The sequence below is a fragment of the Mauremys reevesii genome, linkage group 13, assembly GCF_016161935.1.
Source record: "Mauremys reevesii isolate NIE-2019 linkage group 13, ASM1616193v1, whole genome shotgun sequence".
In the NCBI taxonomy this organism is placed as follows: Eukaryota; Metazoa; Chordata; order Testudines; family Geoemydidae; genus Mauremys; species Mauremys reevesii.
The window spans coordinates 42,263,404-42,401,729 of record NC_052635.1 but is presented as its reverse complement, the minus strand read 5'-3'; the positions used below and the strand labels follow the sequence as shown (position 1 = coordinate 42,401,729).

The following is a 138,326-nucleotide window of genomic DNA, read 5'->3' as shown; positions in this document are numbered from 1 at the left end:
ACCCAGGGCTTGGGCCTAGAGCAAACTAGTGCGAGGCGGTGGGATACCCCACAGCTCCGCTGAGGGATGAGCCTCGGCCGAGTCCGTCTACAGTGGCCCAATGGGATCCCTGTATATATGTGCATCCAATGGAAAAAAATTGGGCAAAAGATTGGAATGATAATGAGGAATGGTTCACCCATAAGCCATTCTCTTTATAATCTCAGGATTGTCACTACGCAGTGATGGTTCACAGTTGTTTTCTCTGAAAGTATCTGGCCTAACTCTTTCTCACCTTTGCCAATATTTATTTTGGAGACTATCTCCTGTCTATCAGTGAGAGTCCCATGTCAGGCATAGCCAAGTTGAATGATTCAGCGTAACTTTTAGCCAACACCAGCAACAGCTGCTCTTTATAAAACGATTTAAAGGGTACACAGTTTCTGGTTGGCTGAGGCCTGACCTTCTACTTAGGGGTACAAATGTTGTGCCTGTAAAAAAACAGTAGTCCAATATGTGGACCCTCAAGCCTGAAAATCATTCACACCCCATTTTCCAAACCCCACTTCCTCCCCCAAAAAAGTGTAACGAATAGCTAGTAATGATCGGGTTTTGTAAAGCACTGTCTAGCATTGATGTAGGAGTGGGAGTTGTGTAGACAACTTCCATATGTGTTTTTTAAAACAAAACTCTAAGACTATGTCTATACTACAGCTTATGTTGGCAAACTTATGTCACTCAGGAGTGTGAATAGCCCCTCTGCCCCCGAGCGATGTAAGTTACACCAACATAAGGGATCGTGTGCACAATGCTATGTCGGCAGGAGATCTTCTACTGTTTGCAGAGGTGGTTTTATGATGCTGAGGGCAGAACTCCTTCCCATCAGCATAGAGCGTCTTCACCGGATGCACTGCAGCAGGGCAGCGGCATCGGTACAGCTGGGCCGCTGCAGTGCTGTACGTGTAGACACTCCCTAAATCTTCATCAGACCATATAGAACACTTCACATTGTGATAACTCAGTAAGACCACACTGGGTTTCAGAAATGCAACATTATAATATATTCTATTCAGAGTCTTGAACTGTGTCCATCACTATGGTATCTGAGGCTCAGATCACCTGAATACCTTTTAGGATCAGGGCCTCAGTCTCTTCCAGGTAGTGTGACCAGACAGCAAATGTGAAAAATCGGGACAGATGGTGGGAGGTAACAGGAGCCTATATAAGAAAAAGAGCCAAAAATCAGGATGTCCCAAGTAGGGTGACTTGATATCCCAATTTTATAGGGCCAGGGATGTCTCTATAAAATTGGGACATCTGGTCACCCTACTTCCAGGAAAGCATAAAGGCATGTGACTAGTAATTATCATCTGTATTCTTATGATTTATCACTAACGATTCTGACAAGGCTCAAGATTTTCTAAAGTCACTAATGATTCTGGGTGCCTCCATTGTAGGGTGCCCCACTCAAGACACTTGAATTGCAAATGCTTAGAACTTTCTGCAGTTTTTGGCCAAGACCTGTAGATGCAAAATAATGACACTGAATAGATTGGCACTCTTTTTGCATTACATTACACATTCTGTTCTCCTTTACGATAAGCTGTTGTACACATCCTTTTATCTTATTCTCTTTGATCAATAAGGTAACTAGTACAATCCAGCATGACTTTAGTTGTAAATACATAGGTTGTAGAATCTCCATCATTGGCGAGTTTTAAGAGCAGGTTAGACAAACACCTGTGTCAAGGATGTTCTAGATAATATTTAGTCCTGCCATGCATGCAGAGGACTGGCCTAGATGACCTCTCAAGGTCCCTTCCAGTCCTACGATTCTATGATTCTATATTGTTTGAAAAGGTAAAGAAGATGAGTTGGGATAAAGTTTTCTCTGAAAGACAGATCTTTCATGAGTAGCTGTTATGGAAATCCTCATTACCCTGACTCCATATATATAAACTATTGTACTGTTTGACATGTACAAATAATAACTACGACACGCCCTAACTTTAGTGAAAAGAGCACAATGAAGAAGTTTTATCTTTTCTTTTAGATATTTTTCTGAAAGATTCCTGAGGGGCTTGACTTCTTTTACACAAGCCTTCTATGAAAGGGTGCTTCAGGCACCCGCAGCCCAATAAAATAAGGAGAGATTTAGAATGTATCAAAGCAGCCCTTCAGTTGTGTTAAAGAGCATTATTGGAATGAAATGTGGCATAAAATTGAAAAATGCCACAGAAGAGTCAAAGGAATGCATCACACAAACAACCCAAAGACAAAGAGTTTAACTCCAGTGCTTCAACAATAGATCAAATCCTAAACTGTTTGATGAAGTGTATACAAGATACGGCAGTTTGGAGTGAATTTTAGGGGCATTTCGGGCTCTCCTCTGCTTCTCACTGCAGATCTGTGGTCTCTGTTTAAGTGCTTAGTTTTCCCTGGAGTGGTAGAAAACAAACTTAATAACTCTCGCTTTAGCCTGAAGGCAACCCGGAGTGCCAGAACAACATAGAAGGAATGTATCTTGCAGACACGAGAAAAGCAGGGTTTTAATAGAAAGGCACTGGTTTTCCTCATCTGAATGTTCTGGTGGCCAAGATTGTTCCTGTTTAGACAATTAAAACATTGGCATTAGGGACAAGCCACCTCTAAGAATCAGGTTCACAGCTTTATGCAACCTGTTCAGCCAATCGACTACAGGGTTCTTCCAGGCTACAAAACTTTAAGCTCTTTTATATCTCTCCTTGAAACCCACCTCTTCCACGAGGCCAGGAAAACACTGGCTCCTGGCACTGACAAGGAAATAACGAGCTGTGAGTTCTGTTTGTCTGCTGATCTTTCTTTATTTTGTTACACTATCCTCCCACCCTTCCCCACCCTATTGGTCTCGTCTATCCTCTGGTCAAGTCCTATCTGTCACATAGCCCATGAGCCCTTGGAGGCAAGGTCAGTCTTTTTGTTATATGTTGACATAGCACAGTCAGGCTGTGGGCCTTGATTTGGGTTTATAGGCAATACTCTCATGCAAACAGCAAATAATAACAATAATAATTAAAGACCTCAGCTGGACCCTGGCATGTGGTAAACCCTGCACAGCTCCAAAAACTGGGAACTGTTGGCACCAGGGGGCTACTACCCCTGAAATGGATCTTTAATGGCTCCCAGTGGAGCAGATTACTGTCATATCAGTGAAAAAGGTCCACAGCAATTCTCTTACATACACAGCAGTTTATATGAGAAGGAATTATACAAGCAGTAAAGGGTTACATTAAGCACATAACTCCTATGTTAGACATTTAAGAACTATACATTAAGAGCTATACATTCCTCTTAGCAAGCCTCTCTTTCACAAACATACACAAACAGGCCCCGCTTAGCAAAGAGAGGGTGGTTACCAATTCTATGGACGATTTCTTCTCTCCAGGTCTGGTCTCCTCAGCCCTCTGGTCTGTGTTGGATTCCCTAGAGGCAAGGCCTTGGCTGCCTGGAAACCCCTCTGGTCGCAGTCCTACTTGAGCCCACGGAGCAGAGTTTTGGCTACTCTGTCTAGTAGCATTGCTTCTTTAAGCATTAATTAAGGAATCCCCCAACAATAATTTAATTTGCTTGATTTTTATACTCTTTTTCCTCAAAGGAGTCACGTCTTAAAATCATGCCCAGCGGGCTTGTGGCTACTAATTTTTACCTAATTCATACTTTAGGAGGAGACTGCAGAGTGGTGCCAACTGAATATTACCCCACATTCACTCCCTTATCAGTCATCCACTTCAGCCCCCGTGTGATGTCCTTCAACAGGGTCGAGATGCCCCAGCCAGCCCATGCTCCACTCAGGATGTTCTACACATGTTGTTTGACTTCAAGTGGACATATTTGCTGACTCCAAAATCAGACTGATCATACACGCAGGGTGGAGCCAGTCAGTTTCACTTCTGGCTTAGCCTGATGCTAAGAGAAAGATTCTGCTCCCAGAATCCCCTTTGGCAGTTCAGTCATATCAAGCCATGTTCTCACCATTCATTCAGTATGGCCACACCAATTTGGCACCATCCCAACAGTCCTCCATTCGATATTCAATTTTACCAAAGATAATTGTAATATCACATCAATCATACCCACAATTTGTACACTAACTATTAGATCATGTCTCTCCTTTTCTGGTTTCTATAAACTTAAAGCATGATTTTTAGTAGTATAATCCAGCAACTTAATTTTATAAAGTTTTTGCAAAGCTTGGTTTTTTTTATATTGCTTACACGTTTGATATTCAAAACAGAAATATACAAGGAATAATGCTGCAGTTTCAGAAATTTAAAATAACATTGCCCATTTAATTTTATCATATGCTGTTACTTGACATACACCATTATACCAAGTACACATCCGAGATCATATTTTTTCTACAGCTTTTTAAACAATTTTATATTTTCGAGCAAGCATTCCTCTTACAGATATTATTAGTCTAGTTGACCATTCTATTTGGTCTAGTGTGCCTTGATTAGTTTGTATTTTCATATCCCAGTCTCTATTATTCCACTCTATTTTCCTTAAATTTGGCTATGTTAATGTAGGGTGAGTCACAAAGGTTTTAGTTATTTGAGAATGCGTTTGATATTGTTTGTATTGGAAATGAGTTACATCTTCACAAGTATGTCAAATAACCTGGCCTGTGGACCAAGGAATATATTACTACATTACCCTTTTCCATTTGATACCAACATATATCTTGGTTTATTTTATGTAATTCCCACCAACCCTTTTTTTATTGTAAATTCATGTTGCGTTTACCCCCTTTTTAATTCAAATTTCAATTTCCTCCTGTGATTAAGATGCCCTGTTTTTCCTCGGCTCCTATTATTTGTTTCCATTTCACTTTGGGTATTTACCATAGTCCATTTTCTTCTGGTACTATTCCGTAGTGCCCTGTTTTATTTTCCAGGTGCAGCCATATATTACCTGGTACACTTTTTGTTGTAAGTGAGTCTATGTGAGTTTTGACTGTTTTGCATAAATACTGTGTGTGGTGCCTTAGTTTTCCTGCCTGTTACACCCATGCTTAGGTGGTAAGAACAAGGCGTGTGACTTGCTAAGACCCCTGAAGGCAAGTAAAGCTGCTTCAGTTGCCTGTACGTAAGCTATAAAAGGTGCTCTTCATAACCTAGGAGGGGGGATGCGACCAGGTGCCACTTTGCCCGGGAAGTGAGACAAAGATCAGGAGGAGGGGCAATAGGCATGTTGGAGGTCGGGTCACTAGAAACTGGGCAGTCTGTGGTTGAGAGAGAGGCGGGGAGTCCAAGATGGACATGGCTAACAGTTACCAGCTCCCATGCCAACAAGTCTGTTCCACATTGTGTACCTGTTCATTAATAAACCCTCCATTTTACAATGTTGGCTGAGAGTTAAAGCTAACTGTGGAGTTGATGTGCAGGGCCCACGCCCAGGCGGACTCGCTGCGGGGATGCTAAATGCCCCGAAGTCAGACACAGGAAAACCAAGGCCACTAAGGCTTTTTTTGCCCCAGCAGCAGTGTGAGGGGAGGCATGCCTTGCCAGGGCTTTGACTGGCTTTTTAGAGAGCAGTTTTTGAGCATGAGCCTGGTGACTCTCTGACAGACTGTTGATTATCCACTCCTTGGGGACTAAGATTAAAGAAATCTTAAATTTAGATTTGTTGTGTATATATATACTATGATTACAATCTGGAATTAACCATTTTATACGTTTTGGAACCTTGTGACATTTTTGTGTTGATTTGGTTATATTAACCCATGTTTATCCTTCCGTATATTACACATTGTCCCCACATGAGGTATGTCATCTTAAAGCATATTTATGTTAGGGTACTTTTGTTTGGACACTTTAAATACAGATTTATTACCAGACCCCAGTAAACATGTTCTATGTGCACCAACTGCATTTTTATTGACACATTTTCATATTCTCGGTGATGTTATACAATTTTACAGTGGAGCCTATATTTATGACTGGAATTTTAGTTTCATTTTAAAACCAAGCCCCTTGAATTATATATTCTTGGGGTTCTTTTTCCTGATGATGTTGGTGTGTCTGAGGGGTTTCTTTATGTGGTGTACACAGGTCCCACAATTCCCCAGTTTTGATATTAATTGCTTGGGATAGGTTGTCCCCTAATGCATATGCACCATTTGTTACACTTGAGGTCCCTTTTGTTAGTTGGATTATATTCCCTCTTAACTACTAAAGCATGTTTTCCTGAAGCTTCTTGGCACCTTTTTGTTAATATCTTGGATGCTAATCCCTGTACCCACATAGAAATACATGCCTTATTTCAGTGTTTCTCAAACTGGGGTCACCGCTTGTGTAGGGAAAGCCCCTGGCAGGCCGGGTGGGTTTGTTTACCTGCCCCGTCTGCAGGTCCAGCCGATTGCGGCTCCCACTGGCCGCGGTTCGCTGATGCACGCCAATGGGAGCTGCTGGAAGCGACAGCCAGTATGTCTCTCGGCCTGCGCCGCTTCCAGCAGCCCCCATTGGCCCAGCGGCCCCAGATTGAAAAACACTGCCTTATTTGGTACATGAAATGTCCATATTCCCTGAGAGGTTTTTATGGCCTCAAAGGGAATGACAGATTATGTTACCATAAAGTGCCAGATTTCCCCATCTTCCACAGTCTTCATTCTCATCATCCCCTTTACCGGGTTTAGCAACTCGATATTCCTTTATTGAGTTGTGGAGAGGTTTATACTGGAAAATCAGTTACTTGGATAGAAATTTTTATTCCCTTTTACTTTGCTTTCTTTTAGCCTTTTTTCTCCCTTTTGTCCTAGTGAAATAAATGCTGCTAGAGTAAACATTATCAGAGAAACAACTCTAAAATGACTTCTGTACAAGACTTTTTTTTTTAAGAGGTTGGCTTCAAGTTGTTGCCCACAGTAAAGTTTACTCTGGCTAGGACTTTGATTAAATCTGCACCATTATCTACCCCAATACTGGAATTCAGACTTTCCAAAAGCTTTTTTTTTAACTTTCCCCTCCTCAGAGAAGTAAGCCTGGTAGTAGTAGTAGTGTAGTAGTAGTCTCTCCCCCTTTCCGTCAGCCTGCATTAGCACCGCACCCAGCCGTGTGTCTGAGGCATTGATGAACACCATAAAGGGCTTGTCAAAGTCTGGTTTTACCAGAACCAGGCCCTTGACCAGAGCCTCCTTCAAAGCACAGAGAGCCCTCTGGCACTGCTCTGTCCAGACCACCTTATCTGGCTTACCCTTCTTACATAGCTCAGTGATGGGGGCGGCTATGGAGCTCAAGTGGGGCACGGACCTCCAGTAGTAGCCCACCATCCCAATGAAAGCCTGTACCTGCTTCTTAGTCTGAGGAGCGGGCCAATCTCTGATCACCTCCACTTTGGCTGGCTCTAGCTTTAGGCAGCTGCTCCCCACTTTGTGGCCCAGATATGACACCTCTGACATCCCCACCTTGCACTTTCCAGCTTTTACAGTCAGACCTGCATCTTGGAGCCAGTCCAGCACTTGTTTAACCTGGGACACATGGTCCTCCCAGGTCTGGCTAAAAACACAGATATCATCAATATACGCCAGGGCAAAATTCTCCATTCCCTTAATTGGTCCACCAGGTGCTGGAAGGTGGCAGGTGCCCTTGTTAGGCCAAAAGGTAGGACCAGGAATTCGTATAACCCCAGAGGGATGATAAAAGCAGATTTCAGCCCGGCTTCCGGATCAAGAGGTACTTGCCCGTAGCCCTTGGTGAGATCCATAGTAGTGAGATAACAAGCCCTGCTAGCTTGTCTAGGAGCTTGTCAGGTCTAGGCATGGGGTAGGCATTGAACTTGGTGATGGCATTAAGCCTCCTGTAATCCACAAAAAAATGGATTGACCCGTCCTTCTTGGGGACCAACACCATGGGAGAGGCCCAAGGGCTGGAGGATGGCTGGATCACCCCTAAAGCCAGCATGCCCTTGACCTCTCTCTCCAAGTCCTGGACTATTTTCCCAGTGACCCGGAACGGGAGCATCTTACAGGAGGGTGGGCTCCTTTCTCCACCTGGTGGACAGCCAGGTTAGTGAGTCCAGACCGGTTGGAGAACAGGTGCTGGTAGGAACCCAGCACCCTTTGGATCTCTGCCTGCTGGGCAGGGGTTAGCTGGTCAGAGAGAGAAATTGATTCCAGCGACGGGTCGGCACCTGTCTCAGGGAATAGATCCACCAGGGGATCATATCCCTGCTCCTCCCACTGGCCACACACGGCCAGTACCAAATTCTCCCTGTCAAAGTACAGCCTCATCATGTTGACATGGTACACCCGGTGGCTGTGAGCCCGGTTAGACAGTTCAATTACATAATTCACCTCATTCAGCTGCTTGATGACCTTAAAAGGACCGGTCCCAGGCAGCGTGTAGTTTGTTCTTTCTCACAGGAATGAGAACCATCACTTGGTCCCCAGTGGCATAGGAGCAGGCATGCGCTGAGTGGTCATACCAGACCTTCTGCTTCTCTTGGGCCGTGGCTAGATTCAACCCAGCCAAGTCCATGAGCTCAGGGAGCTTTTCCGGGAAAGTTAGTACATACTCCACCACTGATTCTCCATCGGGGGAGGCCTTCCCCTCCCATTCATCCCTCATCAAGTCCAGGGGTCCCCTCACTCTCCTCCCATACAGCAACTTGAAAGGAGAGAACCCGGTTGATTCCTGGGGCACTTTCCGGTACGCAAACAGCAGCTAGGGTAAATGTTTGTCCCAGTCCTGCAGGTGCTGGTTTATAAAGGTTTTCAGCATCATCTTTAGGGTCCCATGGAATCTCTCCACCAGCCCATTGGACTGAGGGTGATATGTCAGACCCACACTTCTCCCACAAGCACTGGAGTAGAGTTGACCTGAAATTGGAGCCCTGGTCTGTAAGGACTTCCTTGGGGAACCCCACTCTGCTGAAAATGGTCAGCAGTGTATCTGCCACAGTGTCTGCCTTGATAGAGGACAAGGCCACTGCCTCAGGATAGCAAGTGGTGAAATCTACCACCACCAGAATGTATTTTTTCCCTGTCCGAGTTGTCTTGCTGAGGGGTCCCACTATGTCCACAGCCACCTTCTGGAAAGGCTCGGGCAGGGATTTAAAGGGCCCTGTGCTCCTACCACTGCGGGGAGTCCCAGGTCCTTTAAATTGCCACCAGAGCCCTGCCACCACTGGCCCTTTAAATCACCTCTGGAGCTCTGACAGCTGGGCTCCAGTAGCAATTTAAAGGTTCAGAGGCTCCGACCGCTGCGGGGAGCCCCGGGCCCTTTAAATCGCCACCAGAGCTCCAGCAGCCGGGCTCGGGCGGCACTTTAAAGGGCCCAGGGCTCCCTGCAGGGGCTGGAGCTCCGGGATCTTTAAATCCCCGCCTGAGCCTGGCTTACTTTCACCTCTGACCCCAGGCCAGTAAAAGTTACATAGCAGCGTCTGCCTGATGCGCTGGATTCCCTGGTGACCTGAGAGAGAGACATCGTGGACTAGGTACAGTAGCCTGTGGTGGTACTTCTGGGGGACCACTAGCTGTCTTCTGATCCCCCATGGTTCCACTTCCCCTTGGGCAGTCCATTCCCGGAACAGGAATCCCTTCTCCCACAGAAATCGTTCCCATCAGCCTTCCCCCAGGGGTTTTGCCATGCTGTGGCCAGCATGTTCCCTCAGCTTTTCTAAGGAGGGATCCTTCCGCAGCTCGGCCTGGAATTCAGTGGCTGGGGAAGGGGTAGGAACCTGCTCCCTCTCAGTGGCTGGGTCCGAGGCTGAAACCCCACCAAGACCTGTCCCTGGTGGCTCCTTTCCCACCAGGGTAGGGACCTGCACTCCTGGCAGGGCACTGCCCCCAGTGTCAGGGCAGAGTGCCCTTCATCACTGGCTCTGGCTACGGGTGGGTGATGACTAGGGCACTCTGGGGTCTGCCTGGTCAATCTGCCAGGTCACCCCCGATCAGCACCTCGGTTGGCAACTGATGGTGCATCCCCACATCTTTGGGCCCCTCCTTGGCCCCCCATTTCAGATGTACCCTTGCCACAGGTATCTTAAACGGGGACCTGCACATGCCCATCAGGGTCAGGTAGGTGTTGGGCACCACCCAGTCTGGGGCCACCACCTCGGGCCGGGTCAGCATCACCTCAGCGCCTATGTCCCAGTACCCTGTGACTTGCTTCCCATCCACCTCCAGGGGAATGAGGCACTTGCTCCTCAGGGACTGCCTCACACCCACTCTGTAAACTGAGAACTTTGAATCCAGAGCATCAAGCCGCCCTGAGGAGCTGGCCTGGGAGACTCCTCGCTCTTGGGCCATTGCTAAACTGCCAGCCCCTCCTGCCTGGGGAGCCAGCCCCTCCTCCAGTTGGGATCCCACCCAGTTTGCTCATCCTGTCCCTGAGCTTTTGGCACCGGGCCCACCTCAGGTCCCGTTGGTCCTCTGGGGCTGGTCGGATATTGGCTGTGCCTCTGGGGAGGGATTTATCTGTGACTCCCTTCAGGGAAGCCCCTGGATGACCCCCCCTTCTGCACTGATGTGGGCCTGTCTCCCTGGGATTCCATTCCATATCCCGAGCTGCTGTCTACAAACTCGTCAGCCAGCAGCCCCGTGCAGTGCAGGTCCTTCGGCCCCTTGTCCACCATGAGCCACATCCTCAGGTCAGGAGGACAGAGTTCATATAGTCATTCCATCCCCATCAGTTCAATCACATCCTTCTTGGTCTGGGCCCCGGCCCCATTCACTCACTTGCGGGTGTATCCCCCCATCAGAATGACCAGTTCCACATAGGTCATCCCCTGGGTCTTCTGCATACCCCGGAACCTTTTCCTGTACGTCTCGGGGGTCAGCTCAAACCTGCGCAGCAGGGCTTGTTTGAACAGTTCATAGTCCCCTGCTTCCTCCCCATCCATCTGGCTGAACATCTCTATGGCTTTGGGACCCAGTAAGGGGGTGAGATGCTGAAGCCTGTCTGCAGGGTCAACCTGGTGCACATTGCAGGCCTTCTCAAAGGCAGTGAGGAAGGCATCTATATCATCCCCTTCCTTAAACTGAGGCAGCACTTTTATATCAGAGTTCCCTGTGGGCTTAGCCACCCTGGGACCATCCCCACTCACCACGGTAGGGGTCTCTCTCCTTCTCAGCTCCGCCATTACCAGTTCATGCTGCCTCTGTCTCTCACCGTCCTCCCATTCCTTCTCACGGTCCTCTAGCTCTTTCAGTGTTAGTTCCATTTCCAACTCCAACCGTCTCAGCTCCACCAACGGGGAACTCGGCCGTGAAGATCCCCTGTTAGTTGGGTAGGTGAATCCTGGGGCTGCCTGGCTGCTTTCAGCCCCTCCCGCATCCCTGTCGAGTCAGTGGCTGGGGTGACCCCTGGGGATGCCTGGCTGCTCCCAGGCTGTCTTGCAGCCCCAGTTGGGACAGGATCATTCTTTTCCAACTGAGCAATCAGCTGTGTCTTGGTGAATCTTCCAATGCGCAGCCCTGTCTCTGCACAGCTCCACAATTTCCTTCTTAAGGAGACGGTTATAGGCCATCTCCATGCTGCTCCTATGGTCACGGACTCATAGGCCTGTGCTCTCTCAGCTCCCCACAGTCCCTGGGAGAAACCCCCTTCAGTGCGACAGCCCTTCTCAGGGGTCCACTCTCTCTCGGGGGCTCCTCTGCCTCCTGGAACCGCACCTGTCTGAGCCTTCAGCATGCCTGCTAATCCCCCTTCCTTCTACTGCTCCCCAGTCACTTACTGCAGGACGGTCTGTCCACGGGGTGCAGTTTATCCCACCTCTAACACCAGTTGTCACAGAGTCACCAGGTCAATGCTCTGGAACTACTCTGTATGAAGCCAGTCAGGACTCTGGGGGAGCATGTCTCCTCTCTCTGAGCATCCTGTCTCCAGGGCAAGAAGCTTACACAGCTTCGACCTTCCTGGGTCTGACCTCGGAGCATTCAGCATCCACTTCCACACCATGCACTTCCTGCAGTGAGTCCGCCCAGGCGGGGCTCCTGGGGAAGTCAGAGGGTGGTCCTGCATCCCAACTCCGCAATCAGACGTGACTCTCAGCCAGCTGGTAAAACAGAAGTTTTATTAGTCAACAGGAACACAGCGTAGGACAGAACTTGTTAGCACAGAAATCAGTGACTTTCAGCCAAGTCCATCTTGGGAGTCCTGGGCCAGGTGCCCTGGACTCCCCTTCTTCCAGTCCCCCCATGCAGACTGCCAGCTTCCAGCCACCCAACCTCCGACACCTCCCCTGTTGCTCCTCCATCTCTTTGTCTCACTTCCCCTGGCAAAAGGTGTCACCTGGTCACATCCTCCCTCCTGGGTCTCAGGTTACATAAGTGCAGACAGCTGGGCAGCCTCACCTGCCCCATGGCCTCAGCAAAAATCACACACCCAATTCCTACCACCGAAGTATTGGTGCGGTACACAGGGAAACGGGGGTACACACAGCACCAGTATAGGACAGTAAGACTTACATGCAACATAACAAGAGGAATAAATCCCCATTTTGTCACATCCAGATGATACAAAACTTTAAGATAGTCAAGTCCAAAACAGACTTTAAAGAGTTGCAAAGGGATCTTACAAAACTGGGTGACTAAGCATATGAAATTCAATGCTGACAAATGCAAAATAATGCACGTTGGAAAAACATAATTCCAACTACACATATAAAAGAATGAGGTCTAAATTAACTGCTACCCACCCAAAAGAAAAAAGGTTCTGTAATCATTGTGTATAGATCCCTAAAAACATTCACTTCATGTGCAACAGCCATATCTGAAAAAAAAAAGCACAGGGGAAAAAAGCAACAAATATAATCAGGGATCTGGAACAACTTTATGTAAGAAAAGATGAACAAAGACTGGGACTTTCCAACTTGGCAGAGATCACTAAATGGGGAATACAACGAGGTGTATGAAATCCTGACTGTTGTTGAGAAAGTAAATAAGAAAGTGTTATTTACTTCTCTCTTTTTTTATAACACAAGAACTAAGAGTTACCAATAAGATGGCTAAGCAGTAGGATTAAAATGAACAAAAGGAAATAAACACAGGAAAATTAGCCTGTGGAACTTCCTGTCAGAAAATGTTGTAAAGGCCTAGACTATAACAAGGTGGTATTGTTTTTAGTAAAAGAAAGAGAGAAGTTCATAGAAGGTATTAGCCAAGATGGGCAGGGACCATGCCCCTGGCCTCTGTTTGCCAGAAGCTCAGGATGGGCTGCATGATTACTTAGTCATTGCCTGTTCTTTTTATTTTCCTTGAAACACCTGGCATTGGTCACCGTTAAAAGACAGGACGCTGGGCAAGATGGACTTTTAGTTTGACCCAGCATGTTTTTATGCTTGTGCCCCTAAGAAGGGTGCTCATTGCATTGAAATTTGAGTGACAATCTTCTGGTTTATTCTTCAGATGGAATCCTGTGGCACGGACAGGTCTAGTAATCACAGCGCCAACAAGCCATAGCAAATTTCATAGCATACTTCTTGCTTCCATAAATTTCTAGATTAACCTGCAAAAACATAAACAAACAAAACAAAAACAAAACACACAAGGCCTCTGACCAGACCTTATTCCTTTTGCTCTTCCTTTTGTTTGTGTTGATTTCTCTGTCCAATGTTTGCATCAAGCTTGCTACCCAGATCTTCTTTTGTACCTGCTCAGGAATTTGTTTCTTTGGTATTAACAGGAACTCAGGAGTTCTTATAATTTAGCCTGTTATTAATTCAAAGAGGTTAGTAACATAACAAAGAAACAATTAACAAATAACAGATTCAGTACAGAGAACCATTTAGCCCTGGCCATTGCTCCGGCTATTATAGTTGGAAGGTTGGCGACGATTTACAATTATATTTTTATAATATAATCATGGGCTGTCATCTGCCATCTGGTTTCTGTACAAGCCAGATTGGGGAGCTGCAGGGGCTTTGACACTTTACTACTATCCCTTGTACTTTTAGATCCTGCAACAGGTTGTTTTTTAATGTGAGGAACAGCTTCTGCTGGATAGGAGTGCTGAGGAACCAGCTGTACACATTTCCCCCCCGCCCACACTATCTTTACCACTTTCTAGCCCAAACCATGAGAAATTCCCTTATCCACTTATTGTCTGGCAGGGCCACAGCTGCCATAGCTTCGCAGGCTCACTTTCTTAATTCTTCTGAAATAACCTGGTTATTTACAGTCTCTTTCTTCACACCCCCAGCCTTTCTGCCAGATTAATCATTCACTTTTCCTGCTGTACCCGATCTACTTTTCATACAGCTTTTCCAGTGATGCTGTTACAAACCACTGTATTTATTTGATCTACTACCCGCAGCAGGTGTTTTAATGCTTAAAGTTGCCTTTGCTCCTGTATTAATTAATGCCAGCAACCATTATATGTTTCCTTCTGTCCCCTCTTCCACGGAAGATTTACCAATTATGTGGGGCTGTAATTGGGCTACTAACATTACCTTTGGGGACAAGAGTTGCTAAGGGTGAGGCATTTTTACTGAAATGTGGAGCCACCCTGACAGGGAGCTGCCAATTTCATCTGAGCCAATTCCGGGGATAACAAGCCATAAGAACTCACTGGCAGATCTTCTGTTCCTGTTCCCATGGTCTCAACAGTCTTAACTCCTGGTTGCAATGTTGACTGTGATCTAGTCCTTGCCATCAAATCACTTACAGCAGCTAGCAAAGTCTCCAGAAGTTGCCCATCCGAATGGGCCATATCTGCCCCTTTCCTGAAGTTGAGCCCATCTACGCTCGCAATGATCCCCCACTAAACACTCCATGTCTCCTACCATATCATCCTCAGCCTGGTCCTATTTCACTGTAACTACCACGTCCCGTATCAGTGTGGTTGGAGCCATTTTAGCCTGCTTGATTGCTGTAGGAAGCCTCACTAATCACTTTCTGAGAAGAACTACCTGCTCTACTTACTATCCTTTCTGCCTCCCGAGCTGCTTTAATCAATTCAACCTGATCTAAATCCAGCCAGGATCCTATGAACACCTTAATAGGTTTCCTTAAACCATCACAGATCAAATCTGTCAGCTGTTTCTTCTCGATTTCAGCCAGGGAGCATACCAACAACAACCTAGTCCAATAAGCCATAACAGATTCTTTTTCCTTCTGATGTATTAACAAAGCCGTCTGTCTCAATTCAGAGGGGGTCAAAAAGTATCAGGCTACCTTCTGGATAACACCGTCTCTGTCACCTTTGTTTAACTCTGCCTCTATTTCTGCCAACAAAGCCGTTCCTTCCGCAGGGCCAGCACAAGTTATCATCAGTTCTCTTACATCTTCAGGAGCTAAATGTTTTCTAACCGTGTATTCCAACAGTCAAGACAAACACGTTCTCTTAGTGAAGAAGTCCATTTGTTTAGCCATTGCCTGTTTTTTTGTTTCGGTCAGGGGACGATTTACTTCCTCTTGTATTTGCCGTGAAGGCTGAAGCATTTTTGCTATCACTAGTGGCTGGGCTACCAGAGGCCCTGGAAGGTGCTCCTCTTCCACCTCTATATTTATTCTTTCCAGACATATATGGGTTAAAGCTGTTATTCGCTGAGCCTTGGTTACATTTTTGTGCTACAACAATTTCCAAGTCACATTTCAGGCTTTCATTCTGCAATTTTAGTTTTTCCAATTCCTGTTCCAAACTTTCTTGCACAACATCTCGCTGACATTCCAAAACATCTCGCTCCTTTACAAGCTCATCTACATCAATACATAGCACAGATGACATGTGCTGCAGTTTGGGCTTTCTCGGGAGTGTAACACTTTCGGTACCTCAACACTAAGTTGTCCAAAACGTTTTCATGCAGTGTGGGGACTGCATCAGCCAGACATGGATCAGACCCCTCACTTTTAAACACCTGTCTTAACAAACACTCATCAACCGCACCCGGAGGCTTTGCGGTGTCCCCCTCATCCTCCGGTTTGAAGACCCTTCCCTGTCTGTGTTTGCGAAACATCATCGATTCTAGGAACAAACAATACAACCCGCTCACCGGTATATTTCCCTCTCTGCATACTGTAACTAAATCTGGTACCCAAGCTAAAATTAATAGAAGTCACAACTGATTCAGAACAATATTTAAATTAGTTGGTTAACACCAGTGACTCAGGATACCAAGCTCTTCACAGGCAACCAATTCAGGAACAATTTGATTCAGTTTAAAACACCTGTTTTTTCTTGGACACAACAGTAACCATCCTCTGCTACCAAATGTTGGCACCTGGGGGCTACTACCCCTGAAGTGGATCTTTAATGGCTCCCAGTGGGGCAGATTACTGTCATACCAGTGGAAAAGCTCCACAGTAATCATCTTACATACACAGCAGTTTATTTGAAAAGGAATTTCACAGGCAGTAAAGGGTTACATCATGCACATAACTCCTATGTTAGACATTAAGAACTATACATTAAGAGCTTAGCGAGCCTCTCTTTCACAGACATACACAAACAGGCCCTGTGCTAGACTCACACAGTTCCTGCTTGGCAAATAGAGAAGGTGGTTACCAATTCTATGGACAATTTCTTCTCTCCAGGTCTGGTCTCCTCAGCCCTCTGGTCTGTCTCGGATTCGCTCGAGGCAAGACCTTGGCTGCCTGGAAACCCCTCTGGGCGCAATCCTACTCAAGCCCACGGAGCAGAGTTTTGGCTACTCTGTCTAGTAGCATTGCTTCTTTAAGCATTAATTAAGGAATTCCCCCAACCGTAGTTTAATTTGCTTGATTTTATATGCTTTTTCCTCAAAGGAATCACGTCTTAAAATCATGCCCAGTGGGCATGTGACTACTAATTTTTACCTAATTCATACTTTAGGAGAAGAATGCAGAGTGGTGCCAACTGAACATTACCCCACATTCACTCCCTTATCAATCATTCACTTCAGCCTCCTGTGTGATATCCTTCAACAGGGTTGAGATGCCCCAGTCAGCCCATGCTCCACTCAGGATGTTCTACACATGTTGTCTGACTTCAAGTGGACATATTTGCTGACTCCAAAATCAGTATTGATCATACACGCAGCATGGAGCCAGTCAGTTTCACCTCTGGCATCTGCCTGATGCTAAGAGAAGGATTCTTCTCCCAGAATCCTCTTGGGCAGTTCAGTCATGTCAAGCCATGTTCTCACCATTCATTCCGTACAGCCACACCGATTCGGCACTGTCCCAACAGGAACCACCTGTGTAGATTTAACCTGTAGGTTATTACTTAAAAGGGAGCACAAATCCCAGTTTATCTTTTCTTCTGAAGCTCAGCCAATGCCTAGACACACCTTTAACTTTATTGTTTGGAACTATTTCCTGAGCCCAAAGTCTCGCCCAAACGGACATGGATGCATTGAGAGCTGCTGTTGTGGCTGGCGCTGCAGCAATCCTTTAGCTCACAGTGTACTATTATTTAACCAGGAAGAGAGACGTAGTTCTCAAAGATGTCAAAAAAGCAAATAGAATGTTGGGAATCATTAAGAAATAAGACAAAAAATATATTGCCTCTATATAAACCCATGGTATGCCCACATCTTGAATACTGCATGCAGATGTGGTTGCCCCATCTCTAAAAAGATATACTGGAATTGGAAAAGGTTCAGAAAAGGGCAACAAGAATGATTAGGGGTATGGAACAACTTCCGTATGAGGAGAGATTAATAAGATTGGGACTTTTCAGCTTGGAAAAGAGACAAGTAAGGGGGGTTATGATTGGGGTCTAGAAAATCATGACTGGTGTGGAGAAAGTAAATAAGGAAGTGTTATTTCTCATAACACAAGAAGTAGGGGTCATGAAATAAAATTAATAGGCAGCAGGTTTAAAACAAACAAAAGGAAGTATTTCTTCACACAACGCACAGTCAACCTGTGGAACTATTTGCCAGAGTATGTTGTGAAGGCCAAGACTCTAAAAGGGTTTAAAAAAGAACTAGATAAGTTCATGGAGGATAGGTCCATCAGTGGCTATGAGCCAGGATGGGCAGGGATGGTGCCCCTAGCCTGTTTGCCAGAAGCTGGGAACAGGCAACAGGGGATGAATCACTTGAGGATTGCCTGTTCTGTTCATTCCCTCCGGGGCACCTGGCATTGGCCACTGTCAGGAGACGGGATACTGGGCTATATGGACCTTTGGTCTGACCCAGCATGGCTGTTCTTATGTTCTTATGTTCATCTGTTCTCTCTTGTCTGATTCTTAGGTTGTAAGCCCCTTGAGGCAGTGGCTGTCTTTTTGTTCTGAGTTTGTACAGCACCTAGCACAGTGGGGTCCTGGTCTGTAACTATGCCCCTATATGCTATGGTAAAATAAATAATAAATAATTTACCATATACTGTGTGAGCTTTGGCACGTTAATTGATCTCTCCGTGCCTCAGTGTACCCATCTCTTGGAAGGCTCTCTCATAGCCTCATATTCCAAATGCTATAAAAGGTGTGGTAATGGTGTAAGAAGGCCAAACTACTGTCATTATTATCGACGTGTAGGTGTTGGGAGTCAGGTGGCCTGTAAGCCCATTTCTGGCCCCTCAGCTTCAGGAAGGCTTGACTTCTCTCGCTTCTTTCCATTTAGGCTTGGTCAGACCCTCAATAGTCAATGAGGTCAATTGGCCCGGTTGTCTGCTTCCTTGCAATTTGTGCAGTCATTGATACCAGTGCAAAGCGGGTTACAATGCTACCATTCATAACCTTTCCTACTCAGCTTTGCCCTAGTGTAAATGACAAAGTGCAGGGAAACTGTCCATAGGGCCCACTGGGTTTTCAAAGGGAGCTGCGGGTGCTCAGCACCTTACAGGATCAAGCCCTTTCCAGTATCTCAGGCACATTTACAAAATAGCCATGTGATGCATCTGCTTCTGTAGCAACTATGTAATGAACACACAAAGGCTTTGTGTGTGTTCCTGCAGGGGTGGGGGAGGTTAAACTAGTTGCACAGTCAACATGGACTTGTTTGCATAGCAAGATGGAAGGCAGTAGGCAGCACAACACACCCTTCTTCTTTACCTTTGCTTTTGAAGAGACATGCTACGTGCCTTGAAATGGAACATGTCCCTTCGCTGTTTAACACTTCCCCTTCATTTTCAGATTGGACGTATAACTTCTTTGCTAGGGGATTAGAGGAGGAAGGCTAGAAAAAGGACTGTTATCCAGCCACCAAAAGTTTTGTGGGTTCTTTTTAATACAATCTGACAAAAATCCATTGTCAGTGATGCATGAACTTTAAATGACTTCGGCTCATATTCTTTTAAAAAAAAAAAAAGAATGTAATGTAATCCAAGCCTTAAATTCTTCCCATAGCCATCTTAAATGTCGGTATCTGAGTCTGTAGTTAATCTTGCTTGCTGTGTCGCTCATTATCCTAGGCCTGTCACAAGTGATTTTGATTAACTTTACCCTTGTAACGTAATGAAATAAACCACTCATCTATAACTAGGCTTGGCAGGATTCAATTTTTTAAAATAATTTTGACAAATAATATCAACATTCTCTTTAAGCCTTTTTCTCTATTTTATCCATTTAAACTTTCACAGTTGCACAAAATTATAAGTTTTAAGTATTTCCTCCCTGATTTTTATCTATTTAAATTTTCACAGTTTCAGGAAATTATAGGGGAGGGAAGTCAGATAACAGGGTGGGTCAGACAATAATTATTTCATGACAGTAGCCATCGATTTCAAAAAATTAAAAATTTATAACTATTAAAAAACAAATGATCAACATCACATGTCAAAATATACAAAGTAAATATCCTTAATCAAACTCTAATGAGTTCTCAAGCAGCAGTTTTCTTACTTTGCCTGTCTCTAAAGTTCGATTCTTATCAGTGGAAATATTTTTTCATCAGTTTGTGTGCAGTGAAAACTGATGTTTATAGACATTTATTGACATTACCATTAAAAATCGAATCCTTCCAAGCCTATCTATTGTCTTTAGTATGTGACGATCACGAGTTTCAAATGTACAATTGGAAATATTCCAGCATGGTATGCTGCAAATTTAGTCAACTGTATTGAAAAGAGCTGCAAATTGTTATTGATTTTCCAGTCCTTACAATTAGATGATAAGGACTGAAAATATCTCCCAGGAAATCATTTAAAAAACTGTTGTGTAAAAAAATTACAACATGTTTACCAAAGTTTTATAGCAAAAGGACTTTGACCATTTAGAAATAGTTGCCGGTGTAAATTCCAAAGGTGCAATCACATAGCTAATTATTGGACTATGCCAGCTAGGATCTTGATCTTACAACTGGTTTGATGCAAGTTCAGGGGTCCATCTTCATGGGTACCTTTGCAGGATCAGGGCCTAAATGAGTTCTTGCTTATTACAGATGCAATATTACTCTGCAATCAAAAGATGCCTGGGGTCAGGTGGTCCACTACATGAGAATTATCCATGTAGGGACCAAGAACTCTGCACGTTTCAATTCAGAGAGTTCCCTTTAGAGTTTAGATCATTTCCAGTACACCTGTACACCTCCCTGACTAGAGTCATGGTTACAAGGCTGTTTGCATATCTGTCCCCTTTCTGGTCACTCTGAGCGCACCCTGGCAGGGTTAGAATTCGTGACCTTTACCTGCCTGGGGGGAATTTTGCAATCCTTCCACTCATAGACCAGAATAGGATACAATACCCTGTCTATATATCTGCTTATAGCCAAGCAAGTCCGATTAGACATCTGAGACTAGTTGCTATCCAAATCACTTGATGTGAAGCTTCTTCCAGGAAGTGCATCTTGTAGTGTCCAGCTCATAATTTATTACAGTTAGTCTGAACTTAGTGCAGTCCTGGTGCAATGAATCATTTACTCTCTTGGGGCCAGTCAGTCTTTTGGGGAATGTTCCAAATCAACTAGAATCAACAGCAATCTTCCCATTGATTTCAGTGGGCTCTGACTGGGGTAGGAGGTTAACCCATGTGACTGTACCCCTGAATTGTGAGACTTTGCTGGCTTTGGATAACCAGCTGTGAGTGGGGTGCACAAGAGGGAAAGGCAAGTGGTATGTTAAAGGGGCATTTATCCAGAAGACTTTGACACCACAAGGTGGGAAGCTGAGACAAAGGACTACTGCCAAAGATACTGTGGGACAGGTGTTTACTTATGTTTGCATAAATTTGATTCTTTGTTAGGGTGTTTACCCAAATTAATGCTGAGTTCCCCTTCCCATTTAATAAGTTTTCTTTTGTTATACGGAGACTCAGTGTTTGCAAGTGGGGAAGTGTTGCCTCTTAGAGGAGCCCATGGACGATGTTTAGTTTTCCAAGATTTCTGGATGGGGATGTGATGCTGGCAAACCAGGGACCAGCTCATGCCAAGGCCCCTGGGCCTCACTGACAAATGCATATCTGGAAACCAGTCTGGCTCTCCTTTTCATCAGTATTATTAAGATAGCTATTAGAGTTATAAGAATGTGGTTAGTGGTTTTGGACTTTATGAAATGCTTGTAGGATGCTGCATGTATTAAACTTACTTATAATATTTGTATCTCATGTTAGGAGGCAATATTTAAGTGTTTGCTCTGTAACTATAAAAATGTTTGCTAATGGCATGTCTACAGTTACTGAGCTGCAGTGGTACATAAGAAAACCACCCCCGTGAGCAGCAGAAGCTATGTCCGTGGGAGAAGCTCTTCTGCTGACATAGTGCTGTGGACACTGGTGCTTATGCCAGAGTAATTTATGTCGCTCAGGGGTGGAATATTCACACCCCTGAATGACATAAATTTTGCTGATATAAGTTGTACTGTAGACACAGCCTAAGACTGTAAACCTGGACAGCCAGGAGAGAAGCATTTCTAAGTGAGACATCCTAGTTTACCACAAGAGGTGTCATCTCCTCCCCAAGAAAAGAAGGCCTATTGACACCAGACAAACCATTGTGGAACATCAGTGGCAAAAGACTTTGTTGACTGGATCCCCCACACTCATGAAGAGGGTATGTGCCCAAGCCCTTGTCCCACCACAGCTTGAACACCAAGGGAAGGGATTAAAAGAAATGATCATTGGTATGCTGCTTGGAGTTTGGAGATGGCAATATTTCTAAGCATAAGCAAGGGATCCCCAAGCTGCTTAGTTTGAGTTAGTCGTAAAGGACATATAGAACTTGTACATATAGCAGCTACTATCACCTTCTGGAACCTAAGACTGTAACTCGTTTGTGTGTGTATATTTACCTGCTTTAACCTGTAAATAAGTTTTATTTCTTTTTATGCTAGCTAGCACACTTACTCGCGCCGCTGCGCGCGCGCGAGCGCTAAGTGTAGTAGTCCAGCAAGCGCCAAAAAAAGCTCTCCCAGCTCCTGTCGCTCTCCACCCTCCTGTGGGGAGGAGGCGACAGCGCTGGGGCGGCTCCCAGCGCTGGGGCACTGGCGCCACTGCGCGCCGTAATTTGCCAGCAGCTGCGCAGAGGTGTGTTTCACACCCTGCTGCAGCGCTGCAAATTTGTAAGTGTAGCCAAGCCCTCAGTTAATCAATCTTTATTACAGGATTGACTACAAGTATTGTCTTTGGTGAGCGATCTGAGGTACAACAGACCTGAGGTAAGTGACAGGTCCTTTGGGATTGGGAGTCACCTGAACATTGTTGTGATTTTGGGTGTAAGGGACCATCTGTCACAAAGGCAGGCTTGCCTGGGTGGCAAGACAGCCCGGAGTGCCCAAGGGGACGGTCTGTGACTCCACGGGAAGGCTGATCTAGTGCTTGTGGAGTTCACACTTGTTACTGGGTTGGTGAAATCTAATTAGAGAACATATAGCCACTTTGGGGGTTGTGCCCTGCTTCTTGACAGTCTACCCTGAGGTTGGCACCTACATTCGTGATCCTCTCCAGATAGTTTGACAGGGGATCTAGCCAGTTCTTTGGTAATGGTAAGAGGAACCCCTAGATATTGAATCCGGCTGTTACTGCTGCCAATACCGCCTGGCAGAATGGTTCCATCTCCATGAGCAGAAACTCCGAAGAAATCATTGCTTGACTCAGCACAGCAGTGGGACACCCCTACCAGAGGGAGATGGGCTAGTGGGATAACAGGAAATGACTCAGGTAATATTCAGCTCTGTTCTGGATGCAAACCAGCAGTGATCTTAAGGGGAAGAAGCCTCTTTAAGTTCTGCTGCAGCTGAGCTGAAACCCCCAATCCAATGGAGTATATACCATACTCCTCGTATCTGTGCATGCACTGGGCTTCCCTGCCGTCACCCCCCTAAACCAGGTGATGGTGTCATGGATGCCACCCTCTGCCCCAGTGAGTCAGGGATGGGCTTTGGGAGTGGGAGCATCCCTCTGTCTCTTTTCAGAGCTCCATTTGCACTCTCTGACCCCAGAGCTCCAGCAGGCTCCCTGCTGCAGAGCCCACCTGAAAACCAGGCGAAGTTCGGGCTCATTCTGCTTTATATTTTAACAGCTACTGTTCTACAGTAGATTCCTGGAGGCATAACTCTCGGTTTGTACTTTTCAGAATAACTAACCTAACTGGCCCTTTGTAACATCAGAGTGATCCAACCAACCACATACTTGCCAAACCAGGTATCATGATATAGCCCTTTGGACTCAGAGAGCCAGATTCCAGCCCCTCCCCTGGTGCTGGCATAAACAGCAAGCTGGAATTCCCCTTGCATGGGGGAATCCCGGGGTGGAATAGAACAAGTGGCACCAGTTCCTGGGGAGGGGCATATTGGGAACATGGCCAGACTATTGCTGCAATCCTGGCTGTCCCAACAGCTCCTTAGTACTGTTACCAGGAGTCCCAAGTAAGAACAGCCTTGAAGCAGCTCTAACTTGTAGCAGGGGCTGAACTGGATGCCTACCTGGCCCCAAGAAAGGGGACAGGAGAGGGCCAAAAAAGTGCAGAGCCATCTTTGCCTCCCCACAGATGTTGCAGTGGGTGCAGCTCAGCTGGACCAGAGGCTTGAGCCCACAGCATGCAGCATACCACGCATGCCATGGCTAGCATTGGCAAGGCTCGCTCTGTGGTGGGCAGGCTGCCCTTATACAATTGAAAGCAAAGGAGAGAAAGCATCTTGCTGACAGGCTGTTCTCTTTCGACCTCTGCTCGACACTTTCCCGTAAGCACATTTGGAAATCTAAGGAGCCTGAACTTTAGACCATTTTTGGCTGAAGGCTGAGGAGTTGTTTGACATTGTAACAAGCACTGGATGGGTGTGGGTAGATATGATGCATTGGACTCTGGATTGTTTTGTCATTACAACTGGCTGAACTTTAAGATGTCCTGATTTCTAAGAATCTCAAGCAATAATAAACTTGTTGATCTCAGCACCACCTCCTAGCTTTGTCCCGGCTTTCTTGCTTACTTTCTCTCCCTTGATGAAACTGGCTATTTGTCTCTTAACTTTATTTTATTTTGTTCCACAAATACCAGTACATCTCCTCCCCCATTCCACTCTGTTCCCATGGCAGGAAAAATTCAAACATCATGCATATATCATATAAAGATCATGCATGGCCCAGAGAAAAGTATCCTGCACTTGGCATGATTCTTGCATGTTCTTTGCATTAAGTGATCCTTGCATGTCTTGCAGTTCCTGGTGGGGCTTTATATTTAAACAGGAACTCAACCACCCCTACAGCTTTTAATAAATTAAGTCTGAAATCATATTTCAAATACTGATAGCACTTAGATTCTCTAGCTCTACCCAAGGAGTGAAGTCATCTCCTATACATTTCGCAGAGGTTAGATGTCTTTGTCTCTGAAGTAACTTTTTTCTCAGTTCTCACTTCGTCTCATCTGTGTCTTTGCAGTTTCTCTTCCTTTTTTTAGTGCAAGGTTTTCCCCCCAAAGATGATGAGAGTATATATATATTAGGGGAAGGACAGGGTCTCGTGAATTATGTCAGAACTGAGTCATGGAGGGGTAGCGATGAATTTATTAGAAACGCAAAGGTGAATGGTGTGGATTGTCGTGGCTGGCGTGACACAGTGTCAGACATTACTTTGGTTAAGAAGTGTTGTGCCCGAGAGAAGGACAAACTGGCAGGCAAGAACATAACTAGTTAATTTTCTGTAATTGTTCCTTTAGCTAAGATCCACCTGGAGTGGGGGGGATTTTAGTGGTGAACTGACGGTCGGCATTCAAGATAAACTTCCAGCAGACGTTCTGATAGGGAATGATATTATGGCTAAGTTGAGTACGGCTAATGTCATAACAAGGTCTCAAGGGAAGGATGGTACTGATGCCTCCAGCTTGCCTGATGTCAGTGAAAGGAGCTGCAAAGGGGAGGAGATGGCCTCCAGCTGGCTCCCCACTACGACCCTGGTCACACCTACTAGACTCTTTTCTGTATGGCTTGATCATTTCCACTCATATCCAAATGGGATAGTCTTGTGAGCATCATGGTAACCATGTCAGCCTGTACGGACGCAGAGGCATCACCTCACAGTAACTGAAGGCAAAGAGAGTTTCAAGGCACCTTAGCACCTCTCCAAATCCTGGGAGTAGCTGGGCATGAACTGTCCCTGGTGCAATTTAGAGCATCCACAGGGCTATGCTAATGTACACTGGCTAAAATGTTAGACCCGCAATAGAGGTCTCCCTACTGGGTGGGAAGCAAGCAGATACCGGACACAATGTTGGTATACAATACTCTAAATGCTCTTTATTGTTTACAAAAAAACTTTACTCACTCCACATTCATACCCCAAACTATACCAAAGTCCAAAAGTCAGAATGGTCCCGATGGCCAGTTGAGTTTCCTTCCGTCAGGATAAGATCATAAGATGCTGGGAACTGGCAAAACCACATCTATATCCACACGGGACTCTGGATCAATAAACACCTCCGACTTGCAGAAATCATAGGCATCTATTTATAGTCCATTCCGTCACGTCATTGGTTCTTTGCCTGTGCTTACAAGGCCTTCTACCCACACAATTCCAAAGAGACAATCTTGGGCGGGCCGCCATGATCCAAGGCGTGCCATTTCCTCCAATTCTTATACAACTTTATATCAGCTCAGCTGGGGTTATTTCCTTTATTTTGATGATGATGATGATGATGATTTTTGGTATTTTTTTCAGAACATAAGATTGTTTTTGCACAAAAGAGTTCTAATAGTACTTGACCTTAAGTCCTTGTTTCAGTTGCGAACTTGCAACGCATACATTCGTTTTCAAGCACGCATCATTCATACCAGGCCTCAATGACCTGTAATGTATCACATGGATATATGAATCACAATGTGTATATATCCCAACAAAAACAGTCCTGTAGAGATCAGACCGCTGGTCAGGGATCAATGCATTGTGCCGTCCCCATGCCCCAGGCAGCCTCAACACGCCTCCTCATCCTTTCCACCACTCCAAGGTGCGGCTCTGCCAGCTCTGCACCTCCGGAACACTGCCTAGCTTCATGCCAAAAGCATGGGAAAATATGACCATGCAATATGGCACCAAAGTTTGCAGATAAGGCTTGCAAATGTTAGCAACCCTTTCGGTGATCTTGAGCTCCCAGTCTCGGGTTTGCAACAACACACAAAATCAGATGAGCATCACATGGCATTGGAATTTCATCATGATCACACGGGAGCGATGAAAGGTGTATTCTGGGTGTAGCACAAGGAACCAGATATAAGGATTTGGGCTGTTCAGCACGAGGCTAACCAAAGAGCTTATGTGCTCCTCAGCTAGTGACTCAGAACGTTACCTCGGGTGTGCATGTGTCTGCGTGGGAACTCCATTCACCAAAACGCTATGCATCAAAGTGGTTCCCTTATTCAGTGCAAAAAGACCACTGTGCTCTAAGCCGTTCTGAGAACGGCTCTGGCAGCCCTGTCCTTGAGACCAAGCGGTGAAAGCAGAGGCTGTTGATAAGAGGCACTAGAGAAGAAAGTATTATTAAGGCTCCTGGACTTTCTGATAAATAAGAGTTATTCATATATACATGAATAGGCAGGAGTGCACATTTCAAACATGAATTTCCCTGCTTGCCCACCCTCCACCCAAGGATATTCTTTAATTAGGGCTTCTGATTTTTGGTTTTATCCAATAAATACTGATAAAAATCCCCCCAATAAAAAAAAAACCCAAACCCAAAATCAGTGTTTATCCAATAAATGCCAGAAAAGTACTGGAAATGTTAACTTGTATCTAAGGGCTTGTCTACAGGGAATAATAATACAAACTATGGGGGTGTGATTTTTTATGTGCACTAATGTGTTGAATATTAATTGGTCTGTGTAGACCCCGCTGGTGCACACTAAAGCTACTACAATTGCTTTAAAGCATACAAGGGAACGTTATAAAGAGATCTCTCATTACAGTATATAATATACATTACTCATTGCCATATATACAAAGAGAAAACCCTTCATCATCCCAATTTTTTGTCTACATAAAACTCAAAAACAGCTAAAAAATAAACCCTGAAAAATGAAATTAACAAATCCTGAACAACAGAAGCCTTATTCATAATCACGTTTTCTGAGTGCAAATGAAACTTGCTTAAAATATCAGCTGGACGAATTTGTAGCAGCCCTAGGCAGCAATTTTTCTTTCATAATTATGCACTTCTGCAGATACACACTCCCTTTCCTAGGTCGGTGGCCAGCAAAACATGCTTAGCAGTAGGGCAGGAAATTCACAGAATAACTGGATAAGCAGCCTAGAGGGTGAGTGGAGCCCTATGCGCTTCTCTGACACCTGTGCAAATTACTGACGCATTCCAGCCAATAAGGCCCTTTTGGATACTTTTCTCAATGCTCATCTCAGCTAAGATTTTTAAAGAAAAAGAGGGAAAGAAGGAAACAGCAAGTCTCACTGCTCCACCTAGTGGAGGAGAAAGGGAAGTTGATTCATTCGAAAACAAACCTAGCTTTTGTGGTGTCTGGGAGCATCAATTTTGAACGCTCTTATTAACAATTATTAATTATTATTAGTAGTAATAGTAATAGTTCTGAAGGGCTAAACACTTTCCTGCTTCTGTAGGCTGAGTTCATTGTGCATCTCAGGGGCTCCTTGCATTCCTCTATTCTCCCACTCAAGCTCCTTGTGGGTCACCCTCTATCTCAGGGACTTCCTGAACCCTCCCCACCCCCACGATCCATCCCTTCCCCTCCCTCTTGCCAGGGGCTCTACCCCACCCCTCCCAACAATCGTTCCTTCCCTTGTGCCCAGGGTTGTTGTTAATTAGGATTATTATTATTGTTGAGCCTAGAGGCCTTAATCAAGACTGGGACCACGGTTATGCTAGGTGCTGTAAAGAAGGTGAAGAGCTTTCAAGAAGCAGTGGAAATGAGTTCTCTAACTCCTGAGAAAGGAGCTAAGTGTAAGGCTGACAAGGACCTGATCTCTTATGGCAAATTCCAGGCTCCAGACTTCTTAATGAGTTTCCTGTTTAGTTGTCTCATATATCTATTACCTCTCCACAAATGTATAGGCATCCCCTGTTCCAGCAGTGCTCTGTAAATGAGAGATGTCTGTAAATAGCTTATAGGTAGAGTGCCAGTAGATGGTGCTTAAGAATATGTGCGTGGTTTTTTGTAGGACTTATTGACATCTTGCATTCAGCTCTTTCCACCTGGGAACCAGCCTGGCTATTCAACAGTGCTCCATTATTTACCTTACAATAATACCCTCTACTCTTCTAGTTTGGATTATTTGGCAATCTGATGGTGCTTTGCAAGCATTTGTTGACTACTCCTCACTACACAGCAGCCTGCTTATTCAGACAGCTGCTTTCTGCACCAATTAGAAACCTCCATCATGTCATCCTCCAAGCTTAGCCCTAACCAGAGCGCAGTACAGTGGACTACCCTGGACTAGCTCAAGCAGATGTGAAGGGTACGATCCACTGTCAAGTTTCTCACCCACATGGCTGATCATGATCACTCAGGAAATCCCACCTTTTGAAATAGCACATCCTGAAATAGCTTCCTGTTGATTTACATAGAATGATTCAGAAGAAATGACTAGGGGACCACAGACATCTTACTCAGGAAATGAAAAGTCAAATGTAGAACGCTGACCTTCTCATGACGTGTCTATGTCAATTCCATTTAGTAATCAGCCATCCTGGACACACCCTCACACACACCCAGCTGGAACTTCAAACATCGCCGACCATGTACTCTTCTCTGTGAGTCATTTGATAAATTCAACCCTTCTAACGTTACCCAGTTACACTGAAAGAACATGAACGCAGTCCAGGCATTGACAGAACAATCCAGGCCAGTGAGGGAAGTATGCAGCCAGTTGCCTACACTTTGTAAGTCTACATTTGATTTTAATGCAGCCGGTGGAGCCCTTGAAACCGATTTATCATTTTCAGGTTACAACGTTTGCCGCAGCAGAGTGGTTAAGCCACAAAGGGAGCACACTGTTCTAAGCCACATCACAAAAGCCAGAGTGGCAGCCTCCTTCCTCTTTCCTGTTGTTAATCTTAAAAAAAATGTATGTAGCACTGTAAATCTGCAGAGTGCTTTACCAATAGTCAGTCACCTGACATGCCCTGGAAGAGTCTGCAAACTCTTGTCCACATGCCATTAATTTTTACTTGTCCAAGTACTAAAGAGAACAAAATCTGTGATGGTGGTGAGAACATTAGACATGGCTAAACCTGGTTAGCTAGAATGAGAATATGAACCAGAACAGACCAAAGAAGTTATTTTCAGCCAGGCTGCTTGAATTCCTAGTGACACTCAAAAGAAAATAGTAAAAATATATTGATGGACACGGGAAACTACAATCTTGATTCCAAACCTTTATTCAGCAGGATCCAGGGAACAGAGCACTGGGCTACGTGTCTGGAGGCCTAATCCTGGCTCAGCCACTGATTCAACACATGACATTTGGAAAGTCACCCTCTCTGGGCCTGAGTTTGCTCATCTATAAAATGGAGGGAATGATGCTTATGCAGCTTTTCAAAGTACTTTGAGCTTTACAGACAAGAAGTGCTAAATATCTTTATCACTATACTGTACTGTGTCCAGACCCTGCTCCATTACTTTTTTGCTTGTTTGTTTTGCAGATACAGATAAAAACCATTTGTATTACAATCGCTATATCCTGAGTTCTGTGTCAGGCCAATCTCACCAAAGACCCTTTTCCTTACACAAATAAAGATGTGTTTTGTATATAGGAATATACACAGGGCATTACACCCGCTCTGCTATTATGTTTCTACTTTCTGTTAACAGAACAAGCGGTCATTGGTAAAGGCAGGACCACCCATTAGTATTTCGTTACGATCCAAACCCTTCCAGCCACCGCCACTAATAATTTAGTGAGCCCTCTGCCTGCAGCTTAGCGTGTGAGCTTGACTTTCGTGGCAAGTTCTTATGGGCAGGGATCATCTTTTTGTTCGGGGTTTGTACAGCATGAAGCACAATGGGGTCTTGATTGATGGCTGGGGTCTGTCACAAGACAGCTGGCCTCCCTCTGAGGGGGTCAGGCATCCACTAGGGAGAATTGGCCAACCTGTGACAGGCTACACTAGGGAGAACGAGCCAACCCAGTTGGCTAGTTAATTGCCTGAGTGGCAATTAATTAGTTAAAGAACCCTGGGCCTAGTAAAGGATTCTGAGGCCTCAGTCAAGAGGAGAGGGACCCAGGCCAAGCAGCATGGGGATCACTTGCTTATGTTTAGGAATCTTTGCAGAAAGAGACCTCAATTTCTTCTGGTTAGAGATTTTGATTCCCCCTTTCCCCCCCACTCCACTCCACTCCCCCGTCCGCGCACACACACACACACACACACACACACACACACTCACTCTGTAGAGTCCAAGCTGATGGGACAAATGCTCCTGCAGGGAATCTCTTCATGGGTGGGACGCGGGGGCAACTGACAAAGTCTTTGTTTCCCAGTGGCCCATGATGAGCAGTAGATAACACCTCTTCTGGTGAAATAATATTTCACACTTGGAAATGCTTCTCCTGTGATGGTGGGGAATTTACAATGTTAACAAACATTTGTATAGTTACGGAGCAAACATTTCAACATTACCCAAGAACATGGGATAAGCAGGATTAATACATGTGGCATTCTACAAGCATTTCATAAAGTCTAAAAATTAAACACATTGTTATAACACTAATATCTATTTTGATAATGCCAACGCACAGGTAAGCCAGACTGGTTTCCAGCTATGCATTTGTAAGTGTTCAGTGAGGCCTTGGCATGAGCTGGCACCTTGTCTCCCAGCGTCAGATTCACCAGGAAAGGGAAGCTAGGAAGGATACTCCTAGAGGGCAGAGGTTCTGAAGGGGGAGAGCTTCAAGTGCCAAGCCCTACGGAGACCTGATCCCAGCAAAAGGTCCTTACCAGCTATCCAGATCGTAGAGGAACTATGCACTGCTCTGGAGAAGAGCTGCAGTGATTGGCCTGGGAGGGGGCTGAGCCCAGAAAGGGAACACATCCCAGGTGGTAGCAAGAGGCTTGACTCCAGAAGAGGGCCCAGATCAAGAGGGCTTTGCTGGTCACCCATATAGACATGGGCAGATACTGAAGCTAGCCCTGGGAAGGGTCAGGTTCAGAGGATAGGAGGATATGTCACTGGGTAGCTGGCCTTCTGAGGGGTCAGGCACCCAGCCTACCTGTGACAGGCTTTGTGAAGGGGAATGAGCCAACCCAGATCTGCCTGTGAGTAGCTAATTGCTGGGATGAAGACTTGTTTGTGTATCACGTTTTGGCCTTCAGTTAAGTAAATTAGACCCCTGAAGGGACACTGTTCACTACATTAAAACCTCATTGAAACCTACATTAAAACCTAGTAGGGGAAACTGAGACAGGGCCATTTTCATTACCACTACAAACAGTTCTTCTTCTCTCCTGCTGATAATAGCTCATCTTAACTGATCACTCTCCTTATAGTGTGTATGGTAACACCCATTGTTTCATGTTCTCTGTGTAGACATATATATCTTCCTACTGTATTTTACACTACATGCATCCAATGAAGTGGGCTGTAGCCCGTGAAAGCTTATGCTCAAATAAATGTGTTAGTCTCTAAGGTGCCACAGGTCCTCCTGTTCTTCTTGAGACAGGGATGAGTGGGCTGCCAAGGGGTACTCCAGGCATCGGTGTAGTGCCCCTAGGGGCTCATGCAGTACAAATAAATAAATAATAATAATAGTAATAATAATTAATAATGATAGCATTTGTTACCATTAATTCAGTAGTTTGGTGAACAGGCTCACCGTTAAGCTCTCCTACTGGATTAAAGATGCTTTAAATATTCCATGATGCCAGAAGAGGGCACCCTTGACTACAGATGGGCACATCCTTTACTAGAAAAAAGTGTTCTTCAAGGGCATCCCAAGGAAAGCCCTGCCTAAGAAGCACAAGAGGTGTTACCTGGTCCTGTAATAATAAAACCGTCACCACAGCTTTGAAGAACTTGCTGTAATATGTTTTCTCTCCATTTAAAAGACACCTATATGGAAACAGAGGCTCGGGCAGCAAAAGCACTGAAATAAGGCACCTCACTTTCAAAAAAGACCAAGTCCTTGACATGGATTAACTACGGTTTAACCCAGAGCCATGAGGAAGTTCGGTAGAAGGCTGTGATGTATTAGATTGTGTGGCAAAGATAAAAGACTACCTCTGGGATGTTTTTCAAAGCTCCAAATTGTGTAATTAAAAAGCAAGACTCTTCCAGCTGCGCTTAAGATATAGAGGAATTTCTCTCTCCATTTTCTCATGGATTTCTGTTAGCCGTTGTTTTAGGAGGTCATCGTAGTGTGATGACCCAAACCTTTTCCAAGCTCCTTGCATACAGGCTGCATCTCTCTCTTCTTTCCCTTTTTACTTGTCTCCTCTCTAATGCTCTAAACAGTCACACTCTCTTCTCAGAGAGACAACGTGGGTGAGGTAATATCCGTTACTGGACCAACTTCAGCAGAGTTGGTCGAATAAAAGGTATTACCTCACCGCCTTGTCTCTCTAATATCCTAGGAGCAGCACGACTTCACCTACACCGCACACAACAATCTCTTCTTGCATGGAAATCTCCCCACGCCTCTCATAATTTTGTCACCTCACCCTGCTCTTCCTGTTCTATCGTTTTTGAGACAGGGTGACCAGAATATATGTATTGTAATCTCTTATTTCTCCCATCATAGTGGGAGGACAAATAAGTGCCTGTATAGAAGAAAGCAGATGATCGCTGTAGACAGTGATGAGGACAATAGGCAGTCTGTTATTTGCTTTTCAAGACTTCATGTTCTCTTTCTCCCCTTCTGTTTCTAGCCCTTCTCTGAAGAAACTCACAGGACAAGACAATGTGTAGAACCTTTTAGTCAAACAGTACAGGCCTGGAGAAATCAAATTGCTTCTCCTGTCGTGTTCACCATCTGAACCAAGTGTTTGTAAGGTACATAGATATACAGCTGGACAGAAAACTGTTTTCCTGTCCTTTGAAAAAGGTTTAGGATTTCAATTTTTCCTAGTTTGCATTAGGATGAAACCAAGGCCTTTTGAAATTTTCCATGAAAAATGTGAGCCCCCTCTCTAACAATAGCCAAGTGGTTAGAGCACTCAGCTAGGATGTAGAAAGTCCAAGTACGAGGCCCTGCACTAGCCTGATTCATTACTTCTCTCTCTGTGGCCTCATAAATATTTAATTATTCATACAGAGTGGAACAGCTCCCGCAAAAGAGATGGATTCTATTGCCAGGTGATTAGGACATTGAATCAGGCAGAGCAGGGATATGAACCCCTAGGTCTCCCACTGGGACATTCTGGGGTGGGTTTCATTGGTTCTTTCTCTCCCTGGCTTTGAGCAGAAATTCCATCCTGGACCTGAGAAACCTTCCCAACAACATGTTTTTTCCTCAAAAAATTCCCAACTGGCTCTGCTCAGATGCCACAGAGACAGGCACTGTATACAGGGCCGGCTCCAGACCCCAGGGCGCCAAGCGCGCGCGTGGGGCGGCATTTTCCCGGTAGGGCGGCAGGCGGCTCCGGCGGACCTTCCGCAGTCATGCCTGCGGATGCTCCACCGGAGCCACGGGACCAGCGGACCCGCCACAGTCATGCCTGCGGGAGTCCGCTGGTCCCGCGGCTCTGGTGCACCTCCTGCAGGCATGACTGCTTGGGGCGGCCAAATTCCTAGAGCCGCCCCTGACTGTATACAACGCTACACAGACAAATATGCTGCTCCTAATAGGCTGCAAGTGATTGGAAGTGTATGTGAATTCTTATCAAACATTTCAATAGTAAAGAATAATAGTTTAGACTGAGCTTTTAAAAACTGGAATCCTTTTGTAATTGTGGGTGTGATCAGGCACGTAGACCTCCAAGCTGATCCGAAATTGTACCTACTTTGTACTTGTAGAAACAAAAAGTGGGGGCTAGTTAAGGCCGAGTTGAAAATTGCATTTACACAGGGCCTATCAATCTGAAGATCCCCTGAGTGTGTCATTCTCTGGCCCTGCATGTGAACGTCTTCCTCTAGTGTCCAGCCCAAACATCTACAACAGCCTGCTACAGACTTCCAGCTGATGTGGGTTGCTTTTTTTTAGCTGATACGTTAGAACAGGGGTCAGCAACCTATGGCACGAGTGTCAAAGGCAGCACGCGAGCCGATTTTTCCTGGCACGCTGCTGCCAGTCGGGGTCCCAGCTGCCGGCCCTGCTCAGCCCGCTGCTGTCCTGGGTGAATGGAACCCCGGCTGGCAGCGGGCTGAGCGGGGCCAGCGGCCAGGACCCTGGCTGGCAGGAACTGGCGGATGGAACCCCAGACCGGCGGCGGGCTGAGCCGCTCATCCTGCTGCCGGTCTGGGGTTCCTGATGCTGGCCCCTTGCCAGCTGGGGTCCAGCCATCGGCCCTGCTCAGCCTGCTGCAGCCTGGGATACCAGCCACTGGCCCCACTCACCATGCTGCTGGTCTGGGGTTCCAGCCGCCCGGCCCCCTGCACTTATGTGCTTGTGCTTAATTTGTGTTTTTGATGATTTACCTTCTAAAAAATCTCCCATGTCATGCACCCTCAGAAAGGGCATCTTATACCCCCAGGGGGTGTGTGCACCCCAGGTTAAGAACCACTGCACTAAATTGATAAGATTTACATTTTAATTTAATTTTAAATCATAGATTATTAGGGTTGAAAGGGACCTCAGGAGGTCTCATCTAGTCCAACCTGCTGCTCAAAGCAGGACCAATCTCCAACTTGCCCCCTCAAGGATTAAACTCACAAACCTGGGGTTAGCAGGCCAATGCTCAAACCACTGAGCTATCCCTCTCTCCCATTTTAAAAAACCTTCTTTTCTTTACATACAATGATAGTTTAGTTATATAATATAGACAAAGAGAGAGAGACCTTCTAAAAACGTTAAAATATATTACCGGCACGTGAAACCTTAAATTAGAGTGAATAAATGAAGACTCGGCACACCACGTCTGAAAGGTTACTGACCTCTGCATTAGAACTTTGTGATTTTGGTGTCATTCCCCATGGTGACAAATATCTGTCTTTCCAAAATGGCACCCCATATGGGACTTAAACTCCCATGGATCTCAGGTTCTTGGGACAAGCATTTCCTAAGAGAGGACGTATGTGATGAACTGGTTTAGTACTTACAATCATGTCTCTCTAGTTGGTGGATAAGACCATGCTTCTTAATAACATTTAATGGAGTTGTTCCTTTAATTCAAGTGGCAGGAGCTTGGGCTTTTAGTGCAAATGATCCTGGGTTCTGTGTCTGTGCACACAGCTGTAGCGTGTTATATACAACTGCACTGAAATGCAGCCACCTCTGGCAGGGAGCATGGCCACTAAGCACAACGCAGCATGTGAAAGGACATTTTGCCAGGGCAAATGGCTACTGATGAAAAGTTCCAGAAAATCTCCCATCTCGGTCTACACAGAGTAGACAGGTGTCTTTTGCAAGGTTCCCTGTGGACACCCCTGCCCCTGCCTGCCACTGCTGCTCCTGCCACCTTCTGCCAGTGATCTCAATGGTACATTCAGTTTCCCTGCCTCCAGGGCCCAGTGGGTCAGCCTTACTGGGATTCTAGTCTGGTTGGTTCCAGGGAGTGTAGGGAATTCCAGGCCTGGGCTATAATAAGCAAATGTTGTATCCACCACAGTCAGTGAGAATAGCCACCATTTTACCATTTCATGCTGTTTGGTATATGTGTCCCTTCTGTACCATTTACCTGGCCGGGGAGGAAGGGAATGAAGCCATGAGGGGTCTCTGGCCATTAACCTTCTGCCTTGGATTGACCACATTAGCTATTCCTCTAGGCCAAGTGAAATGGCATCTGAAACATCCTTCATCTCCATCGGTTTGAAGTTTTCAGGGACTAAATCTGAGATGTCCCCATTTCCACTCTGATGTCTGTCATTGGTGCCCATTGGGCAGGAGGGCAGAGCTAACACAGATTTGAAATGACGAGCACATAAGGGAAGCAGCAAACCCACTCTGAGCCCTACACTGGCTTAGGAGCTGGCAGGGTCCCGAGGTGTGGAACACTGCAGCCATGGTTTAATGGCCTGACTAGCATCATGGAAGGGGTAGAAATGCAGAGTCATAGTGAAGTCTGTGCTGCCAGAAAGGACTGGCAGCCTAGGCAACTGTGTCCAGGGACTGGAGCTCTACAGAACTGGTTGGGGTTCTGTAGGGCTTAGGGCCAGAATTTCCCAGAAATCCTGACCCCCTGCAGCTCCACTGCTGTCCTTCCTACCTCTCTGCAGGGAGGAGGCACAGATCAGAGCACCTTAAAGCCATTGGGAGCTTACAAAGTTGAGTTCTGAGACCTTCAATCCCCACCTGCCCTGCAGGGGAGTTCCACTGAAAAGCACTGAATTCCAGCAGAAAAGCTACACCCTCACCATAGGTTAGTGGGATTTTAAGACCCCTAGAATCAGATTAATCCACCACTGGTAGCTGTCATGGAGCAACTCATATCAGTGGGGCTGGAGAATACAACTTGAGCATCCCTCCTGCCGCTGCAAAAAAGGCAGGGATAGAGCATGGGAAGGAAGCCCTAGCCATCAGCCCTTCTCTTCTCTTTTTGTTTCAGAGACACAACACTCTCAGAGCCTGCTCTCCTCTGTCTTATGGAAGCTTGACATGTAACTGGTTCGCTATGGGCTAATCAGGGTTCATGCTGTTTTTCTGGGGCCATAACATGTTTTTCCTTCTCCATCACAGCTTTTCCACTGGCTTTCAAAGAACATACATGTGTAGTGACACCAAACTCAGACATGCTTGCGTTAGGTATACATATGGACGGTGGATCAGCTGGCATGACCCAGACGAGACGATTCTGGTTTTGGACCTTTGGCTGATGGAGCTATACAATCTGTTTGATTCAGCTAGCAGAACATCCATCCCATTTGCCAGGAAGGTGTGGACGTAGCAGTAACAAATGGGTTTCAAACTACATGCTGGCAATCAAGAATCACGAGTAAGGCTATAGCTGTGCTATGTTGTTTGGGTTGCAAAGAAAATATGTTTTGCTTGCCAATAAAGAAGACACCAATGAGAATTATCTTTTCCCTCTCCAACCAGCATCATATAATTTCTTTTTCAGGTTGCTGTTGACTTACTCCCAGTGTCCAGCTTTTTGGTGAGGATAATGTGATCACCTAGGAGCTGTGAGTTTCCTGGAGAGGAGCACCAAATCCACAGATCAGGATTAGCAATAAATGCATGGAAAAAAGGACTTTCCTGAAAAAAGCATGTGAATGCTCTTAATATGTGAATAGCTAATGAAGATCCTCTTAGCAGTCTCTGCACATTCTTCAGCTGCAGGGTATGTTCATTGATTCTGTGTCTCCAGCTACTTTAGTCTTCTTTGCTTATTGCATCCAGGTTAAATTAAACAGACAAAAGGCCACTGCTGAAATGCTAAGAACCAATGGGGATTGCATTAATGGTCACCAATTCCAACTGGAAAATTGGTGCTTAGATTTTTTATAGCCCACCGTGTGGAGCTATTTCATCCAGCAGCAATAGGTAGGTCACCTCTAATTACCAGGGGTGAAATCCAACTCAGTGTGCCTTGTTCTGTCTCATTAATAAGGAATGAATATGAAAATTCATGGCTGGGAGTTTTCTCTTGGGAAAACACCGAGGCACACATGTCTATGGTTTATTACAACTCCCTGCTAAATTTAAGACTTTGGAGTTATAAGCATGTTGATCCAAACTCTTCCCAGGTGAATCTGGTGCTGGAGTACCCCAGCAATGAGTTAGTAACTAGAGCGGGTGGAGAAAGGTCATTCTGGTTCATGGAGGATTTTCGATAGGTCAGAATCTGGTTTTGTTCAGACTTGGAATGCAAATCAACAGGTTTTAAATTATTGGTGAAAGGGAATGGAGCTTTGGCACCAGAGTCGTCCACCTGGAAGGCTGCCCCACAGCCGCGGACCCTTGAAGCTCTGGGCGTCTGAGCTCCTGAGGAGCCACAAGCCTGGGAGCTTGGGAGTCATGGCTTCCAGTCATGGCACACCAAGCAGGCTGCCAAGGAGCCAGGTGGCTGATCTAGCAAGAGGCCAGGCAAGTTTCATTAGCGGCCTGGTGGGCAGGGCTCCATCACATCTTCATTGAAATGGAACCATCTCCGTGGAACATTTTGATTACGACAAATCTGCAAATTCAGATGAAAAAAGGTTTCACTGGCATTTTTCCACCCAGCTCTAATTATTAGTATTTGTATTATAGGAGCACTTAGAGGCCTCAACCGATGGCCTCATTGTGTGTAGTGCTGTACATACACAGAACATGCTAAATAGGCAAAGGGTATAAGTGGGAAACAAAGAGGGGAAGTGACTTGCTTTAGGTTATACAGCAGATCAGTGGCAGAGCAGACATCTTCATTCCCACTCCAGTGCTCTGCCCACTAGGCCATGCTGCCTTTCCTGCGGAGTATGGTTCTCTTTATAACTGCCTACATGGATATATTAGATAGGTTAGCCAAAAACATTAGCTAGACAGATTAAATAGATAGGCCACTCTTCAGGGAAGAAACTGGCTCTTTGTATGTGTTTGCACAGCTCCTAGCACAATGGAGTCTCAATCCTAATTAAAGCTCTGAGTGCTAAAATAATATAAATATTAAATAATAAGACAGATCTTCTGGAATTACACTAGGGATGAATTTGGATCCTCCTGTGGTATATCGAGAGGCTCATCATCTCTGCTATGTAGGCTGAACGGCTGCTGATACAGGGCTCTTTGGCTGGTGCCATTCAGGTGTATGCGTGGCTATTCTTAGCTTCACTTAACTCAGTAATGGAGAGATGTGACTCATCTTTCAAACTGTGTTGTCCCTGGTCTATAATTCGTTCACCAATAAGTGTCATGTGCTCTATTACAATTAGATCATAAACTCTTCAGAGCAGGACTCATTTGGCACATTGGGCACTATACGGCTAATCATATTTGGACCCTTTTCTCTGAATCACAGTGATGGCATCTCATATTGAAGAAAACAAGGGTATGTCCACACTACCCGCTGGATCGGCGGGTAGTGATCGATCTATTGGGGATCGATTTATCCTGTCTTGTCGTGATGCGATAAATCGATCCCCGCCATGCTCCCTGTCAACTCCGGAACTCCACCAGGGTGAGAGGCGGAAGCAGAGTGAACGGGGGAGCTGCGGCCATCAATCCTGCACTGTGAGGATGGGAGGTAAGTCGAAATAAGATACGTTGACTTTAGCTACGCTATTCTCATAGCTGAAGTTGCGTATCTTACATTGGACCCCCCCATGTAGACCAGCCCCAAGAATCCAATGCACTTAAGGTGTCAGATGTTTCATTCTGAAGCAGTTATTCACTACCCATTAAGAACATGCGAGCACATCATGGAAGGCTGAGGGAGGCCAGGGCAGTCTAAGATGCCTGTGAATTCTCTGACTGGCACTGTTCTAAACAGAGCTTTCGGTGACGACAAACTACAAAAGTCCTCGGGCAAGTCACTTAACCACTCAGTACTCAGTTTCCATCTGTGTAAATGAGGCTGAATTAATCCATATTTATAAAGCACACTGAGTTTAGATGGAAGATCCTATATAACAGACACACAGGCAAAGATTATATATTAATGGTGCATTTACAGCTGTCACCAACAGTCCTTGGTACAATTATTCCTTCTACTGTATCTCGTTGCAGTCTCTCTAGTCCACTCTGCTTACGTTCTCTGATGCAGTTGAATGGTCCTTATTTGCTGTAGCTACTCATAACTCCTTTGCTATCCACTCTTCATTTATTCCTACCCCCCTCAGTAAACTGATTAGAGTTTAATCATTTGCTCACCCCTTTTAAATCACTAAGGAAAATGTTGTTATTACTCCACCTCTATTTTATGTTCTTTTAATTATTTCCACCTCTGTGATTACTCTAATTAGCTAACTGGTTTCTGATGGCTGTACTGTACCTGGGATTATATTTTCATTAATCACCATGTTAAACCCGTCTAGTTAGAGTCTGTGATTTTGTGCATTATGATTTGAAATAAGTCAATACCAAAGTAATCTGAAAAGGAAAAAAATCCATACAAATAGACATTATATTAGTCAGCAGGTTGGCTGAGAGAGACTAATATATTTAGAAATGTTATGATTTACAAGCGCAAACAAGCCATTTATTTAGCTCCTATAATAAAGATAAATCAGAAGTCTCCATTCATACCTATTTAAGGTGACTTCTTTGATCCACATCAGATGATTGACGTATCAAACTGGGATCAGAAATAAAGAAACTGACAATACATTTCCTTTATTCCCATAGAGGCAACAAAGAACTGTGCTTCATATACAGTTTCTCTTTGTCATATGAGGAACACAGAACAGTGCAGAAGTGAAAGTGTATTCTTCATCATCGGGAGACTATTTCTTCTCAGGCACTCCAAACTATGGAGTTTGTAAAACCAACATCCACAAAGTAAATTGATATTTCATGATAGTTCACAATAATCAAAACAAATCAAGGTTGCTTGGCCTTCATTGTTCAGCCATAAATATGAGGGAATATTCCTCTCAGTTGTGAAAAGCGACATAATGAGACTTAGTACATATACAGCTCTCAAAGTCCTGGACCAATGCTGGCTTGAAACACCCCTGTGAAGTAGGTAGATAATTATTATTAGCTGGAGAAATTGAGGCAGAGATAAGGTGAGTTGCCCACAAGATCACAGAGCAAGAAGAACTCACTCTTGTAGACCAAGCTGCTTCTCATAGTTTGTTAACATAGCACTGCACTGAGGCAAACACCACACATTTAATTTCACACTTATGTTCTACAGGTGGAAGCCTGGCTCCATTAAAGTCAACAGGAGTTTTGTCTTCAACAGGACCAGGATTTCTCCCAATATCTCTGCCACAGACTTGTTCTGTCACCTTGTGCAAGTCATTTAACTTCCCCATGTGTCAGGTCCCAGGCTCACCTCTACAATATCTTCAAAATCCTCAGATGAAAGGTGCTATGGAAGTGCAAAGCTTTGTTACAAAGTGCAAAACACTCTGAGCTCTTCATAAGGCAATGGAGACACAAAGGAGAAAAGAACTGTGGAATTTTTTAAATCAGAGCTATTTTAGTTTCCAAAGGCTGAAAATTGATTATGCTCTGAACTAGCAGGGAAACTACAGATCTGTTTAGACTTTAGATTCTCTCGCTTTCTTTTTTCTAGGCCAGTCCTGCATGTCATCAGTTTCACTGAAAAGCAATCTCCTTGCGTTTAGCATCATTGCAGGCTATTTGAGGAATGATACTCAATGTAGCGAGCGTCTGCCATTGCTGCTTGGCAGCAATAGGATTGGGCAGTGCAGTGGCTTGGCCTGAACACAAACATTTGGGCTGAGTCCAAGCCAGGCAAGTGAAATGGAAAGGGACCATATTCTACCTACTTTCTGCACTACCCAGAAGCATCCCCTGCAAAACAACCTACCCCTGTTTAAGTGTGGGGCATGGAGGGTAATGTGCTCCTGTCTCTTCTCCGCCACACAGCATCAGGACTTACTAGGAATGTCTGCCTCCAATGTCTCTGCCGAAGGCAAAGCTTCTTCTTTGTTGTTAGGGAAGGGCCAGAACCAAATCCCTGAATCCAAATCCCCCTGAACTTCAGGATAATGTGGCCCATGGATCCAAATATCTGCTTGGGATCCAGCACAACAGCTGTTTGCTGTTCTGCTCAGATCTTCAAAAGCTCTTCTTTAGAAATGGGTGCACTGGGCACGTCTGGGGAAACACAAACGGTAATTTGGGTATTTTCTCCAGTTGCAGGAAAGGCTGTAGAAAAATTATAGCAAATTAATACCGTTCAAAGTAGAAACCAGCACCACCACAAACTGTACAGATAGAGGGACGCTGCAGAGAGGAATACACACCAATTTTTTCTGAACCCCTTACAAATTCTGAGGCTGTGTAGCCATCGTAAACTGCATGGAGCTCAGGAAAGCTTGCTACCAATTTCCATATGTAGTGTCCTGAATTTTCCAACAATCAATGTCCATAGGTTTTTCTTATACCTTCGACAAGGGTTTCTAGCCACGACAGACAACTGGCTGGCATGATATGTATTCCCATACTCAGCCTGTTAGTGTAGTAAAAGATAGCTGAGCTTAGCTCAAAAGGGAGTATATTCCTCTCAGTGTGTCACTATATGAAATTTCTGGGAGCAGTTGTATTTCTTTGCGGCTCTTTTCAAGAATTGCATTGGTTCTTTTTCATGGTGGCACGGACAAAGAATTTAATGTATTTTGTAAAATGGGAATGCATATGAAAATCTTGACTGAGCTACTAACCTTATAGAAGTAATCCACACAAAATGGTGCTTCTCTTCATTTTACCAGCTTGTATTTCTCTGTGCCAACTCTTTCCTGAATTATAGTTCTGTTATCTGACTTTACAGTGATTGGTGTGTCCTCGAGGAAATATATCCTTCCAGTTAGTCTGCAGGTCAGGTGAAGACTTTGCAGTAGTAATAACAGATGCTACTGCAGTGTTTCTCAAACTGGGGCCGCCGCTTGTGTAGGGAAAGCCCCTGGCGGGCTGGGCCAGTTTGTTTACCTGCCCCATCCACAGGTCCGGCCAATCACAGCTCCCACTGGCTGCAGTTCACTGCTCCAGGCCAATGGAAGCTGCTGGAAGCAGCACAGGCGGAGGGATGTACTGGCCACCGCTTCCCACAGGTCCCATTGGCTTGCAGCAGTGAACCGCGGCCAGTGGGAGCCGCGATGGGCCGGAGCTGCGGACAGGGCAGGTAAACGCACCGGCCCGGCCCACCAGGGGCTTACCCTACACAAGCGGCGACCCCAGTTTGAGAAACACTGCGCTACTGTTTTTAAAAAGTGACTTTGTATAGAAGTTTAGATAAGATTCTCAGTTGTTATAAATCAGGGTAGCTCCACTGACTTCAGTTCAACAGAGCTTATAGGGATTTACAGCAGTTGAGACTCTTTCTTTTTATATTTAAGTCACTAGCCTAAAAAGAACATTTTCAAGATGCACAGGAGGAAAAAAAACATTATTAAATAATGTTAAAACCTGTTTTCCAGCCCCCGGCCCCAGTTGGAATAACTGAAAACAATCCAGTACAAATTAATCAAAGCCTGGAACACCAAGTACAGTAACTGTAAAAAGTTGTTGTCCATTTAAAGCTATCATAGGTGTTACAGATGTTATAGTTAGGGCAGGTCAAAATTTTTCCATCAAAACCGGGTGTCTGATTGAGGTTGTGCATGAAATGTCTGCTTTCTGCAGAAAGTTTTGACTTTTGTCAAAAAACCTGAACAACTGAAAACTGAAAACTTCCTGGTTTTTGTACAAAAACTGAAACATTTCAGCTGAAAACTAACTAATTTCCACTGAAAATTTCACTCTGTTGCCTCTTGGGAATTGGAGCTTGAGTGCCTCATGTCCCCATTCTACTCTATGAACCAGGCTACAGTCTACATCTTCCACAATGCACCACATCATCTCAGGTAGAAAGGATACCATGGGTTCATCACGGGAAATGTAGTCCAGCCAGGGAAATCTAGCTCATAGAGGAGAAAAAAATTCCAACCAACTCTAATCACAGTAAGCTAGAAGGCTAGTAGATAAGCTAGATCCTGATCCTCCAAAGATTGACATGAAGCTGGATTTTAAAAATTCTTCAGTGATCAAGAATGAACCCCCTACTATTTGCTGGGAAAGTTTGGATCTGGATGCACACCTGATGCGTTGACCAGTTCTAATATCCTCAATGAGGAGAAGCAGCAAAAACAATCAACCAAAGTGCCCTTGACTGAAGAGAGACCATCTGACTGGAACCCAAATGTTTTACATGTCAAGACAGCATAGCTTCTGACTCATTAGTCCTTTCATCAAATGGCTGTCCTTTTTCTGCTAACTACTCAGGATAGGCCGTTTATTAAAATGTGCATACAGAATCATGTGCAGACTGGAGAATGGACTACCATACCACTTTTTAAAATCATCTATAGACAACATAGGGGAATGCTTTCTAAAGCCAACAATATGGAGTTGTGAAACAATCTAGACATGTCTAGTTTAATAAATTGGCATGAGTTGTTTCCTGAATAATCTTGTCAGATTGTTTCAGGCTTCAGTGGTCTCCATTTGTCAATAGTTATGACCCTATTGTATCTGAAATATTTCAGTCTTTCTACTTACCTAGATGCCAGTACAGCAAAGCACTTAAGCACATGCTTAACTTTGACGTCAATGGGATATAAGCACATACTTCAGTGATTTGTTGAACCGGGTCTTAAACAATAATTGCAGTATCTCCACTACCATGGTGGGATAACTACTGGTAAATGTTGACTTTTTAATGGTGCCTCTGTATCTAGTCATCTCAGTATCCCTTAATCTCATAACACAGACTCAATCTACAGTATGGGCTGACAGTTGAAGAAGTGCATCTGAAGAAGTGTGTTATAAGGCAAAGTCTTGTTCTAGGTTTCTCAGAGTTTGGATAGAGTGAGAGGGACTTTGAAAGAAGCTACAGTAGAGTCACTACTTAAGGAATTAATTGATTTAAGGCAATATTTCTGTACAGTGTAACTTAATGAACCAAGTAAGTAATGCTCATAACTTTTCAGTGTAAGGGACAAAAACCAATGTTGCATTTAATTTTTGGTCTAGATGGGCTAAATCAGTTTCAAAACCAGCAAGTGTGGAAATGAAATTTATTCTGGTATCCAGGACCACTTTAATGTCACGGCTGGGTCAGCTTTGTCAAAGGGTTTAAAATAATGCTTTCAATTTGCCTTTGGAGCCTGTGATTTTTTGATCACCTTGTACTGCCTGTGTTCGGCTCCGGCAGAGATGGGAGAAATGGGCAGTTATTTCATGTGAGAGATTGAGAGGATGAGGGAACTGACATCACAAGTGCCCCTTCAAACAGAGACAACATTTGGAATGAAGTATTTCTTCAGGGAAACATCTCAGCTTGCTTTAGCCCCGGGTTCTGATATTGTACCCAAATTAAAAAGATTGTACAAAAAGGCATTTGCAATTGTGCAGTTGGATGATACACACATGCAACTAATTGCATTTTCAAGGGAGGAAATTAGAGGACATGCCTAAAAATATCTCCAAGTCGTTTGAAGGTACATTTTCTGGGGGAGAGAGGTTGAGCCTCCAAGAGGAGTGAGCTCCTTGGGCTAAATCTGTAACTCTTTTCAAGCATGCTTCCAAGTTTCATTCCCCTACTTTTGTGTCTGCACGATGGTCACCATCTTGGCCAACACACTGGGGACTGAATTGGGGAACCTCTAGATCTAAAAGCATGAGCAGCCTCAGCTTTAGCTCACACTGTGACAGAATTGTATCTTCTGCAAACTGGGCTTGCGGGGTGGAGGGAGACGTAGCTCATGCCAGTGGCTTACAAATACAGTGGATGGCATCTGCATGTGTGGGCAGTTTATTACCTATTTCCCTTGTTCAGACATGCGAATGCATGTATTCAGAGCCACATCTTGAGAGGTGTGACTAGGGTGACCAGATGTCCCAATTGTATAGGGACAGTCCCGATTTTGGGGTCTTTTTCTTATGTAAGCTCCTATTACCCCTCACCCCGTCCCAATTTTTCACACTTGCTGTCTGGTCACCCTAGGTGTGGCTTGCAGCTGTTCAGCATTTCTCAGGATAAGGCCCTTAAACCTGAATACAGCAAGGCACCTAAGCACATGCTTAAGTCAGTCCCAGTTCAGCTGAGCACTTAGTTCTGATTAAACGAGACCCTAAATGGGCGTGCAGTCACTTTTGCAGGCACCGTCCATTGTATGTGTACAAATGTAAAGGTAAACTGAAGGCCATTTCAAAGGATAGTCCTTAGAGTCTCTTTGCAGCTAGCTGCCCAGAAGGGAGAGGAAACCATTTAAAAAACAGGGTTGAATCTAAACCAGTCATCAACAATGACACCAAATAAATGTATGAAATAGCTCCATAGACAGTTGAGATATGGCGCTCTGAGAAAAAGAAGATCCACTTTACCATTATGACTCATTTCGCTCTGTCTGGCTGCTTTTTCTTCCATCTCTTCTATGACATAGTGTGTTTCTTGGCTTCATGCTGTAGCACCAGTGCTGATAAAACAATACTTAATCCTACACCCATTATTCATCTTCATCTCATTTTTGCAGGTGTTGAAATACAACTGTAATTAATTCAGGTGCAAGGCAGATTGAGCGACTCAGCTACCCCATGGAATTTTTGGTGCAGCTTCCAGGTCAGCACCAGCGTCGCTCTACTTTATATAACTTATTTTCTCCAGTGTTTCAATTAGGGCTATCAATTAATTGCAGTTAAATCAAGCGACTACGCAAAACAAATTAACTAGATTAAAAAATATAGTTGCCATTAATTGCCGTTTTAATTACCCTGTTAAACAATAATAGAACACCAATTTAAATTTATTATCAACATTTTGGATGTTTTCCTACATTTTAAAATATCTTGATTTCAAAGTGGACAATGCTTACTTTATATTATTTTTTTATTACAAATATTTGCACTGTAAAAAGAGAAACAAAAGAAATAGTATTTTTCAGTTTACCTCATACAAGTACCGTAGTGCAATCTCTTTATTGTGAAAGTGCAACTTACAAATGTAGAATTTTTTTTACATAACTGCACTCAAAAACAAAACAATGTACTACTTTAGATCCTACAAGTCCTCTCAGTCCTACTTCTTGTTCAGTCAATCACTAAGACAAACAACTTTGTTTACATTGACAGGAGATAATGCTGCCACCTTCTTATTTACAATGTCACTTGAAAGTGAGAACAGGTGTTCACATTGCACTGTTGTAGCTGGTGTTACAAGGTATTTACCTGCCAAATATGCTAAACGTTTGTATGCCCATTCATGCTTCGACATATAGATTGCATTATCCTTTTAAATTCTTTTTTACAGTGAAAATATTTGTAATATAAAATAATAAACTGAGCACTGTACACTTTGTATTCTGTGTTGTAATTGAAATCAATATATTTGAAAATGTAGAAAAACATCCTAAATATTGACAATACATTTAAATTGGTATTCTATTATTGTTTAACAGTGCGATTAAACCTGCGATTAACAATGATTATTTTTTTAATCTCGCAATCAACTGCATTTATTTTTATATTGTTTGTGAGCCCTAGTTTAATCAATGAGAACTCATCTACTTTGATACAACCACTTCTAAGAAACAGTCTCAGCTTAGTGATGCACAAAGAGCCTGAGTCTGATCCAGCTGACACCGGTGTAAATCAGGATTAACTTCAGTGACGTCACTTTTGCCCCAGTGTTGAGTATTAACATGCAACTCAGGTAACAAGATACACAGATATGGCTTAGCTGTGCAGATAATTACCTCTTTTGCACATGCAGTTATGGTAATTAAATAAGCTCAATTACATGTGCATTTGCACCTCTAGGTTTTTTTTTTTGTTTGTTAGTTGTAAATCTGGCTCTAAAAGCACTTAGAAATGTGATCATCTCTCCACTCAGCTTTTATATGGCTTTCACAGTGCTGCACTTGCGATATTACTTTCAGGAAACAACCTGCACTCCAATCCATTGCCCCACCCGCCCCCTTCTTGCCCCCCACCCCCTATAACACACACCGAGGAAAACCTACTTTGTCAGAAACGAAAGCATTTTGTGAGATTAAAATGTAAATGTTATACTCCACTTTTCAAAATATGTTTTATATTTTACTTTTGACTTCGTGAGGAAATAGAATTTTTATAACCCTGTGAAATGATTGCCACCCAGACACTTTGGCAAATAACTAAAAGCCTTAATAAATAAATCCTCTGTCAGCTAGGGCTGAAAACTAAGTTGCTCATGGTTTGCCGGAATATTGTGAATTTCAAAGCAGTCTCATACAATTGAACTAGTAATCACAGGAGCACGTATTGGGCTGACTTTGGTTTCCCTAGTTCGGAGAGGGACGGGTGAGTGTACAATGGCTCATTCAGCAGGACTAGAAATAATCAGTGTACGTTAATTTTTGGTACATTTGCTGATTGGAAAAAAAATCAGCAAAATTTAATTTACAGCAAATATTTCTAGTACCAGGCCAGTGGCAATGCTTGTCCACAGAAACTGGTGGGGAGCAGGAAAATAATTTAACCCTAATGTGTAGCTGGCACTAAAATAAATAGGTACTAATATAAACACGTTTGCAGTCTAGCTGCACCAGTATATTTGCAAAGGTAGATGGCTGATGCTGCAAAGTAAGTCCCTGGCAAGGTAATCGCTTTGACATGAAATTACTAGCCCTTCCTGTCACTGAAAATATCATGCAGTAGCAGGATAAATTAGGTAAGTACCTTGGTAAATGGACCATATGATTACAGGATAAATGTATATGAAAAAATACATTAGTCCACCACCATCTTCAAATAACTTCAGGTATTCTCAATTCCTTTCAAGATCTAGTTTGAAATGGCCCTCATGGTATCTATAGGGTTTCCATAGATTCCTTCCACCCCTGTCTTTCTCAGCTATCCTCTCCACTCCCTCTACTCATCTAATACCTACCTCCAAATCTGTCCCTTCTGATAATCTTCTCATTGCTGGTGCAAAAGCCTTCTCCTCTGCTGCTCCTACCATCTGCAGCTTCTGCCTCAATGAGTCTCAATCATTATTTGCTAGCTGGAGTGATGAATAGTTGCCATAACAGTTTGTAAAAAACATATATATATATATATATATGTGTGTGTGTGTCTTCATCCAAATGCCAGCAAATACTTATGAATGAAAGCATATGAATAAAGTCAGGACCAGTTTTCCAGGATCTTGCTATGCAAAAAGAGGGCTAAATTCATAGTCTAAAGCATTTAAAAAATTATCATGATTTTGGCTACCTACGTTTTTGGGTGCCCTTCGGCACACTTTTCAGAAGCCTAAAAATTAGGTTACTTGAAGCATGTCTGAAGCTGGGTACCCAAACTAACCGACACACCCCAACTCACTAGTGACTTTTGAAAATCTTGCTCATAATAAATATTCATAGATCTGCACAATGTTTAAGGCCAGAATGGACCATTAGATTATCTAGTCTGTCCTCCTGTATAACGTGGGCCATGGAATTAATATTAGGACTGAACAGTTTAACCAGCTGTGCTCACAACAGATTGCTCGTGCATGATGGGCAAATCAGGAATCATCTGGTGAACAATTTCAAATAACAAATACATACAACATAATAAACAGACAATTCACCAATGGACAATGAGGCTGACCTGCGAACTTAATTTTTGACTATGAAGTATTCACCCTGTTCTAGCCACTAAATAGGCTATGAATAGGGACATGTTTATAGTGGACTTCAACAACCACGGTGATGTATTTTATATCAACCAACTTGTCACCACTTGAGTGGAATCCTACAGGGCGTACAGTACCAAGACACTGCAGTGATAAAGACTGTGTGGCTAATAAGTCTTGGTGAGCTGTCAGCCAGCTGAAGATCTTGCAAATGAAAGAACGCCAGCTAAAATCTGGGCTTACCATCAACTTAGGATACTGCTTTATTGGCCTCAGTCCTAGCCCAAGGTCATTGACTGAGACCAGTCTGGGTTTTTCAACACTCCTTGGCATCTTTAAACATTCCCTCCTTTCACCAGCTTGGAACTTGGTCAGTTTCATTTTGATGCCATTTGCTACTTCTCTGCTTTTTTCTCCAGTGAGGTCTTTTTTGTTTGTTTGTTTTTATTTAATGGTGTAAATCTCATCAGCGTCTAGACCTTTTCGCTGGCCTGCTCTCCCAGCAGTGCTTCCTGCGGGATCACAAATGACATATTGCATCTGCATTAAAACAAAATGAGTTCATCCCCATTTTTAGATAAGGGTGTCATTTGTAAATGCTTTATTCATAATTAATGAAATTATTACTGGATTCAGCCACATTCCTCATCCGTGTATAATAAGATACTTTGTAAAGTGCATTAGTAAAAAGCTTACAGATGAGGCTATGCCAACCCTACTGTGAAACATATTCTATAGCGTACTGCAGCTTTTGTTAAAACAATCTATGTGCATGCTTGTGAATGATCAGTCTGGCCAGATGGTGATAGATTGTGCAAATGTTAATTAATAATAGGCTAATGTTGATAATTAATAGTAAATCATGATGATGGGATTTTGTTAGTCAGTGTTATGATAATATTCATTTCACAGAATCATAAAATCATAGAAGTTAGAGATGGAAAAGCACCATTCAGTCATCTCAGTCTGTCTTTCTGCCAGTGCAGTACCATTCCTTACAGAGCATTTACTGCTGGGTAAAAAGATTCATCCAACCAGGAAATATGGAGAGGCCTATTGATCTCAATAAAATTTTTATATAGTATTTATGAAAACACTGATGCATTGTTTGACTGTAGAACATGAAGATTGAGTCATACCTATCCTCTCACTAAGAGCTATCAAGAGGTTATAGTGATAAGAGACCTATAAATCCATGTAGCCTACGGTAAACATGTGAGGAAATAATAATGTAAAAGGTGTCTTCATACATATGATACATGGCTTCCTCCAGCAAGTTCGAGACGACATCCTACCTCTCACCTTTGGTATGGAAAAACTTCTTGTACTGCTGTAACAACCTGCAATACCAAATAACACAGAGAGAGACACTTTAGAAGATTGCATGTCCTTTAGAAACAACAGAACAGTATTTCCAAGTTTTTCAGCTGACACTACATTTTCCTGCCTTATCTATACAGGGCTGCATCACTCCCGGCATTACATCATGCTGCATGAAGGGAATGAACATTTGCCCTTCGGCATACGCTGCCCTGAGAAAAGAGGAAGTTCCACGTCACTGCTAATTATAAAATCTGATGGACAAGGAGAGCAGTATCATGCAATGACAACTGGAGATGGCCACTATCTTTCAATTCAAATACCCCCAAGGGAGTCCCATCCCATTGATATTGCTGCTAGCTGCTTGTGAGGCTATTCTTACAGCTGGCAGATTTCCTGGCTGATTGGGTGACTATCACACAATGGTATTTTGGTGTATGCAGGAACGTGTTGGAATTGCAAACTATCACTTTAAGAGTGTGGGAAGGTGGGGCTTCCTGGTCCTGCTTGCAGACTCAGGGGCTCTGTAGTGAAGTGTGCGATCAGAGTCAGTCTAGAAAGAACCAGATGGAGTGAGTTGTGCCTCTCTGCTTTAGAGAGAAGCCCGCTTTAACCATCTCTCGGCTTTTGGTTACTGGTTTTATTATTCCAGAATTTAAGAATAAAAGTAAAGTAGTGATACATTGTACCCTTCCAGTAACACTATATATATATATATATATTTAAGCTAACTTCTGTTTGTGTATGCCAGGAACATAACAGGTAAGTAGGAGCCTAAACATGATTGCGACTGACACGACCTGTTAAGACAGGGTGCAATGGAATTTTCAGGCTAAAGATAAAAATGGGGTGACTTGAAGCATTGCCGTTCTTTGGAGAAAACAGATCAGAACCCCAAGAGACTAAATTTTCTGCCAGCCTCAAGAAGGGCTGATTTCACATGCCCTGTTTTGCATGCGCAACTGCACCGTGCAAAATCCTCATTGGCCTTATCTGTCAGCAAAAGTGGCTGCTGGGTAAGCAAATACAGAGGTCCAGGGCTGAAAATTGAACCATGAGTGACATTAAAAATGAACAACAACAAAACACAGCAACTAGAAAAGGCCCCATTGTTCAAGTCATTTTGTTGTATCAACCAGGCAAGGTACTAACAAACTTCAACAGGACTTTATTTTTACAGTGGAAACCTCTTTACCAAGCTGCTGCTGCACCCTCTATAACTCTCACTCTGCCTCCTCAACTCCTCCCCGCTCCTTCCTGTTTCCTGTCCTTTCAGACTCCCAACAGCCAGTGTTCCCAGTTCTAATAATTACAAGCGACATCTGAACACCACACATTTATAAACAGATGGGATAACAAATATATTGCAGGGAACAATTCTGATTGGCCTATCAGGATGGGATATATTTTCTATGATAAGATGTAGGCTAGTTATTCACTAGTACCCAGATATTTCATAAGTAATCTCAACCAAAGGCATACAATTTACCTAGCTCACTACCATCTTCCTATCCGCAGGATCTCATGTGTTGAGAGGTACATTACATTTTGCCAATCTCTTTCTCACAGCTCCGTTACTTACCACCTTTATTAACGTCCTAAATCCTTAAACCATGTTAATACCTATATAGCTTTCCTGGCTCTCGCAATCCACGCATACAGCTTATTGACTAGAGCAAGAATAATGTTCACCAAAAGCTAAAAGAGGCAAGTGGTAATTTTGGAGTTCTCTTGATAAGGAAATTAATGTCAAGGCTTTTTTCGGACAGTAGAGTCCTTTGAACTGATACACAAATGACCTCTGACCCCCTAACCCTTTCTTAACTTTGCCTTTGGTTTTTAACATTTTCATTTCAGACCAACCTGAACCAGGATTCAGTCCATTTTGGCCTTGCAGACAGACCGTCTCTTAGCTCACTGACGTTAGTAGCAATTATTTACAGCAGAAATGGTTAAGCATGAAAGTGGGATTACAGACAATGTTGTACCTTTGCTACAGCAACGCGTATCTTGCATTGTTTTCAACTTCCTCAACCGGTGGGCTATTTGCCTTTCCCCATCCAGAGCCATTGTCCTGCACTTTGTTCCACCTTTCAGGCCTTCAAGGGAAGCGCTTTCATCAGGCACTCATGGCCCATGTTCTTTGCAGATGTTAAGAAGTAGGAGCAAGTTGAACACTACATAAGGCGAGGGTGTTCGGCAGTATTAACACTTGGTAACAACATAGCTATTGCAACAGCATTTAACACAGTGTTTTCTATTAAGGCTTCCTCCTTCCTTCCTTCTTCAGTTGAAAGTACTCTTGAAATTGTGGAACTTACACGTTACACTTACATTGGCATACGCCAGGCACAGATCAGGCAGGCACTATGCAAGTTTGCCACACGTGAAGCGCCCAGGATCAGGATCAGCTAGTCCCAGGATGGGATATAAAGGTGGCATATTCCCATCTTTGCCTACCCTGCTTGGATTTTCTGCTATAGCTTTGCAGAACCTCTGGATTGGGCCCTGTGAATCACTGTAATTCCAGCCCAGTGGCCCTGTCTATATTACAAAAACTCTATACACTATAAAGATGCTTGACAAAGCATGTCAAGCATCTTTGTTCACAGTAGCCTGGGCCTTGTCCTTAGACAGGAAACCTGTGTTTGCTTGTAATATTTGATAATCTCTCATATTACTGAGCACACAAGGGATTTTTAGATGAACAGTATTTAAACATGAATAATTAAAATCGGAGTTAAATGAAGATATTGTACAGCGCGGTGCAGTGTAAACACACTGACTCCCTGGGCTCCATTCAGATATATTCGTTACTATGCCGCTTTGGATCCAGAAAGGGAAAAGCTTTCACTGTCATTACTAACTACATCTGATTAAATGTGATTATGCTTTTGACAAATTTTCTTGTGTCAGGCACTAAATTAAGAGGGAGGTGGGGGAGAGAGATTTTTCCAGTTACGATCGATATTATTCTGATAAAGTCCTTCTCAATTCAGAAAAGTTGTTCTCTGCTTAGGTTAATCTGCTTAATAAATGGCATAGGGTGTTCTCAGCTCAGGAATTATAGCACAAAGCAGGTGGAGCAACCTTAGAATCTAAGCTGCAAAGATCTAGTCAAATATATTGCTTGATCCCAATGTGAGGTACAATTGATAGCCACAGGACAGAGACTAGCAGAAGTGGAGCAAGGCAGGGAGTCAGCCTTCTGGGTCGGTGTATGACAATTCAGTTCAGGAAGAAGGCTGATGGAATGCTTCTACTCTCAATGAATTTTTCTTAGCTTTAAGACCACAGTCCTAGATCCCCTGACTACAAAAGATCTGCCAAAAATCTATAAGTATCTGACAACTTGGTTTCTTCTGGCACTTCTGGTGAAAAAGTTGGGGGCGGGGTGGGGGTGAGAGAAAGAGAGAGAGGAAGAAGAAGAGAAAGATTGTTTTAATTTTGACCTCCTGCAAGTCACTTCATTAACCCTGATTCTGCTTGACCCTTTTACAGCCCAACTGTTTATTTTCTTCATGAAACTAAAACCAGATCGATCAACTCTTCCTCAAAGCCCTGGCTTCCAGTCACAGGCCTGCTGCTAACAACAGACCTGATGCAAATTGAATCTCTGGGAAACAGGTTTGTTCAGTGCAAACACCCATCAAACCTCCCCGTCCCTTTTTCTCCTCAAAGCCTCACAGGTCAGTCCACTGAAAAGTAAGAGAGAGAGAGAGAGAGAGAGAGTGAGTGAGTGTGTGTGTGTGTGTGTGTGTGTGTGTGTGTGTGTGTGTGTGTGTGTGTGTGTGTGTGTTTCAATAATCATTTCTTGCTGGGAATTTAAATATTAGTCTTCCAAAGCCAGGTCTGTAGCACCAGATTTATTTGTAAGAAAAAAACCTTCCCCTTCTTGCTTAAGGAAAGATATTAATTATAGATGCAAACCTATAAATCTTTGGGCTTTAGGTGAGGCATTTGCTGGATTACAAATATAAATTGGATATAAGGGTCCTGCTCGTCATATTATTACTATTATTACTTACTGTTTGGTTTTTTTTAATACGATCAGGATCTTCAGATGAGTCAAACATTTCTGGGGAATGGCGAGCAAAGCTTTCCAAGGGTGCATGTGCTGAATTCATTAAAAGATTTTCCTTTCCAACCTGGCTCTCCACTGTATTTCACAGTCCAGTAAGTCATTAAGCATCTTGTTCAGATTCCTCCCCCACCCGGTCCAGCTCCAGTACTTGATTTCATTACATTGCTTCTGCCAGATCATATCAAGCCTCCTAATGTTTATTAATAATGTCCGGTGTATCCTATTGACAATGTGCCATTGTTTCTCTAAAGTCCTGCTTCCAATACAAGCCTTTGAATGAGCTCAAAAGATCCGCAATATATTCCAGCTCTTTGTTGAATGTGACAATTTTCTTCTCCCTTGTTTATTAGAGTAGACCCATGGTGTCCAGCAATAAGCCAAAGGGCCTCATCCAGTAAGGTGCTGAGCATCCTCGACTCCCACGGAATGAGTTTGCTCCACAGCACTTGGCAGGATCATACCAAGTGCTTAGATGTGGCAAGTATCAATAACTGTGATGTGCATATATATGTAACCCTTCTGCCAGGGGAGTCAGCAGCAACAAGGGTGGGTTGAATATCTATGGGGGTTCCTCTTAACAAAACAAAACAGACCTGGTTCGAGTCCCCCGCCAGGAATCTGGGAAAACTAAACACCACCCTGAGGTGCCTCGAAGAGGCAATACTTCCCCTCTCACAAGCACTGAGTCTGTATAATAAAGGGAAAGAGAACTCAGCATTAAGTTGGAAAAGCACCACAACCACTTTCAAAAACATGTGACTATACACAAACACCCACCCCTCAGTACGTTGAGCAGTGTCTTGCAGTGTGAAAGTCTGAACAAATGTCCTTTTAACACCCCTCTTCCCCTTCCCTCCGCTGCACCCCACTCAAAATTGGTCCTCCTTGGACAGCGAAGACCCAGAGTTCAGAGGTGCATACACATGGGTCCACCTTCCACCCCTGAGCGGGGCCAGGAGGGGAGGATGTTGAGCAATACCTCCCACCTCTGCAACTGACTCACTGCCACTGTTATCTCTGCCACTGCTGGCCGCTCACTGCCAGGGCCAGCTCTGGGATTTTTGCCGCCCCAAGCAGCACAAAAAAAAAAAAAGCCGCGATCACGATCTGCGGGAGCTCTACCGCCGCCGCTTCAGTCTTCGGCAGCACTTCGGAGGCTGGTCCTTCGCTCCGAGAGGGAGTGAGGGACCCGCCGCCGAATTGCCGCCAAAGAGCCGGACGTGCAGTCCCTTCCCCGTGGCCGCCCCAAGCACCTGCTTGCTGGGCTGGTGCTGGGAGCTGGCCCTGCTCACTGCCACCTCTGCCGCTGTTATCTCTGCTGCTTGCGGCCACCTCGGGGAGGCCACATTCTGAGCTTCCCCACTTAGCCCAGTTCTTAGTAACCTCAGGAGGTAGCAGGGGGCCTCTGTGCCGTCTTTCACTGCAGCGCCGTCCCCATCCTAGGTCTAAGGCCCTTAGACCTGCTCATCAGTGACCTCAGCTCTAGTCATCACTGGGCAGAAACAAAGACTCTCAGTTGAGTCCAAACAGCTCTGTCTTTAAGCACTAGAGAAAGGAGGGTCCAAGGGCATCTGGGACTCTTTAGGCAGCAGCCATACCATCAAGTAGGAACCCCTGTCCTCACCCATCTCATCTTCAGTTGGATTTGGCATCCCTACCCTCTGCTTAGCTAGTGAGGTTCAGTTTAGGGTGACCATCTCAATCCAGGCATGCGAAGAACAGTTCTGCTGCCCTTCACTCCTACAGGAAGGATAACAACATTTCATTACCCCCACGTTCAATTCTAAAGTGAATCATAACCTCAACCCACCCAAAACTGATCACTTTGGCACTGCAAGTCTATCTGCTAACCACCTAGGTAGAGTAGGGGTGTGTGTGTGTATGTGTGTGTGTGTACGCGCACGCACAAATACAGTCTGCTCCTGATGTCTTTTCCCCCAGTGCATCGCTAGCGATCAGGGAGAATTCAGTCAGACTCTGCTTACAGCTGAGAGGGATCCGACAGGATGTACCACGTGCAAGGGGAGTTGAGAGTGCTCAGCACGCTCTCAAGAATAAGGCCCATTGATTCTAGCCATGTGCTGGAAGCTTATAAGAGCTCTTTTTAAATCAATCATTCAAAAATTCAGTTAGTTGCAATGAATCTTCCAGCCATTAGTGCACACAAACAGTCAGTATTTGTAAAACATCATTAGTGCTATAAGGGCTAAGTATCATTATTATTACATTGAGTCTAAACGTCTGGCTTCCAAGCTCACTGCATTTTTCACTGAACTCTGAATCTCTAGTAAACTCTGATGCTGCGGCTCAAATCAGTTTCTTTACGTCACATCTGGAATGACCAAGGTAGCAAAATCATGTCGGAGACAATGAGCCAGATGCTCACCTGGTGTAAATCATTGTAAGGCACAGAGCGATGCTGATTTACACCAGCTGTGGCTGTCCAGGTGACTGTTCACTGCAGCGACAGCCTGATGCAACAATGCAGAGAATTGTTAAACAAAATGAAAGCCTATAAAGAGCTTTAGAACTAAACGCATCTAATGCCTTACACTGATACTAACAGGACATTTTCCAGTGGCATTGTCAGCACAGCGCACTGTTCAAAGTCTGCTTTTTTGAATTAGACTCTCTTGCTTAAATAAATGGAGACTTCAGTATATTAAATGATTTAATGCAGTCTGAGCTTTTGCCAGGGATTTCTAATGAAAATGCCGTCCAATATAAAATGCTGGCTAAATTAAACTGTGAAGGGTTTTAATAAACAGCCTGTTGTTATGGTGAACTGTATTAAAGTAATATTTATCTTCATGGTAATGATGTTGCCCTGGATTTAAACATTTTTATTCGGTTTGAGTTTTCAGATAAAATATAAGTATTGCATTTAATTTGTCCAGATCTGCAGGGTATGTTCAACGATTGAGCCCAACCCTATTGCTGGGCAAGTCAATGGAAGCCTCGGCATTGATTTCGCTGAGAGCGGGATTAGCCGCGGTATTTGTTAAGCGTTGGCAATGAGTTCAGCACTGAACAGAACACGGAGGGAAATATAGTCCCAGCCTAAAGGGGTGTGCAGAATGAGCTCCCAGGCCTGCAACTGTGTCAGCAGAGACCAGTGGTCTCCAACTTTTTGAATTTAAGGGCAACCCAGGATCTACCCTGCACCTTCCCCAAGATCCCGCCCCTTCCCCAAAGCCCCGGCCCACTCACTCCATCCCCCTCCTCCATCACTCGCTCTCCCCCACCCACACTCACTTTCACCTGGCGGAGGTTGGGGTTTGGCAGGGGGTGTGGGTTCTGGGCTGGGGCCGAGGGGTTTGCAATGTGGAAGGGGGCTCTGGGCTGAGCCTGGGGCAGAGGGTTGGGGTGAAGGAGGGGGTACAGGGTGCTGGCTCCGGGATGGGGCTTAGAGCTGGGGTGCAGCCTCCCACCAGGCAGCACTTACCTCCGATGGCTCCCAGTGCAGTGAGGCTAAGGCAGGCTCCCTGCCTACCCCAGCCCCACACCTCTCCTGGAAGGGGCCAACACACCCCTGTGGCCCCTGGGGGGTGGGTGAGGCGTGGGCGGCACATGGCGCCATGCGCTATCCCTCTCTGCAAGCACCACCCATGCAGCTCCCATTGGCCACAGCTCCCCATTCCCAGCCAATGGTAACTGTGGGAACAGTGCTTGCAGGCAGAAGCAGTGCACGGAGGGAGCCCCCTGCCCCACCCCACCCCCGGGACCATGCTGGCCTCTTCCAGGAGTGGCATGGGGCTGGGGCAAGCACGGAGCCTGTTGTAGTGGCAACCTGCTGTGCCGCCAGAGATCGTGATCGACTGGGAGATCCTCTAGGATTGATCGGTTGGTGACCACTGGCACAGATGGATCCTCTTGTTGTCATGTTTCATAGATTCATAGATTCCAAGGCCAAAAGGACCATTGTGATCATTTAGACTGACCTCCCGTATAACACAGGCCATAGAACTTCCCCAAGATAATTCCTAGAGCAGATCTTCTAGAAAAGCATCCCATCTTGATTTAAAAAGTGTCCGTGATGGAGAATCCACCAGAGCCCTTGGTAAATTGTTCCAGTGGTTAATTACTCTCACTATTAAAAATTTACATCATATCTTCAGTATGAATTTGTCTAGCTTCAACTTCCAGCTGTATTATACCACTCTCTGCAGAGCCTATTATTAAATCTTTGTTCCTTGTGTAGGTACTTATAGACTGTAATCAAGTCACCCCTTAACCTGCTCTTTGTTAAACTAAATAGATTGAACACCTTGAGTCTATCACTATACAGCACGTTTCCTAATCCTTTAATCAGTCTCATGGCTACTCTCTGAACCTTCTCCAATATATCAACAGCCCTCTTGAATTGTGGATCAGAACTGGACACAATATTACAGCAGCAGTCGCACCAGTGCCATAAAATAACCTCTCTACTCCTACCCGAGATTCCTGTGTTTATGGATACAAGGATTGCATTAGCCCTTTTGGCCACAGAGTCACACGGAGCTCAGGTTCAGTTGATTATCCACCATAACCCCCAAATTCTATTCAGAGTCACTGCATCACCCCAGGATAGAGTCCCCCATTGTGTAAGTATAACCTACATTCTTTGTTCTTCGATGTATACATTTACATTTAGCCATATTAAAATGCATATTGTTTGCATGAACCCAGCTCACAGAGCAATCCAGATTGCTCTGTATCAAAAAACTTCATCAGGGATGATTTTATGGTTTTCTTCTCTTTTAACATTCCTGTTGTGTGAATCATCCCACCAGATTTCAGAAATGCCAGATCAAATTTATGCTCATCAATAAGCAATTCCAGTTCCTCTAGTTTGTTACCCAAGCTCCTAGTATTAGTGAAGAGGCAATTAAAGAATTTCTTCTTTTCATGTTCTGTGGTTAATTTTGGTCTCAACATCTCGATTCCGATTGGCATGGAGCCACACTGAAGTCAACTGGGCATTTGAGGGGCATGAGAGTCTCTTTGCACTGTTCCAGTTGCAAGAGCAGGCCTAAATATTTTTTACATCTTCCTTTTCTAAGGGCCACAGCCAGAAGTAATGATTGAGCCAGGGCTTCCTGGTTTGGCACTATGCATATAAGCCAATAATAGTGCAACTCAAACAACTTTAATTGGTCCTGATTTCTAGGGTTCGAATCTTATTTAGCCAAATCTATCTGCCATAATAATGGTTCTTTTAAAGAGCAATTCTTTCATTGACTTACCTGTATATTTCTGGAATAACTACCTGGCACTCAAAGAAACATAGAGGATGGGTGGTTGGTACCCATAGCAACTGGAGACACACTATTCCACCTGGCATGAATGATAGAGGGGATGAATTGGGGAAGGGCTGAGGGGAGATTGGAACCAGACTGTGAACCCCTTTGCTCACATGAGAAGTTAATGGGACTGTCCCTATAACTGCTTGTCAATGTGAGTAAGGTGCACCCAGCCTGGTCCTCAATTTCTTACATTGTTAGTGCTGCTTTGTGCAATTACCTGATTTCTGCATTTATGGAAAGAAAGCAAAATTTGCCAACGGAGTTGATAAATTGGGTCTCTCCCAAACTGCGTAGCTGAAATGCTGCAGACATGCAGCAAAAAAGCATTTGACAAAGCTTGACTGTGTGAGATTCTGATGATCACTCTAGTTCCATAATTTCCAAGGTGCCTTATGGAAATATTTTTTCACTTACTGTTTTAGGGATTTTCAGGTGATACAGATGAGTCTCTTCCTTTCAAAGTCCAGAAAAGTTAGGCATTAGATTGCCGGAGGGATTGAATATAGGATATAGAGCCTTTAACTCACAGACTGGGCTTGGATTCAGCTAGCGTGGAGCAGTGTGGTATGCTGGCACCTATCTCAAGCTTCTATCTTCTCCAGAATTGCAGCTTTTCTCTCTCTCTCTGTAAGGCTACGTCTGCACTAGCACTTATGTCAGCAAAACTTTTGTCGCTCAGGGGTATGAAAAAGCACACTACCGAGCGACATACATTTTGCCAGCATAAGCACTCATGTGCACAGCGCTACGTTGGTAGGAGACACTCTCCTGCCGACATAGCTACTGATACTTATTGAGCTGGTTTTATGATGTCGACTGGAGAGCTCTCTCCCATCAGCATAAAGTGACTACTTGGGGACTCTTACAGAGGTGCAGCTATATTGGCACAGCTGTGCTGCTGCAAGCCTGTAAGTGTTGACATGGCCTATGTGTCTAGCTGTTATGGTTGTAAAGGAAACCTTATAAATGTGAACCGAGTGTAACCAATGCAGAGGTATCCAGGTGAGTCTGCAGAGAGCCTGGAACAATAGCTCCAAGAGGTATGAATTGACATAATTCATCTCAGGGAGGTGTTAACTGGGATGCCTAGTGATGCTCACTTAGATGGCAAGATTGTTAACTCTTTCAGAAGGAAAGGAGAGGGAGAGTCACCAGCACCTCCCCCTCCCCTCCAGTGCCTCCCTCCTGCCACCGTCAGCTTTTCCGTGATGTGCAGAAGGTGCTGGGGGGGATGGAGGAGGACCAAGATCAGGGTGCACTTGGGGGAGGGGGCAGAGTCGGAAGAGGCAGGGCGGGGCAGGAAGAGGCAGGGTGGTGTTGGGTCTTTGGGGAAAGGGGTAAAGTGGGAGTGGTGCCTGGGGTGAAGATGGGGTGAGCACACCCCCTCCCCCTGGAATATTAGAATGTCGGCGCCTATGCACACACTTGTGTGATGTACTGTAACCAACTCCTCATTTTGCTGACAGAAATGTGTGGTACCCTTGGAACATACCATCACTTGCTTTTCTCCCCCGGCCAAAAAGGAGCACATGGGCACATTCCCGTCCCAGAGAGGGGAAGCCAAGCCCTAGGAGGCCAGTGGAGCCCAATCCTATTATGAATATCTGCACATACGACTGTGAGCAATATCTCATTTTGATGACTCACCTGGGCAGAACTGATTTTTGTGGGTGAAGCCTGACAAATGACCTGTTTTTCCCCTCAGCCACACCCCGGCCCATCAGTTTGAATCCTTGTAGACTCAACTGCTTTATCAAGCGATGGCTGTCTGGCAGCTTCAGAGAAATGAATCTGGTGATCCCAGTCCAGTTCCTAGTACACAGCTACCCACAGAATCATCACAGAAACCACCATCACCATAGGTACCAGCTGGTATCTGTACTGACTGTCTAAGCAGGGAACCCAAACACAGAACGGACGTGGAGTCTAATCTGCCACCGAGAGAACACAACTGAGGAACGTCGACAAAGAGCTGTGGGGAAGCTGCATTGCAACTGAGGGAATCTGCGGATAAAAAGAAGATCCTCATCTGCAGTTCTGCGAATCTAGCGCTTTTCGAGACTGCAGACCGCAGCGTCGAGGGGTTATAGACTGAAGTTGCAGGGAGCAACTTTGTATTTTTCTCCAAGAAGATCTTTGAAGCAAGTAGGCAACTGGTGTGGATGGTGCCTTGACCAGCTCCTTTGCTCTCACACTTCTTATCTTGTGTAGATTGGTATGTATCCTCTAAGTGAGTGTATTGAGTCAATTCAGTATTTGGAGGTACGACTTGTTAAAATAAATCATTTTGTTTGGAGGCTGAACTATGATGATTTTAACAGACCCTTGTTAAATTTTTTTTAGCAATTCTGTCTTTTTGTTCTGTTTGCACAGCGCCTGGCATGGTGGGGTCCTGGTCTCTGACTGGGGCTCCCAGGTAGAATGGCAATACAAATAATCATCCTCATAATTCTGTTGCTGAAGGTCACAAACAGTTTGTGGCCAGGGCATGGAACAAGAGGCTTCATAGTTTTTTCCTGAAGCTGATTTATTAACAGCTGGAATGCATGTACTATTAAGCTAAGATGATTCTCCTGTACTCATATAGCAGCAGCAAAATAATGCAACTGTCCAGATCCAACCCTGTGAGCTGAGCGAGTGGGCGTTTCTCACTCATCCCTCTCTCCTCAAGTAAATATCTTCTTTTTCATTCCAATATAGTATTTTGGGGAGAATGGGAAGAAGAGAAGTACAAGAGATCAGGGCCTACAATATATAAAATTAGTTACAAAATGGCCTTGGGCTGCTCTAAATTATGCATCCTCATTTCTGGGAAACTGTTCAAGATTGTCTTTATCCTTGAACGGCTCCTTTGCAGCCTTCTTCCCTTTCTGAGATGCCTCTGCTGTGAGTTTATAGGTTTCTTCTCCTTGCCTTATGTTATTCTCTAAACAATTTTGAGGCTTTTTAAAATCAGGACACTATGGGTGAAATCCCTACGTGCAGAGGAAGGATTTGGGGTTTCCATTACTGTGTTACCTGTGCACGTCACAATTTTTAATGTAATTATCCTCACAATACCCCTGTGAGCTAGAGGAGTGCTGTTAAACCCATTTTACAGCTTGGGAATTGATGCACAGAGAGACTAAGTGCCTTGCCTAAAGAAGTCTGTGGTGGAACAGGAAATTGAAAGGTCTCCCAGACCAGCACCCTACCCACTAGATCGTTCTTCTCCTCCGCTGGCTTTTTTTCCCCAGGGAGAAAACTAAGCTATTATGTGAGAGTTTCTTCTGCATGAGCTGTGTAAGTGGCCTTAATGGGTTTGACCAACGAAGCTGGGGAGGCAGTATAAATCAGACCTAAACCTATCACAAGTGAACTCTTGGTAAGATCAGTTATTCTCTTCATATCTAAACTCGAGTGTGCTCGGTCATAAGAAATGGTAAATGAATTTATCAGGATGGCTATGGCCAATTCCAGTGGGAATATGGAGCCTCTATTCAGTGGAGACCCAGTGCAGAGAATGGAGTGCAGAGGTGACATGTTTATGGCAACTTATGCAACTCAGCAGACAGACGGCTGCATTTTGGCCCAGTTCACAACGTATCTACAAGATCATGGTTATCCATATTTACCCCCTTTTGTCTAAATGGGCCATTAAGGAATATTCTAAATTCAGACTGGGTTGCTTAGTGTGTTTCACCAAATAAGTGACACTCTGTTCCAGCATGAATACCGACAGTCACATGCATCCCAGTAAACCAGGTCTCTCGAAAGTTCAGGAAAAGCACACCTGGAGGGGCCCCATGCTGTAGGGAGCTTCGAGAACTGGGTGAAGTCACAACACTTCAGGACATTCTGAATTCAGAGATCACAAGACTTGTTCACTGGAAGTAGCTGCAACTAAGGGTTTCAGAGACTGAACCTAAGAATACTAAAGTGAGGCTGGGTGTCCCTTATAATCCAAGGAACTCAATGTTTCCTACCATAATTATTTTGTTGTTCCTTTAGTTTTCTTGCTATTGTTATTCTGACCCCATTAAATCCATTCTAGTTAAATTACAAGACTTTATTGCCTGATTGGGCATTGAGACATAAGATACAGGAATGAAATGGCCAAAGTGAATTCCTTTAAAAATGCCACTAAGGGTCCATCTTCACTACAGAGTCACCTTGTGTTATCTACACTCCAGTTACTCCTGTCCCAAGTGGCCACACTGCAAAATACTACTTGAGCCGCTGTGTCTACGCTGGTGCTACACTTGCTTATGTGTGGCAGTTATACTTCTGGGGGCATATCCCATGATTTGTGCAGCAATAAGCTGAGCTGTTCTGTGAATCCTTTCCCAATGAATTGTGGGAGAATGTATCTGTCCTTTGTGGGTGCACAGAGAATTATGGGAAGGCATTGGAGAACTAGTGGGACTCAAGTGGAGCTAGCCTGTGTCCACATTTCAGAGTCATGTTAGTAGCTGAAGAACTGTGCTAAATCAAGCTTTAGCTTATACCCTCTGACAGACCAGCCAACTCAAGTTAAAAGCACCTCCACACTTGACTAAAGGGGTTGTGTGTTGCAAACAGGACTCAAGTTAGAGGCAATACTTGAGTTCTAACTCGAGTTAACTCTGCAGTGAAAACAAGCCCAAAGATACACTGAAAAAAATAGTTTGCATCATTCTCTCAGCTCCAGTTTCCATGTCCAAGCCCTGAACTAGACAGACTTCATAGGGGTTCCGATTCTGTTGCAGCTTTCAGGTTCTAGGCACCCGGTATTGGCCACTGTCGGAAGACAGGATACTGGGCTAGATGGACCTTTGGTCTGACAGAGCATGGCTGTTCTTATGTTCCTTTTAGAAGACATGTTTGCACACTAAATGCAGATCTGTTTGCATCCCATGTGGAACAGATGGGGAAAGTGTTTGCAATTCAGACAACAGCGCTTGGCAAAATCCTGCTCTCATTCCTAGAGAAGATGGGGAGACAGTACCAAAGATATATAAACCTCGTGTCTATGTTCAGGGTAAATCAGATGGATCAGCACTGACCTTGCTTGATATAGTAACAAATGTGATAATGATATTAGCCTTTTCTTAATTAAAACACTTAAGAATTCTCTAGCATTTTCCATCTTTATGACACTTGCCAGCCATTAACTAATTGATCCTTACAACACCTCTGAGAGGCAGGTATTATCCTCCATTCAACAGAGGGGAAAACTGAGGCCCAGAGATACATAAAGTGACTTATTCAAAGCTACAATGGGAATTAACTGCAGAGCTGGTATTAGAATGTAGAGGCTCCTAGCTCCCAGGCCTGTACTCAGCTTGTACAACCTACTCCCTCTCTCTTTTTAATTGTTCTTACTCTTTTGAAAATGCAACTGCTTCTGTGAGCAGCAAACCACATGTAAGTCTGGTCTCACACCCCTCTAGATGCTGCAGTAGATCTATTTGCCAGCAGCCACAGCAACAAACTTTTTAAAAAATAGTTAAAACAGCAAATCTGTCTTGTGATATAAGGGAATAAACAAGTGATCAGAGTCTGTTTGGGTAAGAATAATGGAGCTTTGAAATTAAATCCATAATAATAAGCTGTTATAACTTCTCTAGACACTATTAGTTCTAAGAAGAGCACCTCAATTTGGTTTGGTGAATAGTAGCAGCTGCTTTAGGAAACAAAATACCCTGGTGGCCTGAATTTATAGGGGGGTGGGCAGGGCATAGCTAGCCATTGCACTCTGCATTGGTCAGCCCACGTATCAATCTCTCCTGTTCCATGCACCATAGAATTGAGCAAGGTAGTTACAGAGGATTGCTGAAGGACTGGGAATTCTCCACTTGCAGTAAGGACGGGGGTGGGAATCCATTCTGAGTTTTTCCAGTTGTGCATGTTTATATAATGCTTCTAGCAGCCCTTGGCATTCCTGCAAGTATAGCTGGTTCTTATATGAGGAAACTTTCTCAGATAAAAACAATTCAGTGTGACTAGGTTGTAATTAAATTATAAACCATTACATGGTCTGAATGGTTCCTTCCTTGAGCATGGCTATAAAACCCCAAACCCAGGCTGACACCACCAGTTTGTTTTTAGAAAAGGGGGGAGGGGAGTGTCTTTGTTAGATGTAAATTAGAGGTGGCTAAAGTATATTCTGCAGAGCAGTTGCTGCTGGTCTGTGGCTGGTTGCATGGCTTCTAAAGTTTACAGGTGCTGAGCTTCAGGTGGGGGTGTGGATTCTCAGCACAGCTGAAAATCAGGCTCCTGGGACTATCTATTCTCCTTGTTTGTAGCTGAAAACCTGCATTAAAAAACTCTAATGATGCATCTTAAAACTTTCCTGATGCTTTTTATTCCTGTAGGCAGTCACTGTAATCAGGGATGGTGTGTAATTATAACTGGGAAAGGAGATGGGCCGAGTGACTGTGAGCGGGCAGGGAAATAGCAATAAGACAATCTCGCTATGAAGATGTGCACAAAATCTGAGACCCCTAGCTTGAGAGCTTTTTGCCTCATTGATATGAGTTGGTGTTTGCTATCACTTTGTCCACGAGGGCCTCGTTTTGCATTTCAACTTTTTATTTTTAACTGAAGCCTTTAAATTTCATTAGTTTGCACTTAAAAAAATAAATTTGGCATAATCAGGGAGCTTTTATGGTCTGGCTGCAAGAGCATGACCTGACTGGCAGCAAATCAGCACTTCCATAGACTTTGATGGTTAGGAACTTGGGTTTCAAGTTTAAAAAAAAATAAATACATGAGTTGACTGTAAATGTAATTCCTGCTTCCTATTCATTTCTGAATCATGGGTCGTTAACCATGTATTTCTACTGGTGACAATTTTTCATCGGGCCTACCCTACTGACACAACTCTGTATTGTCTTATTCCTGGAAGATTCTGCCTTCGTTGACCTACGCGCACTTCTCTGTGGTGTGGGACATTTGTAGAGCATGGGTTTGGGATTCTGTAATTAAGCACGTCCAAGTTCTTCATATAGAAAGGTCACAGTCGTGAGAAAGTGACTAATGGCATATAAATGTCTCGTGAATGGTGACTTATGTCATCTTTTTACATTAAAGCATCTCCTTGTCTTATATAATATTCCAGTTTGGTTTTTCCTCCACTCTTTTTACCATTGCAGACAGCCAAAGATGGCAGGATCCAACCATTTGCTCAAGTACCAGTAGGGACTTAAATAAATGCCATTTATTTCCAATTTAAGGTGAGCTTTCACTCAGTGTGAAAATACTGGCAGTTTCAATCAGAAACCTATAGCCAAGTAAAAGAAACTGGAGTCAATTCTGATCTCTGTGTAAATCTGGAGTGACTGGGAGGTGCTGAGTTGCTTGTGCTCAGCACTAATTGGGGAGTATGGGAAAGTTCTCAACAAACACCCATGATGGCTGTCAGTCCACCATCTTGAAAAACAGCCCAAGCAGGCAGGCTCCTTTAATAGGCTTCAGAGTCGTATTTATATTCCCTTTGAATAAATGCAGCTGATACTGAAAATCGACAGATTTAATGACAGCAGGCTGGCAAAAGGCCAGAACTGCAAATAGTACCACTAAAAGTCTTCACGGCTATAAAATTTGTGTAATGTACAAAATCATATCGGGCTGGTTTTTGCCTGGCATTTTTATCATTAGCAGGAGAAATCTTCATTTCATCCCTCAAGAGCAGCCAACGTTTTATGGGACGCTGCTGTCTTCCAATGAGAAATGGAGGAACAGGGTTATTTTTATTTTTTTAGGGGGAAGAGGGAATGTTAAGAGCAGCAACTTCGGAGGAGCTTTGACCAGATGTCTTTGCCCAATCCCCACACTTTTCAGGGGAGGGTATGGAAAATATGCTCTTACCTTACATCCCTATGTGATTCCATGTGAATAGCTGAAAATACCTGCAGGAAGATCTGGAGCTTGTTGCCCAGTAAAGGGTGCACACGCACCCGTTTGTGTGCTTGTCAGAAACTCCTTGCACTTACATTGGAGTAATGTCACTGGAGTAATTCCATTTACACTAGTGTAGATGAGCAGAGTCTGCACCATAAACATTGAACCGCATGCTGTGCTAATCTTTCCTTTTCAGTGTTTTTCCTTTTCTCCTACTTGTCATGTGTAAGAGGGGTTAGTTCCTCCCTTCTGCTTCTTAGCGTATGCGCAACGTGCCTCAGGGGATTCAGGATTCATCACCAAAGTTCGTCTGCTGGTTGGATCATTCGTCTCCCCTGGCTTGGGCTGGGTGCTGATGGGGAGTGCAATGTGAATGCTGATCCATTTCCTCCCAGTGTAGCATTCTTTGTGGCAGCACTGCGTCATGCTGCTACTGCCAGTGCTTCCCATGAGCACGTGTATATGTTGTGGCTTCATAGACTGAGTTAATTGCACCTTCCTTTGGATTGCTTTTCTGGTGTCCCACCCACCACCTCTTGGGATCTCCCCCTGCATCACTGACATCAGTGGGAGCTTGATCATTTATTTCAATGGGGCAGGGTCAAGCCCCTTGATATGTCAATAACATTCCTTTTGCCCACCCACAGAATGCCAAAGCCGTGCATGAAACCACCAGCCCCCATCTATAATACGTCCATCCTGGGTCTGATCCATTGGAGAAAACAGCAAGAGTTCTATTGGCTTCAGTGGGCTTTGGATCAGGCCATTCAAGACCAGTTAACATTCAAGCTGCGTTTAACCACTGCAAAATTTGGTCCATTGCATGGGTGATAGAGCACCGAATTCATTAAAGGGACTGTATCACATTTTTATAGCTATTCCTTTTTTAAAAAAAATATCTCTGCTGTATGTGATGTCATCTGAAAACTACCTATAACAGGTACGCCAAATTGCCTATTTTATGCCTTTTTCAGATTTTTTTTTCTTCCTGAAATGAGCCTGGCTGTTTTGTTTTTCTCTAAATAACAACGATAAGTTCCTCTGACAATATATAGTGCAGCCTATTGCACCTTCTGGCTCAGAATCATCTGATAGCTCCCATACCATATCCCACTGGACACCATCTTCCTCTGCAATATGAAACTGGTCCCAGTGCTCTTCACTGTATTTTTTAATAAGAACTAGTTCATCCATCCCTACTGTCCATTACACAGACCCTTGTCTTTCCCTGGCTCATTTTATCAAGAGCCTGAATTACTTGAGAGTCCTTCATTAAACTGAGCTGATTGCTGTTAGCTCTACTGTGCTTACCCCTCTCAGGAATGGCCGTCACAGCTTTGCAACCGTGGGGAGGCTGATGGGTCCAGAGTTTCTTTATATATGATGCCGTGCAGGCATTCTTCGGGGTCCTCTTGTTGAAACAGCTTTGTCAGCTGGGTGCCCCACTTTAGGAAAGATGTGGACAAATGGAAGAGAGTTCAGAGGAGAGCAACAAACGTGATAGTTCTGGTTTTCTAAACCCTTTATGAGGAAAGACTTTAAAAACAGAGAAGATTGAGGGGGGATTTGATAAGTCTCCACCTATGTTAAGGGCTGTTATAAAGAAAATGGTGATTAATTGTTCTCAGTGTCCAGTGAAGGTAGGAAAAGAAGCAATGGGCTTAATCTGCTGCAAGGGAGATGTAGGTGAGATATTAGGGAAATCTTTCTTATTATAAGCGTGGTTTAGCTCTGGAACAGGCTTCCAAGGGAGGCTGTGGCATCCTCATCACTGGAGATTTTTAAGAACAAGTCACACAAACACCTGTCAGGGTAATTTACTTGCCCATGTTCTTTCAAGACATAGACACCCTTGTACGCAGAAATGGCAGAGTACACTGTATGCTTTTTACTGACAGATATGCCAGTTGACTTAGGGCAGACTCCTCAGGATGTTGGACAGTGCAAGGTGATGCATGCTGTACAAGTGGGTTGGCCGGGCCCAGTCCTTAAGTAAACATCATTTACATTCTGCGAAATGTGTTCCGAGCTCTGAGTGAAGACGTGCTGCTCGATGTAACTTATGCAGAGGAGCATGGGTGATTGTTCCAGCAGCGATGCGATAAGCAGTCCTGGCTGTGGCTCATGAAGGACATTTGGAAGTTACGAAGATGGAGGAATTTATGCCTAGTTTTGCTTGGTGGCCAGGGCTGCACCAAGACATTGAGCATCATGTGACGTCCTGCTCAGCCTGCACAATGCATAGAACTATTGTTCCTCTGGCCCCTTTGAAACTGGTAGTCATAGACAGCTGATAGCAGAGAATTGCAGCTGGGTACAACTGGCACCTTGATTGTTGACTGTTACCCCTTTGCACTCATAGTTTCACCAGGCAGCTCAGAGGAGCTTATTTTTCACCTAATCACTTTATTTTCTATGTTTGGCGTAGCAGAGAACCTTGTTTCAGATAATGGGACGCCTTTTCTACCAGGAGAGTTTGAAGACTTTCTGACAAGTATTGATACAGTACATTACAAATCTGCTGTGTCTGTCCCTAAGGAAAGGGGATAGTGCAGAGACTGCATGGGACTCCAGAGAAGCATGTTGCTTGCATACTGGAGGAACATCGAGATACACCTCTTCCTGTTGCATGAAGTTATGCTTTATATGATATTCAGACTATATCTCATGAAAGTACATTCTAGCCATTCCTCAGCTGACCTGTGAGGACCAAGTTGTCTATGCTGATGAACCTTTTCCATCACGCCCCTTTGTCATCCTTGAAGCCAACTGATGTAACTAGAAAAGATGTGAGTTTCGACAAGCATATCCCAGCAAGACTCCAGGCATTCTATCATGTACAAGCAGGGGATGTTAGGTGAGGGCCTGGAAGCATTTTTGATACTTGAGGCGCAATCTTGTGCCAGGGGCGGCTCTAGGTATTTTGCCACCCCAAGCACGGCAGGCAGGCTGCCTTCCGCGGCTTGCCTGCAGGAGGTCCCCAGTCCCACAGATTTGGCAGCATGCCTGCGGGCAGCACACCAGAGGACCCTCCACAGGCACACCGCCGAAGGCAACCTGCCTGCCGCCCTCACGGTGACCGGCAGAGCACCCCCCATTGCTTGTCGCCCCAGGCACACGCTTGGCGTGCTGGTGCTTGGAGCCGCCCCTGCTTGTGGGCTGCAGGGTAAGGCATGTGGGGACAATAGCAAGATATACTGCCCACTGAAAGAAGAACAGGGAGCAGGAAGATGACACACACACCAGTCTTCACTTATGCCCAACTGCTTTGTTCAATCGGTCCCTAAACTCACACCATTTATTTTGTTAAAGCAGAAGAAAAATGGAGTAAGAGAAATAAAAATATTTAACTGAATTATGATAAAAGCAGGAGAAAAAAAGATGCTGACAGAAGTTTTTCTCTCTGTCTTTTGTTCTTTCAACTCTTAGTTTTTCCCTTTTTTGGATACATTTCCCTCTTCCCCTCCCCACCCCCCCAAAGGAGCATGAAAAATAAAATTGAAAGCCTGGGGAATACAATATCTCCTCCCAAACAGAAGTGAAAAGTACAGATGCAGACATTTATTTACTGAAACTGGGATAACTCGATCTTAAAAAAGTGTGTCTTGTTCAATTGCCTCTGTGCACCCTGGGACCTGGAAAGGCACAGGAAAGCCAATCCTTTGCTATAGTTTTGAAATCCTATCTGATGCACATGATGTATGAAGCTGCACAAAGAATCTATTCCAGTGGATGCAGGCTGCTCCAGCAGTTCAGCTGCACCATTTCACTGCGGAACCATGTAGGCAGCGTGCAGAAATTGCCTGGGCTGTGCTTTCCCAGGGTCAGGAGAAAATGAAGTCCATAAAGACAATAGTTGCCATTTGTCCTCTTTCAGGGTTATAACCAAGTCTTGTGTAAAAGCGGCACCTTGTTTGCAGTATGTGCGTTTAGACTTGTATTTCACACTTCCTTCGTTTTAGGCTTCCCTGAAGGCTCCTTTGTGCTGCTGTGGGGTTTGACCTTGCAAACTGTTTGCGGATGTTTGTAGAGGAGTGAATCTGAAGGCTAAGTATCTGGCAACAGAGGTTGTGTGCAGCTGCGCTGTGCCCATTGGGACACCCTGACACACTGCGCATGGAAACAGCAAAGGCCAAGGTCAGGTTTAAAAGGATTTGGGGGAAAGATTAGCATTGCTTAGATGCAGACATTTTTTTTTTTTGGTGGCATCTAGGAATAGTGCCCCTGAACGTCTGAATTAAATTAACTCTGTGAACACACACACACACACACACACGCACACACACACACACACACTGCACTATAATAGAATTGTATAGCTTCTCTTTTTACCATCCCTCTTCAAAACAGGAATTTCTTACTATACAATTGTAGTCTATGTATGTATTTCTGAGAGTAATAGTATATGCTTATTGCTGAATTCCACCCCTGGAAAGGACCTTGAGACCATCTGGCTAACCTCTTTAATAAAGCAAACAAAAACCACAGGGCCAAATTCAGGACTGCAGAAAAGCAGGTACAATCGTGTGCACTGAAGTGAGTGGAATTGCACGCACCAGTTGTCTCCCAGCTACTGTTGCCAATGCAGAAGTTTGGGTCCTTGGGTTTGGACTATGTCGTTGTTTGGGATGGGGCAAACAAATAGATTAGATTCAGAGCAGTCAACATCTAAAACAAATAGATTAGATTCAGAGCAGTCAACATTTCCACTCATTTTACTCCTTAATGATAAAAAGCAACCTGCCAGCGTTTTGTCACCTTGAAAGGTAGCACAGGCAACATAAAAGGTGTGCAAGAGCTTACAGGAGCCCTGTTTTGTGTGTGAAGGTGAGGGAGGAGACTGGCCAAGAGTCATAGGAATTTGAGCTCTCCCCATCCTTTTCCAGGCTAGGCTACAAACTGACGTCTGGGCCATGTGAGGGCTTCATGTTTTCAATCTTCCCTTCATTCTAGTACCACCAACTTAGGTTGGCCTGTCCTGTAAATCTCTGATTAGCCAGGCTTGCAAAAATGGCTTCAAATGGCTAAGGCTAGCAAAAATGTTTCTCAGCTGCCATAGGAGTGCTAGTAGGAAAGATTGCTCATAGATGTGGTTTTTTAAGGAATTTCAATGGGAACTAGGTGCCTAGTTCCCTTAGGTTCCTTTGAAAATCCCAACTTACGCCTCCCTACTTCCAGAGCCCAAATATTTTCCTCCTCAACAGCCTTAATGCAGCAGAAGGAATGTGGGGTGTGGCGAGGTTGGGGGTCCCTTGAGGGAGGCAAGAAGACTGGATCAGACAAATAAATCTTCAACAATAATATAAACCATATAAACAAGTCACTTTGATATGGGAAAGTTTGGTTGATTCTAGTTCCGCAGCTGTCCAGAAAATGTGTGTCACTGGAGCTGTCTTTACCAGCATTTTACAGCAAGAACACAAAACTGGCCTTTTTTTCCTTTCCTTTCCTTTCCAGTAACCTGCTCCTATGGACCAAGGAATACTATTGTGTTGTAATATAAAAAGTGAAGATTTGCTTATTGAGTGCAGAGCTGGGTGAACAATGCAACACTCTATTAATGAATATTCAATCCAATTTGAATTGCAATTTGATTCTGTTGCAACCCTTTCCGTGAACGTTTGAGCATACAAGATTTACTACAATGAGGACGTAAATATACATTCAAAAGCAAATTCTGAATTGCACAATTAACGGCTAACAGTGAATTTTTGAATTGTGGATTTCAAAGTTTACACTTGAATAAGCATTTTGAAATTGAGATTAGTTACATACAGCAAATTGTCCAGTCAGGGGAAAGAAGCCATATCATGTGAGTCATGGAAGCAATTGAAACAATGTGAATTTCTAATAATGACTGTTCACAATGCACAAACAATCTGCAGACTAAGAATTATTTGCTAAAGTAGTCAGCAAACAATTTAGAACAATGAATACATTGGAGGATTTCGCACTGTGCTTGCAGAGAATTCACAAGCAGAAAAGGAGGTGAAACTCATTGAATAAGGTTGAAATTTTTAAAGAGGCCCAAATCTAATTGGCCTAAATTATTAATTACAAATGATTCATCCAGCACTAATTGAGCGTCCTGTTTTGCTGAGCTAAAACCAACTCTATAATGTCCTGTTAACCTACTGGGCTCATCTCCAGAGCAAGTTGTACTGTGGTTTCCTCTCGCATTTCTCCACTTCTCTTTGAGCCGGTCTTCCCTTATTCTTTCTTTTACAGAGAGGGAAAAAGAAGGGGATTTTAAAACCAGAACAAGTTTTGAGGATTTCTTTTGTTCCTGACATATTTGATGTGAGAAAAACTAAAGAACCTGAGCTGCAACTGAGAACACTGCTCAAATTAGCATATAATTGCTTGAAGAAAGATTTAACAGATAGTTCTGACTGCAGGTATCTGTACCTGTGACAAATGATTTCTGAAATTAGATTCAAGGAACATCAAGCTTTCAAAGGGTCACTTTTCTAGGGCTTCTATTTTATTTCCATATGCAAAAGAAAGTTGTGTTTTTGTTTTTTTTTTAAAAAGTTTATTTAAGGCAAAATATTAATGAGCGAATTGGGAAAAGATTGAAGCGTTTTGTTTTAAAAGGACTGATTCTTGAAGCCATAAAGTATGAAAGAGAGGAAGGGAAACACTTCATGGGGAAGACCCACAATATCATCTTAGACTTTAAAGCTGGTCCAACAGGCTAAGCATTTGAGAAAAAATAGTAGAGCATAAAGCTGTTTGTGATAAGTTGCACCTCTTATCGGCAAACTGTCATCTGTCTGGAGTGAGAACATTTTGTCCACCCTACCAAAACAAGTCAGAAAAATGGGATAAAAACAAAAGTATAAATCAGAATGGAAGCTGGACACAGAACTTAAATGATGGCAATTGCCTGGCCAGGATCACTGTACAACTCAATGGCAGATGTGACATGGTATTGTCACAATGGCAGATGGTATTGTCGACTTTAGGTTAGGAATCATGTGTGAGCATATGTTGGGCATAAGGACAGGCACCCAGACACATTGCCACATTCGCTACTCAGTCAGCTAGAGGTTGGGGCCTCGGCACCCGGCCTACGTGGCATCTGTAGGCCCACAGAACTGTACCACGCTATGGAGCGGAGGAAGGTGGAAGGTGCCTTTCAGCACTGCAGGTTGTTTTATGCCGCTGGCCCACAGAATGCTGTGTTCCTTTGCAGACTGCAAAGTGGTACAAAGGTCAACAGTGCAGACACAAACTGCATCCTGCACCGAGCCCAACTCTGCAGCCTCTGCATTGCATAAATCTCCTCTTGATTTCAGCTGGAGCTGCATGGGTGCCGTCACTGCCAACTCGGGCCCTTGATGTTTACAGAAATAAATAAATAAAAGTTCTGAGAGATTCTTTAGTGCAATTTCTGAGGAGGGAGTGAATTGACCTAACTGCTGCAGTAGCCCTCTTGGTCACTGTGTCTCCCTCCCTACACACCCCCTTCCACAGCACAAATGGTTTCCTGGTGGATACGCACAGCCATGGATCCGTTATCCAGCCCATCTCACCCTGCTTCCAAAACCACCCTTTGCACTGGGGTGCACAGAGCCCTTCTGGAGCTGTGCTCACTGAAATGCAGGAAGTACATGTCCCTGGAGCAGGATCTTCATTCCCCATCATGCATGTGTGCACACATGCACACAGCAGAATATTGCATTGGTCCCATGCCTTCTGGGTCTTCTATGAGAAGAAGCCTTCTGGGGGTTATGGGAGGAAAACAGGGCACAATTTATTCCCATGGTTTATTGTCCTCCTCCATCCATCCTCCAGGAGTTCTTAGCCTTAAAAGGGCCAGTGGTTGGATGACCCTGGTCATTAGCATTGTGTGTCATGTAGAAGATCGTGGGGATCAGGCTATGTGGAGGCTACCACAGTTATATTTGTGCTCCTGATACATGGAAAAATACCTGTGATTCACAGACATGCTATTGTGGTAGCCTCTTGGTATTTCAGCTGCAGTGCAAAGCAGTCGCTCTGAAATATCACTGGGGATCAGCAGTATTAATGCTCCCCCAAACATAACCCATGATCTCAGCAATACAAAAACCACTTATAACTGGAGGCATGCACCAAATTTAGAACTTTGGAGCAGTGGGTTGCTCAAGCATCTTAGTTTAGATCCAGGAAGGATGAAAGAGACAAGAGGGTGCAGAAAATACTGGCACTGATTTAGAGTCTATTAGCCAGATTGCACCTGATGTTCTTAAGTGCTATTCTTCCTCACTTCAACAAATGTAACACTGTGTTCCAGCCAGTCAGCCAAGTACACCTTGCCATAAGCAAGACCTGGATCACTTCCTGAAAAATTAGCTTTTCAGATTCATCAAGCTCATTGTGCTTTTATCAGCAGTTAAGCCACTTAAACACCTAACTACCTGTTTGTAGACACAAGAACAATGAGGGTAGATTTTTATGGTGTCCTCATAGGGGGGAGACCCTTTTTAAAAGGCACTTAGGGACCAAAAAAGATTTATACTGGAGAGGAATGAGGAGTCTAATCCATAAGGTCCCTCTTGAAGATCTTGTAGACATCCATTATGTTGAAAAGCTCTGCAGTCTGATGCTAGAAACATTAAATCTATACAAATGTGCCAGGATGGAAACCTAAAGTTTCACTTGTGAGTTCCCCCATCTGAATGAGGGGTTGAATGATTGGAAGAGGAAAATATTGAAAAATACCAGGGAACTGTTAATTATAAAAACAAAACAGCACCTACCAGTAGACTGGTAGACCTTCAACGTCATTGTTCAGAGATGTTTTGCAGTTCAGCGCAGGGGCAAATTGCCATACTGTTTAGTTAGGGGGGCTTGTTTCAATGCAAGCTCAGGAGCAAAAGTCAGCAGTCACCTGTCTGTATTTTAACCCCAATGGTAACATGTTGAAAGCCAAGACAGTCTTTGAAGACTGAATACAAAAGAAAGCATGCAGCTGAGAGAATTCAAACACAGTAAACCATTTCATACCTGGCGTCACCTCATTGGCTTCAGGAATGAACTTAGCTCCATCATTATAACATCAACATTTTAATTAATTAATTTGATCTATCTACTCACATTAACGAAGGGCAGATCTCAAGCAATTCACTCCCCACGACCCCCCCGGGGTCCATAATAGCCTCAATCTGATGACATTCAGGTCACACTGCAAAGCCGTCTTCTTCCCCAGGCATTTGAAACAGGAAGGAATGGTAAGAGTGAGGAACCATTGGAAGAAGGGGATTTGAGATTCTGAGTTGGTTGGTTTGCTGCTTTTGGATTATAGTATTAGTTTGGATATTCATTTGGGGGCAGTCTTAGGTTATGGCTGGGGCATCTAGAACACAGAGAAAGATACTCTTTTTTGAGAGACAGAGAGAGAGAGTGTGTGTATCTAAATGAATAAATAATATCCAAGCCTTTACTGTAGCCCCTCAAAGGGTAAAATAAAAAACACAGGGCCCTGAACCTGAATTGCCTGGATTAAATACGACGCCGTTAAAAATATTTAGCCAAACCTCAGCACTTGTGTCCAGCAACAAGTTCTGCTTTCAGAAAGACTAACCTGTTGTCAGCAGCACCAGTGAAGGGCTGGGATAAGTGATAGGAATTTACTTTCTCGCAGTTGGCTTCTCCTGGTGGGGCCCTGGCTGGAACCCAAAGCTGCCCATTTCAGACAGAAGCAAGGAAGACAACGGTGGCAAATATCAAAATGTCATTCATCGCATGCCCTCTTGTGACAGCAGGGGTTAATCAAGTCTACGGTGTGTATGTGTATCTAGCGTATATGCAGCAGTGTGTATAGACATACGGCGTGTGCTGGGAGAGTGGGAAGGATACCTCTTGAGGCTATCTTCTCTCCACATTATGTGGAGCGGGGTGCCACACAAATTCTATTAATTACTTCTCTGGAAATCTTGGCAAGCCCAGGGGAGTCAGCAGTTAATCAGCTCTGTGTTACTGCACACCCCCGCAGGTAATGGAGCCTGACTGCAGAGTTTCAGGGAGACATGTGGCAGCATCAGATCATAAAGAAATGCACTCTCCTATGCGCGTATGCACTTCGTCTAGTTTGTGGAATGCTAATCTTCTCTCTTGGACCTCATTTGCATATTTAGCCCTTTCTGTGTGAGGGATTCCTGGGCTCACTAATTAGACTGTTTGTTTATTTCAGGACAATTTAGAAGCCCTTTATTGGCCTTTTGTGTTCTAATTTAGCTTTGTGCACTAATCTAGCATTTTTTACTGAATAGTTTGAAGATCACACTAAGGTCATGGTCATCGTGTCTCCTGCCTTTCTCAGCCTTCAGAGACACTGGGGAGTTGAACTTATGTTTTTTGTCGTTGATTGGTTGTTTTTTTTTTTAATAAGCATTAACTTATTCTGTGCCTACTGACAATAAATCCAAAGGAACCAGGTCCGGAATTTTTAAAGAGGTTTACCCAAGGGAATGTCAATTACCTCTCCCTTCCCACACTGCAGACATTCCCTAGCACTTACAGATTCAGGCTTTGTTTTGAGACATGCAACTGCTTTGCTACAGTTATTCGTCTTGCACTTGAAGGTGAGCAAAAAAGACTTTCATAAGTAACTGTTGAAAGACAGGGGATGGGAGTGTAGCGCCGTGGCCCCAGTAATGCAATAAAATTGTGGATTTCAAAAAGTGTGTGTGTGTGTGTGTGTGTGTGTGCTTTAAAACACAGTAGGCCAAATCCTAAAGTGCTCACTCAGGTCAAACTCCCTTTGGCTTCATCTGGAGTTTGGCCTCGCTTAGGAGTTTAGGATTCGGGCCAGTGTTTGAGAAATTAGTTCCTTCTTCGCATTTCATGATTGCCAAGACCTGAGTCCACATTTCTGTGTCCCCTCTTCAAGAGCTGATGACATCACTGGCAAGCACGAGGAGCAGGACGTTCCGCTGCACTCCCTGTTCTGTGGGAGAGGTGTTAGTGGTGTCATTGGATTTGAAGGGGAAACACAAGGACCTTGAATTCAGGCAGGTGAAGGAGGAGCTTTTTCTAGTATTAGACCCAGTTTATCCCTGTAGCTGTGCTGAATCCAGTGGAGTCACCAATGGGATGAGTTTGGCCTATGTTGCCTTAGAGTGAAATAACGTTGCCTTGAAGCAGACGCTTTTATTCCTGATCAAAGGGGCACCCAAGCACTCTGTCCTCCGCTCTCCGCAGCCCCCTTTTCATACCAAACATCTCTCTCCTTGTGTGTTTGATGCTCTTTCTTTTGCATTGAGATCCACTGCCCATGTTACCCCACCCAGTTGTCCCCATTATCCTAACCTAGCCCAGTTTTTAAATGTGGACCTGTAATGAGGTATATTAGCCTTTAAAGAGTAGAGGGGGCCAGAAGACCCCGTTCCAGGGAGTTGGAATGAACAAAGGCCCAGGAAATGGCCTGGTAATGGAAGAGAAGAAGGAGTTAGGGAATTAGGAGTTGGCTGGGGGGAACCTTCAGGATGCTGTTTCTTTAAGGGCCCGGGATTGGAAGTCCTGTGGTTTAGGGTGGGTCAGGGGTCCCCACTATTCCAGCCAGCCTGGAGAGGGGCAGTATGCAGGCTGCCCTCACCCTCAGAACACGGGAGGGCAGGAAGCTAGATCCAGGAGGCTAAACTGCAGGGAGAAACAGCTCTGAAAGGTGATGAGCAGGCTGTGGCAGGGGAAGAGCTCTATGGGGATGGCAGGAGAGCCAGAGCCTTTGGATTGCAGTGATGGACTTTACTGCTGGGACTGTTTGGCACCATTTGCAGGCATGAAGCCAGCCCCAAGTGAAGGCGGGGTGGGGGGGGATGTATAAGAAAGGCTCTGGGGAATCTGTAAGGGCCCTGAAGAGGAAGAATAGAGGGAGGTTGCTGCAAAGACAACTCTGGCCATGAGGGACCGCTCTGGAAGAGGCAGTGCTGTTGCAGGCAGCCTTACTGGGATGTGAAAATCCCAATGCTCAGACGGACACATAAATGCCCTTTTTAGGCACCCAAGTGCCGATGCGAGGATCCAAATGCAGAATTTTAACATCCTTTGAAAGTCCAACATCTAGAAATTGGCCTAGGATGTCCTTTAAATCTTATTTAGCCTTGTTATTTCTCTTCAATCTCTTTTTGTGTTCTTCCTTGAGGATTTTTCTGTTCCTCTAGGCAATAGAGATCTCTGATTTCCTTCTCTCAGCTCTCTCTCTGGGACCCTTCACTTCTCCTTTGGCTCTAACTTTCCTGCTTTCTGGCTTGTCAGTTTCACACAAGTCAAAATATTCTGAAAGCAAAGTTGAAGGAGATTCTTCACTCTCCCCAGATGACAATCCAGACACAAATAAAAGCTCCAGTTGGAAGAAGGATGGAGTTAGTCAAACATATTTGTCCACTTTTAAGAGAAACGTCCTGGTATTCTATTCCTAGTGCAGAATTATACTGTCAAATGCACGCATGCAGCTGAGCTTATCTATGAAGACTGATTTAAGAGAGGTCTGTTGGCTGCTAAAATGCTTAACTAAAATGCTCTTGATATTCTTTCATCATATTCCCAAATGAGTTTAACTCTGGATCCTCAAGCCTACTGCTTTTCAGAGCGTGGCGGGCCCCACAAGGGGATGTGATATGGACAAAAAGAACCATTCAGTTCATAACACAACCCAGCATGCCCATTTAATTTCTCCCATTAAATTTGTTGCAAAAGCACAATTTTTTCTACACTTTTGATAGGAACAATTGGCATTCTGCAGACATCTTTATGTAGGCAGCTGGCCAGAAACACGTGTTTGTAAAAATAGATCTGCTAATGTTAAGTTCCCACTGAAAGCTTCTGCATTAGGGACTCTGCATGGATTTTGGACAATCCCTGCAAGATTATTGTTCCATTAAAAAAAAAAAAAAGTAATCCTGTGGCACATAGTCCAGCTCTTGTGTTTCTTAGTATTTGAAAGGAAAACATACCCGTTTGCATCAGCCTGTCTCAGTCTGAAATCTCAGAAGCTAGGTGCTACCACTCAGCATGGACAAACTTCTAGCTATCCAGCAATCTAGACTTCTATAAGAATATAGGAAGAGTAATCTGATACTGTCTTTGGAAATGTCAGACTTCATGGGTGAGTAAAATAGTTTGTTTTCTTCTGTTTATCAATATTATGTGAGAACAGACTTGAAATTGTTTATGAATGGATAGTATCAAGTGATATGCAATCCATTTGCTACCCAGGCATATGCCCAGCAGCACATGCATGCATGCACACACGTACATACACACAAACACACACCGGGATGGTAGCCACAGCAGACATATGCATAGTGCATGGGAACAGTGTATGGGAACTGAGTAATGCAAAAACCAATACAGAAAACAATGGTCTGAGATGCCATATTGTTTGCATTGATCACTCTGCAGGTACCTATCTATGTCCATGCATTCTGGTTGATAGTCCAGATCTTGATATATTGGCCTCAGTACAGGAAAGATCAAGTCCCCAAGAATCACAATATATGAAACAGATAAACCCCAAATATAACACGACAGCCATCACCATGTGTACGAGAACTTGTATTCCCCATATTATGGTTAATGTCTGTACCCCAAGGAAATAGTGAGGCTGGGATATTGAGATATGGATGTGTCCTAACAATAGTAAACACGCTTCTGCTAGACGCTTAGTAACCTCTGGACGCAGATGAGTGCATTTTACAGCTTTGACATGTCATAGGGTGTATTTGAAAGGCAGTACTCGCTTTCTTCCCCACTCTCCACACCCACGTGCATTACTGCCTGTGTTGTTTTTCTCTTATTGTGCCAGCATGAACACTTAAGGCATTTTGAATGTTATAAAGAGCATTACTTGCACTCATTTCCTGAGCTAAGCAGAGTGTATTTCATGGCAGCCTGGAGCCCTAGGCATTCATGTTATACCCTTTTGAAAAAGTTTTTTTTTCCATCACCTTCTACACCCTCAAAATGCAAAACACATGCTAGATTTCAGGTAGCGATGGGCGTCAGCAAAAACCTTAGAGCTGAACATTCTCTGAACATTGGGAACATTTGACATCCAAGTTGGATCCCTATCTGAATTTCACACATGGCCTGGCCTGAGACAAAATCTCAGATTCAAACACCTCGGACATTTGAAGGATTTGATTTCTGGATCCAGACCAACCAGTTAAATTCAGTTCTAGTCAGGAATTTTGTTAGGTACCCCAGAAATCAGATCGGGTTCGTTGGAAAGATCATTAAGGCCTATTTCAAAACACGTGGGGCTGACTGGTGATTTTGCATCAAAATCAGTCAGAATTCATGGTTTTAATGGAAAATGAAGTGAAAGTCAGTGATATGACTGAGTTTCACTTTGTGCTTTGAAGTTAATTTGAACCCCAAACTAAAAGCAAACCTCTGGGGGAGTGAAACTCAGATTGAAACTAAAGAAAATATTCACTCGAAACCCCCTGTGAAGGAAAAAAAACTACTGAGCTCTACATTTATCCTTGTCATGGAAAGTCCTTTTCAATCATGTACAGAGTTACACGTAATAGATTTCTTTAAACCAATTAATACTATATTTACAGAATTGCCATCCAGTAGAAATCTAAGTCAGGTCAAAATCAAGGACCACTTTGATGCAGGAGAGGATGGATTCAAGATGAGTGGAAGAAAAGTACAGTGAATGATTTCTGGAAGGAATTTAGAACAGTAATGGATGAAGTTTTCAGATAAATAATAGCCTAAAAGCGATGAAACATTATAGTTTCAATTACAATTGTGCTCAACCACCCAGGAGATAATTCAAACAAGAAAAAAATCGCTGGATTGCCATCCTCAGTATAGACGTACAATTTAATTCCACTTACTGTAGGTTCACTGCATGTATTTTGAATCAGATACATTTGTTAGTGTGCAAAGATCTGAAACATGTGTGTTCCTTTTATCAATGTGACAGCCAAAATCTAAAGGAAAACCCCCTTAACTTTAGATCAGTCTGCCGGTGCTGAGTTTATTTACTGTAGATATTTCTTATTAAATATTTTTGTCCACCAGGATCATCTCTTGAGATGGCCTGTCTCATTTTTTCAGGGGATACAGAACACAGCCAAATCCATTCACATATTCCATCGTTCAGACCAGGGCTGGCTCCAGGCACCAGCGCAGCAAGCAGGTGCTTGGGGAGGCCAACGGAAAGGGGCAGCAAGTCCAGCTATGCGGTGGCGGGTCCCACAGGCCCTCTCGGAGGGAAGGACCCGCCACTGAATTGCCACTGAAGAATGAATGAAGAATGGGCAGCAAAATGCTGGAGCCAGCTCTGGTTCAGATTTAACAAATGAATTACACAAATAAATTAGGCACTTTCATTAGAATAATTAAACCCTTAGTGTAATTGCTACATCTAATATATAATATTATAGCACAACATATATCTAATTATACAACATAAAAGCTTTCACATGCAAATGCTGTCTATTTTAAGGGGACACACTGTAATTTTTCAGATTTTTTGGGCCAAATTCTGCCCTGTGAAATCCTAATGAATGCCCTTGAATTTGGCCCAGCAAGAGGAGAATTTGCCACAACTCTATTTAATCTGAAAAATAGGCAGATTATGTATTCTGGAGAAAAAAAGTATATCGTCACTGAAAACTAACTCCACCATAAAGTATGTGGGCCTAATTTGCGCACGTGCAGCTGAGAACAGAACGACACCCTGCAACGCTATAATTCCAGTTCCAATGACATCTTCTCTATTGCCAATGCTTTCAAGCCATTTGAATCATCTGAGAATCATCCCTGGGAGATCTTAGCCCAACCTCTGACATAGTTGTCCTCAAAATAATATGGCAGCAAATGAAAGAGGTTTTCTATTACACCTCTACCCCAATATAACACGACCCGATATAACACGAATTCGGATATAACACGGTAAAGCAGTGCTCCGGGGGGGGAGGGGGCTGCGAACTCTGGTGGATTAAAGCAAGTTTGATATAACGCGGTTTCACCTATAACACGGTAAGATTTTTTGGCTCACGAGGACAGCGTTATATCGAGGTAGAGGTTTATTTGATAAACCCCTCTCCTCTACACAGCATTTTCCAGTTTCTGAGGTTTTTCTTGAAATTGTGAAACAAATATTGGCTATTTAAAAAAAACCCTAAACCATCCAACCACACTTAGTATTTGCAAACACACTACAGTCAGGTTATGAGGCACATAGACAATGAGAATCCTTCCTATTAGTTATCCCAGTGTTGAGAATTATCTGGAGTTCTTCTGGGCCCCTTAGCACTTCTCAAATTTTAGCCCTGAAGTCTTTGAGTATGAAGATGCAGCCTGCTATCATTGTAACTAGAGTGGAATATAGGAATGTTTGCTTCACCTTCCGCATCCAGCCTTTAATCCAGGACTCTTCCCAGTGGCCCAGGAAGTGTAGTCCCTAAGTGTGAAAACTTAATGAAGAAAGCAAGTCCTTTGGAGGCCAGGACTCAAACAGCATATTGTTCAGATATAATGTCACTAGTTCCTGGATAGGTCATCTGACTGGAAGAGGAAATTTTTAAAAGCTTTTCTCCTCCTGTTATCCGTATCATTGCAGGTCACATTTCCCTAGAGGTTAACTCTGTTGGCTCCAGGACACAGGCATGCAGTAGAATGAGGGGCGTGCAGAGGGAATGAAGGGGCAGTTGGCCCTTGACATATTAAATTGTTAAAAGATCTAGAATCCACTTTGGAAAGATGGTCTGAGGCAATATCTATCCCAGTGCTAAAACAACGTGAGCTGATTTCAAAAAACGGCTGTTAGATACAGGGCATTCTTTTGCATGCACTAATACAGGTAATTAATATAGAATAGGAGTCAGTAAAAGCAAGCCATATTGGAAGGAATACTTTCGTAAATACTATATGACTTTGCAAAAAATATATTTAAAAATTAAAAACATCCATGGAGGGCTGGATTCTGCTCCCATTACATTCCATCTCAAAGCTCCCACTGATGTACTGGGAGCAGCATTAGCCACTAGTTATCTTCTTTTGCTGTAGCTTCTGCTGAAGAAACTTACAAAATATGGGCTTTCCCTCACCCCATTGGCCGGGGTAAGTCCATCCGCCTGTAGAAAGGACCTTTTGTCACAGAGTCAGGATTTCAGGGGCATATTAGCTGATCTGAAGCTTTTTACTTGTGACTTTGCTCTGAGACATTGTTTTTAACTGATATTCCCACCCTGCGTGCCTTGGCTATAGCTGGGATTGTAGACCGTGCCATGCTAGTTAGAGGGGCAGTAGTGTTCCCTGTGAGACTCCACTGCCTCCCTCACCAGAGAGGAAAGAGTCCAGTTCCTAATACGCCCTCCATGTGAAAGCTGAGAACAGTTCCTCAATGCTCCCAGCCTCAGGTTGCTTCTCTACTCAGTAATTAAGCAGCAGTATCCATTAAACCACACCATGTGCCCCCTTGTTAGAGTTTCTTGTCTTACTCTGTACTTCTAAGTTATTTATATTTCCAGCAGCTATAATTGAGGAGTCTCTTTCGAGCTAGAAGCAAAGATCTGGAGAGCTATTTTACACACCTCATTATAGATTACTTCCCCTCCCTCCCCCACCACAGCTGCTAAATCATTAAGGGCTAAACCTGAGAACCTGCTGGCAGGTGCTGAGCACCCTGAACTCTCATCACTTGTCTTCACTGGTGGGTTTTTTTACCCTGTGATAATGGATTGTCAGTTAACTCAAGGTAGTTCATGCCTTTGCACAGTCTAGTCTGGACACTCCCCAAGTGAAACAGTCAGGCAGATGGATGGAATTTGAGGGCGCTTATTTCATCACAGGAGGTGCTCAGGCCCCAACCCAGCAAAGCACTTAAGCATGTGCTGAAGTCCCATTGAAATCAAGTTTAGTATATTCAAATCCAGCACCTATTTAGGTGCTTTGCTTAGTAGAGACCTTGACTCCTTGCAGAATCTGGTCCTAAATTTGTTCCATTTCTCTTTAATTTGGGAGTAAACCCTGCTCACCTTGCCGTCATGAGTAATCCCATGGGCATGAATAGTGGTTTTGCTCAAAGGTGGTAAAAAAAGGGGAGGGATAGCTCAGTGGTTTGAGCATTGGCCTGCTAAACCAAGGGTTGTGAATTCAATCCTTGAGGGGGCCACTTAGGGATCTGGGGCAAAAATCTGTCTGGGGAATTGGTCCTGCTTTGAGCAGGGGGTTGGACTAGATGACCTCCTGAGGTCCCTTCCAACCCCGATATTCTATGATCAGCTTCTGATCACAGAGTTTATGAAAGATTTGACCATCTCTTGGGGGTTTAGTCTCAACATTTAACATGTAATTTTAAGCCTAAATTTCATTCAATATCAACAGATGAGCTGTACCAGCTTTTATAAGAGCTTTACACAGTGGGAAGAGTGATGAAGTCCAGCAAACCTTACTCTTATGTGTGCAGGAACTGGACAGGAATATTATATGTATTAGTGCTAGGTTTCTGCTGCCAGTATGAACAGCACTTCCCGTGATGTATGGTCCTAGCAAATGTACTGTAATACATGCATCAAATACGCTCTCAGAGTAAATAGATATTGTCTAAAGTACATTACCTCTGTGCTTTCGTGTTTAATTTAATGTAAGTGAATGGCCTTAATTTCTCTAAATTGTAATAATAATCATAATGCTAGCAGTGACATTACTAATAATTTATTTTGCACGTCATTAATCAACAATAAAACATTTTAATTACCTGTTCAGAAATGTCACACTGTAAATTAATTCTATGTAATTATATATTTGAATTCCAAGGCTAATTAAAACAAATAAACAATCCCAGTCAATGGATGAGTACATTTGTAAGGGGATCTGCTCTTGCCCCGCTCTTCAGGATAGTTATGCAGGTTATACACAGCACAAGAAGAATTAGACTCCATTGCTTTGCCTGGGTCACCTGTATTCCTTAAACAATGTGTTACTAGATCAAAGTAGCAAATTGCATGGCCCATGGGGTACAAAGAGAATTGCATATGCACAAGTCTGTAACTAACGTGAAGTTGGGTGTAGATCTTTGATGATTGTGTTTAGCACTTTGAAAGAGAAACAAATAATTTAGCCTTTTAAAGTGTCTGTCATGCACGCACCTCAGGGCACACTGGAAATAAGGCAAACATGAAATAGAACAAAATCAGAAGCAGACAATAACACTGTCACAGTAATTAGGTCAATTGCTTTTGGGGGACAAGTGCATCAAATTACCAGCCTGAGTGACAGCTCGGATTTTCATGGCAATACTTAGCTGTGGTATTCTGCTTTCCTTTTAGGTTGTCTCTTCCACTGATGTGGGAGTAAGAGGTTTTTACTTTTAAGAAGAGCATGATATTAAGATTAGTCAGTGTGCGATGAATTTTGCCTCATGTGGCCCAGCTTGTGTCCGCCGTTACGAGCTGATGTAAAGAGCTGCACAATGGAAGCAATTTGCAGTGTAAAACAAATTTGTAGTGTATTGGTCCTATAAAGCCCAGAAACTATGCTAGGTATTCCTGAGCATCCTCTACCGCATCTTATCTATTACCAAGCTATTTACATATGTACAAACACAGGACACTGTCGTTAACACCTGCTGCCTTCCATTCAAATGTTGCGCTACTGAGGCTTGAAGGTAGCGAGTGATAAAACTCCATTTGCAGCAGGATGTGTGCAGCTGAAATGAACATGAGCGGTGGATTTGCACTGAGGCCCAGTACTTTGGCTCCAGTCACTGAAGTCTGGCCCTGGAACATGTATCAGTGGTTTTGACACCTGCAGCAGATCATTCCTTTAACTGGAGTTTATAAAGAAACAAAGGTAGCCTTGTTGGTGGGTGGGGAATTGCGGGGGAGTGAGTTCCTAATTGAAGGGTTGAAAGTGCGGCAGACCTAATGGGGTATAGAAACAGCTTTGAGAACAGGATGATAAACGAGAGCAATGTCATGATGAGCACAGCAACTAAGTAACGAGACCTTTATTTGATACATAAGACCACAGGGAGCTTCTGTGCAGAGAATACAAGGACTAGGGCTAAGTTTTGCAGATTTTGGAAGGCATTAGTAAGGGGGAAAGGAATGCTGACACTGCAGTCAAATGCATGGATCAGGGTTTTAGTATTTTTCAAAGTAAGCATGGGACATAATAATTTGCTCATATATTTTCATATGGCGGACAGCGATCCTGACTTTTGATTTACTATGCTATGTTGCTGTAGGGGATGTTCTGGGTTTAAAATGAGGTGTCCAGAGCCCTGATTTGATCACCTGATCTTTGAGTTCCAGCTGGGAGATGAGGAAGTCCTTGTATACATAACAAGAACCTCCAGCCAAAAATGTCCTCTGTTCTCAACTGAACTGGAAGAAGCTGCTGATAGGTTAGGACTGGATGTCAGAAACACAGCAGTTAACGGTAAAGATGAATGAGAGATTGAGAGGTGATAACTTAGAAAAATCAGTGTGACATCCATATTAAAGAGACAGCTTACCCTGTGTTACTGCTGGACAACATGAGTGGTGGTTCATATATGTATACTAAACTACGTTGGTCCTAAAAATAAATCCCCAAGAACCATCAGAAGTAAGTCCGGAAACCCATAGCAAAATCTAATGCACATTGTAAAAATGTATAATCTGTCACTGTACACTATGTTCTCCATATAACTTCTAAAGTTTGTGAGACAATTATAGAGAAAACGATACTGCAATCTGTAAAGCAGTTTCTGTAGTGGTTTTATTCACAAGCTCAATGCTATGCATAATCATTGCCAGAAACCTCTCCAGAGGTGTGTGCATAATAGAGGGATATCAAGTCAATGAGTCAAGACATCAAAAAAATAAAATTCAGATGTACATCACATTCAAAAAAATGATATAATCTGTCATTTAATGCTGTCTTAAATCCTCCTTATTGAAATAATACATCTAATCATAAAGCAACCTGGGGCATCAATACCATATTGCACTGCATTCAGAATACATGAAGAGTCACAAAATTCTGCAACTTTAGTTTGGTGCCAAAGGATGATGGTAACTAACTTTTTAAATCCTGCAATGATTTTAAAATGGAAGTCCACAATGCACATGAATTGTTCATAGCTGGAAAATGCAGAGATCTGGTAGGGATGTATAGAACCTTTTGTCATGTCCCCTGTTCAACTCCAACCTGGGTTGGTAGTCACCTTACGGCATTATCAACTGATGACTTATGTGAAATAAGTTGTTTCTTAATTATTTTAATGTTATTCCCAGATGTTTAAGTGACCCGTTGGGGTAGTATACTGGAATGCTTTACGTGGCTTAGATTGCTGGAGAGATGACGTATTGTACCTCAAAAATAAGCAGCAAGAGCAAGTCAATCCAGATCTTTTCACCAGCACTAAATTCACTTATGAAAAAATGTTTTTGAACAATTGTATAAAGCCCTGAAGTGGCATCTAGACTCTTTTATGTTCCAATATATATGAAGAATTCTATTTTTATTTAGTGGCCCGATCCTAACTGTGTTCATATATGAGTAATGGACTTATGATCCCCTCTAGATTTAGTTACAGATCTGAGGAACTTACATACAGCAAAGGTCAGACACACTGGTGTGGTGGGAAATAATGTTGTTTCCACACACACTAGTTCCCAATAAATCTGTTGTCACAAGGAAAGTATCACAAAACTGTTTTTTAAATTGGTTAGGTACAGGGGTGCTGGAACAATTTGTATAGTAGGGATGCTGAGAGCCATTGAACCAACTGTAAACCCTGTATCTGATGGAAACCACTTCAAGCCAGGGTGTGCACCAGCACCCCAAGTTCCAGCACCTATGGTTAGGCGTGCAATTTTATACAAGTAGTTCTCATGGTTGTGCTCAAAAACCAGATACTGTTGTACACAGATATCTGATCTGCATGGACAAACAGTCATTTTAGTTTGCCAAGGCATCTTAAAATCAGACCTCAAATGTTCATCTGACTGATTGCTTAGTTAGGATATTGAAAGAGAATTGATTGGCAGAGGTGGGTTGGGTGTTGTTTGCTTTGTAGACTTTTTTAAATACATAATTAGACTTTAAAAAAAGGCAGTGTTCAAATACAAATTTAATTTGTATTAACTGAAACTACATTACCTTGGGTTTGATTGTTCATTCCTAATGCTGGCAAACTGCTCATTGATATGAGAATTTTGCACTGGATAAAACTGCAGGATTGGATCCACTACATCATCTAAAAGTGTACTGTAATTTTCACATGGCATTGACTGTTATCCTCACCTTTGTGATAAACAGGGGCCAGAATCTGGAAAGAGCAAGTCATAATATGTACGTAAAACAGACTCTTGTAATAGCGTTCTGGAGAGATTTTGTAGAAGGAACCACCAGGAATAAGGAAAGTTCAAAGAAAACATTACTGTTCTCTTCAAAAACTTTTTTTATTCAAGGTTTTTTACATACAGTATTATGTAAAATCAAAACCTGCTGTATTGTATAAACTATAACAAACAGTTGACAAGTTCATTAGAATTTCCCACATGCTCTTGGTCCTTTCTATTGAAATACTGGTGTTTTGCTTTGTTCTTCTTGGAGGCTGTACACTATATGCCCAGCTACCTTATACCAGTTCTGATTAGCACTCTCCTCACCTTAGTCTGCTTATGTTTCTCTGCAGATCCAGTCTACTGTGGGCGAGGGAACGGTACATTTCAGATTTATGGTGCAGCCTGCAGGGAGAGTGAATGCTACTTAATGAGCCTGAATTGTATAAGTGTAGAACAGTGAACAATGAGCCCTTAAGCTGGAAGCAGAATCAAAAACTTGGGCAAGCTTGAACATATATACAACAAATCACCGGGTATGCACGAGTGTTCATTTTTCACTGGAGAACACCAGTGAAACTAATGCTGCGATTGTTTATCTCGTCATCACGCATCATTATTTCAAATACCTCCTTGCCCTTTGTTTACTTCGAGAAAGACTTTTTGTTGACTATTCCACCTCTCTAGTCCTAAAGGAGCTTCATTTTGCTCCATAAAAGCGTCATTTTGCTCTCCAGAAAGATATGCTTTTCCATCATTCACATCTAAAGGAATGCTTTCAATCCTTTAAAGAGATAGTCTCCGCTAAAAATCAATAGCCAACATTGTCTTTAAATAGACTGACATTTACCTTTAACATGGCTTTCATTTCTTCTCCTGGTTGAGCAAATGTTTGTATTATCCAGTCACATTTTTTATTTCTCTGCCTTTAGCTATTGCTTGAGTACTCGTCAAGATCACAATTCTTGTGTCAGTGACATCGGCTATCTATAGAAAGTGTTGTAGCAATACACGTTAAAGGGACTGGAACTCACTAACAGAAGCATTGTTCACTAATTTACGGAAGGCATCAAGTCAGAATAATTACAAGCAAAAGGGTAGTGTAAATCCCTAGGGGAAATATATTTTGGATGCTTGTTTTACTTACAAGCAAATCTGAATGCTGGCCCAAAGGTCAAAAATAAAAGACCATGTGCTTTATTCCTCTCAAGTCATCCACCTTCCTTTCTCTTCTCATACATGAAATTGTCTAGGGGTTCATTTAGAAAACTGTATTTTGAAAGCTGGGCTGTTTGCAATCTGGGAAAGTTAAGCAAATTAGCAGAATTATTAGGAAAAGAGCCAATTCTCTACAGCCTGCAAAGCAACCGTTTGTTAAATTGGCTGTCATGAGAGAATTGCATTGATCGAATGATGGTTGCAGTGCTTTGGGAGGGAGAGCTATGCGGCCTGGTTGGAAATAATGTTGCTGTATCATAAATGAAAACTAAACAGGGAGGCTGTGTAGATTCCACAGCAAAACTTTCAGTGGTTTCTTGGAATGAGAGAATTAAAAGGTGGTTCTGCTCTGCACACACATTCCTTTTATGTCCGCACTACTGGGAGGGGGGAGCTGTGCTATGTGTTTCTAAAAATAGAAAGGGTAGCAGGAGGGCTGACTTCAAGAAGCACCTCAAACCAGGTGGTTGGTTACACCTGGTTCCCCTGTGACATCGTGAGGACATCTGCAATTCTGCTAGCTCACCCTCCTAGCTCAACTTCAGAGCTGAGTTTTTTTGGAAACAGAAATCTGAATCCAGTAAAAAGCCATTTAAAGAGATTGCTCTCACACTATTTCTAATAGCTCATCCTCATTTTTATATACCATTTTGCTATTGATATTTTTATACATTATAAGGGGCACTTAGCAAAGAGAGACTGGGTTAGCAGATTAAATATGCTTTATTAGCGGATATCTGTTGGGAAATTATGTCCGTTTTCCATTTAAAAGATGCATCAGATTTATTCAGTTATTGAATCAATTTATTCATGCTTGAAAACGTACTAACGCTCCACTTAACTATTTCCAATGTCAGGTTTAATACTAGAGAACTGGGCATAAGGAGAAAAGCTAAAGAAATGAAGAAAATGTACAGCAGGGCAGTACTTTGCATTTCTACCGCAGATGGGGAACTAAGCATGTTATGTCACGATAAGTAAAGCGAGGGTAGGAACTCTGGGCTTGATTCTGATATCTCTGACATCAGTGTAAGTGAAGTGTTACCGTATCACAATCAGTGGAATCTGTGTAGCACTGTCGCAAATGAGATGGGAACCAGGCTGTCTTTTTTCCAGGCACAACCTGACTTTTCAGAAATGCTGGAAACGCTCAGCTCCAGCGGAAGTCGAATTATGGATGCAGAGCACTTCTTAAGGTGTGGGCCAATTCCCCATTAATTGCACAGTGTAATATGACAAAATTTCAAATCTGCACATGAAAGGGATTATCTAGCAAGGTGACCATCGTTAATATTGGCCATATCCTGCAATCATTGTGCCTGCAGATTGATGGGGATGGCTCAGCGTTGTTTATTAGCACCAGACCTTCGCTTCGATTCTGACACAGGTAAGACTCCTATTGACGTCAATGGAGGTGTTTGCCAGAATGAAAACTGCAACATCAGGCTCGTTATATTTACCAAATAAACCCTTTGAAATGACCAGAGACGTAACAGAGCTATGAAGTTTGGTTCTGGATCCAGATCCACATTTTTCCAAAGCTTTGAGGGTATTCAGATCTGGGGTGTGGGTTGGGTTCCTAGCCGGTAATTAGTCAGTAGCTACATTTTGATTCCTAATAGCTTTCCATAATTGTTCCTGGAGTCACAGCTCTAGAGTATGTTTCACATTCTGTTCTGCTCTTTTAAATGAAAAGGACAAAACGTTTACGCCTGGAAGAGGTCTGGTTTTGGGCCAAGGACATTAGGCTCAGTAAGTTCTATTAGTTGATTTTGTTATTGTGACTTTATTGACTCAAACGTCAGCCATAACGGATGGTACAAAGTGTGGTAAGAATCTATATCCTTTCTCATATTCATTTAAAGTGAAATTCACCCTAACACTCCCCTTGATGAACAGCTGCGAGTAGGGGAAATATACTGAGATTACTGAGATGGAATCTACCTTTCAATCCACCCATGTGGCCTGGGGACAGTCCAGTTGCAGCTGCTCCTTTTGCCCCTGGGTTGAAACAGAGGCACCTCATGTGCGGTTTTGTGGCCAGTGAATCTGTGTAATCGTAGCCCCAGTGACGATCTCCATGGCCATCCCTGGCCTTACCCCTACCTTTCCCGTGAGTAGGGGATGTAGATTCCTCTTAGCACTGTCCACTTTTGTCTACAGCAACAATGTCAGAGCCACAGTGTAAGGGACCCAGGCTGCTGGGTGATTTCCCCGTCAGTGAAAAGCATGCATTCAAAATAGAAGCTTGGAGATTTGATAGTTTTGTCTACCAGGCCTTTCTTAAGGGTTGGTTAAAGAATGTCAGGGTTAGACAATATGAATGCAAAGTGAGGAGCAATGTGGAAAGAGGATGGAAGGAATTCTATTTAGAAACAACCTGTCACATAAGTCAAACTCTTCTGATATTTTCAGCATGTTAATTCCCTTTTGGTTAGTTCAGCATTCAGAAAACATCATGGAGGCCATCCTGCAAACCCTTATTCATGCTAGTGCTGCTCTTTGGTTCAGTGGAGATCTGCATGAATACACAAGTTTGTACTGTAGGGCCCATCTCCGCTGTCCCTTTAATTTCTAATGACATATTTAAAAATCCTGAGTTTTAATTCCAAATGGTTATATCGTAGGTCTGTCCTGCAGCTGTTATCCCCGGCCAATAGCTTTGCAGAAGTCAATGGGAGTTTTGCATGCATAGGAACTTCAGAGTCAGACCCTCATATAGGATTTCTGCATGAGTAATATCCTCGATGGTTGGGAAGAAACCCAGGGCCGGTGCAAGGATGTTTTGTGCCCTAGGCGAAACTTCCATCTTGCGCACCCCCCCGCGCCCCTGCCCGGAGGCAACCCCTCCCCGCGGCAGCTCCCCTCCACCACCCTGAGCCCCCCCCTCACGGCAGCTCCCTCACTCCACCCTGAGGCGCCCCCGCTTGCAGCAGCTCCCCACCCCCCCACCTTCAGCCCTGAAGCACCCCCCCGCCCCAGCTCACCCCTGCTCAGCACATGAGCACCCCGAGCAAGCCTGGGAGGCGGGAGAAGTGAAGTAGCTCATCCCTGTCCCACCTCCTCCCCGAGCACGCCGTGGCTGCTTCACTTCTCCCGCCTCCCAGGCTTGCGGCACCAATCAGCTTAGGCGCCACAAGCCTGGGAGGTGGGAGAAGTGAAGCAGCCACGGCGTGCTTGGGGAGGAAGCGGGGCAGGGGTGAGCTGGGGTGGGGAGTTCCCCTGCGTGCCGTCCCCCCTTACTTGCTGCAGGCGGCCCTCTCCGCGCTCCCCTGCCCCAGCTCCCTCCACCTAAATGCCGGCTGCAACCAGGGCAGCTGAAGATCCGGTCTCCGCAGTCGCTGACGAAGAAAATGGCGCCCCCCAAATCCCAGCTCCCTAGGTGACCGCCTAGGTCTCCCAAATGGTTGCACCGGCCCTGAAGAAACCCCTAAGAAATTTTAAGTACAAAAAGAATGGAAATGCCTCAATTAAAAGAGATCCTACTGCCTGTTAAAGAGATTTGATTCACCAGGCTTTTGGAAAAACTGGACAAAGTTCCAGAACTCACCAATCATAACAGCTCACGCCTGTAGGCAGTAGTGGACCAGATCCCCCATCTGATATAAACTGTCCTTGAATTAATCTAGCTATGCCCATTTACACCATCTGTTCCAGTGTATCCAAGGGTGGCTCTGGTATATGGGGGGCATGCAATGAAGTTATTCTTGGAGCTTCCTCTCCATATCATTCTTCCCTTCCCCTTACAAATTTCCTCTTCTCCTATCACCTCTCTCCTATTTACTCTCCAAGAGCCTCATCCAGAGCCCAATGAAGTCAATGAGAATTTTTCCAATGGGCATTGAATCATGGCTTTAATCCCAACAATTGGTCCCTGCCCTCACAAGCTGGTCATGGTTTTTCCTTAGAGGAGGCCAGCCAAGAGCAAACCAACCTTTGCTAGTTCTCTCTAAGACGAACAGGCCCCACTGTGGGGTTGTCTCACCTCCCTCATGATTCGGGGATGGGGGGTTGAGTTACTAAACCCATCGCAGAATGAATGTCTTCAACATGAAGTGATTCGTACCCCCTCCAAATGTAAGATGATGTCCATGCTTTCTCCCTGCCCCTTTCCCGTTCGTGAAATATCCACGCTTTCTTGGGTTCTAGGGCGAGCTGGCTTCTGTCACTGCCAACCAGTAAAAAATGAGTGATGCTACGAAACCTCCGTCTATTTGCATTTCAGAAAGAAAGAAAGAGAAAATGACAGATGACATGGTAGGAAATTTCTGTTAGATAGCCAAAAAGTTACTTCATTAGAAGGTTTGGAGTCATTGTCAGTCAGATCCAAAGCAGTAAGAACACAGTAGTAAAAACAAATATGCAGATTAGTGTCTGAAAAAGGTAAGGACACAAATTGACATGTAAACCCCGCCCCCTCTTGTACAGAAACAAATATTGTTTTCTCTCCGAGTTTGAGATTAATTTTTTAATAAAACACCAAAGACATGAGATCCAGGGCTTTGGCTGCTGAGCTTCTGAGTGAAAGAGATTAAAAGAAAAACAGGGCTATGGTTTTAAGAGCTATTGGCTAGCCTCTCACAGCCCTCACTCAACTGCGCAGGGGTGTACGGCCCTGCACCCTGCTTGGCTCTGCTTAGATTGTGACTTCAGCCATGGATGGGTATGTGTATGTATTGTGTAAAATATTTGGGGGTTTGTGGGGTGCAGGTGGAGGGGAAGGAGGCAGAGGTGTTATCAAGGGAGGAATTCAAAGATACAAAATAACTGCTCCACATTCAGGTGATGCTACAATGTTCAGACCTCCTCAGCTTTGTTGTGGCAGGGGAAGGGGCAGAGGGCACATGCCTTATTATTTATTTCTTGATTATGTTATATTATGAGAGGCATCTGTAGCAGGTCTAGATACTCTGACATACATTAAAACATGTACATAAAAATATTAATACAGAAAGTCCATCTAGTCCAGTCAGCCCAACCCCATAATACAAGTCAATACAGACAGGACCTGACCCAAAGCCCTGGAAGTGGATGGAAGTCTTTTGATTGACTGCTTTGGCTCAAGCTCATAAACAGGGCAAATAATCCCCCATAATATCACAGAGCCCCATTTGCTCAGTGTCCTCATTCTCACCAGATACCTAGAAAAACCGATAAACAGCATATCCAGAAAGTCAGCAGATTCATGCTATTTCAGACCAACGTGGGGAAGGCCAGAGTCAAGGAAAGCTTCCCATGAGCTGTGTCCCCATCCATCTAAATGGAGAGGACTCCAGTTCCAGCCCCTCTGCTGATCACAAGGGCGGTGGAGAGGGAGAGGACTAGACTCTCCAATAGGCAGGTCCCAAGCTGTGGGGCCAAGCTGATCTTGTGGTAATAAACTGAATGAGTTTGGTGGATCTCGGCTCTCTATCTAGTGGGCAGAGATCAACATTTCAAAAAATCACCATGACTCGTTCGCCATCCCATTGTATATTGGTGTGCACAGCAGCTTTGTACTGAGCCGACGAGTCTTTCCTGAGCCCTATGGGAATCAGATGTCATGTCACTGGATATGATTTTGCAATGAGGTGATTTATGAGAACCAAGAAATCTGACCACATACATTATGGTCTCACCATGGTATAAATAAGGATTAACTGCCCTGAAGTCAATGGAGTTACATCCATGTAAAACTGGTGTAAATGAGAATGGGATCAGGCCATTCAAACTATCAAGATTTAGGGCTTTTATCTTTCTCATCATTTGAAATCTGGTTCCTTTCTCATGTCAGATTTGCAAGCACTTGAACAACTCCTGGTGCCCAGGTTAGACCAGAAAAGTCCCACTCAGCTGGCTTTGAGAGGACACTTGCTGTTCTATTATTATATTTTTTGTTGTCTAACACTCATAAAACAGGGATTGGGTTTCACAGAACAAAATGGGGGGAGATGCTGTTTTATAATGTTCATTTCCTATCATGGCCAGATAGGGCCAAATTTTCCAAAGGGCTTGACTCCCATGGTGAACAGTGGTAACTGCTGGGTGCTGAGCTCTTTTGAAAATTGACCCACAATAAGGTAAGGCCAAATTTGGTCAGCTTTACTCAGTTGGGGTAATACCTTAGTGCCAAGTAGTCCTGTTGGAGGAGAGAAGGAGCTTAAGGCTAGCAGAAGCTAGCCTGAAAAATCAGGGACATGAATGATGTGCCTGATCCTGTATATATAACAATGGAGGGCTCCATTTTGGCTTTGCCCCGAGTTCCGAGTACTGCCCTAGGAGCAGATGGAGAAGCAGGTGGAGACTCAGAGGATCATCACAATCTGTCTCCTAGGTTCCACCTGCTTCAGGGGTGGAGGAGGGAAACAACGCCCACTCTAGCCCTATACCTAGTTCAGTGCACACGCCTCAGCAAGATGGCACCGCCCAGTCCCATCCATATGCAATGATAGAGATGTTCCTTGGAGGCTGCTGTCTCCCCACTGCACAGCCTCATATGTCCCTGCATGGAAGTGCAGGACGTGCCATGATATGGCCCTGAATAAACTGCAAACACAACATTCCAGTGTATCTCACTATTTATATTTAACCAGTTTATGTATTATTATTTCATCCATTTTTACTTACAGCTTGTGTCAATACTATTGACTTTTTAATTGCTTTTTTTGGCAGAGGGAGGCGCATTTTTCACTTCACTAAGTACCCTGCTCCTGTGTCTCTTTCCTACGAGCTGGCTCTGGCATGTCTGATATACAAAATATCTGTAAGTCTTATTAAAAAGAAGTTCTTACATTAGTACTGAGTCCATTCAGGGTCTCTACACAAGTACATTGTGAAGACTTAATGCAGCACCAATCTCAGTGAATGCAGACATGCAAATTCTTTCCAGCCCAGTGGAAAGATTTACAACCCTTTTCTAAGTGGGATATTTATTATTTAGCATAACAAAACCCATGGCAGGACCTTGCAAATGCCGGCTATCCTGAGACAAGAGGGATGTTCACTAGCCTGCTGGGAAGTGAAGTCAAGCACTGAACAGATCACTTCTATGATCAGCCCAATCATTGCCCTCGGTGATAAATAGCCCCACAGGAACCATAATTCATCCAGGAAGAAAGATGCAGGCAGCCCATTATATTTACTGGTAATATTTTTTTTAAAAGAAAGAGTCAATAAAGACGAATGAGAAAAGGCCTGTTAGTTACATATACATATATATTTTTCACATATCATTAAAATATCTTTGACCAGAGAGCTGTAATCTGTATTCTCTCTTTTGCCTGATACATCAAAATACATCTTGGTCTCGGATGATGTTCTTGGTGTCGACGGTGCTCACATCATAGAATTTTTAATGTCTTTAACCATCTTTAGCTTTGGATCTGAGAACCCCTTCAGGCTATATGTCAGTGCCAGCTGTGAGCAAAGAAAGAGTAGCTTCTGCTCAGGCACTATGATAATGTAGCACTCCTGGCTGAAAATGGACTTCCATCACTTGATGAAATGTCACCACAGAACAGCTCTATGTGGGTTCCTTCCCCTACACCCCCACTTCTCTTTTTTCAGGAGAGCTATGTGAAAGAAAAGGACAAACATGATAAAAATCCATGGACAAAATCTGACCAATAGGATCACTGTACCCAACAGTGATGGCACAGATTCAGTCACCCCCGGTAAGAAACAAACCAAGCCACAATATGAGTGATGGAGCTGGATCCCACCCAAAAATGCAGGGCCAAATCCAGATCCCATTTTTCCTCAATGCTCAGGGGTGTTTGGAGCTGGGGTTTCAGCTAGGGATTCATTGCTGATAGACACATAAAAGATTACAAATGTAGAGCTCAATACAAATAGTTGGAGGTCAGGCCCAGTTGCCAGCATTCAAAGTACAATTCAAAATGGTCTGAAGTAGCCAGAATCTGATGACCTTCTGAACACATAGCAAAGCTCGTCTTCTATTCCCCCCAGATATGTGTAAATGGGGAAGAATTGTGAGAGTGGGCATTGTTGGAAGGGGACGGGGAGGCATGATTTTTAGTTGCCTAGTGATGGGTCATCTTAAATTGTATTGCTCCACTTACCATGTATTTTTAAAGTATGTCAGGGGGACCCCGAGAGCATGGATAGATGCCCTAAATAAAATATCCCAACATACAAAATTCTTTTTTTAATATAATATAATTCACATTAGCTTCATTTTTACCACCCCTTCCATTGCCATCTTCCTTTCCAAAGTTTGATTGATACACACTGGGAGGTTTTTGGGTCATGGAGTGTGTCTGGCTTTTATCTCTGTTAAATCCTATATAAATATTGTGGATATTTGAGCATTAGCGTATTTAGGACAATCTGTTTAGCAGATTCAGGTTATGAATGGCTGCTCAAAATAACACTTGCATTTCCAGACAAGGGTCTTTATTACAGCAGAGGTCAAACGAAAAAGGATTATTCTTGCTAATTATTTAACATTTACACAAAACGCTTGGGGGCTGAGTCCGCAGGATTGTCTTGTTTGAGAAGCTAATAGGTTTCCAGGAAACTAGCATTATCTGTTTGAATGTGTAAGAGGCCTGTCGTTTGGAAATGGATTACAGTTCTATCTGATCTATTTAGAAGCCGATTGGCTAAAGGTTTAATAATGACTATTATACCATCCAATCCTGCTGCCTTTGAAGTCAGTAGCAAAACTACCATCCACCACTGCGGCTTATGCAAAGCACAATGAAGTGGACGGATTTTTCATATGCGTTTAAAAAATGAAAAGTTTGTGCTGCTGAACGAGGTATGTGGCACACATGTGGGGGAGTTGAAGACCGTGGGGAGCCTGGTCTCTGCATGGATTAGGGTGTGAACCTACATCTCCCAGCCTGGGTAATTCTGCCACCTGCCCCAAGAAAAATTCCTCTCTGTTGTTTCCATTCCCCTGTGAGTCGCTCACATCTCCTACTCTAGCAGCAATAAAGCCCAGGCGTGGTACCTACCGTGGCAGCTTGTATGTGTTGAGCTGCCGTGATCCTCTCCCACCACCCATCTGCTCCCCAAGTCTGTGGCTCTTTCTTGTTGCAGAGACCTTGCTGTGGCCACTTTCCACACCCCCATTCTGCTCTATGGCTTCTTTTTTAAGGTCATCCTGTGAGTCTCACCCTCTTGAGGCTGACTAAGCAACTGCCTGTCCATAAAGCAGGAGGTTCAAGCGGCTGCTTGGGAGCTGTTAGCCAGGGTTGGGAGTCTACTATGGAAACCAGTAGGTCTATAGGGCCAGGGGTATATTTAGCCCCTGCGTTCCCCCTCCCTGGGTCATATGAGCCTGTGGCTCCGCGGAGCTTCTTGTCCCCATCCCCCACGCCCCAGTACCCTGGAAAAAATTCCCTTGGGCTGCTGTAGCCATAGTCCACAATGTCCCGCAGAGGCCATGGTAAGGGAATCCCTTCTACCCCTCCCCCACCCCCTCATATCCGAATCCCACTGGCTCCTGCGGGAGAAGATGGGGACAAGATTTTACCCTGAGTAACGGCTGCTGAGTTGGTGCGGTCATGGCGGGAGAAGAGCGGGTTATGAAGACAAGTGCTCCCTCTGGAAAAGCCACTCGGGTCTGTTCTCCTCCACTTCTGTTGCCATTTCTTTGTGGTTTTAATCTGTGCCTGGAGCGAAGAAAATCCTGCTGCTCTCTAAGCACTAGGAAATGTTGCCCGGCTAGTGAGAGACTGCGCTTGCCTCCTGGACATGGTGTCATCCTCGTAGAGAAGGGATCTGAACTAACATGAGCAAGTAACACCAACGAGGGCCCTAAGCCATGAAGGCTTGTTAAGAAATAAATAAAGGCCCCCGTGGAGCCCAGGCCTGTTGCAGAGGTTACCTCTCCTCAGTGGCAGAATTGTTTGCTGCATTCTGGACACAACACCTCCTCCGTCCCCGGCTGAAGTCAAGCCCAAGCCTGAGCTGACTTCAATAGGAGCTGAGGGGGCACAGAGACACCTTTGAAAAGCACATCGCTATTCTGGGGTGGAGTCAAACTCTTTTTATATCTTGTATTTCCCTTCTGATGTGTATTCAGGGACCCTGCAGGGAACCAGGCCGACAGCCCAGGTGTTCTGTTTGGCCCCAGCGCAGGCACAATCTGAGCTGCATCAGGGCATGGATGAACCTCAACCCCGACCAAGTGGAATTATCTCTAGGGGATAACAGGATACTTCATTCTCTATGGCCCATTCGATCCCTGGCCTCTGCACGGACTGGCTGCAAGTGAGCCAGTTAATGCAAATTGTGCTGCACTAACTAGGTTTAGAAAAAGCGTAACTATAGACAGAATTGCAACAGAATTTTTGACCCAGTTTTTATCTTGTTTGCACACACAAGAGGGCCCTGGAGAATTTCCTCTGCCATGTCTGGGTGGCATAAGACAGGTTAAGCAGCTCCTATATCTCTCTCCTTCCCATCTCCTGAGTGAGTCAGGAGAGAGTCTGCTTGACCAGGGCATCCCCATGTCCCAACAATCATTAGCTGCCAGAAAGGTCCCTTGAAAACCCTAGGCAAGCAGCATAAGTAACTGCAGCCCATGGGCTGCTCTGAATCAGGCCAGCACAGATCAGGGGCTTAATGCCATCTTTGCCAACCTGGTCCTTTCCAAGTTTGCTTGTTCTGACTGGAGGATCTGGCCCAAGGCTGTTGTAATCCATGCATAGTAATCTACTATGTTTAAGCCTTACTCTTGAATCTCGTATTTCCTCTAATAGACTGTCATAGGCTATATTGTTACAGAAATTCCTTGTTAAGTGAATTGAATTGCCTGTTCTATAAAAATGCAATCAGTCAATAAAAATACTGGCAACATTTTTCAAACATGGGTGCCTAAAGATAATCATCAGAGCATCTTTAAGCACCTAAATGAGTGGCTTAATTTTCAAAGGTCCTGAACACTCCCAGTGGCATAGATTTTAGTGGGAGCTGCAATTTTCCAGCACCTCTGAAAATTGGGTCACTTATATGGACTTACATGCCTAACCTTAGGCATCCAAGTTTGCAAATCTTGGCCAAAGTGCTTATATACAAAAAAACCCCAAAACTTCTATTTGATAAGTACTTTTTATAAAACTAAAATATCATACATGTAATTTTTATGTGTATCTACGTGTGTGTGTGTGTTTTCTTAGGCGTACATATGCTAAATATTGTTATATGCACATATACAGAACAATTCCTAGAGAAATAATGCCTTGGGATAAATGGATGCTTTACAGATTGTCTGTGCAAATACATTCGTATAATTATGCCGTGTGTCAGTTGCTTCATGCATTTTCAGGTGTTAATTGCAGAAAATCTGTCCAAAAGTTAAAAGAAAAGTCAACCAAAGCAGTTGCAGTTGATGTGCTATTATGCAATATGGCACCTTTAAGAAGAAAAACACTTAAATTCATTTACATTCTGTGTTTTGTTTAAATTATGATGCCTCCAGCTTTCCCATTTGACATTTTAGCAACTTAATTATTATTACCAAGGAAGAATTTGAATAATGCTGTTGTTTACACTGGATGCGGCCTGTGGGAATTAGAGAGAATTACCCAGATTGAGAAGAGCGAGAGGGAGGGAAGTCATATTTTGAAAACCCAGTCCACTCTCTGCTAGAAGCATCTGTTCTTACTCTCTCTTTTCTTTCTAGAGTCTTGATATCAATCACAGCCTAAACTGTCTGCAAACGGGGACTAGTTCTGAGGATTCCCTTTCCCTTCACTATTCCTTGTTGTTCTTCTTCCTGTCCTTCCTTGTTTCTAAATCTGGGCTCCTTGCTTGGCAGGAACATGGCCTTAAGGTGATGCTAGTAAATGTTGAAGCAGGGTTAAATTACTGTTTCAGTGGCTACCCTGACTGAGTGGCTCTGGGATGTTGTGAAGGCAATTCAGAGAGCAACATTTTCAATCAGCCTTAACCAGGTTTCATTCCTGCATCTGCCCAATTATCTGAGGCCCAATTTGAGGGCTCACTCGGGTGTTTGGACATTGACATTAATTATAAGTTGCAATGCAAATGGCTGTCGGTGGAAAAACTGTGGACACAATTATTTGTGTCTGCAAATTGAAGGAACAAAGATGAAGGGCAGCCTATTTTGCCTAGGGAACGGCTGGCATTGCTTAACTCAGTTTACAATCCAGTATAGCCTGGTCACTTCTCACTGAGCAAACTGCTTACCCAGGGGTGTATGTGTGATGTTTCCAGCCACCAATAATAGGATGCATAAGATCCTGTTGTTTTTCATTACTCCATAGGGAAATCCTTCTCTGAAGCATTTTCATGGTATGTGATCTTGGTGTTCTGCAATTTGTTGCATGATGAAAAAGCCACTTTTTTGTGTGTCTTTAAAAAACACACTCACTTTATGAGGATAAAAATGTCCCTATTTTTTGATGCATTGCTTTATATCTTTTCATTTTTAAAAATCAATGTAACTATTTCTAATCAGCTCTGATGCACTGTGTTATCCCTGTTGGCATATTTGCTAATAATTACCAGCTAATTGCAGGAGGCTGGCAGGAGGGGAATACCAAACAACTCTATACCTACATTTTCAAAGTGTTTCCATGGGAATTTAGTTTCACGACACCATAGTCATTTCCAGTATACAGAAACCATCGCTAACAAAAGATTACCTTATTGCAGAACATTTTTTCACTGTATAGCCGCTATATTGTTACTAGTCATGTTTAGTAAAATTTGTTATTGTTGTCTTTTGATCTGGCTTTTCAGAATGTGAGTCACTCTGGCTATTTTCCAAGAAGGTTAGCTGGGAGGATCTAGTTTTCTTTACCTATTGTGAGTGGTACTTCAGTTTAACTGATTTTCAAAGAAGAAACAGTGGGTGAAATCCTGAGCCTATTGAAGTCAAGGGCAAAAATCTCATTGAGTTCAGTTGGGACAGGATTTCCTCAAGTATCTTTGAACACCTGCAAAATGCTAACAAAATGGGTCTTTTAATAATGACAGAAACAGAACTTTGCTTTTTACTTGAGGTGTGAGCTCTAATTTAATAACATTGCTCCCTAATTTCTCATCACATAAAAATACACATGAGTTTGAACGTAATTTACCAATTAAGGTGAGACTCCAGCAAACATCCCATTGGCTTCTGGTAGATCATTCATGTAGTTTTCAGTATCGGGGCCTAAATCTGGGCTAAAGCGAGTCAAATTCTTTCCTCATGAAAGCACTCAAAACTGCATTTAAATCAACAGCAGTGCACTCAATTACAGCAACAGAGAATTTGACCTGAGTATCCCAAAATGAGGGAAATATATAATCTTACATCAGAATTTGGGTATTAATGGCCCATTGCACCAGCAGTATCTGTAGCTTGTGATAGTCCTGTAGATTTATGATAAAGTTTGGAAAAGATGACCCTTGGCTTATTTTTTCACCCATCATTATATTAGCAAGTGAGTGATTTTCTTTAAGCTATTAGCATAACATCAATGCTCATTATGGCCAGATTGGACTTTATATCTTACACCAAATCCTTAAGAGCCTGAGGTCAACTTAAAGAACAAAGAGAAACAAAGGACCATTATTGGAGCATATTTGTTTGCTAGACACCATAAACTCTCAAACCTAACACGTGGCTGCACTGATTACACAAGCTGTGGATATTTACCAGTCTGGGGACATTTAGAAAATATCTTTAATTTTGTAGCTCATTTCTTGCATCTAGCTGCATTGGCCATAGAGCATACATTTCTTCAGGAGAGCCTGCCGAATGGTCAGTTTATCACATAGTACAAAATACCGACAAGAGAATTTAGCATCAAAATGTTTATTCATCATCACAATAGATGGAACATGGAGGCATGGGGCTCTTTGAAAGGCTTCAGTGCATACATGTGAAAATGCAGCATTTGCAGTTAAAATATACAGTTCTGAATTACAACTCAGATCAATACAGTGGGAAGATTGAGATTATCAGTCTCGAGGGGTCGCAGTTACACGGAATTGACTGGCAACCACATAATGACTCAGGTTAAGCCCACCAGTTTAGAGTCAGGGCAATAGATCTGCAGGCGCCAGTCATAAAAATTTCCTTATCGACAGGGTCCATGTGTCCATTTGTCTTCTGCTACCTTAGTTGTCTTGGTCCAGTTCAAGTACTTAATCCTTCAAGCTGCGTCTGAGTGATCAATGCACAGCTACAGCTGGTTGAAGGGGACCAAATCCATTGAACAGTTGATTTGGTTCCATTTTACCAGCTTTAGCAAAGCATTTGGCCTCATGGCTCATGGAAAGCAAAAAGGGTGATTCCTCAGGGTTCTTTCCTTCACAGCCGCCTGGACCTCTTCTGGACTTGCTGACCTGGTTCAAACAGCTTCGTTTTCAGGCCATCAGGATTTATTTAAGCTTCTTAGCTGCTAGGTCTGAACAGTGGGTCTGAATGTAATAGATAATTTGAAGTAGTGACCTTCCTACTCTGCCATAGTAACCTCCGGGCCATAGCACTTTTAAACCCATTATTTAATTTCTTCTTCAAGAGCTAAAATACTATTAGGATCCAACATAAGTAAAGGCCATGGGCTTAATCTGGGTACTTAAATCCCCCACCTCACGCTTTCTTCCTTTAAATGTTTTATTGTTTGCTGTTCTCCTTTCTGTTTTATGCTTTGCTGCTCACAAGGATGACCTGTAGGTACTGGCTACAAAGGCCAATAGACCATGTGCAATGTCACTCACTATTGTGAGTCATCCTGTGATTGAACAGTTTGGGGTTGGATAGGACATCTTTTCTCAGCAATGTTCCTCAGCAGATGAGATGGAACAAGTAATGTAAGCTTAAACATTTCCTGGGGTTAGCAACCTCTGTCTCTGTACCCACCAATCCATAACCTGGCATGAAAGGCAGGATTTTCAATATGTTTAATATCTGCTTGAGTCAAGTGATGGGGCGGGAGGGGGAATTTGGCCACCTGTGACTAACCGAAGGAGAGCAATGAAAAGGGAAGTAAAAAAGAGGAGCAAAAAGGAAAACCGCTATTATTTCATGGCAACCTTCTATTCCCTTTGATTTGTTGTTTGAAAAGGGGTAAGGAATCAGGATGGGAAACCAGAAATAAAGCTAGCATGAGCCATTCTGAGGACTATACAATACTTAGTGCTGGTAAACTTTGTTTGCCCAAAGCATGGAAGTTATGTTTCAGCTACCTGAGAGAGATTTGTCTCACAAAGCTCTGCAGAATTAACGGTCTGTTGCTGAAAATAAATAAATTAAGTAAAATATATATCGGTTTTGATCATTTGTGATGTGCTGTACAATAAAATCAGACCTGTTTTATCGGGGGGGAGAGGGTCAAACATGAATATTACGTATATCTTTAAGTCTAACATACGTAAAGAATTTTTAAGCTTAGCCTCGCTCAAGAACGAAATGAATGGAGGAGAATGGTTGACGCCTTATGCTCCACTGGGAGTGAATAAGAGGAAGAAGAAGAAAGGGAAAGGTGATGTTTCAGCAGTCCACCAACTGTGCAAAATGATAACAGGAGAATAATGCCTATGCTTAGAACCATGGCATGTAGAAATATAACCAATGGTCCAGCATTACAGCTCACCAATACAGGCTTTGGGTTGTATCTGTAAGTGTCATAGATCACTTAACTGCTCAAAACCGTTACTCTAAGCTTCCTATAAATAAACGGGAGGGGGGAAGAGGGCGGAGGAAAGAAGAGAATAGCTTTTAAAGAAGAGCTCTACAATTAATTAAATCAAGTTATCTCTAGGAACCATTTCAAGAGATAATCAAGTCAAAGAACTAAATAAATGTAGAAAGAGAAGACCTGGAAGTATTAAACTCATCCTTTGGCTAATTGTAGGGGGGAAAGGAATTATTTACTGGTGGAAGAGGGGGGGAGGAAACGCCTTCAGTTAACAATGCTTCATGGAGCATGCAACCTAAATCATGACCGGCAGGGGCATTTTGGTTCAGCATGCAACAAACTGTGTGAACTGTTGACATAAGTGCTTTTAAGACATGCTACTGGATGGACCTGGTCCACCCTGGCGTTCCATTGATGTTATGGGAAAGTTATCTGAAAGCAGCCATAGAGAAGAGCTGCAGCACTGGATCGTGCATCCCTTTTATTGTTATCCCAGACATTGGCTCCTCTGCGAATACTTATGCTCAGGAGGGTACACAAATGTACCAGGTTACAGAATCTTTGATACTGAGGTGAGTGTCACTCGGAGTAATACAAGAAGATCTTCTGTCTTGAAGAGCTTTCTGCCTTTGTCTCGATATTCTAATAAAGACGTGTTATAGACAGCACAGGGAAGCTAAAGAATTTATCACAAATTGTCAATATTCCTAATGAAGCAGAAGATTCGACATGCAATAGAATTAGCCTGCATTGAACCATTGCACTGGGCCCATCCTTCTGACTCTAGGAGTGAGCCTGGCTACTCTACTGAATAGTCCAGTCTAAACCCCTTTTGAAAAATGAACGCCCCTCAAAGCCATTATCATTACAAGCTAAAAGGCCAAATGAGACAAAGTACTGTTGGTCTTCATCTGAATAAACAAATCATTTTTAGATCAAATGCATTAACAATTTATCATTCTAAAATCCAATCAAAAGGAAAAAACAACAATACAGAACATTGATTTCCTACAGCTTTATCTTAATGAAGTGCACATCCCCTTAGTAATTAGCCTTAGAAGGTTTTTTTCCCTCACAAGTTAATGTGTTATTTGATTTCCATCCAAATGTTGCTAAATCTGAAGAAATTTCCCAAAAATGAAATGCCCTTTGATAACACAGCGAGCCTCTTATCTCTCACTTTGTTGGTCTTTCACCAAAGGGCTGTACTGCAGATGATTCAATTTGATTGCATTGTATCTTTGCAAGGATGTTTAAATCAATGCCCCAGTTGCTGTATTCTGCACAAAGTGTAATTTGCAAGCCATAAAATATAAACTAACTGGTTATTTTTTCCATACATCTGTCAAATATTAATCATATTATAATAGATTTAAATCATATATAATAGAAAGATTGTACTGCATTTTCTTAACATCTCTTTTTAAAATGTGAGTATACAACCTCTAAAAGTACAGCACGGACAGGGCACATGCATCTTCTGCTTAGATTTTATTTGAACTTATTAAAAAGCACTTGGGGGGACTACAGTAGTTGCAGACATCTCACTGGCTACTGAGTCTCTCAAACCAAGACTATTACCTGAAGTTAATAATATGTATATTTAACTTACACACCTCTGTAGAACTCACCTGTCTCCCACAAACACAATGAGGTTTCTGCTTATGGCTAACAAAGACAGCAAAGCAAGAGCAAACTTACCACAACCCTGTGTGTAACAGTGTATCTCCAAAACACAATCAAGTTCTATTATATGGCGGTATCTACACCTATCTCATAGAGCTGGAAGGGACCTTGGAAGGTCATCAAGTCCAGTCCCCTGCCTTCACAGCAGGACCAAATACTAGCCCTGACAGATTTTTTGCCCCAAATGGCCCTTTCAAGGATTGAGCTTACAACCTTGGGTATAGGAGGCTAATGCTCAAACCACTGAGCTATCCCTCCCCTCAACTGTGCTGTGTCCCAGTAATTGATACCAACATACAAACATGCTCCAAGCTTGTTTTGTGCCTCAGAGGTACAAACGTACAACACTGAAAATACTTTGCTGAGATGCCACCTCCCTTCCTTCTCTATTCTTTGGGCTAGAGATAACTTTAAAATCCTATTTCTGCAATGATGCTAAACAGAGGACAATTGTTTCAATCCTATTGCAGTGGTTATTTGCTTAAATGCAATAGATAATTTGAGAGTCCACGTTTATTTGGATGTTACACCTTGTTACTACGATATATATCAATTTCCACCATGAAGGATAAAGCAAACAAAATCTACTATGGAAAAAAATATTAGCCAGTTTGTCCCTTATTAATGTTTAAGACAGAGATAGGCCTGAATCAAAATCTTGCATCTGATCATCCAGATCTGGATCCAAATTTTGCTACAGGGCACAGTGTAAGTAAGAGGCCAAGTTCAAACGCAGAGCTAATCCACCCAAAAAATGCAAGGAGTTCACAGTCTGAATTTGATGCAAATACTGTGTATCAGACACATCTCTAATGTAAGAGAGAGAGTAGCAGCAGTGCCCCTTCTACAATGGTCATATTTCTCTGAGGCATTCTCGTGCCTAAATACGCAGACCCTAGAAATGTAATGGAGAAAACTCTGAAGTCATTGATCTGAAATGCAGTAATATGTATGTGTTTCCTGAAGCTGCATCTGTTGGATTCCGCAATTGCAACACTATTCTAGGGTACTAAAAGAGGACGAAGCTGATCCCTAATACAGGGATTTTATGAACCAAACAATTAAATAGGTTTTAAAATATCTGCTGATTGCATAATCCTATCCAGGGGAGTGTATTCAGCATTTTTAAACAACTGATACCACATACGGCTGTATACTACAAAACACCAGCAGTCCTGTTAAAATCAATAGAAAATTAGATGCTATGAAAATGCAATATGTGTCCAATTAGTTATAATTGGAGCAAATGGTGATGTAGATAAACTCCCAGAGTAAGATGTATTTGCCCAGAATACGCACTTTATGCACAGCACAATATTGGCAGTCTCCTGCTCTGATGTATCCTATAACATGAATGACGTTCTATCTAATACACATATGTTAACTCTTATCTAATTATGGAGTTGCACAGAGCTTTTAGGATTGCTTTGGTGCACTACTGTGTGTTATGACAAATGATTCTCCATCACACAGAAAACTCCCTGTTATACTTGACAAATTATTCCAGCAAACCTGTTTAAGAACTGAAAAATCCTTGAACATTGTCACAGGTAAAGAAATATGCTGTTTGTGAGATCAGAGGGATTTTTTGTTGGTTCAAAAATTCTGGTTTTAAACTATATATTTGCTTCTTTTCCTTATGTCTTTTGTTTTGTCAGTTCAAAAACCTTCATACCAACTATTTTTCAAGGCTCTTTCAACATTTTAAAGCTCGGTTGCATGACCAAACAAAAACTAGGTTATTTGATTCTAGTGTTTTATTTTTAACACCATTTGTGCAACATTTTGGGTCCTCCCTCTTTTAATCTTATGACTAAAGAAAATGAACGAAGTTCCTATATCACGCAGTTATACCCATAACATTACAGTACACCCATAGACAAGAGATATCAAGCCAAACCTGGTGAAATTGGTCTAAGATGCTTCACTGCATTACTAATACATTTAATAGAGACCCAGTTCAGATATCATGGGGTATTACAATTATCATTTGCCTTGTTTGCATTTATTTTTTAAACATATAAATAACTTCATATTTCTTGTCCCAACAGTATTGCCTCAATTGCCAGGAAGTGATGATTCACTGAGAAATGGATGTTTAATTCCAATTTTTAGTTAATTATTCACATAAATAGCAAAGAATCACAGCCCATCAAGGAAATATGTCTGCATTTATCCACTCCCTAAACCGTTTACCATCACCAGACACTGTTACTTACGTCGTTTAAGGAAAGGTCTCATCAGAAAAAAAAATAGATAGTAGCTTGTGTTTGCTGTGCTGACTCAGCCAAAGTATGGAACAAGAAAGGCTAAGGCTCAATCCATAACTTTGGTGTCTAGTCAAAGAATGCATTCTTTTGCAACACTGATAAAAGTTTAATACATAGTTGCCCGGGTTCTTAATAAACTTGTCAACAAACAAGTAAAGGAAATTGATGGGGGCTTTCCCAGGAATAAATTCAGTTTCAAATAGACCAAATGAACATGGGGGACAGAGTGCGGGGAGAACAGCCAGGCGAGGGCTACTTTTGCTGTTCTTTGCAGAAATGGCAAGATAGATTTTTTTGTGTCTTAGGACTTCAGTAAAAAGCTGGTTTAATTTAAAGAAAGAAATATGTTCCTGCTCACAAGTGCATCAGAGCCCTGGCACCAATGAAGAAAAAGAGAAGGGACAAACACTGTGTATTAAATTAATGACTAACACATTCCTAGATAAGAAAATACCATTTCACACCTAAAGGGTATGCAGGGATTTATTTTTTTTCTTTCCCTTACTGACCACTTAGGGTTATGCAATGTGTGCTACTGAGAGGTGTTAATTTTGGTATATCTTCATCAATGCACTTTCTGACAGTCTTTTTTCATGTGCTAAATATTTCAGATTGAAAACAAGAGCATGATATTCTTTGCTGGTTATATCATTGAAATAATTATATAGTCTAAACAAAAGAAGGGTAAGAAGGGTAAGAACCCCCCCACAACTTATTCTGCCTTTACATTCCCCGGGCTCATCCTTCAAAAGAATTACTCATGTACAGAATGAAGTACATTTCAGTTTTGTCCCCCATATGCATCATCTACGTAAAAATCTCACCCTCTTAGCCAGCCTTCTGTGTATCCACATAAATTCCATGTCCCCCATTCCAATCAGACAAACAGGGCTATGGACTCCAATCTGAGCCCCATTCAAGCAAAAGTCAGTGATTCCTTTGATGACCTGGTTAAGGTCCCTACTGCCTAGATTTATACAGAGCAATCTGTCTGTCTCATACATACATATTGTATATATCTATATCTAGACATGACTATATTATAAATCAAATCCACATGTGCTATTCGTTATTTTCCATTGATCTCGATCAATTGGATGCCTCTAGATTATTATTGCTGTTGTTATTAGTATTTATTTATTTATTATATCTTCTTTGGGATGGGGAGTTTAAAAATGTTGCTTACCAGGACTAAATTTAAGATTTAATTCAAAACTCCCACAGACTTCAAAGGCAGCAGGACTGGACCTCTGAATGGGATCAAATGCCTTATTTTGTTTACTTCAGTAATCACTTGCACTGTTTCAGTTTCTGCCGTGTGAGGGTTGTCCCTGGCTCTCTCCCTGCTAGTTTAATTTGAACTCAGTGGGCTAAAAAGAGAAAGGCAAAGTCATGCCTCCAAAGTAGAAAGAGTGACTTTTTGAGATTGACAGTTGGTGTCCTAGCCTTCCAAATGAACTTTATTCTTGGTTGCTCTTAGGTCACCAGATTCCTGCTCCCGTCGCTTTAGCCGACTCCTGAAATGCCTGTGTTTACTTGCCTATGTAAGGCCTTCGCAGGAGTGGCTCATGTTCTTACAGCTGTTTGGTCACTGATCACATTGCACTTCTGCGCTGGGTTATCACGAGGAGGCCTGCACTACTTGACTGCCCAGATGACATCTGAATACAGTTTCACCAGAAGGGCAGCTGAGAATGAGGACTATTTATATCAGCTGTTCTGTAGTCCCCTTGGACTCATCAGACGGCCCCTGGGCTTTTTTAGATAGCGGCACACTTTCAAATACTGGCCATATCTGGGCATGGCGAACAACTTCCAAACACAGCACCGTGCTTTATTAAAAAAAAAAAAAAAACCTCAACAACAATAAAAAAAACGCTGCATCTGTTCAGGATGTCAATTGGCCTGACAAAATATTATGTATCTCCTTCCTTCAGAATGCGGTTGGTGAGTGATCTGATTGCTGAAAACCTTCTGCTGTTGAGTTCCCCTTGAAAGTAGTAATTCCTTCATTATTAAAAATACATTTGTTATCTGAATAGGCTCCATTTGTCCGTATGTATAAAAATTACATACACAACACACATCTGTCATTTACTATGTCTATATACTTACCATACGTGTACATATTGGAGTGGGTATTGAAGCTCTGCATAGTTAATACTACTAAAGATAGGGCTAAAATTGTAGATCAGATTTAATAGGACTTACAAAAAACCTTTTAAAAGTATGCTATTTGAAACAACATATCTTTAGATTGAATGCAAGATAAAAGAAGATGTGAATTGATCTGCATATGCATCTATATCTGTACCGTATAAACACACTAGAAGTTATGTGCTGCAAGGCCATGGAAAGAGAGCACTTGCATTGCACAGGCTCCTTAGCTTTAGAAAAATCACAGGACAAAAGCCACGTTGCCCTGTTGCACACAAACTGGCAAGAGGCACTTGAGAGTCTGAAAACTGGAGACAGATAAGGCACCACAACTCCAGGTGTACAAGCTTCATGACAAAAATTGTTGCTCACTCTCTGAACTGCTCAGCTGCTTTGTGGTCTCTTTCTCCTGCAGCAATGCAATTCTTCCATTAGACTTCACACCCGACTCTTTGGAGCACTTTGAACAACCCATGCTATGTTGGGCCTACTGTCCTTCCTGTGCATGCTGAGCCATTTCCAGGAGCCATGCCAGGCTTCATGCCTGTGTAACACCGACAGACCGGGGGTGGGATCGAACCAGGGACCTCTGGAGCTTAGCGCATGAGCCAAAAGCCAACTGGCTGTTAGCTAAGGCTGTAGAGCAGACTCATTAATCTCTTTCTCTCTCGCTAAGTGGTCTCAGTGCCACTAGATGGGACAGAATGCCACACCCGGGAGGTGCGTGGGTTACACATGCACTACACCAGCTAGATGTGGTTAGTACAGGTAGAAGTGAGTTAGATGTCTCATAAATGGCTTTGTAAAATCACTGCAGACTAGGGTTTGGGCTTATCTTTAAAAAACCTATTGTCCTGGAATGCCTGTATATGGCTAATGCTACTCTGGATAAATTCTTGACCCCACTGAAGTCAATGGGAGTTTTGCCATTGATTTTCGGTGGAGCCAGGATTTCACTCTCTGTTTAATACACAGTGCAATGGTAAACTGAAACATGCCAGTATATAATATATATTGTGGATACATTTGTGTGCATGGGTTTGCAGTAGCAGTGAATGATATTTTACGTAATGATACTTAGTATTTAGCTATCCAGTGTTGTAACCATGTTGGTCCCAAAATAAAAAATAATGAGAGATATTTAGATAATGGGCCAAATTCATTCGTGGGTATAAACACCATCTGAGTTAATGAATTTATATCAAGGACAAGTTTGATCCATTGCTAGTTAAGTGCTTAAAATACCAGCTCAATACTAGAGAGAGAAGGTGGGTGAGATAATATCTTTTATTGGACCAACTTCTGTTGATGAAAGAGACAACCGTGTCTCGCTAGTATTGAGCTAGTATTTTAAGCACTTAACTAGCAATGGATCAAACTTGGCCTTGATATAAATTCATTAACTCAGATGGTGTTTATACCCACGAATGAATTTGGCCCATTATCTGAATAAAACTTCAACAGTTCTACAGAGATAAGTGCATAAATGTTATTCACCTTGTTTTGCAGATGGGGAAACTGAAGCAGAGAGTTTTAAATGACTTGACAAAGACCACATACGTGAGAGTGTCAGAGTCAATAATACAAGTCAAGACTTCTAGATTTCCAGCGCCCTCCGTTAACCACTAGACTCCATTTCTCTCTCAATAACCTTGTACAGTCCAATGGAAATACAGTGCTTTTTTTAAATGTAGCTGTCCACTTCGAGAACCACTGCAATACCAGGCTGCAAAGATTAACCCTACTATCATTCACTAAAATGGAACAGCAACTGGTGTATTTAAAAGGCAGTTCTAAGTTTTCTGGGGGATCAAACAATAAGTAAATATATTTATCCCGACAGAGGGCCTTCAGTCACTATTAGATACATGATGTGGTGGAACTATTTTTTTTAAATATATCCTAAGCAATTCATGCCATTTGCATTTGTCCTCAAACCTATGATGGGAGGTCCTGCTAACTGACTGTAAAGAATAATTATCAGCTTGGGGCTCACAAAGGCTTCTTTCTTTCTTTCTTTCTTTCTTTCTTTCTTTCTTTCTTTCCAGGGCCTTCTCTTGCTCTGAGTCTAAACCAGTCCTGGGAAACACAAGGGAAGCCCTGCCCAGCTAGGCTGGTGTCAAAGGAAGGGAGAGATACTGCAGTGCAGTACTGATCTTTTCTGCAATCAGACGTGCAGACTAGTCCAAACCCTGAGTCAGCACAATTTCTTTTTTGATTGGTTGATCTGAGTAACATACTTTCAATTTATGCTAAAGTGGCAGCAATTAATACATTTTTCCTCCTTCCCCCGCCTTGCACAAAACCTTTGAATCAAATGCACAAATCTCATCCCCAAAGTCACGCTCTGGTCCTAAATAGTCTAAGGCTCTTTCATTTTTAATTTAGGGCATTAAAAAAAAAATTTGCAATCCAAGCTATGCTCACTTTGATCGACTTGTGCTGCAGCAGCTAAAATATCTGTCCTGCAGGTCAATCTAATCATGCTTAATAGCAGTTTATTCTTCAACGCACCATTTTTCACATTGGGTCGACAGTTTTAAATGAGATTGCTGATGCACCCCTTTACTAATGCTTTTACCAGGGCCAGCACATGCTTTGAAATACTTGTGCAATAAAATGCTTTATTGCGCTTGATGAAAGCACTATTAAACTTGAATTGCAAACAGACTTTTTTTAGAAGGGGGTACTGAAATTTATTTGGCCACCTGCTCTAAATATATAAAATAATAATAATAATTATAATCACTTGTCATCAACATGAACAAACAAACAAAACCTAAACACCCACTGGGAAAACTGTACGTCACAAATCATCCTTGTGCTCTCTTGAGTGTGCAAAGTAGCCATTTTATACCCGGGGATGGTTTCGCTTACATGCAGAAAATTCATTTCTAAAACGGCTGGATTTTGTGAGGCATAGTATAAGAAAATCTTAACTAATTTGGTCCACTGGATTTACGGCTTTTATAATTCTCAAAGCTACTGTTTCCATAACTGGCATTTCACAATCCTCCATTTGCTATTTGGATGACAGCACCTGAATTTCCCAACTGGTTCCAATAGAATTATTTGCCTAACATGAACTGCGGCGGGATTCTTAGGAACAAACTTAGATTGGACTGGAAAAATGGGAACAAATCTCTCTTGTATGGAGAACAAAATGGAAATAACTTGAATCTTCATTTCAATTGATGAGTTCTGCAGGGATGGGGCCTGTTACAATTGTAATTAAAGAAAGAACTATCAACCCGGCAGTGAGAGTAGCCTAATGTTTCTACAAAGACCTGGGGCCCAATCCCTCTCCCACTGAAGTTGATGGCAGGCTCCCCCTTCCTTTAACTTGGATGGGCACAGGACCGGAGCTCAACTTTTGATGTTCACTCAGTACCATACGCTTTTCATTCTCATGTGCTCTCCATGAGGCTGTTTTAAGAAGCACAGAGATACGTGTGGAATCATAGAATCAAAGGGTTAGAAGGGACCGCAAGGGTCATTTTCATTGTTACAGGGAAGCAAGTTGGGGGGACAAGAGGGAATTGTAATGGACGTCAGCAAAGCTAAGATCCAGACTTGGGCATTTAGCAGAGCTACAGCAGAAGGCCTCATCGCTGAGCTATACTCTACCATATGCTGCTCCTTAAAGCACATCACCCCATGCCTTTATCTCCCCTCCACTCATTTTCCTTCTGCCAAGATATTAAAATACCACAAAGACATCGCTTAAAATTATAGCTTCCAAAATATTTACATAAAAATAAATCTGAACGCTTAGTTAATTCCTTAGGGTTAACAAGTTTATTAATTTAAAGAGGGGAAAAGTAGGTAAAAATGGCATCAGGAATGCAGGTACCTATTGTAAATCAGAACCAGTGTCCCTGAGCGCAAGAGCAACTCTAAGCATTGGAAGAGTTTCAGTGAAACCTGAGCTGGGAGGAAAATGTTAGCAACAAAAAGGGAAAATTTGTTTTCTATCTACGACACTGAGAATCTCTCTCATTTTTAATTCCGTGGATCAGACTAATGTAGGTGATTTACAATAAGGGGAAGCTGCAACCAAGCCTACGATCTGTAGTTTTACTGCTCAGTTAAATCTATTTTCAAAACACTAGTGCTTTTATTTAAGCATGCAGTGTCGTCGTAGCGGCGTCAGTCCCAGGATATTAGAGAGACAAGGTGGGTGAGGTAATCTCTCTTTTATTGGACCGACTTCTGTTGGTCCAATAAAAGAGATTACCTCATCACACCTTGTCTCTTTATTTAAACACAACCTCTCTAATGTCAAACATGGACTTCGTCTGGGGAAGGAGCTGCTGCCTCTGTGAGATGGCTTAGCGGGTTCGGACGTCTTCCCCCTGTAATTCCACCAGTGGCCACTGCCTTCGTTGGTGGAATTACAGACTAGGCAAACTTTGTCAGGACATTGCTTCCCTGCTTACTAAATGATTTGGTGTTTGGGGAATGATGGGCTCCTCCTCACATCTACTGCCACAAGGGAAATATTTTTTAAAAACACGCCTGGTTAAGCAGCTTGGGGGCCCCTAGCGCAATGCATATCAGCAGGTGAAGAACATGAGACTCCTCACTCCCCCTTCTCATACGGGGAATCTGTCATTCATGCCAAAAGGTCATCCCTTCTGGCAGAAAAACCATAACAGTTTATTGTGGTGACTTGCACCTGTTGCAGGCTCCCAAGGGCCTGTCAGGAGTGGGATTCTCCTAAAGAGCAAAGATCACATGATTTAAAAAAATACCAAGGCCAGAAGGACCGCGCCCCTTTGAACTATAACAGGTGCTCTGTCTGGTCCCGTACATGTATCTCAGCCCTACACGGTGGAAATGAAGCTAGCGCAGTTTCACTTTCATTCAGTGTCAAGTCTTTTTTTTTTTAATGAGACTTTGTAAATAAAAAGGTTTTCACTTGTCCTAGTCAGCTACAGCTAAACCCTTTCTATAGCATTTACTATAAAAAAATTAATATCTACTGAATAATATATGGTATAAAACCTCAGTGGTTTTCAGCCTGCCTTTTCTAACCAGTTATTCATGAACTCCTGCTTATAGTTAAATCCCCTTTGGCATACATGTAACAAGTGACAATGGTGCTTGCCTTGAATAGAGGAGAATAAGGACTTTTGCAAAATCCAAATTCAGTATCTCGCTTACTCTTCTGGGCCATTAGAACACGCAACGCTCTACTAATTTCCAAAACCAAATGTCTGTTGGTTGCTTGACCAGCCCCAGCTATGGATAGCAAGTGGCCAAAAGAGATGTTAGCAGTAAAGCAAATTGAAGGTGGTGTTAACCAGGAGGCAAATCATTCTATTAAAGCAAAATGTTTCAGGTTAATTTCCGATAGCACCACTAGTTGAGATTGGGTTAACTTTGGGGGAGGAAAAATACTTTTGATGAAGTTTAAAACAAAAAAAAAATCTGCGTTAGGCACTTTTGTGGGGAGGCGGGTTAGTTTTGGAAGTGCGAGGATACTTTTAGAATGAAATCGTTAAACAGATAAGGGATTACTTCTACATATGTCCAATATCCAATACATAGCGCTATTTTCTTTCATCCTGATTCACTTCTTAAACCATTATTTCAGAAGAACAGAAAAATAACCAAATGCATTTTGTTGTACAGTGTAAAAAAAAATGTTTAAAAGCCTAATAACACTTCCCGAATTCAAGCCTGCTAATTTTATTATTCTTTTGGGGGAAATATATGCACATATTTAGGGTTGCTTGTGCTTTAGCTACGTTTAAATTGTTTTGATGCCTGTTAATTGAATTCATCATAAAGACGATTAGGATATCTTTTCTCACTGCTTTTAAACATGAGAACTTAGTTTGTACATTAATTTAGGGCTAAAATACTGCACAGCTAAGGCAGAATCATTGTCTTCTCTCTCTCTCTCTCCCCTCTATTCTCCTATCCAATCCCTTTCTCTCTTTTCTCAATTTAAAGCTCAATCTGCTTTGCTGGCATCTAGTCTACTTGTTTTGAGGGTGGGGGAGGAACAAACAAATAAAAAAAGAGCGATTGGCCTCTACCCTTGTTAAAAAACACAAGTGGACAGCAAGCTTTCTTCTGGCGTTGCCTTTCAAAGCCCATGCCGCAGTCAGCATATTGAATATTTAATGTCCTGATGAGCATTTCCACCTGCTGACACAGGCAAAGTGACAGAACAATACACGCACTGGAACAAGATCATCAATTGACTCCCCGGTCAGTCTGCCATGTCAGGCATTTAAACAAATTTCTGTCTGTCCTTCTCCCTTTTTTTTACATTGGGTCACACATTGCTCCACTGAGAATGATCCCCACCTGAAATACATACTTCTTTACATTCCATAGCTTGCCAGGTTCATATGGGCATATAAAGAAGTATGTCTCTCAAGCAGGTAGTTTCAATATGTGCATTTATATGTTCACAGGAGAAAATAGCGCTGATTCAGAATTCACATCCCAAGAGTGTTCAGTTAAGGCTCAATTTAAAAGAGCAGAGTTTCTCTTTCCTCCAGCAACACACACACACACTTTCCCCACCTCAGACTAATCTCCAATAATCCATAGCTGCTCCTCTGCAGGTTTCTGATTTTTTGTCACCGAGAATAGAAATGGACACTCCATTGGACAAAAAGTCTGAGCAATCTGGCAATTTGCCCCTGACAGTGCTTAATTTTCACATAAATAGGATGGGAGGTGCGGGGGGGAGGAAGCAAAAGAAAACAAAAATCCTACCCAGTTCACCTGAAAAGTAGATGTTTCATTTGAAATCCAAAACTTTCAACTATGAAAAAAAAATCAGACAAATCTATATTTATATCTCTTACTAGAGGGATTTCTTTTCTTTTTTCTCCAAAGCCACTAGAAAAAAAATAAGACACCTGAATTGTTTCCATCCCAGGATTTAGAAACAACCACAGCCAGTTGGGGTATATACCACCCCCAAAAAAATCAAATGTCTGGTAGATAACTTACAAATCAACACCAAGCTTGCCTGTCCCATTCGCCAGGGTTAGAAAAGTCATCAGTTACAGACAAAGAATTGCTTTTATCAGTTAGTTGGGGTTAAAACGTAAGAAGAAGAAAGGATCTTACCTAGAGACTCCAGAGATTTTTCCTTTGCAGGTCACTGTAAGTGAAACACTACCTTGCAGATAAGAAACCTGGAAAGCCCTTTTGAGGCTTGGGGGTTGGTTTTTAATTGTTTTTAAATATCATCCGGTTGAACTCCATGACAGCTGAGGATGCCTGTAACATACCTGCAGATATGCAAAATAAAAAGCAGAACGGGGCAGCCAAAGGTAGATGCCAGAAAGCATAGGCCAGAGTGGAAGTCTGCAAGTTACTCCTCAAGCACTCCTCTGCATGCGTGTGGGGTGTGTGTGTGTGTGTATGGCTCTTTCTCCTGTTTTCATTAGTCAGTCAGTCTCTTTTTTTCCTTTCTCTCTCTCTCTCTCTCTCTCTCTCGCTCTTCTCCCTCATTGCCTCACAGCCACTCTGAGCTTTAAAGCTCCCCTAACAATGTGGTCCGAGTGGCACTGCTGAAAATGATGATTGTACTGAATACGAGACTATTATGGGCAGGCTTTAGGCATCAGGCAAACCAGGAGGTCACACGGGGCGCTTAATGCTCATTCAGCATTGCTGTAATGGTATGCTCAGCTTGTCCACTCACCTGCTTCATTTGACTGCTACCCCTAGCCCGAGCTGGCAGATCAATACCAATTTACAGGCAAATGCAGAATGGCTGCCTTAGTGTTAATGAATTTTACCGTTTCTCACAGTCTTCTAATGAACCCTTTAAAGAGGGTTTAAGTAAACTTAGTAAGTGGCAAACTAAGCACTTTGGAATACTTAATTGTATCAATGTTTTTCCACTGCATTTTAGAATATAACTGCAAACTGGGAAGTAAATATTTCCCAGTTCCCAGTCAACTTCTATCACCGCTGGAAAGAAACAGAGTGGTCCCACTATGCCAGTGTTTCGGAAGGTTAATTACTGTGAAGCCCTGGAAGTTACCTTAGTCCTGCCGCGTTACACTGCTCACGTGCTTTAGCCCTGGTTTTGTTCAACATCTTTTTTTTAATTCCTTTTTGTTTGTTTGACTTTATCACTTATTGTTGTTTGTCTAATTTAAAGGCAAATTTCAACCTTTTGGGACTAAAGAGAAGAGAGGTGGAGCTGTAACACTATCAGAATGCACAACTGCAGGGAAATTAAGGCAGGAGAGAGAACTGAGGTTTTAAATAGACACACCAATAGTGTGACTGAAGATCTGATTGCTCTGATTTCAGGAAAAATCAGACACTCACGGAGAGTTTTGCATGGCCGAGACATTAGGGTGACCAGACAGCAAGTGTGAAAAATCGGGACAGAGGATGGAGGGTAATAGGAGCCTATATAAGAAAAAGCTCCAAATATCGGGACTGTCCCTATAAAACCGGGACATCTGGTCACCCTACGAGACATTCAGCTGAATTTTGTTTTCCCTTGTCCCAACAACAGTAAATGTAAGTGTGAGAAGAAGGATGGTTACTTTATTTCTTCGACCTCTAAAACATTTGTAATTGACACACCATTAGCTTTCCCTAAATAAATGTTGATGCCTGCTCTCCTGTACAATCCCAAACTTTTGCAGATGAATTGGACACCAACTAAAGTATAATAAGGAGAATCTTGCATAAGGTATTTAAAAGTCAAGGGTTTAAAACTAAAGATTAGGAAAAGAACCCCTATCTAATGACTTATAAAAGTCAAGGCAAGTTTATCCAGTCTTGCTGAGGACAGCAAGTGGCAATTGCTTTTATACTAGGAACACCTGGGTGGAAGTGTGTTTCATTTTTCTTAATTCACTTTCAGGGTCTTCATGGATATTCATGTTTTCCAAAAATGCCCCTTTTTAATTTTTTTGGCATAGTAAAAATATCTGCACCCCTGCTTTACATTTCATCAGGTCGTGTTGCGTTCCGGTTACCCAACTTTCCCTCCCTCATCTCAGCTGGTTTAACTGTCTGTTGATTCATTCAGAGTGGAAAATGTTGCATGCTGATTGGGGGCATGCAAATCTTGGGAAAGGGAAATCCTAAATTGTTGGTGTCATTTGACAAAGGAGGAGTGCAGAGATGAGGAGCTGATGAAAGCAAGGAAGACAGCCCCAAGCTAATGGAAGTGAAGTTAAATGTGGGAGGGGAGAGTACAAAGGAGGGGGGAAATGACATGTGTTCATGCTCACAGGGCTTTCCTCCTTTGCCTCAGACTTTAGTCTAGTCATTTTACAGAATTCTGTCTGCAGCTGGACAGTACCGAACTTTTTGGAGCTGCAAATAATGGGAGATGCAGGAGAAGGTCTTTATTCATGGGGGCAGTGGGGAGAAGTGAGAAAGGAAGTTGAAATGAGGTGGAAGTTTGTGTTAGTTCCGGCCAAGCCCACCCGCAATCCATTCTGTACAGTTTAGATTAAATTGAGTCACTTTCCAAAAAATGTCTGAGGCATAGACGGTATCATCAGTTCAGGAGAAACCCAGCAATTAAAATGACAGCACAAATCAAGGATTTCTGACAATACCATTACTCGATTGTACATTCTTCAGTCTCTAATACACACACACAAACACACACAGGCATACTATATATACACAGATATAATATATATTGCATTCACATTATATATATTACATATTACATATATTTATATAATGTGTAGATGTAGTATATATATACACACTATGCAATATATCTCTACTGTGCATATATATATATATATTTATCATTATATGTGTGTGCATGGGTGTGTGCATATATACACCACTATAATAAAAAATGTAATGACCACAGTCAGCTCTTTGCTTCAGAAGCAAGAATAGTCAGTGTAACCTGCGTTTTAAATGCCTTGCAGTGAAAATATAACTTCTCTTCCTCTGACTTTCCTTTTCTGATTGTCCATAAACCACATGTCTGTAATTAATACTCGCTTCTCAGCATTTCAATGGTTAATCACCGCAGTGTTGAGATCATTGCAACTTAGGGTAAGTTTAAACACATTTCAGCATTGCTCTTGTTGGTATTATTTCAGCTCGCACCTACTAGGTATTAAAAAAAAAATTCCCTCAGGTGTCATTAGCCAGCCCATATCAGTATTAGGCATTTAAAGGCTGGTTTAACCTTGCAAAATGATTGCATGTCAAAGTTCTGACATTTCAGTTCAGATTATTCTAGTCCAGTGCTTGCTCTGCAGTTTGTTTTTTTTAAAATGCGGAGTATGCCACAGCAGAACAAGAAAAAAAGGTCTCTAACCCACCCACATATTAAAACACACATTCTGTACACAAACACCGAGTCAACAGAGCAGAGGCACACATTTAAGTCCCTGGGCAAGTTTGATGGGCACCGAGTCCTGCATTAGCCAGGAAAGTGTTTTAAAACAAGCTGAGCTGGTGCAGTTAAAAGAAAGACAGATAGGAGAGGGGAGGGAAAAAAGACATACCAGTTAGAAGATTCTGTTGCAGCAGTAGAGTCACCAGAGCACTAGCTGAAAGCTGAATCAGCTTTCGAGAGTTAGGGATGCATAGAGGAGGGTCATGGAATCACAAGGTAATAATGCGCTTCATGCTGCAGCCGTCAGCCTTCTCCTGATAGCCAATCTCTAATGCAGGAAGGGAAAAAGAGAGCAGGCCCAGTAATAGTATTAGCCCCTCACTTGGAGAGAAAAAAAAAATTATGAGGCAACCCCCCCCACACACTCACCCCCTCCAACAAGCACCACTACAACTCAATCCCTCCTGCTGCATCGCAGGCTTAGTGGGGTGGGGTGGGGGGAGGGAAGGGAAGGAGGGAGAGCTTTAAAGCTTACAGCTAAGGCTAAGAGACAGAGCGAGAGAGAGAGAGCACTGAAGAGCACAGGCAGAATAGAAGGTTGAAGCAGGAGTTAAGGAGAGGCAACCTTCCATGCTCAGCTTGCCGCACACCTTGATGCATAATGGCTGTGTCTGCAGAAGTCTCCCATCTCCCGCCCTTCCTCTCTTCTCTCCCCCCCCCCCATGCCCCTCCAAAGGGTCAGCCTGAGGTAGAGGTCAGGATGCAACCAAGAGCACGCATGCAAAAAAAAAAAGGCGGGTGGGGGGGCTGCTGCACAAAGTCTGGGGGGGCGGGGGAAAACCTCTGATCAGAAAACGAGTCCACCTTTCCAGTGCTTATATACCCAGCTAAGCATCTGAAACATGCACTCCCAGGCAAGTGGCCCCTTTTCATGCCATTGCCTCCCTGACCATATTTAGTCAACCATGGCAAAAAATAGCCTGTCAGCTGGAGACGGCCGAGCAGGGAGTATTTGGAGTTCAATCACTTCTCTCAGCCCATTGACTACTAGTCCTGCAGGGTTCTGACTCTGCCTTTTTTTTTTTTTTTTACCCTCAGCTATTTTTAGCTAGGCCAAATAGAGAGCCATCTCAGCTTACCACTCTCTGCCTGTCCCAAGGCTTCACCAGGCCCAGACTATGTATGGTAAGCGCTGTCGTTGAGAGACAGAGACAGAGACCATGTCCATTCCGGAAGACCTTTGTCTCCCCTCAGAGCTTTTGGTTGGGTTTTGGGGGGGTGGGCGGGCAGAGGGGGTTGGCGGGGGAGGGGTTGCCTATCCTTTCTTTGGTTCCTTTTTTCCTCCCTGGTAGAAACATATCCAGAAGAGGAGGTAGGGGAAAGAAGTTCAAAGGCTATTGATTCTTACCTTAAAGAGAGAAAAGCCATGATTCAAAAGCACCACATTAAGCCAGACTCCCTGACTGTGAGATCCCAGGCACCTCACCGGCTGGCCAAGTCTCTCTCCATTCTGACCCTTCCCAAGCTGCTGGCCCCCGGGGAGCAGGCGCTGTCTGTTCCTCATGTTGAGGAATGTGAGTAAGCCCAACTTTAAGCCAGGGGAAGTCACCCCCCAAAGGGTGCCCTGTTAACGCATGTCATAACTCAACAAGCTGGTATCTCTCAGGGGGTTTGTGCATGCTAGTTTTCTGGCCCCAATGAAAAGTCATCATCCTCGTTAATTTAAGGTGAGGTACTTACACAAAATGTGAGCACGTTGCATTGACTTGCACTCCTGAAGTGAGGGAAGCAAATGGGTGATCTGAGATTTCAGGGCCCCTTATAAGATCCAGCTTAAAAAAAGATCAATGTGAGGAGAGGACCAGGTCACCTTGGGGATAAAACATAAATAATGATAAATGTGACTCTGCCTGTTCCTAATGAATCTGCTTTGTTTGTTTGCAAGCAAAACCCCAAATCTGGGCTTTTCACTCATCTAATGATCCTGCCCCTCTCCCCCCATGCACAATTACATGTATAATTCAGGCTTGGCTCTAAAGAACATGCCACTTCTTCACACTCGGAATGGATCATAAAGGCTCCTATGGGATCACTCTCCTTTGTGTGATTTGGAATTGAATTTGATAGCATCTCACATGAGCCGAACCCATGATTCTGAAAACCATCCATGAAAAAACAGAAATGTACTTGTACAGGCAGTGTGATGGGCCCGATCCTGCAAGGTGCTGAACTCCCTCATTTCCCATGGCAGTGAGACGGCTGGCACCAGGCAGGAGGTGCTTGGCACCTTGTAATGTCAAGCCCCATATCCTGCCATGGGAAAAAGGGAATGAGGATCAGGTGACTTACTCCACCTTTTATTCATTATCATAACAGCATCAGTGGAGATTTCTAACCTACAGGTAAATAAAAATATATGCAATTAATAGTACCCCATAATGATCTAACAACTTTAAAGGTTGTTTAATAACCCATTTAGTGGAAGCAGCAGAAACCCATACAGTTATGCAGCAATTGTAAATGATTTATATTATTGATCCTAATGGATATCCCCAATTGATGTTATTGATGAGAGGCTATAAGAAAATACTATTCAGAGACTGTCGTGCCTGTGGGTAGCTGATAGCTTTTAACCTACCCTGCACTCACCTGAACTGATATGAGGTGCTGAGCATCTGCTGTGAGGTCCTGAACATGCCTCCATTCCTATTGACTTCAATGCTTAGTACCGCTCAGGGTCATGCTGACAAGCATTTCTTCCGGAGGAACCCAGCACATTTCATTCAGAGATGAATTTATCAGTTAAAATTTGAGTGATGAGCTATACAGGGTCAAATTCTTCTCTAAGTCACATTAATGCAGCCTCATTGCCTTCAACGGCTTGTGCTGTAAAGGTGAGATAACAGGAGAGAGGCCAAGATTAACGTGTGTGGCTGACAAACCACATCTGACCCCTGTCTCTCTCTCTCTTCGGCCCTAAGGCCCAACCTCTGGCTGCCAGCCTGAAAGCTGCCCTAATGGGGCAGCTAGGAATTGCCCTGGTATTAGAAAATCCCTGTGTGGTATAAAACCAGTATAGTCAGCTCATCACCACCTGCTTTCAGGCTCCCCATGATAGAGATTTGGGGAAGCAGGAAAGGAGCATGACCATAGCATGCTGTACCCTGATGATCCTGAGATGGCAGAAGTCACTGCTATTGGTGCAATGTAGAACATCCCAGAGGCTGCTCTAAGTTATACCAGGGGCCAGACCTGCCCCCAAGCCAGCCACAGGATTGGGAGAGTAGAAAGGTAGCTTAGAGGCACCTTTTCTCTCAGGTCTTGATCAAAGAGAGCTCAGCAGGATGTGAGGATCTGACCCCAGAAGTCTCAATTCTCTCTCTGTATATTAAAGATCCCACCTGTCTCAACAGAGTGCTCATTTCACTTGAGAATTGCTAGCAATACTGAGGGAAGAGGGATTCCCAAACCCTCCATCCTCCCCTTAACACATACACAAGCATACGCACACTGATAGTCTGTGGGTAGATTTTAACTTAGAGATATGTTTTTAGATGCCCCCAGCTGCAGACAAGATTCAAAAGCATCGTAGGAACTGTATGGCGTATATATCCAGGGCACGACCAGTGTAGACCTTCCAAAGGAGGACCCAACACAACTCTGTGAGCTGTAGAAATCTCCTGGTGCCTCTCCAGAGGTTGCCAGGGAGAGAGGATGTGGGCAGTCCAGGGCCGTGCACAGCATAGAACCACTAGGCCAAAACACATGGGTTTGTTAGGACATAGGGGAGGGAGGGAACTAAATCTGTTGACCTTTCTTGCAGCCCCAGCCTCCTGGGCAGTGATTGGGAGGGTGTGTGTGGGGGGTGTCAGCAAAGCAGCGGTGGTTGGGCCCTGCCCATCTCTGGAGACACAAAAGCTGGAGGAACAGATAGTCAGTGAATTCCCCACTTTCCCAAGGCTGGTGAGGTCAGGCTGCAGCCCTGGGATGGCGGGTGGCAGGCTCCAGCAATGGGGCTTCAGGCGCCGTATCCCAGCCATATGATGGTGGGCTCTGACCGCAAGATCACCCTCCCCCATCACCCCTGGCCCCTGCTGCCTCCACCAGTGCTCCTGGCCCCTGCTGCCTCCATGTCCATCTCACCATCCAGGGCTTAATTTATCCCCAGGCTTGCCAGGGCTGAGTAAGTCTGCTGTGAAAAGTGATATTTGTACGTTTCGTAATATCACTTTTCAGAGGAGACTTAGTAACTAGGAAGTCTTAAAAAAAACAAAATCCAAAAAGCAAAAGACATAACAAGAAAAAAAAATAGAACATGCAAAGCACCTTATTTGTGTTTCTATTCTGTTTAGGTTCAGTAAAGAATAGAGACAAGTATATTGTTATTTTTATTATTGAGTCTGCAAAAAAAAATCTTACATAAATAAATTATAAAGATATGGAAATGCGTATGTGCATATTTGTTTGTTTTTCCTAAATCTAATTAAGTATTTTTTGGAAAAATTGTCAGAGAAGCCACCAGCAAGAGTTGGTGGCTGCACTCTGAGGCCACCAAAAAAACTGTTGTGAGAACCCCTGGTCTAAAGGATGTTTTCCCAGTCATGGCCTTATATGAATAAAAGCCATTTCTCCAAAGAGGAAACCAAAGAGATTTTTGTCCAAAACTCCAACCCAAACTGATATAAGGTTTTGTAAACTCTCAGATCATTTTTGTCACCTGATATCATTCATTTCTGTACAACTAGGATAGGTGTCACAAGTGACAAGAAAGATTGTTCTCATGCTGTTTTCAACCCAGTGCAGAATCATAAAATAGACAAAATTCCATGAGATCTCCATCCTAATCTTGCAGGCCCGTCGACTACTAGTTCCATGTATTCTCCACTAAAAGAGCGGAGCTAAGCTGTGGAGCTTTCTTGAAGATTAGTGGTTGTTTGGAACCTGAGGCCCAGTAATACCATCTGTTGGCTTGAATCAGCTGTGGGCATACCACTCACAGACATCTGAGGTTCAGAACACACCCTCATGCCATGAACTGCAGCAATTATTTAATGGAGGTGGGCCCCAGCCAAATCCCCAGAGCAAAAGACACATGTACTTTTGGAGTGCACACAATCCAAACCTTGATCAGGATCTGAAGTTGCAGATGGCCCCCTCTTCTTGTATAATGGACAGAACCAAAATCACAGATCCAATCACCCTGAATGATACGGATTTGACATCTGAATCCAGAACCAAAATTGGTGGCATGAGACCATCTCTTTCCATGAGGTTCTGGTCATACACCTGTTCCATGTATAGATAATAGTGAGAGTTGTGTGCACAGAGTGCCACCAGAGATACAGACCTGAATGTGCCATATACGGTCGCTGTGGTAAGTTATAAAAGAACCAAACACTTTCACATTGTGTGTGTGTGTGTGTATGTGTGTGTGTATAGACAGGGGCGGCTCTACAAAGTAGGCTGCCCCAAGCAGCGCGGAGCGCTGCGCCGCCCTTCCCCAGTCCCGCGGCGGGTCCCCTCTTCCCGCGGCTCCGGCATCCTGGGGAGGGCGTCATTTGGCTCCGGTGGAGCTCCCGCCGGCATGCCTGCGGCAGGTCCACCGGAGCCCGGGACGAGCGGACCTGCCGCAGTCATGCCTGCGGGAGCTCTACCGGAGCCGCGGGAAGACGGGACCCGCCGCAGGCGTGACTGCGGCAGGTCCGCTCGTCCCGGGCTCCGGTGGACCTGCCGCAGGCATGCCGGCGGGAGCTCCACCGGAGCCAAATGACGCCCTCCCCAGGATGCCGCCCCAAGCGGGCGCTTGGCCCGCTGGTGCCTAGAGCCGCCCCTGTGTATAGATATAGATACACACATTAAAACTTCTTTAACCAAAAACGCTTCAGTGAGATATACAGCAGAATGTAAAAGTGAACAAATTCAGGACTTTATGTGAGTCATTGCAACATTCTAAACACAATGCAAGATGTAACTTTAAAAGAAGCAGAGTTTGGCAGTTTTGCATGTATGAACCTAAACTGATTTTGTCTCTTTGATACTGTTGTGTGGGGAGAATCCAAAAGAGCCTAGTAAAAAGTTGCAAACATTTCCTTTGGAATCCAAGTTTACAAACCTCTTTACTTCTCCTTGCAGCTCCAAAGCTGTTAATGGTTTGCTTCCTTTTATTAATGGCAGACGGGAAAAAAGACAAAAATAAAAAAAAAAAAGATCCCTCCTCAAAGCATGTGTGAAGTGACTAGTCAGGTAATAACAGCTCCTTTGGAAGCTTTTATAGCACATTAGGCAAACACAGTCCATGTTTATAGACTTTTTAAAATGCTAATTATATAAAAAAGCATTTATAGCCTTCTAAAATACTAAGCTACTGTAATATAAATATTCTTAATAATCATCATCTAAAAATGCAGATAATTGACCCAATGGAAGCACAGATTTCTGATTCTGAAATCTGTGAGCCAAATTTTTAGCTCTAGGGTCTAGCCAAAGCAGGGGAAAGGTGGTGTTCTTCATTTTATCAAGGAGAAAAACTTTTATTGGTTTTGTTCTTTTTTAATTAAAAAGAAAGGCAACAATTTGGCTTTAGAGTCACATATAGAGGTCATCTATGGGCCAGGTTTAGGTACACAGCTGTACGCCAAAAGAACACCTAATTTGTGCTTGGAGTTAACACGCTTACATGCACAAATCAGGACATTGTATATGCCTCGTCATTTGCACATTGAGCTCTTCAGTTTGCATGCACAGTCACAGTAACTGCAAGTGCAAATTAGGTGCACAACTGCATACCTACTGGCTTTACTCAGGCATTGTGGCTTTGATAATGGTTATTGCACAATCAAAAGATTGCTTTGTCACTGCATCCCAGAGAGTCCCATCTCTGTGTGCACTGAGCACACTGTAAAACTCCAGACAATTTGCAAGGATCTCTGCCAATAGGATTACCACCTGGAAATGAAGTAAGGACAGCTGCATGCTGACTCTCTCAGAGCATCCCACCAGGTGAAAACCAAGGGGTCCATGACCATACTGAAATGCATCTATGCCTGTAAAACACATCTTGGAAGTTTCTCTTCACTTCCAGGGTGCACCTCCCAATGTGTGTGCATATATCAGGTCTGTGTGGAACTCTTTGAGTTTTGATTGACATGGAACTGGTGAGTCAAAGCTGTTAACCCCTCCATCCCCTGTGGGTTAGCCTGAACTTGGTGTTTTTCAGAGAGGATAAAACAACTGTTAAACATTCGTTAATACTAGTCACACTTACTAGTAGTCATATTAATAATACTTAGCTCTTCACAGTGCTGCACAAACACTAACCACCCTCACAAAAACCACAGGGCACTTAGTAACTGTATAGTATAATACTCATTTACAGTTGAAGAATCAAAAGCAGGACATCACAGTGAACCAGTGTCAGAGCTGGGATTAGAACTCAGGTGTTTCAAGCCAATGCTTAGGCCATTAGATCATGCTGCATCTTATTTTAAAATATGCTTTATAGATTTGCACGGCAATCAGCAGCAACTTGCTGTTGGCTGATGGAATTGTGACATTAGAGATATTGAACAGCTGACTTTGATTCATTCACATATTGCAATCATTTTAGTTAATATGCTGAAAAAGGATTCTGAGTTTTTTTCTTTACATTTCAAAAGTCATGAAATTCAGACTTCTGATGATATCATAACTGTGAAATAAGACATTCACTAGCTGGCTGGAGGAGATTTTCAGTATCTCTATATAGGCAAAATAGCACGTTGTTCCTGCATATAGAATATAATTCTCTTTTCTTTAAATGATATTTCTCCTAAGATACTAACCACCTCAAATCTGAACAGAAATGTTTTTCAGGGTTTGTTAGTTGTTTGTGTAGTTTGTTGGTTTTATGTTGTGGGGTTTTTGTTGTTGTTGTTGTTGTTCTTTGTGAGGGGTGGCGGGGGAACGTTTCGCATTGTACGAACGGTTTCAACTATGGGCAAAAAATCAGCATAACAAAGGATTTGTATAGCAGTCTATCTATTTAGGTATTTATAAGTCGCCAATCACTTACCTCTTACTATAGGTTTAAAATATTATTACACCATCATACTATAAAACAGTGAACAAATACCACTCATAAATATAACTGAAAAAGTATTTTCCAATCGGTGTGATCTTTCTGAAACCTGGATCCTCTTTTGTGTTGAGACATTTATCTATTTTCCAATGCCCTTCCAACAATAAACACTCCAGCAATAGAGATCACATTATATATTGTGGTTTTTGTTTGTGGGAGAATGAAATCAAATGAGAACATAAATTACTTTGGTGTTGGAATAAAGAAACAAGCAAAGAGTAGTTTTTAAAAAGCAGCCAATTCCCCTATAGAACTAGTTAGATTTTCTTAAATCGTGTGCAAATTAAAAAGTTCAGGGTTCAAACACATTGTGCAAGCTAAATCTCTGCCTTATTTTGAAAGGACATGTGTTTGGGAAGATGCATTTGGATTTATACAAGAACTCTTAATTGGCTTCCTGTGTCTTCACTCAGAAAGGGATCTTTTCATTCACTTTAACATCGTCGCTGCTTAATAGCGAAAGGATGCTCGTGCCTTAGCAAATGGTACAGAAATATCTTTTATAGTTAATGGAGCACTGCAGCATTCCACTGCAAAGACCAACTATCTAGAATAAATTCATATCAGAAATGCAGCTATGCCCTTTCCACCTTCTAAATGCAGCCTGATACAGAATACCAGGCCATGACAATGTTTCTAAGAACAATAAGAAACCACTTGGTATCCTTGTGGTCAATTACACCACTGTGTCAGGAAGATCGGTGGAGATAGCAGGCACAGAGAGCTCCCCTTGGGTCCTTCTGCACTGCTCCACTGAGCACTAATGTACTGGCAGACCTCTTATCAGGCTCCTATACTGTAAATCTCAAGAAGGGAACATTTGGGGTCACAGCTGATAACTGACCATCACAAGGATTCTTTCTTTCTTTCTTTCTTTCTTCTTGTGGCTGAGGAGTGGCTTCTTCTGAACTGAAATATGAGACACAGAGTATGATGGAGAAGACTAAGCCCTAGCAGGGACTCGGAGCGTTTTTTTGCTCTCACACATCTTTCCTGCGCGTACAGTACAAGGTAACAAGAAGAATGATTTATTTAGCTCAGCAAAAGCAGCTGTTCAAAGGAAGTGAGGGATATTTTAGAGGATTGTATTCAATTCCCAGGGTCTTCCAGGTACAAACAAAACACCCATTTTCTCCTCTTTTTTTTAACGCTATACCTACTGTTCAACCCATCTTTCTAATTCTTTTCTTTCTTGCCATTTCAGCTTGTCCTCATTTAGCGTCAACAGAACTGGCTTCAGCACATCCGAGACCAAGCTCCTACTACTGTAGGCATCATGGACACTTTCAGTCTCCCCTGTCCCACTCAGACAACTGTCTCCTAATGCTTTGGTTTACAAACCCAACGGGTCCCAATCTGTCCTCACCTAAGCTCCTGCAGCCCTGTTGAAGTCAATGGAACTGCCTGGTTTTGAGGAGAGAGTTTATTATCCTCCCACTGCCAAAGCAATTAAATGGCTTGACATGACTAGCAATTTCTGATCAGAAGAGACCCGGCACTGGAATGGCAGGGCTGAGGCAGGCAAGCGGTCTGGCACTGTACCCACTGAAGTCAATAACAAATCTCCCATTCGCTTCATTGGCAGCCGCATGAGCACCCCCAGATTGAGCTGTATTGACAGAGTGTTGGAATCATGATGCTGTGCATAACTCTGACTGGTGCTGAGTGTATGCAGGAACACCAAATTTACCCATTTTTGAAAGCTCTGGATTTCTGAATAATGGGTTTTACAATAGACCTGTGGACAGAGCTCCCAGCTCCAGTACCATGAACACATCAGGATGATATTTACATGAACACTTGGCCATCATCCTCTATGTTCCTTCTGTCCAAGAATGGGAACAAAACTTCCTTATTTAATTTTGAATCTTTGCTCCAACTTTGCAATTCCCTTTGATTGCCAGTTTCTCTGGACTATATTATCTGGAACTGGCCTTGCAAAAAGCACCACATGTACCATAAGCCATTCTGCAGAATTTCTAAGTGGTCTGGAATGAACTGTTCTCCTGCAAGTAACTCACTAACAGACGTGATTAGCAATTAAGAAAAACATTATTATCTGTCACATGGGCTCAGAGAAATATTCATGGTGAGCCTTGTGCGTAATAGCAGTAGGAAAGAGGCCAGGAGGGCTAAGAAAATATCAGTAAGCCAATGTCAAGGAGGTTATCAAGGGCAAAGAGATGATGGTGGTAAAGGAAGCCAACAATATGATCCATGAAAGATGGCAATGAACAGCAGTGCAAGCCAACAGTGTATGCACTGCATAGCACTTACAGCAATATGTAATTTATCATTAGATATAGGTAAAAGTTCTCTTTAAAGATCTATAAAGTCTTTGATACTGTTAAGAAAAAGCCAGAAGAAGGATGTTTTGAGGAGGAAAAAATGGATGTAATGAAACAAAATGCATACTTCCTAGTGTGATGAACAACAGAAAGGAAAGCTATTATTCCTGTCTTTAATTTTGCACAAAGGCTAAAATTTGCTATCAAAATCATAGCAGCAAATGAAGTGTTTTGATATTTCCCAGGGTGTAATGTTTGAAGAGTCTTTAATGCGATGACACAACCGCAGGCAATAGGAACTCATTACGGCTGCCAGAGTTGGCTTTTTCGCTAGGGGAGAACTACCGTCTCACCACAGCTATTCACATGCAGTGGGATCTCAACTTTCTTGAGCCAGAAGAAGCCACACAATGGGAAAACCCTACTTGCCTGTTATCATGGCATCACTTACAAAGTAGAGATGTCCATCCTTCTGCCAGTGTAGGATTGTTTCCTACAATACATTTGCTAGTGCTTTGTTATCCTTAAGCTCAGCCAGGCACTCTGTAGCCTGACAGTATAAACAGGGGGCCCACGGAAGGAACTCATTTTGCTTATAGAATCACAGAATCATAGAAATGTAGGGCTCAAAGGGACCTCAGTAGGTCATCTCGTCCAGCCACCGGGGCTGCAGCAGGGCCAAGTAAACTTAAACCATCCCTTAGAGGTCTTGTCTAACCTGTCTTAAAAACCTCCAATGACGGAGATTTTACAACCTTCTTTGGAAGCCTATTCTAGTACTTAACTATAAGAGGAGCACGCAAAACAGGACACAGTACTCCTGATGAGGACTCACCAGTACCGAGCAGAGAGGGACAATTACCACCCACATCCTACCTATGACATGCTCAGCTGTGACTTGGGAGCACTGACCTAGACTCATAGTCTAGCTAAATTGTGAGTCACGTAGTTGTATAGAAAGCAAGTAGCATAGCTGACAGTCAGATGGGTTAAAATTGGTTTGCAGTAAAGTTATAAATGATCCAGAAGAGATAAAGGCCTTTCCTTAAGCACCGTATCCTGCAACTCTTATTCGTATGCCTAAATTTTACTTATAACTCAACAGACTTCAGTGGCACTGCTAGCCGAGGAATCCACTTGGAGGAAGGATGCTGGATTGGCCCTGATATTCTTTATGATACTTTTGATTGGTTCAGTTTTTAATCACAGAGCTATCAAAGTCTGCCACCCATAACATTTCCATTGTGACTTGTCTTTGTAGCAGCAGCTGCCACTAAAAGCTATTCTGCAAGGTATATCACTGCAGGGCAGATTTTCAAAGGTATTTAGGCATCTAAAGAGGCAGCTGGGTGCTTGGTGGGATTTTCAAAAGCGGGAGTTAGGCGCTTAATCTCCATAGGCCCTTCTGAGAATCCCACTAGGCCCCAGCCGCATCTTTAGGCACCTTGCTATCTTTGAAAATTTGGCCCCTTGTTTCTCTGCCTAAAGGACAATGGGACTATATATACAGAAGAAGCCACCTATTTTCCATGAGGTGCAATAGCTAAGTTACTTATACCGGGGCAGGGTGTATAGATGTACTGTATAGTTGGAAGCACTGATACGCCATCAGAATTGCTGAAGGCGAGGACACCTGCTAAGGGTTACACAAGTAACAGCTAAGGGTGATTCTTACTCACATGTAATGAGTAAGGCTACGATTATGTCACAGAGGTCACGGAATCTGTGACTTCCATTGACCTCCGTGACATTGTCTGCCCCGGACTGGAGCTCCCAGCCAGCCCTTCCCCCGTCGCCCGGCAGCTCCCAGCCCCCGCACACATGGGGACACCCTGAAGCTGTCCAGCCCGGGACAGCAGGGACTCCCCACAGCTGCCCAGCCATGGCAGGTAGCTGGCAGACCCTGCAGCTGCCCAGCCATGATAAGCGGATGGGGGACCCTGCAGCTCCCAACCACGGCGGGCAGTGGGGGGCCCCACAGCAGCCCAGCCCCATGGGCAGGAAGACCACACAGCTCCCACTCCCCACAGCGGTGGGGGACCCTGGAGCTCTCACTGACCGCAGCAGTGGGGGGGACCCGTGAGCCCCAGCAGCAGTGGGTGCTGAACCTGCCTCCCCATTTTGTCAGGGATATTTTTAGTAAAAGTCAGGGACAGGTCACGGGTTTCTGTGAATTTTTGTTTCTTGCCCGTGACTTGTCCATGACTTTAATAAAAATATTTGTGACAAAAACTTAGCCTTAGTAATGAGTGAAAATAATCACCAGATCTGAGGTAAGTAAGAAATTTCCTCCTCAAGCAGGTTAGCAATGACCTTTTTTGTTGTGCATTCAGTGCTGATCCAAAGCTCATGAAAATCAGAGGGCTTTGAATCCTACCCTAAGCGGGCATTGTCTGTTAGAGCATATCCCACAAGATCAGTTCCTACACAATGAATGGGCAGCCATTGGTGACTTCATCCCATTCCTGTCTTCCATGTTTTGGGTGTTTATTTAGCATTAGCTGATTTATTAAATTGTTACTTAAAAACCAATTGACTATAACAAAATATTTATTGACGTTTAACAAACTTGTAGAAGGTGCATGTATATTAATCCTCATTAACTGCCATTTTACATACAGTCACTGTCTTTTAAATATTATATTAAACACAGATTTGACAGGAGTAACTTACACCTTAACAGAATATGTTTGTCACATTCCCTGATCTGTCCTCAAAGAACTCTCTGAAGGAGAACCTTGCAGATCCCAATAGACAGCTTCATAGCCCAGCTGAAAATGACTCTAGTGAAAGGTTAACCCATGGCCTGTAAGGCCTGCTTCAAAGCCTGTATAAGCCAATGGAAACACTCTCATATATTTCAGTGGGCGTTGGATCAAGCCCAATAGCATCGGTACAGATTTTCAAACACATTCAGCCATTAACTATACATGTGCTTTTGCCCACATCTGACTTAGGTCTGCAGTTCTCCAATGCGAGCATGCAATGGATCAATCAATAATATTTGTATATAAGCTGAGTGTGCATAAAAGTGCATGTGCAGTGAAGCATGCCCCTTATTAGAAATGTGGACTATATGTATTGTTCTGCAGTAACTGCATTAGAAATAATGGTAATTATATTATGACTCACCTTAACGCTACCATATTATATCCTAATGACTGTTCCGTTAATTCATTTTTATTGGATACATTCTGAAATGGAACTTGTGTGTACGCTGTTAATGTATTTGAAATTAAAAGAGCACACAGGATTATTAGATGATTTGTATCATGCAACTGCATTTGGTTCTTCTGGCCATAGGACAAAGGCTGGTAAGTTGAAATGGACTCAGTCAAACAATAAAAGGTGGCAGTCCTGCCATGTAATCAATCAATTAACTTGTCCCTACCCAGAGAAAGAATGAAATGAGAGCCAGTTCTTCCACTGTGAAGTTTTCCCAGAAGAACTAGAGTGAGTATAATCAAGGTACTCAAATTAAAAGGACAAAATGATCAAAGAATAAATCATTGCTACACTGTAGTGGACTGTTACCTTAAGAGGCATGGTAGTGACATGCCCCAGGAAATGAAACTGGCTGGACCCAGCAGTAATTCAGGCAAAGTGGTCTCTGATCAAACTACAGTCTACGTCTGTTTCTTGGAATATCTTGGGTTCTATGTCTGTTAGTTGGCTCAGGGTCTGATAAGAAACCATGGTCAGTACATACACAGACATGAGAAAGGTTTCTGTTGATTTAAATTGCAACTTGAGCCTTCAGTTCTGAACCTTTAAGGATTGCAGGTACAGTTTTGGTCAGAATACAATTGTGGGCACAGCCCTGAATGCTTACACCTGCCTGCCTGATCGCAAGCCTAGATCTCAGGGCTGGCAGCACTAGGGCTAAGATTTGCCAAGCAATTCATTTTGTGGGCACAAAAATGGAGGCACAAATTTTGTAGGGTGAAAATTACACCCATAAAAGAAAAGACTTGGCCTCCAGGACCAGGCTAAATCACTGTAGTTCTTGGGCAACGGCGTTTGTTACTGGCCTTGCTTTCCAGACCAATCAGTGCAGGTGAAATATATTTTTGTCAAGTCACTCTCGGGTACCTTTTTCCCCACATGATTTTGTCCTATGTCATTTAGCAAGTATAGTGATTTTTTTCTCCCTGTATTCTGGAGGGCGACAGGGTTTAATAACAACTTCAAATTATACAATGTTGTCTCAGGCCAGTTCCCC

General features: G+C 43.3%; 3 long non-coding RNA genes across 7 annotated transcripts; 2 read left to right on the top strand and 1 right to left on the bottom strand.

Annotated features, from left to right (window-relative positions):
- Positions 1 to 33,133: 33,133 nt before the first annotated feature.
- Positions 33,134 to 46,671, top strand: LOC120380575. Its single transcript, XR_005587814.1, has 3 exons — positions 33,134 to 33,256; positions 37,420 to 37,641; positions 46,484 to 46,671. It is a non-coding gene; the product is annotated as an uncharacterized LOC120380575 (long non-coding RNA).
- LOC120380573 lies at positions 40,438 to 124,475 on the bottom strand. Of its 5 annotated transcripts, XR_005587812.1 has the most exons (8): positions 124,130 to 124,475; positions 123,870 to 124,028; positions 120,481 to 120,644; positions 52,914 to 53,102; positions 50,856 to 50,945; positions 49,849 to 50,117; positions 46,335 to 46,426; positions 40,438 to 42,068 (listed from the first exon to the last, which is right to left on the bottom strand). It is a non-coding gene; the product is annotated as an uncharacterized LOC120380573 (long non-coding RNA). The 5 variants fall into 5 exon arrangements; XR_005587811.1 differs by lacking the exons at positions 123,870 to 124,028; positions 124,130 to 124,475 and having other exon boundaries at positions 40,438 to 40,951; positions 41,851 to 42,068; positions 120,481 to 121,749; XR_005587810.1 differs by lacking the exons at positions 123,870 to 124,028; positions 124,130 to 124,475 and having other exon boundaries at positions 49,849 to 50,145; positions 120,481 to 121,749.
- Positions 53,099 to 56,067, top strand: LOC120380574. The gene is made up of 3 exons (XR_005587813.1): positions 53,099 to 54,552; positions 54,980 to 55,101; positions 55,360 to 56,067. It is a non-coding gene; the product is annotated as an uncharacterized LOC120380574 (long non-coding RNA).
- Positions 124,476 to 138,326: the final 13,851 nt, after the last annotated feature.